At 41.2% G+C, this 125,953-nt stretch overlaps 2 long non-coding RNA genes across 3 annotated transcripts; one reads left to right on the forward strand and one right to left on the reverse strand.

Annotated features, from left to right (window-relative positions):
- Positions 1–2,001: 2,001 nt before the first annotated feature.
- LOC134293799 (uncharacterized) lies at positions 2,002–9,308 on the forward strand. Of its 2 annotated transcripts, XR_010000754.1 has the most exons (3): positions 2,002–2,090; positions 2,227–2,464; positions 7,127–9,308. It is a non-coding gene; the product is annotated as an uncharacterized LOC134293799 (long non-coding RNA). The 2 variants fall into 2 exon arrangements; XR_010000753.1 differs by lacking the exon at positions 7,127–9,308 and having other exon boundaries at positions 2,227–2,825.
- A 20,497-nt stretch (positions 9,309–29,805) lies between these two features.
- On the reverse strand, positions 29,806–115,721 carry LOC134293814 (uncharacterized). The gene is made up of 3 exons (XR_010000776.1): positions 115,629–115,721; positions 37,730–37,845; positions 29,806–30,184 (listed from the first exon to the last, which is right to left on the reverse strand). It is a non-coding gene; the product is annotated as an uncharacterized LOC134293814 (long non-coding RNA).
- Between the last annotated feature and the right edge of the window lie 10,232 nt (positions 115,722–125,953).

Below are 125,953 nucleotides of genomic sequence, written 5' to 3' on the forward strand. Positions count from 1 at the left end.
AACAATATTTATATTCTGCCCTTCTCACCCAGAAGGGAACTCAGAGCGGATCACATTGTACACATATAAGGAAAACATTCAGTGCCATATAACATAGAACAGAGACAGACGCAGAGGCAATTTAAACCTTCTCCAGCTTCCAGCTTCCTGAGGGTGTGCTTGATTCTGGCCACAGGGGGAGCAGCTGCTTCATCATCCACTGTGACAGCACTTCCTCATTCCAACGGCGGCTGGGTGATTTTTATGGTGTCGTAAATTAGCCTCCCCACATATAAGTGGTACCTAAATTTCCTACTTGATAGATGCAACTATCTTTCGGGTGGCTTAGGTCAGCAACGAGCAGGGGCTATATTTTATTTTTAATTGTCGGGTGCTCACCCCGACACGGGCTGGCCTCGAACTCATGACCCCTTGGTCAGAGTGATTTATTGCAGCTGGCTGCTAACCAGCCTGCGCCACAGGGCATTTTTCCGAGTATTTGTTATTTTTGGCACAATTACAGTGCTTCTGGAAGTACAATGGGTATACTTACTTCCTTAGGTGATCCCTCGTTTTCTGAGTATGATGACTTCCAAGTGTAGTGTCTTGGCAGTGGACACGTAGGTGGCTGTGGAGTCTTATTTTTGATCTGCATATTCTTTCACAGTGAGGGTATCAGTTTCCAGGTGGAAAGCAGTCCCAGTCAGGGTTGGCTTGACACGGCTTCCTCTTAGCACGTTTCTCCCTTTTGCCCTTTTGCACTTTGGGATATTTTTTTTATTTTGTAATTCCAGATAGGAAATGCTCAACATTTATTTAACAAAACTATTACACAAGATTCATAGTATGAATGTGAAAGGGATAAGAAGGAAAGTTTCAGGAAACATGAATCCTTATAGGAGGTAGATTGTGTTGTGCTGCAGGTAGAACCCTATGCCAAACGGAGATCTGAGTCAGCTCTTTTCCAGCCAGGAAAGAATCGATCCAACAAGACAATGACACAGCAGAAAATGGATAAATATAGACTTCTAAACTTAGTGTCTTCCAAATAACATTTAGTTGCCCATTTTAGCCTTATGTGGAGGAGTGGTAGCGCATGTCGAAAGTAATTATTTATCGTTCCAAAGCCTCCCAAGTAATTCATCACCACTATGGTTATGTTTTTTAGAATGCTAACTCCTAAACAGTAACTTTTAATAAATACGTAAAGGTTATGTTCTTAAAAGATATCTGAATGGGGCAAGTTGCTGGCCTACAGTAGAAAGAACACTAAAATAGTGAGGCCACATCTATCCCGTAACCATAAAAGTGACTTAAACAAGGAGTACCTTTACATCGTGAAAGATACCCTTTTTCCCGGTTCAACCATAAAAGCTGAAAATCTCTTGGCGACACATGTGGACACAACCTAATCTGGGGTGTTTAAAAGATGGGGTTGATTCAAAGCAGCTTTAAATGAAACATTACATTCAAGAGGTATCCCAATTGTGCTGAAAAGACAGAGTTTATGAATATTTATAGCATGTGTTAGCCTTTAAGCTGCCATAAAAGACTCTTGAAATTGCTTTTGCTTTATGCGAGGTTTGTAGTGAGGAATACACAACGCCCAGTAAACCTATTTCCTTTTGAAAGCAAGACACAGCCTTGTCCTTTGTGCAAGAGGCCATCACACAAAACACACCTGCACAAACACACACACACACAGAGGCAAATCCTTGTCTTCCTGTAGCAATTCACCTGCATTGCAAAGTGTTTGCTACTGCCCTTATTTGAGATCTTTTGCTTACCATGGACCCCCATTGTACAGAATAAAGCTTTCCTTCCTTTGGATTGCAAGCCCCAGGATGGCCACACAGTTAAAAAACAAGCTTCAGATGGCATCACCCAAAATCGTTCTACGCAAGGAAGATGGCTTCATTTTTTTCTCTTCTAAAAACAACTCCAAAGATTGCCCCCTCCTTCCTTTTCCACGCTCCTAATATCTGCAGTGAGGAGGGAGGGCCCAATATGTCAGGCTGGAAAGTGATGCTCTATGGGAGGATACCTCAGCCAACTGACACAAGAGCGAGCCATCAAAGAAAGCCCAGAGGAGCAGCGGCAGAGGCAGACAGGTAAAGGCTTGACAGCTGGGGAATTGGGCCGAGGCGCCAAGATGCTGGGAACAGCCTCGAAACAGCGGGACTCAAGGGGAAACGCACCCACACTTGTCACCAGCAACTATCCTTATTTATTTCAAATTTTTTGCAGCTTTTATCCTGATCCACCATGACTTTACTAAGGTCTCCGTCCTTCCTGCCACAGTGCCTGAAGCCAGGAGCTCGCTGAAAGCAGCCACCCTTTGTCACATCCAGGAGACATGCACAAGGATGGTTAGCCATCACCTCACAAGCAGCAATCCTAATGGGTCACACTGCATTAAAAATTGCCTTTTAACAAAGCCATCAGCTGGCAGAACCATGTGGAAGTAGAAGAAGTTCATTCTCTGGTGAGAGGCAGAGGGGCAGCTGTTATGAAGGTTTTTTTGTTTATTTTTTTTTGTGTGTCAGGAGCAACTTGAGTTGCTTCTGGAGTGAGAGAATTGGCCATCTGCAAGGACGTTGCCCAGGGGATGCCCAGATGTTTTGATGTTTTGACCATCCTTGTGGGAGGCTTCTCTCATGTCCCCGCATGGAGCTGGAGCTGATAGAGGGAGCTCATCCGCACTCTTCCTGGGTGGGATTCGAACCTGGCAGCTTTCAGGTCAGCAACTCAACCTTCAAATCACGAGGCTTTAGTCCACTATGCCATCGGGGGCTTCTTGTTATGAAGTAGGGATGAGGAATCAGTAAAAATGCCCTAACATTGAATGCCTTGTATAGTTTTCAACTCTTGTGAACACTCTTTCAAAATGCAGAAAAAAATGGTATCAGTGGCAGAATTCAACATCAATGTTTTTATGTTTTAAAAAAAAAACATTTCTAATACTTCTGGAACATGGCAACACAGCCCGAAAGACATACAACCCCCCTGTGATCCCGGCCCTGAAAGCCTTTGACAATACAACGTTTCTAAATCTTTAAGACTGACTGTATACAGGCAATGTTTGGTGAAATCTTGGGATGAGAAGTGGCATGAAGAATACAACTTCAGTGCACTTCATCCCTTATTTAACTAGGACCTTTCTCCATTAAACACGTACAGTTACACACGTACAGCACTTTGATTCCACTTAAACTGCTTGTGCCTGCATCCGAAATATAGTTGTGGGATTTCTATTTTGGCGAGGCACTTTTTGGCACAGAACTCTGAATACCCAAATTGAATCAGACCACTATAATATGTTGCGTGAAAGGAACTTTGGATTCTCAGAATTGTGTTGACTGTGGATAAGCATGTGAAGTGAAAGGAATAGTGTTTGCCCAATCCATATTTATTAACCAGTAGTTTCCAACCTGTGGTCCATGGACCACCAGTGGTTCCCAAGAACTAAAATATGATCTGCGGCCTCACTGTTACTACAGTATTGCAACGAGAGTGACTGGTCCCGCAAAACCCTCTTATAGTGCCGAGACAACAGGGGTGTCTGGAGGGAAGAGGCTGACTACCCATGGAAGGCATGATAACAAGCCTCCTGACTGCTGCTTCTCCTCCTCCCTCCCTCCCACTGAGCAGAGCCGTTCCATTTGGTGCTTGGAAGCGGGGGTGCCTTGGTGTCTGTTTTTAGGCCTGCTCATGGGGTTATTTGGGGTGCTGATATAGAAAATTACATTGGGTAGACCACATCAGCTCTAGATTATTAAATATAGTTTTCTGTGAGCAGATGGTGACTGCTGGATGGTATATGTTACCAATATGTATCATAAACTAGAGCTGATTTGGTCTATCCAATGCTATTTTCTGAATCAGCACCCCAAATAACTGAACTGAATCTAAAGTTGACCAAAAACTGATTTGCAACCCTTTTGGTAATAATGTTAGAGAGTGGTCAAAGTGGTCCCTGGTCAAGTGATCCCTGGTGAAAAAAAGGTTGGGAACCACTGTTATAAGCAGACAGAGATCCATCCTTTATCAGCAATTGTGGACACTGAGCCAGTGATCAGGGATGATATCACATGGAGATCCTTGATGCGAGGAATCCATAGGGCAGCAGAGCAAATTCTGGGACAGCGGGACGAATCTGTCGCCCAGTGCTCCGCATTGCCCACATCACCCACTTGCCCATCATGTATAAAGTATATAGTCGTCGTCTCACTCGTTCAGTCGTTTTCGACTCTTCGTGACCTCATGGACCAGTTCACACCAGAGCTCCCTGTCAGCCGTTGCCGCCCCCAGTTCCTTCAAGATCGAGCCAGTCACTTCAAGGATACCGTCCATCCATCTCGTCCTTGATCGGCCTCTCTTCCTTTTTCCTTCCATTTTCCCCAGCATCATGATGTTCTCCAAGCTTTCCTGCCTTCTCATGATGTGGCCAAAATACTTCAACTTTGCCTCTAATATACTTCTCTCCAGTGAGTAGTCGGGCAATATATATATATATATATATATATATATATATATATAATGAAATTGAGTTCTGACTTGGATCCTATCTCCAAGATATCGTACATTGTCAGTTACTGGAATTCAAGCAACCAGAACTCTCAAGCAATCAGCAAGTTTATTTACCGCCATTTTAACTAAAACTGCATACTGGGTTCACAAAACTGCCTTTCTAATACAGTAAAATTATGTTGCACTGAGCTAAGTTTGACTTTATTTTTAATTACTGGATTTCAACATTAATATCAAGTCAATACAGTTTATTATACAGTGTGGCATGAGGTATAGTATTAAACCCATTTTTAATAATAACTCTCAAGTAACGAGAAATGATGTTTATCAAGCATCTATCAATCCCCATGAGCGCCAGTTAACTGGGGCCCCTTCTATACTGTCATATAATCCAGTTCAAAGCAGATAATCTTCTATATAGAGTCATCTATATATCCTTTAAAAAGGTAAAGGTTTCCCCTGATGTTAAGTCCAGTCGTGACCGACTCTGGGGGTTGGTGCTCATCTCCATTTCTAAGCCGAAGAGCCGGTGTTAGACACCTCCAGGTCATGTGGCCGGCATGACTGCTTGGAGCGCTGTTACCTTCCCGCTGGAGCGGTACCTATTGATCTACTCACATTTGCATGTTTTCGAACTGCTAGGTTGGCAGGAGCTGGAGCTAACAGCGGGCACTCATTCCACTCCCGGGATTTGAACCTGGGACCTTTCGGTCTGCAAGGTCAGCAGCTCATCACTTTAACACACTTGGCCACCGGGGCTCCCCAATATATCCTTATGTATATGCAAATACAGGTTTTGCAAAATCCATGAGGGAAATATCTAAAATATGGAACATTTCTGGTCCCAAGCATTTTGGATAAGGGATGCTCAACTTGTGTAACATATTAATTTCCTAGTTTCTACAATATTCTTTAGAAGATGGGGGTTTAAGCACCTTTTGTCTTTCTTCCCTGGAAAGACAAATCCTACTTATACTAAAACGTATTATTAAGTTAAACAATGATATTACGCTTTGTTTTTGGGTGAAGGAAAAAGCCATTGTTAAAGGCGGGGAGCAAGGCAAGCTACACAAAGACCGGGGGTTTATCATCTTAAAGGGACAAGCCAGATCTATTCATTATCGAGTAACTAAAAGACATGCTTCAGGGCATCAAAAGCTTGCAATTTATCAAGTTAATCAATTAGTGCTGTACCAGAAAGGTAATGGCTTGGAAGTATTTTCAATTGTCAGATGCACCGGTTTGGCATGCTAAACCCTTCTGAATCGTACAGGAAATGTGTAAAGTCTAAGCAGCAGCACTGGAGGAGCAGCAGCTGTTGGAAGATTGCAGTGCGTAAGAAAATTGAAATCTTACTTTAATCATAAACAGAGAGTGACCTTCACAGCAGTATATGGTTGGAATCTTAAACCTAGTGGCTACTAGGCTTGTGCATTTTGGCTGAACCTCGATCTGTTTCTGCTGCCCGGATTCCAGGAGACCCGCGGATCCATTTTCGCACACCTCTAGAAAACAGGCGGGTTGCCAAATAGCCGTTTCTGGCCTTCAGCCAGAAGATCCAGAAAGATCGGGCCCATTGGCTGGAATGAGGAACTTACGAGGTTCTCCTTTCAATTCCTGGGATCCTTTCGTTTCTTCCTTTCAAGCGATCCTGGGTTTGAGTAATGGGGTTAAGGAAGCATTCTTCCTGGGACTCCTTCCTTTCTTCCTTTCAAGGGAATCTGGGTTTGAAGAATGGGGTTAAGGAAGCACCCCTTCTGGGACCCTTTCCTAACTTCCTTTCAAGGGAATCTGAGTTTTAAGAACAGGGTTAAGGAAGCATTCTTCCTGGGACTCTTTTCTTCCTTTGGAAGTCTGGGTTTGAGTAACAGGGTTAAGGAAGCAGTGCTTAAGACATGTCATGGTGTTCTTCTATTCCTATTGGCCCAACAGACAGGGTTCGCAGGGAAACCGCATGCGAGCAGCACACGGCAGCCTCTTTGTGCATCACATGATGCCGAATAGGAGAGGTAGAGCCGTGATCGGCTGCCAAGTGGTCCTGTTATGGAGAAAAAACCTGACAGCTGGACCCTTACTGTTACAGCTATCCAGCCAAGCTGAACAATCCAGATTGGCCGAAAAGAACTGACCACTCTGAATCTGTGCACAAGCCTAGTGACTACCAAACTCTCTTCCCTTTCTCATTTTCTCTATTTTACAGGCAAACATCGGCCCTCCAGGTGTTTTGGACTTCAACTCCTACAATTCCTAACAGCCGGTAAGCCAGCTAGGATTTCTGGGAATTGAAGTCCAAAACACCTGGAGTGCCAAAATTTGCCCTTGCCTTCTATATCATCATCATAATAATCAGAACTAACCTCAACCAACTTCCCATTGCTTTAATCAATCCCATCTAATTTGTTGTGATTAGAACCTCATCACATTAGAAAAAAAATGCAGGTCGAACCAGACCTTACCATCGTGTTCAGTGGTAGCCTGTGTTTTAATAAAATGGAAAACTTTGTCTCCCTTATCACATGTGTCTGTCTCATCCACAATCCCCTGCTTCATTTGCCATCACATGGAGAAGAGAAGTCTACACCCATCTAACTCCCCCCCCCCTTTTTTTTTTTTAAAGACACACTGCATATAACCGGAAGTATGAAACCTTGTGGCTTTCAAGATACGGGATTTCTCGAAAATACGATTTGCAGCAGAAGACAGAAAAATGATAAGAAAAATTGCATCTGCCACTGCCAATCTAGACGTTTCCCAATGAAACCTTCCCCGGAAATGGTCATTTCTCTATTGAACTGTGCACATAAGTTACCTACCTCGCTAATTACTTCAAAATTACCTTGCAAATTACTTCAAAAATATTTCAAAAGGAAATATAATATAAAGGAAGTTAGCCCCCAAACAATCCTGGTATTCATTAGCAGTCTCCTTTCCAAGTACTAACCAGGGTTGACACTGTTTAGCCTCCACGATCAGACAAAATCTGCTACCTTTAAAATATTTAGGCCAGAGGTCCTAGCTCTGTCTATTATTCATACTTGGATTTGGTAGAATCTGAGGCCCCTTCCACACAGCTGTATAAAATTCACATTAAACTGGATTATATGGAAGTATGGACTCAGATAACCTAGTTCAAAGCAGATATTGTGGATTATCTGCCTTGATATTCTGGGTTATATGGCTGTGTAAAAAGACTCTGAGGTTCTCCATGCCACTGCAAATCCCAAACCAGTTAATTTAACCCTCATACCAAAGACCTATTGTGTTAACTTTCTTGAGTTTCAGTTTGGAATTTCATCTGCCTTACATATGAGACCCAGCCCCTCCCACTGCAAACGCGTGCTTCAACAAACACACATGATGCAATGTAAGCTGGAAGTGAATCAGTATCCCAAAGGAAAATGTTCATGACTCATGCTTTTGAGGGCTTATCTCACCACCAATCTCTAAAGAGTTGAGAAAAGAATGACGACATTGTACACAGGGATTAACTCCTGAGCAGCAGTCGCATTGTTCCCTCCCACCCAACACTTAGGTATCCCTCCTGAATATACTTCTTAGGTTTCAGTTGCCAATTGCTTCTCATTCTGAAATTGAGACTAGAATGTGAGAAAAATCACACGGTCAGTCAGCCCTAGCTATCAGCTGATTCTGCATCCACAGATTCAACCATCCTTGACTTCAAATTACTCAAAAAAGGATTCCACAAAGAAGACAATGAGCTATTAGATGTAGAAAGCCTAAATCTCCCATATGGGTGGCATGCATATTTTGACATACAAACGGCCAAACCAACAGGCATATTTAATGACCATTACATATGGAGACCAATTCTAACACTCGGAACAGATATAAAAAAAGAATTTATACAAAGACACCACAGTGGATGTCCCCACATGAAGCATACTACAAAAGGGAGAACATCCTACGAGGGAAATAGTTAACTTACAAGGAGCTGATCCAGACCGACTTAGAAAACTCAGAAATGAAACCCCTAGGAGAAATGAACCCAATGGGCCTTAAATGCAGTTGGCTTCTATGGGGAGAATCCATTACAGATTTGCTGATAATGGATAAAATAACTGTACTCTCAAGAGGAGAACCTTTAGAGAACTTTGTCAATGAATGACCACCAATGATTCAACATCTCAATGTAAAATTAATCTAAAATGTACATAGGGGAACCTATAAGACTATATAGACAAGGAGAAAATGGATATTAATTTGGAGCCTATGCTATCTTTATATGTTATATTTAAATAGAATACTGTGACCTCTTAAAGAAAATATATTACCAGAGAAATGATTATGGAAGACTAATAGCTGGAAAGCATTGCACTGTATGCAACAAACACTCACAAATATATGGCTATTTGAATAAAAATAAATAAATAAATAATTTCAGTTATCCTTTAAAAAAAGGATTCCACAAAGCAATCCTTGATGCTTCCATTTTATACAAGGGGTACCGTTTTCCAATGCATTATATACAATTAAATTTAAGCATCCGTGGATTTTAGTATTCATGAAGGCTACTGAAACCAAACTTCAGCAGCTACCAAGGAGCCATGGTATTGTCCAAACAGGAACCTAACTAATCTCTTGATATATTAGTGAAGGATCAAGTTACATAATCAGCTGTAGTAGTAATGAGCAAATTTTAAATGCAATGATTTACCAGTTTGCCTCTACTCTCAGGCACACTTTTCAAGCTCTAAGAACACACATGTACATTATAGTTGTTTTCAATCACTATATACAGTAGTTGTCAGTCATGATTGTGCATGAGCCCTTCTTGTGGATATTAGACCTTTTCTCTGACATGCTAATGCCATCAACCGTGGTCATTCTGTTTGGCAGGATGTAGAGTAATGTACCTTTCCAGACACCCACAATGGCCCCTGACTAAGAGGGCTTCAATGACTTTGATGATGACAATGCGTCAGACAGGGCAGTATGATGTGTTGATTGGGCCTGCTTTTTCATACAGCCCAAATAAACATAGTCTGGGGCGTCAGGAAATTAATTTAGCAACATCAAACAGCCCTTCTTTACATATGTAACACAAGGTTGGTATTTCTCAGTGTAGCCAGTTACTCAAGATTTTTTTTTTTCATGTCAGGAGCGATTTGAGAAACTGCAAGTCACTTCTGGTGTGAGAGAATTGGCCGTCTGCAAGGACGTTGCCCAGGGGACGCCCAGATGTTTTGATGTTTTTATCATTCTTGTGGGAGATTTCTCTCATGTCCCCGCATGGAGCTGGAGCTGATAGAGGGAGCTCATCTGCTCTCTCCCCGGGTGGGATTTGAACCTGGCAGCTTTCAGATCAGCAACCCAACCTTCAAGTCACAGGCTTTAATCCACTATGCCATCGGAGGCTCCAGGTACTCAAGACCTTCCCTTGGCAGCCAACTCAGAAAGCCACTGTCAGGTTCTCAATTGTTCCTCCAGCACCAAAACCCTGGGCCATTTCTACAAACTTCCAAAACATTGTATTGCTGTGAATTTTCTGGGCTGTATGGCCATGTTCCAGAAGCATTCTCTCCTGGCACAGCAACTCACAGCAACCCAGTGATTCCAGCCATGAAAACCTTTGAAAAAATTTACAGGGAGCTGATCCAGACCGACTTGGAAAACTCAGAAATGAAACCCCTAAGAGAAATGAACCAAATGGGCCTTAAATGCAATTGGCTTCTATGAGAAGAATCCAAAAAAATAAATAAATTCTAGAATCCATTCTGTCACCGTGGCAGAAAAAATATATGTTTGTTGTTGGGCTGAGCTCAGTGCCTCGCCTGCTTCTACCAAAGGATCCTGTTGCCTTCAGGTAAAGTTGTGGATGCTGTCTCTTTATCAGGATCTAATAACAGGCTAGCTCTTGGTCAGCTCAAGGCTGTTGCAAGAGCAACAGTAGCAGGATTGTGCATCCACTCACCAACCACTCCCTGGACTGAGGCATACAATATGTGAATCCGCCACGTGCTTTTAGTTTTCTACTTTTGTTCAGGTCAGTGGTAGACTGTCAGACTCAATATGAGTCTATGAGTCTTCAACAATGAAACAATGTTATGCCATACAAAAAGAATCAAAGAATCAAAGGGACTTTGGTTCGGAGCCTTTTCAGGCTTAATGACTTCTCTGGCCTCAATCTGTCGGGGAAGAGGAGCAGATTGCTCTATCTGATTGCGTCCATGGTTGACCGTCTGAGAGCCCTCAGAGAATCCTGCCTGCTGCCATTGCCGCTTACCAGAAGTCTCCTCCTGGATCATATTATTATAGAGTTGGAAGAGACCTCAAGGGCCACCCAGTTCAAGCCCATTCTGCCATGCAGGACTGCCCAATCAAAGCACTCCTGATAGATGCCATCCAGCCTCTGCTTAAAAACCTCCACAGAAGGAGACTCAACCACACTCCAAGGCTGCATATCCCACTGTTGAACAGCTCTTGCCATCAGGAAGTTCTTCCTACAGTTTAAGTGGAATCTCTTTTCCTGTAGATTGCTCTGTGTCCTAGTTTCTGGAGCAGCAGGTGACTTTTGTAGTGTCTTCCAGTTCTGTGAACCTATGAAAGAGACGGGATGGTCATAGTTAAAAAGTTACCAACATCCATAGAGAGCCAGTGTGGGGTAGTGGTTTGAGTGCTGGACTAGCATTGTGGGAGATCATGGTTTGAATCCCTTCTGAGCTGTGGAAACCTCCTGGCTGACCTTGAGCAAGCCACATTTCTCAGTCTCAAAGGATAGGGCTGCCGTCATACAGTTGCCCTATGTTGACTTGAAGGCATATGACAACAACAAACAGGCATTTTGTTGGGAAGTTGTCCTTTTCCTCTAGGTTGCCTACCATATAGAACTCTTGATTATGTAACACCTTCTCAAGTCCATTCTTTGTCCTTTATCACAGAACCCACCCCCACCCCGCATAGTTGAAAAGCATCCCATTGATCTAGCCCAGCTGTGTGTTACTGTCTTTCAAAGGGCAACTGCAAAAGCGATTAAAGTGTAACCAGAGAGCTCTTGTAGCTGAAAGGGAGGAAGTTCGTATTTCCTTGTTTGCTTGTTAGAAGCGGAGCTTTGGTCATCTGCAATCTGTTAAGAGCATTTAGAAAACAACCATCAGCATTGTGGCTTCAGTGCCCTCCCTTGATTCCCCCCCCCCCCCCCGCTCCCCATCTGCAATCGCTGCCACTTCCTGGAATTTTCTGACTAATGAAAAGAGAAAATTCCCCACTTGAATATTAGTAGCAGGTTTGCATAGGAAATGGCTAGACATGGACCACTTATGCTAAGGAAAGACCAAAACAGATGGAGCTAAGTGCCCAGATTTCCAGAGGAGACCACCCCCTATTGCAGATGTGTGGAAATCAATAACCTCCGATCCAGATGTAGCCCATGGGAGTTCTGGTCTGTCCCACATGCTTCTCTGGCTCTTACCCTTTTCGATGGTTGGAGGTAAAAAGACAAAGCCTTGTTCAAAGCCAGGGAGGAGTTGAATTTAAGTGAGCTGTTGCTCGCAGCCTGGGAAGCAAATGAAGTGTGGCTCACTTCTCAGAGCCTACTTCCCAGGCTGCAAACAACAGCAAAGGACCCTTCTACACTGCCATATAATCCATATTATCAAATCAGATAATCCACATTATCTTCTTTGAACTGGATTATATGAGTCTACACTGCCGTAGTTCAAAGCAGATAATCTGGATTTTATATGGCAGTGTAGAAGGGACCTCAGGGCCTTTCCACACAGCCATCTAACCCAGAATATCAAGGCAGAAAATCCCACATTATCTGCTTTGAACTGTGTTATCCGAGTCCAGACTGCCATATAGTCCAATTCAAAGCAGAAAACGTGGGATTTTATTCAGCTGTGTGGAAAGGGCCCCAGTTCAATGCAGAGACTGAAGCTGTGTTTTGTATGTGTGAAGGCATGAGCTTGAGCTTTGCATGCACTGGTACTTACTACTGAGTAGACACACAAAAGTAGATAGTCACAGAACTGATATGTGACTTTTATAACAGAGAGGGCCAAATGCTTTGGTGCAGATTACATCTGGCCCCCAGCCAGGTTGCTTTGGCACAGCAGAATTATCGTATATACTCGAATATAAACCGAGGCACCTAATTTTACCACAAAAAAACTGGGAAAACATTGACTCCAGTATAAGCCGAGGGTGGTAAATTTCAGAAATAAAAATAGATACCAATACAATTACATTAATTGAGGCATCAGTAGATTAAATGTTTTTGAATATTTACATAAAGCTCAAAATTAAGATAAGACTGTCCAACTTTAATTAAATCATTATTCTCATCTTCTTCAATGTAAATGTGCTTATATATCCTTTTAATAATAATAGAGTAAAATAATTCATGTAATAATAATAATAATAAATAGAGTAAAATAATTCATGTAATAATAAATAGAGTAATATAATAAATGCAATAATAATAATAATAAGATCAGAGTGAAATAATAAATGTATTAATAATAATAATAAAAATAGAGTAAAATAAATGTAATACTGTAGTAGCAACAATAATAGAGAATAATAATAAATGTACCACATATTCTCGAGTATAAGCTGACCCAAATATAAGTAAACCAGGACCCTCACCCAAGTATAAGCCGAGGGGGGCTTTTTTAGTCTTAAAAAAGGGGCTGAAAAACTAGGCTTATAGTTGAGTATATACAGTACTTTCTCCAATGCTAAAATGTACCCCATGAGAGCTCCTTTTGAAGGGCTTTCCATCCCAAGTCCTGTTTGAGAAGAAAAGAGGTATCTTCCAGAGGGATTGCCTTTTCAATCAACAACATCTGAACAACAGATAGAGCAGATACATGGGTTATCTTATCACAGTTTTCTCTACAGTGAAGAAATGTCTTGCATGGTACTTACTGTTCCATTATTCAGGAGCTTCCTAGTGCTTCCATTATACTTAGGAGCACTAGACCAGAGTTTCTCAACCAAGGGGTCGGAACGCAGCTTAGTCTCTTTTACAACTCTGTTATGAACATAGGAAGAACCCAGTATGTATAAATGAGAAAGAACAGGGTTTGAAGGCAGATTTTTTTAAAAAAATGTCCAGGTTACATGCGTGAATGGATGTCTCCAGCCAGTGAATGAACCAGAAGCGGTCCCACCATGTGCAGTGCTCGAATGTATTCCCACATGTAGAAATAACAGCCTGGAGGAGAAATATGGAGAAAACAAGAACTGGAATAAATTAATGTCTTCCTTTATCCCAAACATTAATTATGAAACTAAGTGCTGCGGTCGGAATATATGATGGATTCCAAAACAATCCAGTGTACAGTTAGCAGCAAGAGGCCAGAGTGGGCACGATTTCCCCATCAATCAGCAGATCAATCCGATCACTTCTGCTCAGTCCACATTATTGTGCTATTAAGTTGCTATTAGGGAAAACTATGAAGCTGAGCATGGCCAGTGCTATGGGTTAATATTAGCAGCCTTTAACAAGCAGCAATCCTTCACTGGCCTTTTAAAGAGCCTCATGCGCCCCTTAGCAACCTGCCCTGGCTGTATAGCCAATACAGTTTGGAAACCTTGACCTATTGCTTGTGGTGCTTTTGGTCCAAAATTAATCACAGCAGGGTCTCAATCAATCCGCTGGATCAATAGAAACCATTTAGGCTGCTCCTTCCTGGAGGCCCTCTCGAAGGGATAAGGAAGGACCTTTGACCTATGCTCCAAGGCCTGCTGTGATGGAGAGCAAGAGAGATCCAATGTGAATGTTTGGTCTAGAAACGGATTGTTTATTCTGGGCGCATCTTCATATTGCTGCTGATACACATCCTCTGGAAAACACACCCTGTACAAATGGAGGGATTATCAGACCCCTCCCATTTGGAATCCATTAAAACCCATGCGATTGGTAGAAGATATTTAGAAATACCAGCCTCGTGTAGGGTAGGTTTGGGGGCCAAAGTTATGGATTTGGATATGACCTGTGGATATGTCAAGCGTTATTCTGCAGTGATGCAATGAATCATAGAATCATAGAATCATAGAATAGTAGAGTTGGAAGAGACCTCATGGGCCATCCAGTCCAACCCCCTGCCAAGAAGCAGGAAATCGCATTCAAAACACCCCCAACAGATGGCCATCCAGCCTCTGCTTAAAAGCCTTCAAATAAGGAGCCTCCACCACAATCCAGGGGAGAGAGTTCCACTGCTGAACAGCTCTCTCACACAGTGAGAAAGTTCTTCCTCATGTTCAGGTGGAATCTCCTTTCCTGTAGTTTGAAGCCATTGTTCCGTGTCCTAGTCTGCAGGACAGCAGAAAACAAGCTTGCTCCCTCCTCCCTATGACTTCCCTTCACGTATTTGTACATGGCTATCATGTCTCCTCTCAGCCTTCTCTTCTGCAGGCTAAACATACCTAGTTCTTTAAGCCGCTCCTCATAGGGCTTGTTCTCCAGACTCTTGATCATTTCCAGCGTGTCAACATCTTCTTTCAATTGCGGTGCCCAGAATTGGACACAGTGTGATTCCAGGTGTGGTCTGACCAAGGCAGAATAGAGGGGGAGCATGACTTCCCTGGATCTAGACGCTATTCCCCTATTGATGCAGGCCAGAATCCCGTTGGCTTTTTTAGCAGCTGCATCACATTGTAGGCTCATATTTAACTTGTTGTCCACGAGGACTCCAAGATCTTTTTCACATGTACTGCTATCGATGTTCTCACATCAGAACCAGCTTGCAGTGTGTTTTCAAGTTGCTTCTGACACGATTCTGAAAACAGGATTTCCTTAGCAAGGTTAGTCCAGAAGGGGTTTGCCTTTGCCTTCCTCTGGGAGAGTGTCAACCTCATCATATGGGCTAATTTGCCCATTGTATGCTGCTTGCTCTCCCCTTTTGCCGCAGAGCCTATAACACAACGTACATCTACTTTTGGCAGGGCTCTGTGGCAAAAGGGGAGAGCAAGCAGTGTAAGCTTCCTGTGTTGCCTTTGCAACAATGGAAGGAACTTGGACAGTGGACACTTCCCCGCATGGGATGGGGCCAGCAATAAGTCGGGTGATACAGGGCATGAGGCAACTGGTTCTCCATGCCCCATGCTGGGACCCCACAGATTCACCACAATGCAAATGTGTGGCAAATCTCAACCTTAATGTGATAAGTTCTTGTGACTTGTTGAAGATCACCCAGTGGGTTTCCCTGGCTGAATGGATATTTGAACCCTGATCTGCACAGGTTTAGCAAAATATTCAAATCACTACATTGTGTTAGCTATTTAAACAGTTTGGATAGCTGCACTAAAATACAGAGCAGATTCGCATCAGAGCCATCAGTCTCTTCTAGTTTCATATGCATGTGCACCAGATGGAATAAAGAAAATAATTACATGGTTAGTGTGATGGGCAGTACGTGGGCTTTGGTATGCAGTACTGCAACACATATTATGCAGCTGAACACACTTTTACTTACAGTAGAGTCTCGCTTATCCAACCTTCACTTATCCAATGTTCTGGATTATCCAACACCCGGATCCACAGCTGTTTCTCTAGGCAGCAATGCGCAGCGGGCCAACACGCTTAACAACAACACAAGTGTGCAGCCACACTCCATAACAAGTGGCAGACTTGTTGTAAAACGTGATGTTTTGGTGCTTAACTTGTAAAATTATAACTTAATTTGACATTTAATGTGCTTTTCCTTAATCCCTCATTATCCAACATTTTCGCTTATCCAACGTTCTGCCAGCCCGTTTATGTTGGATAAGTGAGACTGTACTATATTTAGGTGATCCCTCGTAGCCCAAGGATGATGGCCCTCCAATTGTAGTGTCTCGGCAGTGGATGCGTAGGTGGCTGTGGAAACCAATTTTTGACCAGCATGTTATTCCGCAGTGAAGACATCGGTTTCCAGATGGAAGGCGGTCCTGGTCAGGATTGGCTTGATGTGCCTTCCTCTTGGCACATTTCTCCCTTTCACCCTCCATTTGTGCCTCTCCAAATTCCACAGCACTACTAGTCACAGCTGTCTATGCCACTCGGTGTCTATGCCACAGTTTATAAGGTTGGCTTTGAGCCCATCTTTAAATCTCTTTTCCTGTCTACCAACATTACGTTTTTCATTCTTGAGTTGGGAGTATAGTAACTGAACACACACAACTTTTAACTCAAACATAAGTATACATCTCTGCATGATGAATCTGGAACTGCATACATCGATGGCAAAATATATTCTTATTTCAGCATTTACACACATAACAACTCTTGAGGATAGAGAATGAGATTTTTCTTCTTTCTTCAGTCTCTGCATGTTGGAAAAGAGAAGGCATGTTCTATTATTAAATTAAAAACTGAATGATCAGGAGACATTCAGGCATGTTAGCTTCACTCTGGCTTGAATGCGGGCTATCAGCAGTCCTATCCTGTGTGCTGTTCCCCTGGCATCTGTCTCAGGTCCAATTGCAGCAATAAAATAAAATAAAGCCAGGCTGCATAGCGGGGGATTGTGATCTATTGTGATCTACCTCGGTCCCCTTAGCATGTTTAGCATACCAATTTAGGAAGGGTCCTCCTTTCAAGATAGCAATTTATGTAACAATGGACATAAATATTGGCTTCTACTACTCAGGCTTGCTGTTCCATCTTCCTACAGTATCTATTAAATATTGTCTATTCAGTGGAATATGAAATAGCCTTTTCCAAAGGAAACGTGGAAAAGGAGAAACTGGTCACAAGGACGGATGATTTATCAGGCATAAAGACACTGTGATTCTGAATCACAAAGAGGTTACCATGGAAGTTACTGGAGCTGGGGGGACAGAATTAGATATAATTAATCCAGGGATGCGGTGAGATAAAACGATGACCCAATTCATATATGTGACTTGTGAATGTCTTCAAAGTATTGGATTTCAGCAAGCAGCCCATTTTTCAATATATTTTGTTACATTAGTTTTTGTTTAAAGAACAGGAAAAACGCCTCATGTCTATGAATGAACAACAGAAAAACTAAAGCAAAAGTTATATTTTTAACACTCTCTCACCCTTTCTTCATTTTCTTCTAGAAATACTACTTACGTATAAACAAAGAGCATCTTGAAGCACAATTTAGAAAGTCTTATAATTGAACAAGAGTGTTGTATACTTATACCGATGCTAATTTACTGCAGATCAGTCAATTGCCTTTATTTCCTTTCCAGGTGCTTTTAAAACACAATTCTGCTTGTTAGATGCTGGTTCATTCCCAAAGGAGGAGTGAGGGTTTTTTTAACTGTACATATATGGTAAATAATTGATACCTGCCATATGTTACTAATCTTCTCCCCCTCCCTGTGGCTCCCTTTGGATATCCTTTTTCTTTCTTTTCCACTTCACACCCCTCCCTCCACAATCTCTCTCCTCCCTCCCTTCTCTTTTTTAATCAGGTCCTTTGCTTATTGGTTTATTGTGCTGTCACTTCTTGTCTTTTTGTCCTTGCGGACTGGCTCCCCTGATTGTATTAACACCAGAACTGAATGGAGCTGACGCAGATTTTCTCAGAGTAGAAATGAGACCAGAATCTCGCACTGCAGGTGAGCTTCCTGCTGCTTTGAACTGCAGGGAGTTTGACACTTATTTTAATGAAGCAAGAATTTTACCTCTAGCCTTGTCTTGGGTTCTCTATGATAATTTTCCTTGATAAATGTCATTTTCAGGTAGGAATTGTTCACCACCACCAGAGCTTTATCTGTCCCTGCATAAGGCAGTAATGGACAACATCAGGCAATGTTCACACACTTTGTGCCTGAGCATGTGCCTCTCACCCTTCCCACTTCTTTATTCAGAATCATACAGATTTATGTAGGAAAAATATAAAATGTTCACCCAAGGAATAAAGAGGACGACACGGACATTTCCAGACTTTAATTGTGCTTTATAATCTCGTATGTTTGGGATTACATGCATTTGTCGGTTTTCTTATATTATACTAGCTGAACCCGGCCACACGTTTCTGTGGCTATGTGTGGTTTAATGGTAATGAATGAAAAGTGTAAGAGCTGGGTTCTGATAAATGTAATTTTTCCTTCCTTCCTTTTCTACCTCTTTCTTCCCTTTCCTTCCTTCTCTACCTCTTTCTTCCCTTTCTTCCTTTTCTCTTTCCTTCCTTCCTTTCTTCCCTCTTTCCTTCTCTCCTTCTTTCCTTCCCTCTTTCCCTCCTTCATTTCTTCCCTCTTTCCCTCCCTCCCTCCTTCTCCCCTTAGCATAAGCAGCAGCAGGAGCAAAGGTTCCTCTTCACCCACATCCAGGAACATGAAGTGTCTCTGTTTGTGATTGTCATAGAATTCTTTAAATTGTTACAGTGTTGTCATTCAGTCTTCTATTATTTAAATGAAAAGGTAGCCCTTCCCATTTCTCCCATCTGCATTATTAGTACAGTAGAGACTCACTTATCCAACGTTCTGGATTATCCAATGCATTTTTGTAGTCAGTGTTTTCAAAACATCGTGATATTTTGGTGCTAAATTCGTAAATACAGTAATTACTACATCAATCAATTTATTAATGCTCCGACCAATGGTCATATGCATATACAGAAACAACATCAAACAAACATCTGTACAAAACACTATAAAATCCAACACTTAAAAGTAGGATACAAGCAGGATAAAACAGAACATGCAAACTATACATTGTGAGGTACAGCAGCACAAGTGCAACATGTGCTGAGAGCTGCACAATTACCGGTAAAATGCCAATGTATAAGATCAGTCATTTAAAAAACATAAGTAAAAATATCAGCCAAGCATCTATAGAAAGTTAAAAGCAGGATACATGGAGTATAAAACAGAGCTTGCAAAATATAACCGGTAAAAAGGCAGTATAAAATATCACTACATAGCATTAGTGCGTATTGAACTACTTTTTCTGTCAAATTTGTTGTATAACATGATGTTTTAGTGCTTAATTTGTAAAATTATAACCTAATTTGATGTTTAATAGGCTTTTCCTTAATCCCTCCTTATTATCCAACATATTCACTTATCCAATGTTCTGGCGGCCCGTTTATGTTGGATAAGTGAGACTGTATTATTATTCTTGTCCTATGGTTCTGGCTTCAATGACGGAGGACTTGCCAAGGCTTCCTAAGTTTCCTAGCATTACATTTGGTCCTCTTTTTTCCCTGACCTCCCTCCCATCTCCCTCCCTCCTTTTCTCCTTCTTTCCTTCCCCTTTTCATTTCTTCCCTCCTTTCCTCCCTCCCTCCTTCTCTCCCTAGCATCAGCAGCAGCAGGAGCAAAGGTTCTGCTTCACACAGAGGGAGGGAGGGACGAAGGGAGGGAGGGGTGGAGGCAGAGAAAGGGCAACTCTGCCTTAGAAATGGCGGAGACTTTCCCTCCTTCACCTTCTGATTAGGCTCGGCTGTTCCGCAGCCTCATGCCCAGCAGTTCAGGCAGCAATGGACCTCACCATCTCAGGCACACCGGGCGGGGGGGGGGGGTGTCCTCACCACGTCACTTTGTAAAGGGGAGCGGGTAGTGTGAGGGAATAACGAACCTCCTTTCCACTTTGACCAGGGACCACTCTCCAACATTAGTACCAAAAGGATTTTGGACAATTTTAGATTCGGTTTGGTTATTTGGGGTGCTGATTCAGGAAATTGCATTGGATAGGCCACATCAGCTCTAGTTTCTGATACAGGACATATGCCATCCAGTAGTTGCTATCTGCTCACCCACATAAAACCATACTTAATAATCTAGAGCTGATGTGGTCTATCCAATGCCATTTTCTGAATCAGCACCCCAAATAACCCCAGGAACAGGTCTGAAAATTAAGACATCAAGAAAAATTTTTTTTGGTTGGTCTATATTATTATCCGTAGTAGTAACTATGGTGGTCTACGAACCACAGGTTGGGAACCACTGATATAGAGATACCCTAAATCTTCTTGTGGGCCCCTGGTGGTTAAAGCACTGAGCTGCTGAACTTGCAGACCGAAAGGTCCCAGGTTCAAATCCCGAGAGCGGAATGAGCGTGTTGTCGACCGCGTTTTAGGGGATCGGGCCCTTAAGGAGAGACCCGACCCGGTCCAGAGGGAACGGACCTTGGCGAAGCCAAAAGGGGAATATAAGCCGCAATACAACCTGAAGCCGAAATGAAGAAGGTCCGCCAAAGTTGAAGGAAAATCCGCCAAGGAGTCTTTATTGAGCGATTCAGCTGAAAAGGACGCTAATAGCAATCATTCAATCTACTAGCGTAACATATGTTTCAAATAAAGCCATATTTATACAATGTTTCGGTCTGACAGCCCTTTGAATTTCCCGCCCCGCTCCCCCGCCCATCTGATCGCGGATAGGCTGGGAGGTTGAACGAGGCGGGCGTTCGTTTCCCGCCTTGCTCTGCTGGCCCAATGGGGAGCCGTTTTTGTCCCCACTCGGGCCAATCAGAGAGGAGGAGGCGGGAGCTATTGAAACAATGAAGTGACAGGACAGGAAATATCAGATTAATCCTTGCCCGGCCGATTTCTAAAGGAATTAATGGCACCCATCAAGGATGTCCGGGGTCCTGTCACATTCACAGACTTTAGATATGCCTTGGGGTGTCAGACGGGAAGTGGTGATGGGTGTTGATGAGCCAAAATGGACAGGCTCCACAGGGCGCTCAACGTGGGGCGTCCTGGAATTTCCTGAGATATGACAATGTTTGCCCTGGGGGCTGAATCACCTTTAGGACTATACTCCGAATTTGGTGACTCAGCCTTATATTGTCCATGCAATCTGTATTAGATTGGGTTAAGCTGTAGCAGATTATCCTTTTGTTTTTGGGAAGGGAGGTCTGGGTCATAGGGGCTAGGGTTCATGTTGGGGTCAAAATATTTCCCATTTGATTTCAGGATTTGACAATTATATGAGATAAAATGAAAAATAAAATAAAGTTGGAGCGTAAACCCAGCTAGGAAAAACACATAATTTCCGGGGATCCCAAAGAGTACAAATACATATAGGCAGATAGACAGATTTCAAGGAAGTAAGGGGGAAATCCATAGGGGGGTTACATTGCATAAAGGGGAATCATGGATGATATGAACAATTGAAAACATTTGATAAGAACGAGGTTTACAACTTCTGGGGAACCCAATATGGAAAGTCATAGGAGTGGAGTTCTAGCAGCATGATTTCACAATTCATGAAGTTAGCCCAACGATTAGAAGTTCATATAACAGTGAGTCATGAGAGTGTCCAAGTACATAGAATATGGAAATTCACGGATACATGAGGAAAAAAGAGTTCATAAGGAATTCATAGAGATGGCATGGGGAAGGGGCACATGTGGGTTGTAGTCTTTGGAAGTATAAGATTTCATAAGTCCAGGGATAGGTCTGGGGAGGAGTGTTCTTCTCCTTCATAAAATTATGAAGGTATGAATGAAACGTGGAGGGCATCCGTCCGGGCACCCCCTGGCAGCGGCAGAGAGGGTGAGGGTACTTGGAGATTTATGTCTCCCCAGCGGGAGAGCGATCCCCCCATCCCCAGTTCACAGAAAGGGGCTAGGGATCTCTTAAAACCATTCCGCGAGCCGCGGGGAGAGGAAAGTCCGGGATAAGGCTGGAGGAGGGCAGCCCGGCGTGAAAAGAGCAGTCGGTCCCGTTTGACAGTCAGCTGTTGAGGTGCCGAAAACTGGACCGATTTCGGTTCCATTGGTGGTCTTCGAGTCAGGAGCCTTAGAAAGGGTTAGGACTAAAAGAGGAGCGTTCTAGGGGTAATTTTGATAAAGATATGAGCCAATTTGTATCGTCCGCCGTATTAATCTATGGCGGAGAAACCTCCGCCAGGGTTTTTAAAGATCAGACGGGTTAGCGAGAGAGAGAGAGAGATTGCATGCAAAGGAAAGAGTCAGAGAATGACACAAAATAACCAGATAGAGAGTGTTACTGTTAAAATAAATGCTACTTTTATTGGGGGGATTTGTTACATAGTTCAGGGAAGGGGAAAGTGAAGAAAGAAAAAAGTCTTTTAATAATAGTCTGCTGCGGTCCCGCTTCGTTCCTTTGGTGAGTGATCTGCGGAACTCTCCGCTGCGTTTTTAAATTAATTTAAAAGCCGGGGTTTCGGTTATCAAGCGCCTGCTGTTAGCCCCAGCTCCTGCCAACCTAGCAGTTCGAAAACATGCAAATGTGAGCAGATCAATAGGTACCGCTCAGGCGGGAAGGTAACAGCACTCCATGCAGTCATGCTGGCCACATGACCTTGGAGGTGTCTATGGACAACGCCGGCTCTTCAGCTTAGAAGTGGAGATGAGCACCAACCCCCAGAATTGGTCACGACTGGACTTAACGTCAGGGGAAAACCTTTACCTTTAACCAAATCTTCTTGTAGACAAAAAATATGTGAAGACACAAAACAGCCAATACTAAAATAGTCCAAAACTCTTTAAGGTTGTAAAAGTGACCATTAAACTGTTTTTAAACCTTGTTGATTTCAGTAGATCTAACCTAAGCACAGTTAAATCCAGTTGTAAGTCAGTGTGATTTTTTTTATCACTTTTGCTCCTTTTTCTGTTATTTTTTCCAGCTGTTTCACAACTTTTTAATAAATTATTGTGCTCAGAACTGCTTACACAACCCTAAACATGGCTATGCAATGGAGAGGCATCATGGCATTATGAATCTTGCTGTTTATTTTCACTACCTTTATTAATAACTTGCCTTTCAAGAGCTCTCTGGTTTGTGGAAGCTAAAGTCATTTTGAGCTCCCATTTTTCAAGGCTTCCCTTGAATGAACTCCAATTAGGCCCCCCAAATGATTACAAATGACCCTACATTTGCTACATGGAGAAATTAACACATATGAATCATAATTTCTTGACTAAATGTTTCCTCTTTATCGGCTTCCTGGAGATGCTCTGAGGGAACGTATCCCAGAGCACAGTGTTTCTATTGTACGGCCATATGTGTCAGTACCAAAACCGGCCTCTTTTATCATTCCTCCCCTTCATTAACAAAACAAGCCAAGGGAGATAAGGAAATGTGATTCTACGACATGGAGATAACAGAGGTTTCCATAGAAAAGAAACACTGTACTTTGCTGTCTTTTGAAAATCTCCACATGAGGCATCCAGAAAACAATAAGAGACTCTGATAGATTCCCCTTGAGTTGACCTTTGTGTGGACCGCCCTCTCCATAATACTGAACCATCGGTCATACTTGGTTAGTGAAGTGTCAATAATTGAATAACAGTGTGACAAGCGAGGGAAAGATCTCCAGATAAACACGCCGCTCTGTCTGTGCATTGCAGTGTATACGCCTGTCCCAGTGCTTCACCTCTGAAGAAATGGGTTCAGAGAAATGCATTCAGTCAGGAATGGAAGATGGCTTTTTTCTGGGTCTTGCGTCTATCCCTCGGGGCTATGGTTCACCTCAAAGGTCTTGTCTCTCAATGTGATGGATAGCTCCTGCTTAGCACAAACCTTGAACTGAGATCTTGAGAGAGGCAGAGCACATGCATGTGGGCCCACGGACACCCAAGGGACAGGCAGGTTTGAAATGTTTTGAAAAAGTGAGAGAACACTTGCGTTCCTTGCTGGTTTTCAAATGTGTAGCGCTTCCCAAAATATTTTAATTAAGTTTCCCTAATGGCACTGTGGATCTTAGAAGTAAACAGCTACTTTGGGTCAACTCAGATAGTAAGTGTACGTTGTGCATTGTGTCCTATATAGAGTAGGGAACCAGCAGTAAGGCTCTGCCTCCTCTCATCCTATCTCCATGTGTAGTGTTGTCGTTTATTCATTCAGTCGCTTCTAACTCTTTGTGACCTCATGGACCAGCCCACGCCAGAGCTCCCTGTCAGCTGTGGCCACCCCCAGTTCCTTCAAGGTCAAGCCAGTCACCTCAAGGATACCATCCATCCATCTTGCCCTTGATCGGCCCCTTTTCCTTTTCTCTTCCATTTTCCCCAGCATCATTCTCTTCTCTAAGCTTTCCTGTCTTCTGATGATGTGGCCAAATATCTCTAATATGTCTCCAAATGCCTCTAATATCTCCAAATGCCTCTAATATCCTTCCCTCCAGTGAGAAGCCGGGCATGATTTCCTGGAGGATGGACTGGTTAGATCTTCTTGCGGTCCATGGCACTCTCCGAATTTTCCTCCAACACCACAGTTCAAAAGCATCTATTGTCCTTCACTCAGTCTTCCTTATGGTCCAGCTCTCGCATTCATAGGTTACTATGAGGAATACAATTGCTTTAACTATCCGGACCTTGGTTGCCAGTGTGATGTCTCTACTCTTCAATATTTTATCGAGATTGGTCATTGCTCTCCTCCCAATGTGTACCCACTACCATGTGTAGTGTATAGCATATGTAATTGTTCTTATTTTTGTGTGCTTCCAAGTCATTTTGGACCTAAAGCAGCCCTTAGATGAAGCCATCACAAGGTTATCATGACAAAATTTGTTACATTGCCTTCACCTGATGTTAAGAGAGTGGGACTTACCCAAGGTCACCCATTGCATGTTATGGCCAAATGGAGATTCGAACCTTGTTCAGCAGAATCATAGTCCAATTCTCAAACCACTGCAGAACACTGGCTTTCATACTTCCATGAAAATTCAGTTTGTCACTGAAAATTTTACTTACAACATGACTTGTGTATGCCAGATCATAGACCAGCTTCCAATATACAATGGTAGATGCACATGACCTGGACTCAAATCAGTATATTATCATGATTAATAAGCTTCTCAGAATTAAGTCCTTGAAACTCTGTTTAGGACATGCCACATAATGCATATAGTGAATTTTTTTAATTTATGCTATCTAATTTTGTTCAGATAAGGTAAAGGTAAAGGTTTCCCTGACGTTAAGTCCAGTCATGTCTGACTCTGGGGGTTGGTGCTCATCTCCATTTCTAAGCCGAAGAGCCAGCATTGTCCATAGACACCTCCAAGGTCATGTGGCCAGCATGACTGCATGGAGTGCCGTTACCTTCCCGCCGGAGCGGTACCTATTGATCTACTCATATTGGCATGTTTTTGAACTGCTAGGTAGGCAGAAGCTGGAGCTAACAGCGGGCACTCACTCCGCTCCCAGGATTTGAACCTGCAACCTTTCGGTCTGCAAGTTCAGCAGCTCAGTGCTTTAACACACTTCACCACCGGGGCTCCTTTTGTTCAGATACTGCCACCTAATTTTGGATTCCAGGGTCAGGACTGTTTAGTATTTGGATGGGAAACCACCTTGGAATAACACAAATATCTAGTTAGGCTAGAAAAAAGCTATATGTGAAGTGTTAATAAGCCATTACTCATGATCAATTGATAATATTAGATCAGATAGATCAGAGATCTGATTCAATGTAAGGCACCTTTCTATGTTGCTACCCATGGTCCTTCTCAGATCAGATAGGGTGCCCAGTTCTGAGCAGCACAGATTAAGTTGGTTTGTGTCCAGAGGAAGGTGATTATGATGTTTTGGAAACAGATGACTATGAGGAGTGGTTGAAAGAGATGAATATGTTTAGCCTGGAAAAGACATGATTAAGAGGTGATGTGATAGCCATCTTTAAATATCAAATGAAAAATGGGGTGAGATTGTTTTCTGCTGCTTCAGAAACCAATGGATTTCAAATATACAAGAAGCAAGATTCCAACTAAACTAAACATTATTTAGAACTTCCCAGATGGTAAGAGTTATTCAGCAACTGAACAGAAGAAGGGTGATAGAATCTACTTCAATAATAATCTACATAAACTTGCAACAATTCAGCAATAATAATGTGATAATTCACATTGTGAAACTCTCTGTTAGAAGCACCCCATTGATAGATGGTTTTGATAGCAAAATAAAGGCAATATAGACAAATTTTGACAGAATGAAAACACAACGATGTTAAAAATCAGCTGCCGATGAAGACAGAAAGAACTTTATTGGCCAACCATCATTCCTATTATGATTTACAACACAGAGTATAAGTGAATGACATGGGTTGATAAAGAAAACATGGAAACAGATCTAAAGAGCAATATCTATGCAAAATTATGTGTTGTGGCCATTTACCAAAGGAAGACATATGACAGCACTCCATGATATATAGACCATTGGCTATATAACTGGCCCTTCTTTGCTAAGCACAAAGATGATCCAATCATATAGTCAGCTGGCATAAAAACAGAGGAACAGACTGGATTTCTAGAATCCCTTAGCAAAGTTTAAAAGGGCTAGCCAGTAAACTGGTGCACAATTTTGATCAGTAAGTGATGGAAGAAGCCCCTGGTGGCATAGCAGGTTAAACTGCTGAGCTGCTGAACTTGCTGACCAAAAAAATCGACTGTGAGCAGGGTGAGCTCCCGCTGTTGGCCCCAGTTTCTGCCAACCTAGCAGTTCATAAACATGCAAATGTGAGTAGATCAATAGGTACCGCTCCGGCGGGAAGGTAACGGCGCTCCATGCAGTCATGCCGGCCACATGACCTTGGAAGTGTCTACGGACAACGCCGGCTCTTTGGCTTAGAAATGGAGATGAGCACCAACCCCCAGAGTCAGACACGACTGGACTTAACGTCAAAGGAAACCTTTACCTTTACTATCCCAGATGTCAGAGGAAAAAATGTTTGTAGACACTGGCCTTTTTTTGGTTCTCTTTTATGTAGAAAATCACAATTTTAAAATCATTTTTAGATGAAGTACTGTCTCTCTAAAAGACACATATGAATATTTTTTAAGCTTGTCAAAGGTCTTTTTATTTCCACAAATGTTTGGCTCCTGATTTGCTTGTTTCTGTGCTTCTCTTGTAGAATTATTAGGGTCCCATTTTCATTGTAATTTTTATTGCTGTTCTGCATTTGTGTGATTAATATTTGTAAGCTGTCCTGTGCTGTGTTCTGGAAGAAGGGTGAGCTATAAAAAAAACTGTGGAAGAGTAAGTGAATGAAAGCAAGCCTGTTTTATTGCATTGTATTTTACAGATGGATAGACTCAATCAAGGAAACCATGGCTCTGAGTTTGCAAGACTTGAGCAGGGCTGTTGATGACAGGGTGACCTGGAAGTATCTCTTTCAAAGACCTGCTATAAGTCAAAGTTAACTTGAGGGCACTTAATAACAACATGCTCTATCATATCATATTGCATTGATTTTATTATCAAACTTTCTTAAACCTTCAGCTAAGGAATCCTACATATTTGAATTGCACGAAGTGCTCAAAATTCTCTGTAAGATACCCTGGTCCAGTTATGTGTGTCAATTTGGACTTGCAAGTCGCCTGTCAGATTCAGCAACCCAATGAATTGATCCATCTATACAACCAAACAAGCCCATATACAAGGGGGCAGTTTAAGAGATTCAAACCACCGCCAAAACTTTTCAGGTAAAAACCAACAACCAGGTTTGCTCATGAATTTTAACTGGTTAACCAAATCCCCATGCCAAATCTATGAGAAGCAAAAAAAATTAGAGTCCCTCCAGAACTACAAGCACTATCTCAACCAAATTTTGATTATTCACATGATTATTACCAACTGTATATACTCGAGTATAAGCCTAGTTTTTAGCCCTTTTTTTAAGACTGAAAAAGCCCCCTTCAGCTTATACTCGGGTGAGGGTCCTGGTTGGCTTATATTTGGGTCACCTTATACTCAAGAATATATGATACATTTATTATTTTTCTCTATTATTGATATTATTACATTTATTATTTTTCTCTATTATTGTTGCTACTATTACATTTATTTTACTCTATTTTTTATTATTATTAATACATTTATTATTTCACTCTGATATTATTATTATTGCATTTATTATTTTACTCTATTTATTATTACTTGTATTATTTTCCTGTATTATTTATTATTATTTTATTATGACACAGCAAACAAGATAGATATGCTGGATTTCGTATCACAAAATCACAAGTCGAACACTTCTCAAGTGTCTAGGACTGTGTGATGTATTTTCTGATGATGTGTGCAGATCCCAGTAGGGTGGCCTTTTGCAGTTGGCAGATCGTGATTTTGTCAATGTCTATTGTTTCCAAATGCCGGCTGAGATCTTTTGGCACAGCACCCAATGTGCCGATCACCACCGGGACCACCTGCACTGGTTTCTGCCAGAGTCTTTGAAGTTCAATCTTGAGGTCCTGATAGCAGCTGAGTTTTTCCTGTTGTTTTTCGTCAATGCAACTGTCACCTGGGATGGCAACATCAATGATCCAAACCTTTTTCTTTTCCACAACTGTGATGTCTGGTGTGTTGTGTTCCAGAACTTTGTCAGTCTGGATTCGGAAGTCCCACAGTATCTTTGCATGTTCATTTTCCAATACTTTTGCAGGTTTGTGATCCCACCAGTTCTTTGCTGCTGGCAGGTGGTACTTGAGGCATAAGTTCCAATGAATCATTTGGGCCACATACTTGTGTCTCTGTTTGTAGTCTGTCTGTGCGATTTTCTTACAGCAGCTGAGGATATGATCAATGGTTTCGTCGGTTTCCTTGCACAGTCTGCATTTTGGGTCATCAGCTGATTTTTACCACCCTTGGCTTATACTGGAGTCAATGTTTTCCCAGTTTTTTGTGATAAAATTCAGTGCTTCGGCTTATATTCGGCTCGGCTTATACTCTAGTATATACGGTACTTTTCTATCTATCTGATGACCAAGTGAAAGCTCAATTACCACAAAATCCACAAACTCCATTGCCAGAATGTGTATTTCCTGTGGACAAGAAGAAGAATCCAAGTTTTCCACCCAAATGATTCAACTGAGTTCCTTGAGTAACCTACTCATTTCATGTACAAGGTGAACTCTGTAAGTACTGGATGGTGTTTAAAGGAGGAGTAGGGGGTAAAGGTGGTTATCAGAAGCTTGGTACATTGGTTGCTAAACCATTTGTGTGATGGGAAAATGCAATAGAAGTATTCAATAGACACCAAAAAACTGAGTTCCATCAGAACAACTTGTGCCTGTCTGAAAACTTCTTGCTAATTCACAGTGGAAGACATTTTGATGATAAAGGAAATAAGAAGAAAGCAGAAGAAAACCGAAAGAAAGAAACGATTGTCCTTTGTGGCTGACAACAACTGGCTTTAAGAGGGAGCAATGAATCAGTACCTATTACCTGTGAAGAACCTTTGCATTATGATGTTAACGTCAGGGCCTTGTTGAGATCTCATGCCAGATCAGGAGACACTGGCCTGAAAAGTCATCTGGGGAGGGGGGGAGTTTCAACCCCTCGTGAATTTTTTTTTCTAGCTATGAGCCTATACACAACACATATTACATTTGGCTGGCCATTCACACATGTCTTCCAAAATGTGGGAAAGGGTTTTATATTTCAACTGAATGAAAAGCAGAAGGGCTGAATGCAAGTTAATCATTTTTATTAAAATATGGGATTTGAAAGAGAGCAATTGGAATTTGAAAAGAAACTGTGTACTAATAAAGAACACCTTACTGAAAAAATATATAAAGTATTGAAGATGGAAATGGAAACAGAACTGACAAAGGATTGTATAATTAAATGGGCACAAAATGTCGGGCACAACACAGACGTAGATAAATGGAAAAAATGTGGACTATTGGCTTAAAAAAATTGGTGTTACAATCTTAGAGATTTTTTTAATAAAATGATAAACAATTGGTACCTGACCCCATCAAAACTAGCTAAAATGTATAAGGGAAGAAACAACAAATGCGGACAACATAAAGAACAGGAAGGAACTTTCTTCCACATGTGATGGACCTGTAAAAAAGATAGAGAATTCTGGGGCAAGATACAAAAACACTGCAAGAATTTTTTCATTCAAAGATACAATTGGAGCCTGAATTATTTTTTATTAGTAATGTCAAATGACCAAACAAAATCACTAAACTATAAAGTATTACACTACATAATCATAGCAACAAGATCAGTATGCGCACAGTTCTGGAAAAAGGCAGACCTCCCAACAATAGAAGGGATAGTTAAATCTTTAAAATAGCAAAAATTGATAAATTAGCAATGACAAACAAAGAAAAAACAAAAAAAGCTATCAAAGACTGGGAACCATTTCTAACCTATGTAATAAAAGAAAGAAGGAAACGTTTTTATAGAAGTCCTTATAATTTAACCTATTAGAATCTGTGTAGGAAATATATAAATAAGAACTATCAATGTAATAGGAAGAACAAAATTATATATGAATGTCTCTAAACCAAAAGATGGGAAGTCACTAAATTGGGAGGGGTGGGAGGACGAGAGAGCATAACCAAACACGAATATTGTATAGCTGTTAAAAAGTATTGTATTGGTTCATGCATATATACATGTATATAGATTTGTTTCATGGTTTTTTATGAATATGTAAATTGAAAATAAAAGCATATTAATCATTATATAAATAAATAAAACCTGTAGTTTTCCTTTAGGAAATAAACATGAGACACTCAACCAATCAAGATTTATATATGCAAAATCAATTATCTTAAGCATATTTACTCAGAGCTGCATTGATTTGAGCTTAATGGTGATTCATCCTCAGTGGGTGACAGTCCTGGGGATTTTTTTTTTACCATATACTGTATATACTCGAGTATAAGCCTAGTTTTTCAGCCCTCTTTTAAAGATTGAAAAAGCCCCCCTTGGCTTATACTCGGGTCCTGGTTGGCTTATATTTGGGTCAGCTTATACTCAAGAATATATGGTACATTTATTATTTTTCTCTATTATTATTGGTATTATTACATTTATTATTTTTCTCTATTATTGTTGCTACTATTACATTTATTTTACTCTATTTTTATTATTATTATTATTATTATTATTATTATTATTATTATTATTATTATTACATTTATTATTTCACTCTGATCTTATTATTATTATTATTGCATTTATTATTTTACTCTATTTATTATTACATGTATTATTTTCCTGTATTATTTATTATTATTATTATTACATGCATTATTTTACTCTATTATTATTAAAAGGACACGTAAGCACATTTACATTGAAGAAGATGAGAATAATGATTTGACCAGAGTTTGACAATCTTATCTTAAATGTGAGCTTTATGTAAATATTCAAAAACATTTAACCTACTGATGCCTCAATTAATGTAATTTTACTGGTATCTATTTTTATTTCTGAAATTTACCACACCCGGCTTATACTGGAGTCAATGTTTTCCCAGTTTTTTTGTGGTAACATTAGATGCCTCGGCTTGTATTTGGGTCGGCTTATACTCGAGTATATACGGTAGTTGGAAGTATGCCCTCATTTAACTGAATTGGACTAATTTCTGTACATTGGAGTGAGATGTAGGTTTGTTTAGGATTTAAATCTGAGGATCAAGCAGCAATTCTATATGAATTCATTTCAAGAGCGCTTTCACACTACACACCAGCCTGTGGTCTCACACTTGTTTCTGCAAATCTAAATATACAGTTATGGAAGGCCTTTCACACTTTCACAGTACTAGTGCTTTGGTGTTGATTTGATGCTGCACATTCTTAAGATTTCCCTTCCTCACTGCCCTCTGTGCCCTGCTTCCCGCTTGTTGGCATTTCGTTGGCAAGACTATGAGTCCTGCCATCATTGTTTTCTATTTTTTAATGCAAGATGCTTTTATTGGCCGTGTATTATGTTCACTGGATTATTAGTCTAACCATGTGTTTGACCAAGCTTTTATTTGATTATTCCAAATGCCCTCCGACAATTGCCAATCCCTTGAGGCTATGGGATGTTGCCCTGACAATTAAAGCAGAATCATCCTGCTATAACTGTGGTATGAAAGGGTCCGGGCACAAGTCATTGTGGCTTAAAGCAAAGGGGAAATGTTCTGGCTTGGATTGTCCTCTGTATAAACTACCCTGGAATGTGACAACAACATTAGGCATAACTCAATGCTTCCTTTCAAGTAATAAAAATAATACAATTCCACTTTCACACATGAATACCTTTGACAGCTAACTGCATAAAACATGTGTAAATGAGGTACAGTCAAGCTTGTATTAAAAGATCACTCAAGGGTCTGGCAAAATTTCTTTTTAAAGCATTCACTATTTCTTCATATCGTTTAAGGGACTTCCATTAAAGATGAAGTCATCATGCAAAGTGTATTTTACAGTGTATGCAGACCTTTAAATAGAGTGGATAATAAAACGATGCATATTACAACTCAGTGACGCTGCACAAAGACTACTGACTGTAAGTCAAGCAAAATGCTAACACTGCAAACTTAAAAAAAATGTTCAGGTTAAAAAGGTGGAAGACTTTCTAGGTAGTGTGGTTCTAGAAATGATAAAGAACTGGTTGATGGCATTTTCACCCATACAGGAAACAGCAGACGTTCATTAGGTTTCAGACCATGGTCTTTAGCTGGACAGAACAAGGACTGAACCCGTGACATTCACATGTAATGCATGTGCTCAGCCACAGAGCTCCAGCTGCTAGAAAGCACACGAAAAGCAATCTCTAACAACCTCATGAAAAGGTTCTGGGGTCCTTTCATATAACACACTGACACTCTAAATACAGACAGAGCTTGGGAGAAATATAAAGTCAAGCCTTGAGGTCACCGCACCCTCCACAACCACCCACCTCGCTGTGTTCCCTACTTCCTGCCATGGAAGTGGGAGAATTACAAAAATCTTGACTCCTTGCCACCGACAAGGGAAAAGTTTTCTCAGTCCATCTCTCCTCCTAGTTGCATAGCTTCTGAGGACATTCAGAACAACAGCCAAGCTACTCATTGCTTCTTCTGGACATGGTGGTCCACGCCTTAGTTACCTCTAGACTGGATTATTGCAACGCACTCTACATGGGGCTGCCCTTAACAACAGCTTGAAAACTACAGTTGGTACAAAGATCAGCAGCCAGACTAATAACTGGAGCGAGCTACAGGGAGTGGTCAACCCTCCTGTTCAAGCAACTCCACTGGTTACCAATAAGTTTCCAGTCCTGATTCAAGGTGCATATCATCACCTATAAAACCCTAAACGGTTCAGGACCTGCTTATCTTTGTAATCGCCTCCTCCTCTACCAACCCACACGGGCCTTAAGATCTGCCAGGAAGGCCCTTTTCTCAATTGTTTGTAATAGATTTTATATGCTGTTTGATTTTAATGATGTGTTGGCATCGAATTGTTGCCAATTGTACACCGCCCTGAGTCCCTTCGGGTGAGAAGGGAGGGATAGAAATATTGGAAATAAATAAATAAATAAATATCTCGCTTCTGCCTTTGTCCCAAGCGCAATTGGTGGGGACAAGGAAGAGGGCCTTCTCAGTGGTGGCCCCTCAGCTCTGGAATTCTCTCTTCAGGGAGATCAGATTGGCACCTACCTTGTCCACCTTTCGAAAAGGCCTAAAGAAGTGGATGTTCTGGTGTGATTTTGAGTAAGCAGTCCCACCAGATACTCAGCCTGCTTACAACTCATCATCAGTAAATTCACTTTATCACTGTTCCTTACCCTTTATGGTTTTAGTGTTTACTGAGATTGCTCCTCCTCCCCTATTTTTGATCACCCTTATACCTCCTGAGATCCCTATTCAGAGTTCTAGACAATTTTACCCTCTGAATGTTTAGTTATTATTGTTGTCCTTGTCTTAATTCTGTTGATGTGTTTTATTGTTTTATGTAGTTATAATGTTTTAAATTGAACATTCTGTGCTTTAACTTGTGCTGTTGGGCTTGTCCCCATGTGAGCCGTCCTGAGTCCCTTCAGGGAGATGGAGGCGGGATATAAAAATAAAGTTGTCATCATCATCATCATCATCATTATCATTTCTCTTTTAGCAGTATGCGGAAGCCCTGTCACCATGTTTTTCATTCTCCCCTCTGCCGCCTCCTTCCATGGCAAGTAGGGTGCAGGTATATGCCTGTGAGGTAGGTTTCTAGTCAGAGGCGGTTCACCCGTCAGTCAAACTAGGCACTTGCCTGTGGCGCCATCTTGTAGGGGGCGCCATTAAGTACCGGCCCCATGGTGAACCTATCCCAGTGCCTGGAGGACGCGTCTTTCCAGGGCTTCCGCTCCTGGGACCTGCGACCTGATTGCAGGTGGGAGGGCGGCTTTCCAGTGGTGGGAGAAGCGGGCGCCACTTCTGTCCTCTGTAAAGCGCCCAGGAACGTCTTCCTGCTGAGAAGGAAGGCATTCCTGAGTGCTTTGCAAAGGAGAGAACCGGGCGCCTGCTTCTGTCCTTTGCAAAGCGCCCAGAAATGTATTCCCGCCGAAAAGGAAGGCATTCCTGGGTGCTTTGCAAAGAAGAGAACCGGGCGCCTGCTTCTGTCCTTTGCAAAGTGCCCAGAAATGTATTCCCGCCGAAAAGGAAGGCATTCCTGGGTGCTTTGCAAAGGAGAGAACCGGGCGCCTGCTTCTGTCCTCTGCAAAGCGCCCAGGAGCGTCTTCACTCTAAGAAGGAAGGGAGAGAAGAGAAGAGGGCTCCTGCTGCTCCCGTCGCAGGAAAGCCTGGAAAGCCACCCACCGGCCTGCGATCAGCTCCTCCAGCGCCAAGCGCTGCACCTCTCTGTAAGTCTGCGGGGGTTGCGGCAGCCCTACATCCTAGAACATCCAGAAAGAAAATCCAACAATATCTGCTTTGAACTGGGGTGTTTGAGTCCACACTGCCAGATATTCCAGTTCAAAGCAAATAATGTGGGATTTTCTACCTGGATATTTTGGGATACAGGGCTCTGGTAGGGTCATCTCTCTGGCCCCTTGCACACAAAGCTGAATAAAATCCCACATTTTCTGCTTTGAGCTGGAATATCTGGCAGTGTAGACTCAGATAATCCAGTTCAAAGCAGATATTCTGGGATACAGGGCTCTGGTAGGGTCATCTCTCTGGCCCCTTCCACACAAAGCTGAATAAAATCCCACATTTTCTGCTTTGAGCTGGAATATCTGGCAGTGTAGACTCAGATAATCCAGTTCAAAGCAGATATTCTGGGATACAGGGCTTTGGGAGGGTCTTCTCTCTGGTCTCTTTCCATACATAGCTGAATAAAATCCCACATTTTCTGCTTTGAGCTGGAATATCTGGCAGTGTAGACTCAATTAATCCAGTTCAAAGCAGATATTCTGGGATACAGGGCTTTGGAAGGGTCTTCTCTCTGGCCTCTTTCCATACATAGCTGAATAAAATCCAACATTTTCTGCTTTGAGCTGGAATATCTGGCAGTGTAGACTCAATTAATCCAGTTCAAAGCAGATATTCTGGGATACAGGGCTTTGGAAGGGTCTTCTCTCTGGCTTCTTCCACACAACTGAATAAAATCCCACATTTTCTGCTTTGAGCTGGAATATCTGGCAGTGTCGACTCAGATAATCCAGTTCAAAGCAGATATTTTGGGATACAGGGCTTTGGAAGGGTCTTCTCTCTGGCCTCTTTCCATACATAGCTGAATAAAATCCCACATTTTCTGCTTTGAGCTGGAATATCTGGCAGTGTCGACAGATAATCCAGTTCAAAGCAGATATTCTGGGATACAGGGCTTTGGGAGGGTCTTCTCTCTGGCCTCTTTCCATACATAGCTGAATAAAATCCCACATTTTTTGCTTTGAGCTGGAATATCTGGCAGTGTAGACTCAGATAATCCAGTTCAAAGCAGATATTCTGGGATACAGGGCTTTGGAAGGGTCTTCTCTCTGGCCTCTTTCCATACATAGCTGAATAAAATCCCACATTTCTGCTTTGAGCTGGAATATCTGGCAGTGTAGACTCAGATAATCCAATTCAAAGCAGATATTCTGGGATACAGGGCTCTGGTATGGTCTTCTCTCTGGCCTCTTCCACACAACTGAATAAAATCCCACATTTTCTTCTTTGAGCTGGAATATCTGGCAGTGTAGACTCAGATAATCCAGTTCAAAGCAGATATTCTGGGTTATATGGCTGTGTGCAAGGCCTTTGCCTCCTTGTCATGTTGCTCAATTGACCCACAATTTGCATTTCTGTCTGTTGTAGCAGGCGGAATAATAATAATATATAAATAAAACTATTTATATACCGCCCTATCTCCGAAATGGGACTCAGGGTGGTTTCCAATCATAAAAACAACACAAACATTACATAACAACATAATAACACATTATTAAGCAAAGTAAAAATACAATTATAGAAATAATTAACACTTACAAGACCCAATCAAGGGGACAGGAACCATAAACCCAATATATTAAAATGTATCATTTTAGGCTAGAGAAATCATGTGCAATATATTCAGGCAGGAATGTCCAGCTTGCCAAAGTTTATATGCCACTTTGGGCCCTATATCCCAGGATCCAATCACAAATTTTCTGTTTATCCCAGATTATCTGTCAGTGTGGACTCATATAATCCAGTTTAACACCAAAAGCCTGGGATGGGATCCTGGAATGTGAACTATTTTCACACCCTGCTCCTTTGGATCTTAATAATAATAATAATTTGTGTTGTCATGACCAGAATCACTGGGTTGCTGTGAGTTTTTCAGGCTGTCTGGCCATGTTCCAGAAGCATTCTCTCCTGATGTTCTCTCCACATCTATGGCTGGCATCCTCAGAGGTGTGAGGTCTGTTGGAAACTAGGCAAGAGGGGTTTATATATTTGTGGAAAGTCCAGGGTGGGAGAAAGAACTCTTGTCTGTTTGAGATGAGTATTAATGTAGCAATTGGCCACCTTGATTAGCATTTAATGGCCTTGCAGCTTCAAGGACTGGCTGCTTACTGCCTGGGGGCATCCTTGGTTGGGAGGTGTTAGCTGGCCCTGATTGTTTCCAGTCTGGATTTCCCCTGTTTTCAGAATGTTGTTCTTTATTTAGGCTTTTCCTTTATCCCTCCTTATTATCCAACATTTTTGCTTATCCAACGCTTTTATTTTTCAGTGACTGGGTGGGGGGGCGGCAAAATTCTGTTCGCCTACACTTGAAAATTACCTTGGGCCGGCTCTGTTTCTAGTACTGAAGAACAGACATAATGATTCCTTGTACCTTTCTCAGTGGGCCCCTGGTGGCACAGTGTGTTAAAGTGCTGAGCTGCTGAACTTGCAGACCGAAAGGTCCCAGGTTCAAATCCCGGGAGCAGAATGAGCGCCCGCTGTTAGCCCCAGCTCCTGCCAACCTAGCAGTTCGAAAACATGCAAATGTGAGTAGATCAATAGGTACCGCTCCGGCAGGAAGGTAAGGGCGCTCCATGCAGTCATGCCAGCCACATGACCTTGGAGGTGTCTATGGACAACGCCGGCTCTTCAGCTTAGAAATGGAGATGAGCACCAACCCCCAGAGTCGGTCACGACTTGACTTAACATCAGGGGAAACCTTTACCTACCTTTCTCAGCATGAACTTTGGTGGTGATCATTTCTGCTTCTTGCTCCTGGGACACCAGTCTCTATTTCTGCCAAGGGCTTTGATCAGGATAGCCCTGGATCTCCACATGGTTATTGCTACATGAGAGAAGAGTGAAATGAAGTCATTGCCCCTCAAAAGGAATCGCTTGATTCACTCATACAACTCTTCTTTTTACTGTATTGGTATCCCTCTTGTAATTTTACTTTCTTCTTTTTTTAATGCCTAAACTGTATTTCCAAATATGTCTACCTTACTGTACTGCTAGAAATATGGGGATTGAATGAAACTGAGTGTGAGGGGAGGAAAATTCTTATTTAGGGAGCAACGCCCTTTGCTATTCCTGCTCCCACATAGCTACTCTCTTGCTCCACAACAACCTGCCGGTAGTTCTTTAGTGCCTTCTTGAACTGCATGCTCTTAGAAACTCAAGACTCAAAGACCAACTTCTTGGAGACATGGCACTCATTTGATCAACACTGCAAGCAGCCTGAGTTATTTTTTCAAAACTGCTAAGGATGAACTTTAATAACTTTTCTATAATGGATTCGCTTTCCATTATTTCATCTGCAGTATCTTAAGGACTAATAAGTTTTATTTTGTATGAGCTTTTGTGGCCTAATTGTCACTTGCATTTTTCCCCTCACTTTTTTCTCTTTTGCTACTTTCTCTATTTCTCACTTGCTTCCTTTTCTCGTTCCCTTTTCACTGAAAAAAGACATAAAAAAGAAAAGTATTCAGTGTGACCAGACCTTGGAATACGACGGCCAGATTGGTTACAGCAACATACAGGAGTGAACATATTACACCTATCCTAAAGTCACTCCACCGGCTGCCAATTAGTTTCTGGGCAAAGTACAAGGTGCTGCTTTTGACCTTTAAAACCCTATGTGGTTTGGGTCCAAGTTACCTACAAGATCGCCTTCTCTCATACAATCCATCCCAAGAGATAGGTCCTCTGAGTGGGCGGCTACTCCAACCAGCCAGAACTCGAGTGATGACTGTCACCCAGAGGATCTTTTCATTGGCCACCCCAAGACTGTGGAATTACCTGCTGGAAGAACTCTGACAGCTAGATCAGCTGTTGCAATTTAAAAACCAGCTAAAGACCTATCTCTTCTGGCAAATCTTAGCTAGTTTTTAAGCATGAATTTCAAACCCGTGTCTTGTGCTTAACCTCTGTTCTGTGTATTTTAATGTATATATTAATGTGTATTTTTAAAAAGACATTTTAATATGTCTATGTATTTTTATAAAATGCATTTAATATGTGTTTATATGTTTATATATTTTTTACAATATTATTATTATTATTATTATTATTATTATTATTATTATTATTATTTCAAATAGGAGATACTCAACCCTTACCTATTTTAGCCTCTGATGTGCCTTCAAGGCATTTCTGCCTTATGGCAAATCTAAGACAAAGCTATTGGGGTTTTTTTGACAGAATTTATTCAGAGGAGGTTTGTACTTGCCTTCCTCTGAGGCTGAGTGTGACTTGACATCTCCTTTAAACGTCAGACTGAAAACCAGAACAGATGAATGTCACCTTGATCTTGGAGTCGCCCACTTCCCCTGCTTGGAAATGTTCAAATACTGTTTATTCTCAAGACCATCTGGTGGCCATGCTGGCTTTGAGATTCTGAGAGATGGACTGCCAAAGGACAATTTTCCCACTCTCTGACTATAATCCATCTAAGACCTTGGTAATCCATCAGTTGAACAACAAGGAAATATGGAATTGAAGGCTTAAAGCAATTCAAAAAATGTCTTTTTCCTCCTTGACTAACCAAACCAGGTTCTTCACTCCCCATCCCTGCTTTCCCCATATCTGTCCATCTCCATCAATCCTTCAGCTTGTTTTACCTTGCACCTTCCTTTCTTCTTACAAGGGCATACTCATTTGCTACTGGCTTTGGGTACAAGCAGAGAAATAGATCAGTGCGAAGTCCCCTGCTCCTTCACTCGACAGACAGGTGCCGGCTATAGCAAGACTCTAGTGCTGACCTCGGGTGTGTGTTTGTGCTTTTCCCGACCTCCTCTGCTCCACTCCTCACCCCAATGCAGCTGGTATTCCATTTGATCTCTGATATGTTCTCCTGACAAGATGCTTGATGAAGTGCTATATAAATCTCTGTGCCAGTCAAGTCGTTGTGTGATATTACTGAAAGGTAGAACCATATTTCAGCCTTTAACTTTGGAGACAAGATCATGACACCACATAAAACACTTTGCAGATCAGAGACTGCTCAGCTTCTGTGCCATGGACAGGGCATCCAGGCAGCCTTTTTTGGCTCCTTACTGTAAATCCAAGCAATTGTGCAACTTTACCATTTAGCAGGGAGCAGGACGAGAAAGACAGTGGAGGAATTCTCAAATCAGCCTGATGGTCTCTTATCTCTCCTGCTCCCTTTGTGCAGAACCCGTGAACTCAGCCACAGCTGGGATTCACGAAACACAAAATCCAACTTGCGCCTGAGTTCATGCATGTTTGTTCTTTGGTTGTGGTTGTTGTCATGTACCTTCAAGTCATTTATGACCTATGATGACACTATGTGAACTATCACATTTCTTGGCAGAATTTGTTCAGAGGTGGTTTATCTTTGACTTCCTCAGAGACTTTGAGACTATGACTTACCCAAAGTCACCTACTGAGATTCCATGTGAATCTAAGCCCTGATCTCCCCATATCCTAGTCCAGTAGTTCTCAACCTGTGGGTCCCCAAATGTTTTGGCCTTCAACTCCCAGAAATCCTAACAGCTGGTAAACTGGCTGGGATTTCTGGGAGTTGTAGGCCAAAACACCTGGGGACCCACAGGTTGAGAACCACTGTCCTAGTACATCACCCAGTCTACTATACTACACTGGTTCTATTTTCCTTATTATATGAGGTAAATTGTTGGAAAACATTTGGTTTTTGTACTTTGATGAACATTTGGCAGTGCTTCTGGGTATGAGACAAAGAATCCAAAGATGTGACTCATGGCCTTGTTGAACTTTTTAGAGCAGAGGGGAGCAATTTCAACATGTTTGGAAACAAATTTTCTTCCCCAGGGCCCAATATCAATTGAAAACATAGTTGGGTTGTTGTATGTATTCTGGGCTGTATGGCCATGTTCCAGAAGTATTCTGTCCTGGCGTTTCGCCCACATCTATGGCAGGCATCCTCAGAGGTTGTGAGGCATGGAGAAACTAGGCAAAGAAGGTTAATATATATATGTGGGAAGTCCAGGGTGTGAAAAGAGTTCTTTGTCAGTTGGAATGTTGCGTGAATGTTGCAGTTAATCACATGACCATACAGCCCGGAATACATACGACAACCCTGTGATCCCGGTCATGAAAGCCTTCGACAACACAGAAAACATAGTTGTTCACTAGACATGTGTGATCAATTTTAAAAATGTTTCAAAACTCATTACAAAACTGGGGGGGGTGCATTTCATGTCTAGAGTGTTGTTAGTAAAAATTTTGTTACTATACAAGAATAACAAAATTTTTGTACTTTTTCATTATAGTAATTGCGCAAGTGGGGAAACTTCAGGGGCTCCTTGCTCCCTCATTTGTATAGCTATTGGGGTAAAGTTTGCTATGATAGTAGAACACATTTTATTTATTTATTATTATTTATTTATTTACCCTGTTTATACCCCACTTTTCTCTACCCCGAAGGGGATTCAAGGCGGTTTACATATGACAATCATTCAAACACATACAAAACATAAGCTTGAAATAAATTGAACTACAATTAATACATATTAAACATTTAAAATTGCATTCAATATTAAAATCACGCCATCCAGAAATCGTAGTCTAAGGCCGTTTCGTATGGCTAACATTTACCACTGTTGGTCCATCAAGTTTCAGACCGTTTCACTTATCCACAAATTTTTGAGGAATTTTCTACGTTTTTATAAACAACATTAAAAAAAAATTCAAGAGCTAGCTCCTTGAATTTCCTATACAATAACACAAGATAACAGGTGATAATTTGGGGATAATTTTAAAGAAGTTTTGACAAAAAAAGTATTTTTTAAAATGAATGAATGTCATTGAATGTCTCTCATATTAACCAATAGAACTTCCATGTAGGGATTTCTTCTCAGCCCGGCACAGAGATTTGCTTACTAGAAGTAGCACCTCCGCTTTGCAGATTCAACAATTTATTGGAACTCTGGCTGGCTGCTGCTACAGAGGGACAAATCTCTCCCCGATTCTGATTGGAACTTTCTGATGCTGAGCAGAATTCTGGGAAATGTAGTTTAGGCAGGGCCTTTTGCATTCTCTGACATAGGGCTCATTGCCTTCCCAAACTACATTTCCTCGAATTCTGTGCTTTCTCAGTCTCTTTCCCAGCTAACTCTGCTTTCTCCCTGCTGCTTCCTCTCGTAATGGCAAGAGGCCATTGATTTAAACAGGAAAGGCAGCCTTTTTGGCTTGGCTTTGCTCCCTTATGCTGAAAAGGAAACTGACTTTGGGAGGTTTCCAAGATTTACAAAATTCAAACGAAAAAGTATTGGGTAACTTTTGATTCTTAAGTTTTTGGCATGGGCCATGCCTGCACATCGGATATCACTTTGTAAGTACGACTTTAACAAATTTGATAATGACTCATGACAACTAACAAAAAATATTGCACACCCCTATTGCTTACTAATGCCTCTGGGGCCTAATTGTTTCTACACAAATCTGCACATGTGTGTGATTTTGAATTTTTTAAAACTATTTTATCCTGCTCTAACCTGTCTTAACTTGTTTAATTGTTCGATGTGTTCTAACCTTCTAAAATCATGTTTTGTAATTGTTTCCATTATTTTAAATTGTTCACGTTAATTTTATTGTATGTGCTTCTGAAATCTAAGGGCAGTGGGCATGATAGAAGTATTGCAATGAATAAAATACAAAGGAGCTATCCAGGGTGCTGAGCCTATTCTCAGTCTGAATTCTGGAATCTAAAATACTCAGAAATTGTCCACATGGCTGCTTGAGACAGTGCTTTCTAATAGTTCAGTATATACAAACTTTGTTTCATGCACAACATTATTGAGAATATTCTGTTTAAAATTACCTTCAGACTATGTATTTAAGGTGTACATAACAACAATTATGTACGATTATGGTGTGTTAAAGCGCTGAGCTGCTGAACTTGTGGACCAAAAGGTCCCAGGTTCAAATCCCGGGAGCAGAATGAGCACCCGCTGTTAGCCCCAGCTCCTGCCAACTTAGCAGTTCGAAAACATGCAAATTTGAGTAGATCAATAGGCATTGCTTTGGTGGGAAGGTAACAGCTCTTCATGCAGTCATGCCGGCCACATGACTTTGGAGGTGTCTACAGACAATGCCGGCTCTTCGGCTTAGAAATGGAGATAAGCACCAACCCCCAGAGCTGGTCACAACTGGACTTAACATCAGGGGAAACCTTTACCTTTACTTAACAATAATGAATGTTTTGTTTACACCTCAATCCCCTATTCAAGATATTTCATGAGTTACATATATGGAAAATCTGAAAAAAAAATCCAAGATGCTTCTGGTCCCAGGTATTTTGAACAAGAGATTCTCAACCTGTATATTGAATATATTTCCATCTTGCTAAGAATCTACATTTCTTGGTGGGGAAAATACTGGTGGTGGACTAGTGAATCCTATACTTTGTTTTGTGGTCCTGAGAAAGTCAAAGGATTGTACAGCAACTGTATTAGGTCGTAAACCTATTTTACTATTATGTTTAAATTTATGAGGTGGAAATCCTACAGCACATTGAGGCATAATTGGCCTAATGAATGAGAGCCGCAAGCTCACCCTGGAATAAATCCAATTGGATTATCCATATAATCACCTCCAAATGACGGCATTATGACTTGAACAAAGTGGGATTATTTCCTGTTAATTGCTTAAGATTATGATTAATTACCCGTTTCCTTTTTAAAGCAATTTTGTAATAATTAAAAAAGCACAATAACCAAAGATGAAATGTTTCAAGGAGTAATAAATATCTGCTCTGAATTCCACTGCAGTGGCAAGGGAGCAGCGGCTCAGGGTGTTCAGCTGAATTCAAACGCTCTCAGCATGAGAACTGACAGGCCGTAATGAGCACTATCCACCTCAAACCTCTCCTGTCAACAATGTCGGCATAATTCCCATTCATTTAAGGTAGGTTTGTAACAATGATTGTCCTGGCAGGATTTTGGACCAGTGTGAAATCCTGGGCAAATTGTTAACACAGTTGGCTGTGCATTCTGGGAGTCTTCAGAAATAATTTTTCTTTTCACTTCATTAAAAAAGAAGGGAAGAGTGAGGACAAGAAGAAATGAATGGCCTCCTACCTACAAAATATTATACACACAAAAGGTATGCCATGCAAGGGACCCTGTACATCCAGTCTCAAATTTGCAATTTTCCCTTGTTCCATACATAGGAATTCGATGCAGATTTCAACATTGTGTTAGCATCAAATACTACAAAGTGAGCACTGTGCTGTTGTTTGAATGTTGCTGTTGTTGTTATGTTTATTTAAACCCCATTTTTTCTCTGCAAAAGGAGAGATATTGGATTCAGACACTGGAAGACTAGAGTTTGAATTCTCACTTGGTCATTACAGATCCACCTAATAGTAGTATTGAGCTATGACTAGTGGTTTTGTTTGTTTGTTTGTTTGTTATTGTTGTTTTTTGTTTTTGTTTTTTTTGCAAGAAGGTCATAGGGAGACATTTTCGAAGGCCTTGCTGAAATCAAGATATGTTACACTCACAGCATTCCCTGCATCTACCAAGCTTGTAACTCTATCAAAATGAGATAAGATTAGTATGGAATGATTTGTTTTGGAGAGATCCATGTTGACTTTTAGTGATCACAGCATTTCTTTCTAAGTGATTGTAGACTTTCTCCTTAATGATCTGCTCCAGAATCTCTCTTGGTTTAGAAGAAGGGAAAGACAATACTCTCTGAACAAATTCTGTCCAGTAAACCCCATGAAGGGTCACACCAGAGTTAACATAGAAATGACTTGAAGGTACACAACTATAACATATAAGCATCATTCCCTTTTCTACGTATATTGCCTCTTCATGGGGTAATATGTTAATGAAATGTTAGGATCACAGAGTTCTATTCTTTTTTTTTCCTTTCCATTTTAAAGAGTTTGACAATCTTGCTCAAAAGTCTAGTTAAGACCACAATGGCTATTACACAACAATTGTGTAACTAACCCAGTATAGCTAGTGATGAAAGGAGGAAATACCCTGTTTTCCCTAAAATAAGACGTCCCCAGAAAATAAGACCTAGTAGAGGTTTTGCTGAATTGCTAAATATAAGGCCTCTCCCGAAAGTAAGACCTAGCAAAGTTTTTGTTTGGAAGTATGCCCGCCTAACAGAACACCAGAGCATGCAGGATTGGTAAATGAACATACCATAGAGTGTTGTAAATAGAAATAATGGTAGTAACAAGAAATTATTGATAAGATTCACAGTTTGTCTGGTTATGCTGGTTTGTGATGACAACTACTGTACAGTATATAATAAATGTGAATTCTTCTTCATGTAAAAATAAGACACCCCTGAAAATAAGACCTAAAGCATCTTTGGGAGCAAAAATTAATATAAGACACTGTCTTATTTTCGGGAAAACACGGTAGCCAAGGATTAAGCAAACGTGAAATAAATGGGCTGTCGAATCAGATCCTCCAACTCTCTCTATTTAATGTGTTATCAAGGGCTTTCATGGTCGGAATCACTGGGTTGTTGTGAGTTTTCTGGGCTGCATGGCTATGTTCCAGAAGCATTCTCTCCTGAAGTTCCCCCCACATCTATGGTAGGCACACTCAGAGGTTGTGAAGTATATTGGAAACTAGGCAAATGAGGTTTATATATTTCTGAAAGGTCCAGGGTGGGGGAAAAAAACTCCCGTCTTGAAAATGAAAATGAACAAAATTTGGCTACCAGAACAGTAGAGTCTCACTTATCCAACACTCGCTTATCCAACGTTCTGGATTATCTAACGCATTTTTGTAGTCAATGTTTTCAATACATCGTGATATTTTGGTGTTAAATTCATAAATACAGTAATTACTACATAGCATTACTGCGTATTGAACTACTTTTTCTGTCAATTTTTTTGTTGAACATGATGTTTTGGTGCTTAATTTGTAAAATCATAACCTAATTTGATGTGTAATAGGCTTTTCCTTAATCCCTCCTTATTATCCAACATATTCGCTTATCCAACATTCTGCTGGCCCATTTATGTTGGATAAGTGAGACTCTACTGTATTTTTAAAAAACTCTAAAATCAGGACAGTAAATAAAGAACAACACTCAGAAAACAGAGGAATTCCAGAGATGACTCAATGAGGGCCAGCTAAGCCCTCCTAACACAAAGGATTCCCCCAGGCAAATACCATCCGGGCCTTGAAACTGTGGACCATTAAAATGCTAATCAAGGTGGCAACTGCAACATTCACACATACCTCAAGCAGACAGGAGTTCTTTCTCCCACCCTGGACATTCCACCGATATATAAACCTCACTTACTTAGTTTCCAGCAGACCCCTCAACCTCTGAGGGTGCCTACCATAGATGTGGGGGAAACTTCAGGAGAGAATGCTTCTGGAACATGGTTGTTGTATGTCTTTCGGGCTGTGTGGCCATGTTCCAGAAGCATTCTCTCCTGACGTTTCGCCCACATCTATGGCAGGCATCCTCAGAGGTTGTGAGGTTTATCCATACCTCACAACCTCTGAGGATGCCTGCCATAGATGTGGGCGAAACGTCAGGAGAGAATGCTTCTGGAACATGGCCACACAGCCCGAAAGACATACAACAACCCTGTGATCCCGGCCATGAAAGCCTTCGACAACACTTCTGGAACATGGTCATACAGCCCGGAAAACTCACAACAACCCAGTGTCTCTATTTAGTTGGGATAGTTCCTATTGATCCACTGTCAAACCACTTTTTCAGCTGCTTCCAAAATGTCCCATTTGTTTTTTCCAACCACTTTCCCTCTTTGTTCTCAGATGTTCTCAATTGCTGCAAACTGAATTCAAACCAAAAAAAGTAGTGTGCGTTAATAAGGGGAAGAATGGGCAGAATTTTACTCTTCCCAGTTGGCTCAGGCAAGAGGTTTCCTTATTCAATGTCTTCTTCCTCATTAAAAACACAAACCTGTCATTTAAAAACAAACCTTTTTCAAGATTGCAACTGTTTTCAATGTCTCTTTGGGTCCTGGATACAAAATATAATAGAAATAGAGTGGTGTTCTCTCTAGAAATCTCAAGGTCACCCAGCATGACTGGAGGAAGTTAACAACAGAGTTGCTCAGGAGAACATAGAGATTGCAAGGTAAATTTTAAATCAGCAAAATTCAAAACTGCAAATGTGTGGCGGCAACTGTAATGGTTTCTTTTCAAAAAAATTCATTTCAAATTTCAGAGCCTTGAACTCTGAATGATATAACTGCTTGGGACTTATGTGCTACCTCACCGAAGGAATTCATTATACTCAACTGAAACATACTCGCTGGCATTTTATGTTGTTAACACTGTTCCAGATCTTTGCCTTATTGACACTGGAAGGTGTAAACACAATAGAAAGTTAATGAACCATCTCATGACTGCTCTCAATTGTCCTCAGGCTTAACAAATTAATGTTAATATTTACATATGCTATACAGTCAACATGGGATTTCTTTCATGCTTGCAAATACTTTGGCTGGATTTGCAGAGCTTTTCACGGGCTTGATCCAGCATGAGGACTTGCCATTTTCAGATCTTACTGAACTCAAGGGGAAACATTTACACAAGTAGAGAATGATCTCAGTGAGGCTTTCATGTCTCATGTCTATTCCATTAATCGTTGTTTGTTGTTGTGTTGTTTTTGTTGTTTGTTGCTTTCCCAGTAGTACAGTTGCCGTTGTTGTGTGCCTTCAAGTCCTTTCCAACCCATGGCAACCTTAAGGCAAACTCATGGGATTTTCTGAATCTCTTCCAGGGTCACCAGCAGATTTTCATGGCTGAGCAGGGATTTGAGCCCTTGTCTCCAGAGTCTTTTTAATGCACCAAAATGTACTGTCTCCATTCAGATATCTAATTTTACATTTCAATTTTTATATTTAGAGTTCATCTACACTGCAGAATTAATGTAGGTTTCCACCACTTTAACAAAGTTGATGTTTTATAAGGTCTTTTCTTTGCTATTTAGAGTTCATCTACACGGCAGAATTAATGTAAGTTTCCACCACTTTAACGAAATTGATGTTTTATAAGGTCTTTTCTTTGCCAAGGGGTGTTGGTGCCACACTAAACTATAAATCCCAGGATTCTGGAACAGTTAAAATGAAGTCAAACTGCATTACCCATATTTACTTGAGTCAAATGCACCATTGGATCTAATGCGCACCTCAATTTTCAAAACCCTGAAACCCAAAAAGTATTTGCTGGTGAATGTAATGCACAGTGGTAAAAAGTGCACTCTTTGTAATTTGGATGAAAAAAGTGCACATTACAGTGCCTGCTTCTTAGAATTCCTTCTTTAAAAACAAAAGTGTTAGCACACTAAAGTTTTCAGCAATGGAAACCTTGGGGTGCATCTATGCTGTAGGATGAATCCACTTTAACTGACCTGGCTCAATGCTATCGGAGACCATAGTTTGGGATCATGGGGGCTGCCAAAGAATGCTGATGACTCACCAAACTACAAATCCCAGCATTGCATAGCATTGAGCTATGGCAATTGAATGAGAGATGACGTCCCTCAAATAAGAACTCCAGGTTCTCCTGAAGTTGTTTCCCCTTTTGCTTTGATTCAGCACTAGGATGCCCATATTATGCAAATCTAATGCACACCCTAATTTTGGGAAAGCAAGTTAGCCAAAAAGGTGAGCATTAGATTCAAGTAAATACAATAATTCTATTGCACCTGTAGATGCCTAACTTTACCCCTAAATGGATTTGGAAGTGTTCCTAGTGTGTCTTCCATTCTGGATGTTGTTAAGGGCAGCGAGTCAACTTCTCCTTCTCCTGCCCCTTCTGTTGGCTTATTTAGAGGAGATGCCAGTGTAGAGCCATCTCCTCTAAATAAGCCACAGGCTGTCCATATTGGCAGCAGTCGAGATCTGTGTCAATAGAACAGTGAATCCATTCTACCAGCTCGTCTAAAATTTAAAAGGGTATGCTAGAACATGAATATCTACCTTAAAGTGCAAACAAAACCACAGAATGGATCTGCCACCCACTGGCATTGAGGCCAACATCTGCCACTGGTTGTCAAGCAGAAACAGAGCAGGAAGAAGTATATCATTGAGTTCTTTCTCTCTCCTGTATGATAAGCTGTGCCTGTTGACATATCCATTTCCTTCACAATTATGTGAAGCCTGGGAATCCTATCTAAGAGTTTTGTAGGGGCATGCAGGCAAACACCAACCACTCTTATGCACTGAGGCACCATATCAGAGACACAGTCCTTTAATTTTGGGCAACGACATGTAAGTCAATTTTATTTCTGTAAACTCTTTTATATTTGTGTATATACCAGATTAAGAACGGGACAACATATGGGGTGTTTACACATATCTATTTTGGTATAACAATCACAGTTACTATTAGTATGTGCCTATGTTTATGTTTAGAATATTGACAACGTGGAAAGGCCTTGAATTGAAGCAGGACTAAGCAAGCAATTAAGATTAAGAGAGACAGCAACATATCCACAGCCTACCATAGACAACTATGAGAAGATTCTGAGAATCACAATAAGAAGAGAATTACCATACATCAAAAGACTGTTTAAGATCTAGCATAAATATCCACAACCTGAAGAAGGACTTCCTGAAATGATGCATTATACCCGGAATTACTTGTTGTATAGTTTTGTTTGTATACACACAATAGTTGTGGACTGTTTTCCGTTTGAGATTGATGTATGCTTTATATGTTACATAATAAGGCTGTATAATTGTGCTTGTATATACACCATATTTGTGGACTGTTTTCGGTTGGAAATTGATGTGTGTTTTGCTTTATATGTTACATAATAAAATAGTATCCAGTTGGGACTGTAAAAAAATACTCAACAATACTAACCTACTATAATAAAAGGTAAAGGTTTCCCCTGACGTTAAGTCCAGTCATGTCTGACTCTGGGGGTTGGTGCTCATCTCCATTTCTAAGCCGAAGAGCCATCGTTGTCTGTAGACACCTCCAAGGTCATGTGGCCGGCATGACTGCATGGAGCGCCGTTACCTTTCCGCCAGAGCAGTACCTATTGATCTACTCACATTGGCATGTTTTTGAACTGCTAGGTTGGCAGAAGCTGGAGCTAACAGCGGCCGCTCATGCCGCTCCGGGGTTTGAACCTGGGACCTTTCGGTCTGCAAGTTCAGTAGCTCAGCGCTTTAACACACTTCGCTGCCATCACACGCATAAACCTGGATGAGAATATATATTTAAGTTTTTTTCTATATAGACCATTCTTATAGCATTTTGATATAGATATCTGCGCCTTATCAATATTGATCTTGGAAACTAAGCAGGGTTATTCTTGGTTAGCATGTAGAAAGGAGATCACCAGGAAATGCCAGATGTTATAGACTATATTTTAGAGGAAGCAACTAGCAAAATCACCTCACCTTGCCTAAGAAAATCTTTTGAAATCCATAGGATTACCATGAATCAAGAGATTATTTGAAGGCATGCACACAGATACAAACACAATTAAACATCTCGGGCCATTGTGCAACAGATAGGGTCATTTCATGGTTGCATAAACACAGTTCCACAAGTGCAACCGTTTACATAGACCTAATACTATTGTGCCTTCAATCCGTTTTTGAGTTCTGGTGAATCTGAAGTGATTTTATCCATAGAGCATATTGGAACAGACCAGTGGTTCTCAACCTGTGGGTCCCCAGATGTTTTTGCCTTCAACTCCCAGAAATCCTAACAGCTGGTAAACTGGCTGGGATTTCTGGGAGTTGTAGGCCAAAACTCCCGGGGACCCACAGGTTAAGAACCACTGGAATCTGCTACCCAGATTACTACTAATTTGAATCTGGCCCTCTTATTTGGTTTTCCAAGTTTCATTGCCTTTTATAAAGTAACTTCTATAGTCACAGGATGTGTGTAGTCTCACTACTAGGTATATATTGTACCTTAGACCTATGGCCTACTATTCTGATGGGTTTGAGTAACTGAAAGTATCTATTTTGGTAGCAGACCTCCTTTAAACAAAATCTTTTATCCTTGGTCAGCCCTATTTTTCCTGCTCCTCCTTTGTCCATCTGAAAGTTGTTTTTTAGCAACACTAGGAGGAAGGTGCAAGAAGGCAAAAGAAACACAGGCACGGTACTACGTTCAGCAGTGTGTGTGCAGTATACAATGCAATAAAGCTTCGGTTGAAAAGGAATCAACTTCTTCTCTAACCAATCTTCCCGTAGCTGTGTGTGCCTGTCTAAAACAGGTAAGGGAAACAGCAGCTGCCTCCAGAATAATCCCTTAGGTCAGTGGTTCTCAACCTGTGGGCTCCCAGGTGTTTTGACCTACAACTCCCAGAAATCCCAATCAGTTTACCAGCTTTTAAGATTTCTGGGAGTTGAAGGCCAAAACATCTAGGGACCCACACATTGAGAACCACTGCTTTAGAGGATATGCATGAACAATAGAACAGAGAGAAAAAGAAAGAACAGCAAAGCCTGCCTCACAAAATATACCCAGCATATTAAAAAAAGTATAGCTCTGAAAATCTGACCATCAAAATGGGAATTGCAGGAAAAGTGGAGATTAGTAAAATAATATCATGTATGCATTTCATAGTCTCAGGAAGATTCAAATTTTGTTTGCTTGTTTACTTATGCAACACTTACTTGACTGGCATGTTCACTTGCATGTTCACTTTGGATATCAGGTGTCTAAAATATGTCGAATTCTTCCTTTTTGTAGCATTGGAACCTATCCCTAATCTTCCCATGTTATTTCTGCCTCAGGCACCAAATTTTCTGTTGAAAAAAGGCCTGTCCAGAAAGATACCATTGCCTAGAGCCAGCTGTCTACATTTCAAGGTTTAACTTTCACAGATTTGATTATTCATGGGCTGGATTAATATGATTTCTAAGAATGATCTGCATAGAACACAATGGACAATGGACAACCCACCCTGATGGGTCACTCATCTACACAAAAGGTATTTCACAACACACATGGGACCTGAGGGCTCCTCTTTGCTCTGTCCCTTGCTGGGACAATGGTAATCCATTCAGAGTACTTTGCATTCCTTTGTCTGCACCCCGTCAGCCATTGGAGAGCAGAAATCTGCATCAGAAGCGGGGAATGCTCTCTGATTGACTGACGGGTGCCACAGTCCCACCTTGATGACCGTCACCCCAGCTTTCAAATTGATTTGAAAACGCAGCGGAGAGTTCCGTAGATCGCTCACCAAAGGAACGGAACGGGACCGCAGCAGACTATTATTAAGAGATCTTTTTATTTCACTTTCCCCTTCCCTGAACTATGTAACAAAATCCCCCAATAAAAGTAGCATTTATTTTAACAATAACACTCTCTATCTGGTTATTTTGTATCTTTCTCTGACTCCTTCCTTTGCATGCAATTTCTCTCTCTCTCCCGTCCCTTTAACTCCGGCTGAGGTTTCTCCGCCATAGATTAATATGGCGGACGATACAAATCGGCTCATATCTCTATCAAAATTACCCCTAGAACGCTCCTCTTTTAGTCCTAACCCTTTCTAAGGCTCCTGACTCGAAGACAACCAGCGGAACCGGAATCGGTCCAGTTTTCGGCACCTCAACAGCTGACTGTCAAACGGGACCGACGGCTCCTTTCAAGCTAAACTGCTGCCTTATCCCGGACTTTCCTCTCCCCGCGGCCCGCGGAATGGTTTTAAGAGATCCCTAGCCCCTTTCTGTGAACTGGGGATGGGGGGATCGCTCTCTCGCTGGGGAAACATAGTTCTCCAAGAACCCTTACCCTCTCTACAGCTGCCAGGGGGTGCCCGGACGGGTGCCCTCCACGTTTCATTCATACTTTCATAATTTTATGAAGGAGAAGAACACTCTTCCCCAGACCTACCCCTGGACTTATGAAATCCTATACTTCCAAAGACTGCAACCCACATGTGCCTCTTCCCCATGCCATCTCTACGAATTCCTCCCATCACAGATGAACTCTTTTTCCTCATGTATCCATGAATTTGCATATTCTATGTACCTGGGCACCCTCATGACCCACTGTTGTATGAATTTCTAATCGTTGGGCTAACTTCATGAATTGTGAAATCATGCTGCTTGAACTCCACTCCTATGACTTTCCATATTGGGTTCCCCAGATGTTGTAAACCTCATTCTTATCAAATGTTTTCAATTGTTTATATCATCCATGGTTCCCCTTTGTGCAATGTAACCCCCCCTTCTATGGATTCTCCCTTTCCTCCTTGAAATCTACCTATCTGCCTATATGTATTTATACTCTTTGGGATCCCCGGAAAATATGTGTTTTTCCCAGCTGGGTTTATGTTCCAACTTTATTTTAATTTTCATTTTATCCCATATAATTGTCAAATCATGAAATCAAATGGGAAATATTATGACCCCAACGTGAACCCTAGACCTCCCTTCCCAAAAACAAAAGGATAATCTGCCACAGTTTAATCCAATCTCATTCCGATCGCATGGACAATATAGGGCTTGAGTCACCAAATTCCTAAAGGTGATTCGCCCCCAAGGCAAACATTGTCATATCCCAGGCCAGGACGCCTCAGGAAGGCACCCCTGTGGAGCCCGTCAATGACGGCTCATCACCACCCTTCTTTACTTCCCGTCTGACACCCCAAAGACATATCTAAAATCTGTGAACGTGACAGGACCCCGGACATCCTTGATGGGTGCCATTAATTCCTTTAGAAATCGGCCGGGCCAGGATTAATCTGATATTTCCTGTCCGGTCACTTCATTGTTTTAATAGCTCCCGCCTCCTCCTCTCTGATTGGCCCGAGTGGGGACAAAAAAGCGGCTCCCCATTGGGCCAGCAAGGCAAGGCGGGAAACGAAAGCCCGCCTCGTTCAACCTCCCAGCCTATCCGCGATCGGATGGGCGGGGAAGCGGGGCGGGAAATTCAAAGGGCTGTCAGACCGAAACATTGTATAAATATGGCTTTATTTGAAACATATGTTATGCTAGTAGATTGAATGATCGCTATTAGCGTCCTTTTCAGCTGAATTGCTCAATAAAGACTCCTTGGCGGATTTTCCTTCAACTTTGGCGAACCTTCTTCATTTCAGGCTTCAGGTTGTATTGCGGCTTATATTCTCCTTTTGGCTTCGCCAAGGTCCGTTCCCTCTGGACCGGGTCGGGTCTCTCCTTAAGGGCCCGATCCCCTAAAACGCGGTCGACAACAACCTCTTCAGGGAGTCCCCCCCCCCCCAGCTGACGTCAACCCAGTTCAGCCAATCATGGTGAAGCAAGCTCCAGCTGGGGCAGGAGCAGGAAATTCAAAGGATTTCTATCTATAAAAATGTATGCTTTGCAATGTATGATGTTTTAGCTTCCTTCTGTGGCTTACCACAAGCATCCATTTCAGCTGACTTGAGTAAATTACCTCAATGGCTTCTTCTTCAACTTGGTGAGATTTCTTGATTTGGGAACATTGGGTTAGCTTCTTCATCTCGCCAGGTGCACTGATCCACAGGCGGCTTGCTGCGGGTGCCAGTATCCGCTTATCGAAAATCGGTATCCACGCTCCGGGTTTCATTATCCGTGGCCCAGAACTCACTGTCTGTGGTTGCTTTAAATTGCTCAATTTCAATTATATGTTGTTTGAAGAACCCAGAGATTTCTATAAACATATTCTCTCAGGTTAAAAAAATGTTTCTTTATTTGCCGTTTTCCACTATGATGGGAGTCCTGCACCCCTAACCCTTGTGAAAGTAGACTGCCCACTATGCTTTTTTAAAATTGACATATGCTTGCATTTTTAAATAGTGGAAAAGCCAAGCAATATTGTTTTACAGTTGCAACTGAAATGGTAACTAATTATTTGGTTCTTGGAGCTGTCTCTAGCTTGTTAGAATAAAACATTCCCAGCTACCTTTGTTTTAAAGCTTTTGCTGCCTTTCACGAGCACAGATTAGAGCACACTGATTAAAATCCAATTAGCAACCGTCTAATGGTATAGAACTACAAATTAATCTACCATTTCTGACCTAATTTAAATTAGTGTTTAATTGGGTTATGCAAACAGAGATATCGAGGCCAATCCCACAAGCTTTGCCGAAATACCCAAGACTCCCAAAGAAATACATTTGCAACATGATCTCTCTACAAAAGTGTGTGTGTAGCCTTCAGCATGAACAAATTCAAGAATTTTAGCATGAGTAATGGATTTAAATGCTTTTATTCCCATGAGGAATAAGGAAGCATTACTAGTTTTCTAGACAGTGGGAAATGAAGGCTTTGTAGGAGCAGTAGGTATGGATATTTTTGTATGGTTCACCATGTTCTGGGTGGAGGTTTTTTCCAGCCTTGGTCCTACTCATTAGACTAAGGACACACCTACACTTATTCAGGAGCCTGCCTAGAGCAGAAATGTCCAGACTGGCCTCAGGGTTGGCCACATACTGTCTCCAACTCACTGCACTGGTGGTGAGCATATTGAGTGATTTCAGCTACCGCAAGAACCGTGAGTTCAGAAGCCTAGCATTATACCTAATCCAGAAGGACAAATCAGACACAGAAAGGGTAGAAGGCAAAACCAAAAGTTTATTATTGGTGGCCAAAGAGGATGTCAGCCAGAGAAAGCACTCCAAAGTACTCACATACCACAACTGGGAACACAGAGGATTTTGATTTCATTTGACAGCTATCCAATAAACCCATGCCAGCTCCTGATTGGCTGAAAAACAGCTAGGATCTGCATCCTGAGTGGCTCAGGACTCCAGTGGGCATCATCACTGATTGACTCTTCTTTTGGAGGGAAATCCAAATAACTGTCATTGGAGTATCTGAAATGTCAATCCATTTGTCTACCTCCAATAAGGGTGTGATCAGAAAGAATGTGGTGTGATATCAAGTAGAGTCCATTGATGAGCCTAATAGTCTGGCTGCAGTAAACACAATAGGGTTAATCCAATGTACATAATGGATACTTGGGGATTATGAACATCTCAATAGGTGAAGCTGTCTTGAGGCATGGGTGCTAAATCTTTCCCACAGATAGCCCCGATCTTATCAATGGGAGCAGGAAATGGATGTGGGGAGCTCTGATGTACATCCATTGAGTAATTCCCATCCTCCTCCCTGGTCTCCCAGTCAATCAAGGGGATTGTGGAAATTAAAGGAAGGGATTTTGCGAACAACCAGGCAACATTCCAATGACAATGTATACAAAGGTGAGGCACAAGCATGCACCCGCTGGGTCTGGTGGAGCAACACCTTCTATTTCATATTTTGATACATTTCCTTGTACATCTCATAATTTGGGAATTCGACAGGCTGATACCATTTTGGCCCCACTGGGCCATCACCTTACCATCCTTGTTGCTATTGCCAGCTGTCTGAAGAGCTCCATGAAAGGTCCTGGCTGTGGTAGGTGACCCATGCACAAACAGCAAGGTGTCCACATAATTCAGAGAGAAGGACGGAGCCAGTCTCCACTCCTTATTTATTTATTTACAGTATTTATATTCCACCCTTCTAACCCTGAAGGGGACTCACAGAACACATATATGGCAAACATTCAATGTCAGTTATAACAATTACAAGACAGGCAACAGAGGTTTATATAGGCTTTCCCCTGTTTCGGCATCTTTGGAGGTTGTGCGCAGTTCCGGTCACCAGGGGGTGCTGTTGCTCCATCTGCCTGCCAAAGAGCTTTCTTTGTTCGTAAACTTCCTCCTTTTTTCTGAGCCTAAATACCTCCCCACTTTAATGTGGTTCCTATTCATCTATTCACATTTGTTTTCGAAATGCTAGGTAGGCTTCTCCCTGGATGTGCAGGTTCAAAATAGTCAGGAGTTTACCTAGAGCTTTGCAGTCATCCATAAATGGCAATGGCAGCAACACAGACCTGATCCCTCCCATTTTCCCTGGTGAGCATAAAGCAATGGCTATGGCAGTGCCAGTCTATGTGGACTATATGGATCTGTCCACATTGGATCCTTGGGGTACTTTGGATTTTTGACCAGACCATTTTTGACCAGAGCATCTCCCAACTTCTCTTAGGTTCTATCTAATACACTGCCATATAATGCAATTTGAAACTGCATTATATGGTCAGTGTAGACTCATATAATACCATTTTACTGCATTGAAATGCATTATATGAGTCTATATACTGACCATATAATACAGTTTCAAATTGTATTACATGGCTGTGCAGATGTGGCCTCAATGTGAAGCTGGACCAAATTAACTCAAGTTTTCCCCGCAAGTGAAATAATGTTTTGAGGACAATCAGGAGTGTCTCAGGCTCCATCTATACTACCATATAATGCAGTTTCATAATGCGGTTTAACTGCATTGAACTACATTATATGGTTGTGTAGACTCATGTAGTGCAGTTTATGCAGTTAAACTGCATTATGAAACTGCATTATATGGCAGTGTTGATGGGGACTCAAACATTGCAAATCATAGTACAGTATCTCTACTCACAAATAATAGGGGCTATTACACTCTGCAGACACTTCCATAACATCTGGCCAGCAGTCAACAGTTTGGGAAGATGTCTTCTAACAACAGGGTTCCTAGTAGTGCATCTACACTGAAGAATCAATGCAGTTTAACAGCACTTTTACTGCCATAGCTCAATGCTATGAAATTTCCGGAGCACTTTTTAGCAGATAACGCTAAAGACCTTTTAAAACAACAACTTTTGTGATTTCATAGCACTGTGCCATGGCAGTTAAAGTGATGTCAAACTGCTTTAATTCTACCATGTAGATGCATTCCTGTCCCATCAGTGGGATATTCTGGTGGAAACTGTCACACAACATGAAATTCCTCTAGCTTTCCCATACCAGGCTAGATATTTTTCATTTACAAATACTGTGTGTGTGTGTGTGTGTGTGTGTGTGTGTGTGTGTGTGTGTATATATATATATATATACATATACATACAGTAGAGTCTCACTTATCCAAGCTAAACGGGCCGGCAGAAGCTTGGATAAGTGAATATCTTGGATAATAAGGAGGGATTAAGGAAAGGCCTATTAAACATCAAATTAGGTTATGATTTTACAAATTAAGCACCAAAACATCATGTTATACACCAAATTTGACAGAAAAAGCAGTTCAATACACAGTAATGTTATGTTGTAATTACTGTATTTATGAATTTAGCACCAAAATATCACGATATATTGAAAACATTGACTTCAAAAATGGCTTGGATAATCCAGAAACTTGGATAAGCGAGGCTTGGATAAGTGAGACTCTACTGTATATGTGTGTGTGTGTGTGTGTGTGTGTGTATGTGTGTGTGTATGTGTGTGTATATAGATAGATAGATAGATAGATAGATAGATAGATAGATAGATAGATAGATAGATAGATAGATATACCTTTGTTCTGGGAAGTGAACAATTTCATGACATAACACTTTGGTTTTCAGCTCTTATGGGAAGAAGATATTACTTTAATTAAGAAAACTGCAGAATTGGAGAGCACTGTCTAGACTGCTGGTTTAAGCCAAAAGGGTTGTTTTGCTGAAATCCCGAGGAAGTGCGCTGAGCCAAACTTGGTAGCATGCTGACAGACAATTACTCAAACATTTGTCATTTCCTTGGAAAGACAAGAGGTTTGTTTTGTTTATGATTACAGAAAGCCCATTTAGTGTGTAATTACATATACCCTATTGGTAGCTGATGAAATTCAGAGACGGTTATGCTGCTGAAACCCAATAATTCTTCAAGTTGTTGGGTTTTTATCAATGTTGTTGCTGTGAGATGCCTTCACAATATCACTTTAACTTGTCTGTCTATATAGAAATATTATCTAGCTTCAAATAATCTGTCTGGTGGCCCAATGAATGAGTCAGACCAGTTCTTTCCTCTGAAACATTGTCTTTAGCATTGTTGGTCTCCCATACAAGTACTACCCATTGCTGACCATACTTAGCTTCCAAAATCAGATGGGATTGGGGACCTTCAGGATATCTATGCATGGCCATAACTCTGACTTAAGGTGACCTTTTCCTGGGATTCACTTGGCAAAATTTATTCAGAGGAAACTTGTCATTGCCTTCCTCTTAGACTGAGGAAGTGTGACTTGAGGTCAACTAATATATTTCATGGCTGAATGGGGATATGAACCGTGGTTGCCCAATGTCCAAGTCCAACACTCAAGCCATTATAACATATGGAATATCAATTTTTAAACTTACTCCTCCTCTATTTTTCATCACTTTTTTAAACATAGTTATTCTGTCACAATGGTTCCCAACCTTTTTTTTGACCAAAGACCACTTAGACCAGGGACCACGCTCCAACAGTAGTACCAAAAGGGTTACAAATCAATTTTTTGTCAACTTTAGATTCAGTTTGGTTATTTGGGGTACTGATTCAGAAAATTGCATTGGATAAACCACATCTGCTCTAGTTTCTGATACAGAACAAATAACATCCAGTAGTCGCCATTTGCCCAGCCATAGAAAACCATATTTAATAATCTAGAGCTGATGTGGTCTATCCAATTTCCTATGACATTTTCCTATGAGTTGACAGGTGACAGACACACAAGAATGTGGAACCAAATCCATTTTAGCAATTAAAGCTTCCTCTCTAGCTACTGGGTCATTTTTTGATAATTGACAATTAATTTTGTATTTCTTTTTAAATTCCCCCATGGCAACAAATTTAGTATTTTAAAAACAGCTAGTTTGAGTCTAGACTGTTCTTTATGCATTTACTAAAGAATAAAAATGTTTAGCTGTATGCAGTACATGGAATTCAGAAAACTGGTTTTCGCTAGCCCAAGCTTCTCTCTCTCTCTCTCTCTCTCTCTCTCTCTCTCTCTCTCTCTCTCTCTCTCTCTCACACACACACACACACACACACACACACACACACACACACACAAACCTATCTCAATACGCTTCTTTGGCTGAGCCAGCTTTGATCATGGTTTCTGATTCAGTCCCTTAGAGAGGCTGTCCTTTCTCCTTCAACCTCTTGTTCATTTCTCATCTCGGCAACACATGCAGGCCTTCTGCAGTCAATATTTGACTCTTGGCATCTGTTCATTATTCTACTTTCTGGGAGTGAATAAGCCAGCAAATCGCAATCAGCATTCCCGTTAAAAGTTTAAGAAGATAATTACAGTGATGGGAAGTGTACTACAGTCATGCTGTGTTTGTTGCAATGCCACTAATCATATTGAATTTTCTGGTATTCATGTAAATTACACATGCTCTGGATGGTCATTCTGTATCCATTTAACCTTGTGGGGAAGTCATTTACGATGACAGCTTTCTTCTCCCTGCTCTCAAAAAAGATTGCCATAAGAAATGTTTTGTCTCATCTCTCCACAAACTTCTTTTGTGTAACAGCCCTAATTTTTTCGAATTCTGTTCTTCAGAGATTTGGGATCCTACGAAAACAAGAAGACAAGTGGCCTATCATTAATACCTACATTACAGAGTGGGCTGTTAAGAAAGCATATTCTCCATCCACACAATAATAATAATAATAATAATAATAATAATAATAATAATAATAATAATAATAATTTTATTCTTATATCCCGCCCCATCTCCCCAGAGGGACTCGGGGCGGCTTACATGGGGCCATGCCCAGACACGACAGCACAAATCAGATAAAACATTAAACTGAGCAGTAAAACTTCAACATGATTAAAAACAGTCATAAAAGTCAATATACACAATAATATTAAGATCCGGATTTGGGTCAAAAGATCCAGGCCAAGGTGCAAAGTAATATCAAATTATCAGGGAGGGATAATTATACAGCAGGTGTAATACTTAAAGTGCTGAATGAATCCTAAAAACAATCCAGAGGGTCTACTGCTTAATAGGTAAATAACATGATCCCACAAGGATCAGTCAACGAAGGCCTTCTGGAATAGCCAAGTTTTCAGGCTCTTCCTGAAAGAAAGTAGGGTAGGGGCCTGCCTAATCTCCCTGGGGAGCGAGTTCCACAGCCGGGGGGCCACAGCGGAGAAGGCCCTCTCCCTCGTCCCCACCAACCGCAACTGCGAAGTTGGTGGAAGCGAGAGGAGGGCCTCCCCCGACGAGCGAAGAGGTCGTGCGTGTTCATAGGGGGAAATGCGGTCTCGAAGGTAGGTGGGTCCCAAACCGTTTAGGGCTTTGTAGGTGATAACCTGCACCTTGAATTGGGCTCGGAAAATAAATGGCAGCCAGTGGAGCTCTTTAAACAGCGGCGTTGAGCGTGCCCTGTAATCTGCCCCAGTTAGAAACCTGGCTGCCGATCGTTGTACTAGTTGTAGTTTCCGAGCCGTCTTCAAAGGCAGCCCCACGTAGAGCGCATTGCAGTAATCCAGTCTAGAGGTAACTAAGGCATGGACCACCATGGTCAGATCTGACTTCTCGAGGTATGGTCGCAGCTGGCGCACAAGTTTTAGTTGTGCAAAGGCCCTCCCAGCCACGGCCGACACCTGGGCCTCAAGTGTCAGCGCAGAGTCCAGGAGGACCCCCAAGCTGCGGACCTGCGCCTTCAGGGGGAGTGCGAACCCGTCAAGCACAGGTTGCCACCCAATACCCCGATCAGACTCACGACTGACCTGGAGGACCTCTGTCTTGTCAGGGATTAAGCCTAACTAGGTATTATTTTGCTGCCTGATACCGTAAGTAATTGGCACCCTAGACCTTCCCGCTAATAGAGGTTGGCGAATTTGTTATCAGTGAAGGTGTTGTATTTGCTCCAGTGTTTAGTCTGAACTTTAAAGAGCAATCCAAGGTGCTGAACAAGATTTGAGAACAAGGTTCAGATTCTTTTATAGCTCTACAAAGTTCAAAATAAAAGTCAGAATGAATTTCCTTCCCAACTGACATTGGAACCATCAGCTTCCACTTGGCTGTTGTTGTTGTTGTTGTTGTTGTTGTTGTTGTTGTTGTTGTTGTTGTTATTCTTGTGTACCTTCAAGTCATCTCCAACTCATGCCAACTCTAAAGCAGACCTATCATGCTGTGTGTTTCCTGCATGAAAATAGAAACCTCTCCTGAATTTGGGAAGTTTTGGAAATTGGACACCAAAAACAGCACTGGTTTTTGCGTAATTGCATACCCCTATTAGTTAGATACTCTGGGCTCCCCGTGATTTTAGCAGTGCTGAAATCACAAAACAAAGCAACCTGAGATCTGGGGGACCCAAAAAGCAGCAGCTAGTCAGCAATGAGCTGCTATCAGTCCCTTGCTGTGTTGATTTTGTTTAAACTAAAGTTTCTCTTAATTCTAGCCAGCCTTACTATAATCCTATTGCAATAATATGCTCTTTATTCGTTCATGTTCTCTCCTGTTTGTATGTCTGAGAGATGGTGGGGATGAAGAATAGTACAAAAGAGCACCTTTCTTTCATTGTTTTTACTAATTTAAACTGGAGGTCTCCTAAGCATTTAGAGCAAAAAAAGAAGGCTAGTGGGGTCATTTTTTTGCTGGGGGAAAAAGCAACAACAAACCTTGCCTTGGAAACTCTGTGATAGAGGATCTTAAAGGTCCATACTGGAAACAACTTGAAGACAGTCAATACACACATTTAAGATGAACATTCCTTCTTCTGAAACATCAGATATGCCTTCTTCCCCCCCCCCCCCACTCCCCCGTTAGAAATTCTTCAGGGTAAGCTGCTAGCAACCTTATGATTGTCAATATTGCAGTTCCTTTGGCACAACCAAGTATTTGCCAGACTAATTTAGAAATTAAATATCAGAGCTTTCTTTTAAAATATTAAAAGAATATCCTGAAGGTACCTGCTCTTATCTGACCTTGGAAGCTAAGTAGGGTCAAGCCTGGTTAGTACTTGGGTGGGAGACCGGATGGGTTGTTTTAAAAATAAATACCAAGTGCTATAGGCTGCATCTCAAAGGGAGAAAATGTTAAAATCATCTCTGAATATTCCTTGCTTAAGAAAACCTTATGCAATGCATGGGGACGTCAATAATAGAGCATTAACTTGAAGGCACAAACAGACACAGAATCTAAGAAGCCCATAAGGAAGAAGCAAATATGAAAAGAAAATGATGTTTTTGGTGGCATAAATGAATTAGGATGCTAGTATACATTAGTGGCTACTTCATGCCTAACCCAGAAATGGAGACGCAAATAGATATAATCTATTCTTAGACCAAAATTGACTGCTTCACAACATGGTTATACCGCAGTTGCACTACATTCATTCCGTCCTTGCCTTGAACTTACAACATGGTGTCCTAGTTCTCCGGGTGCTCTACCATGATATCCCATTGTTGGGACGTTCAGAAATTTATTATTTGCCCAACCAGAATAATCCATTAAAGACACCCTGTCCTGCTATGATTTTACAACTACTTTGGGTGCAAATGTCTTATTCTGCTTCATTGCAATGGCATCCACTTTGTTTCAATCACAGTGTTTTTAATCCATTTTACATGTTGGGAATTTGAACTTGCTGGGTCTATAGACTGTAATAAAGAATTGGTTGTTTGTTGATTTCTCAGCAATCATGGAAGCATAGTGGTGAAGTCTCGGTGTGCTTTCATTGCTCTTCCTTTGGGAATTTCACAGGGATCTCCAGCAGGGAAATTCCCATTCCAGTGTCTGGGCCAGAAAGACCTTGGTATGTACAAGACTTTCCAAGAGAATTGATGTACATTTGTTCTCTGCTGCACATTTTTATATTGTTTTAAAAAATTAATAAGGGGAATTATGTAACAGCACATTTTCAGTGCAATCCTATTAAGGATTAATGCCCTGAGAAACCCACAGGGTTCAGAAAAAGTTTAAAAGAGTTTTAAAAAAATTAAATACAGAAGCTTACAGAGGAATGTTCAAAAGCAGAATCATGTAAAAAGGAAAACAAGGGGAGGGGACTATGGAAGCAGCATAGGGTTTACTATTACACTGGCCAACACACATTTTGGTGCCTCAAATATTAGTCTCATCTCTGGCTATATTGTACTTACTGATTCCAAAATTGACAACAGTTTTCCCCTATCAGCTCTAGTTATGGTATTCTGATCATGATAACCATATCTTCAATACCATAGACCACAGTATCCTTCTGAGACGTCTTGTGGGAATTGGGCTTGGGGGCACTGTTTTGCAGTGGCTCCAGTCCTTCCTGGGGGTTCGCTCTCAAAAGGTGTTGGTGGGGGACACCTGCTCAGCCCCACTGCCTTTGTCTTGTGGGGTCCCGCAAGGTTCAGTACTGTCTCCCATGTTATTTGACATTTACCTAAAGCCATTGAAAGAGATCATCTGGAGTTTTGGAGTTCAATGTCAGCTGTACGCAATGACGTTCAGCTCTATTACTCCTTTCCACCTGCTGCTAAAGAGGCTGTTCAGGTCCTGAATGGGTGCTTGGCAGCTGTGACAAGTCCGAACAAGGCCAAACAAGAGGCTGGTCAGGTCCTGAACGGGTGCTTGGCAGCTGTGACAGTCTGGATGAGGTCAAACAAATTGAAATTGAATCCAGACGAGACAGAGTTACTCCTGGTCAATTGGAAGGCTGAACAAGGTATAGGGTTACAGCCTGTGCTGGATGGGGTTACACTCCCCCCCGAAGGCACAGGTTTGCAGCTTGGGCGTGATCCTGGATTCATAGTTGAATCTGGAATCCCAGGTCTTGGTGGTTGCTAGGGGGGCTTTTGCACAATTAAAACTTGTGCACCAGTTGCACCCATACCTTCAGAAGCCTGACTTGGCCACGATGGTCCACATTCTTGTTACATCCCAAATAGATTACTGCAACACGCTCTATGTGGGGTTACCTTGAAAGACTGTTTGGAAGCTTCAACTAGTCCAGTGGGCGGTAGCCAGATTGCTCACCGGAGCGGCGTACAGGAAGTATAACACCCACCTGTTATGTCAGCTCCACTGGCTGCCAGTCTGCTACTGAGCACAATTCAAAGGGCTGGCTTTAGCCTATAAAGTCCTAAACAGTTCCAGCCCAGCTTACCTGTTCGAATGTAACTCCCTCTATGAAACATCTCAGAGGTTAAGATTGTCCAGGGAGGTGCTGCTCCCGATCCCACCTCCTTCACAGGCACGATTGGTGAGGATAAGAGACAGGGCCTCAGTGGTGGTTATTTGTTTATTTATTTATTTATTTGCAGTATTTATATTCCGCCCTTCTCACCCCGAAGGGGACTCAGGGCGGATCATATTATGTACATGTAAGGCAAACATTCAATGCCCATAAACACATCGAACAGAGACAGACAGACAGACAGACGCAGAGGCAATTTAACCTTCTCCTGAGGGGATGTTCAATTCTGGTCACAGGGGGGAGCAGCTGCTTCATCATCCACTCTGATGGCACCTCCTCACTTCCTCATTCCAACGTTGTAAATTAGTTAAACTTGCCTCCCCACTTTTATAAGTGGTACCTTATTTCCTACATGATAGATGCAACTATCTTTCGGGTTGCTAGGTCAGCAATGAGCAGGGGCTATATTTTATTTTTAATTGACGGGTGCTCACCCCGAACTCATGACCTCATGGTCAGAGTGATTTATTGCAGCAGCTGCTTACCAGCCTGCACCACAGCCCGGCCAGTTAAATTAGATCAGCCTCCTCCCTCCTGACCCTCAGAAAGAAAATGAAGCCATGGATGTGGGACCAAGTCTTTGAATAGTAATACTTGGTGCAATAAGTAATTATGGAATAGTGTAATTGATGACCGGAAATGGCTGCTAGAATATGCCTTTGGATTGTGTGGTTTCAATTAACTTGTTTTAAGATTGATATTGGGGCCCCTGGTGGCACAGTGCGTTAAAGCGCTGAGCTGCTGATCTTGTGGACCAAAAGGTGCCAGGTTCAAATCCCAGGAGTGGAATGAGCGCCCGCTGTTAGCCCCACCTAGCAGTTCGAAAACATGCAAATGTGACTAGATCAATAGGTACCGCTCTGGTGGGAAGGTAATGGCGCTCCATGCAGTCATGCCAGCCACATGACCTTGGAGGTATCTACGGATAACGCTGGCTTTTCGGCTTAGAAATGGAGATGAGCACCAACCCACAGAGTCGGTCATGACTGGACTATTGTCAGGGGAAAACCTTTACCTTTACCTTTACCTTTAAGATTGATATGTTTTTAATTATTTGGTTTTACAGTAACTTATAAGGTTGGTTTTATTTTAAGTATGTATATGTGGCATCGAATTGTGCCTTCTGTTGTGAGCCGCCCTGAGTCCTATTCGGGATAAGAAGGACGGAATATAAATGCAGTAAATAAATAAATAAATAATCTGAGAAACTAGAGCCGATGCAATCTATCCAATGCAATTTTCTGAATCAGCACCCCAAATAACTCCAGGAACAGCCCTAAACACCAATGCAACAATAATGTTTCTGTTGGGATGTTTTATCCATCGTTTTGCATATCCACACAAAATACAAGACCATATATTCCCCATGGGTACAGAGATGGACTCTATTGCAGTTTGAATCCATTTCAAGTGCCACAGCTCCATCTTATTTCATCCTGGGATTTGCAGTTTGCAGAGAGTCTTGGAATTATGCAGGAGGTGGAATAGAACTAGCAGAAAAAAATCCCTTCCCAAACCACACATCTGATTCATTAGGGTGAAGTCATGACAGCTAAAGGGGCCTCAAAATGCCATGGCACTCCAGATTAGGACAATGGGGGAAAGTGACAGATGGATCTACATGTGACATTTCTATCCTGTCTGTAGCTCTCTCTGCCCATCTTGATCTACTTACTGTGCCATCCATTTTTCATTGGTCACACTTCAAGTGGAGCAGCATTGCATGTATTCCCCCACCTCCTCCCCATCTTCTCCCTCCATGAACGTTTCCACAAACAATCCACTTCTGACTACCTTTTTATTACTTTACAACACAGTTTTTCCTCTAGTTTTATGGCATTTCATTAAAGCCGCCAGAAGGTGATACTGCCCCCTTTCCAAAAGTGAAATAAATCCTGCTTTTATTGCTTCTGGAAATGCTAGAGCCATTGTCAGGCCCTTTGATGGATTTTCTCAATTACAGGACTTGTGGAGCGTTTTATACTTACATCTGCACTGAGGTCTCATATAGTACTGGAGACACGCACGTCTCCTCCCCTTTGGCCCCTTATCTCCCTCTTTATAAGGACTGATGTGAGTCCCCACCACTGCCACACATTTTTCTAGGCTATTTTATGGGCAGAGAAAAATTAAGCAATTATTTGAGATTACTATTAAGAAATAGAACAAAATCCACAAGTGGGAGATACATTTATTAGCCAAGCAAAATATAGGAAATACATACATCATGCAAGCTTTTGAAGCTTCACTGGCTTCTTCATCAGACAAATAAGTTCAAAATCATAAAGGAGGGAAAATGTAAAGATGTTCGAGTTACATTCTGTCTCAAATGCTACTCTTCTTGTCAGTTAAGATGGTACTGAAGGATTTCAATGTAGTCAGAGGCCACTTTTTGGCATGATAGTACCAGAGACAATGGGGAATATACTTTCAAATTCATCAGCAACAGCAACATAACTGTTATACCCCAGCTACCTTTGGCTTCTGAACCTGATCCAGAAATGAACTTTGACCAGGATGAAGCTTATTCTGACTTTTTACCTAGTCCACAGAGCTCCTTTCAGTTACAGCTGCCGGCTGTTGGTAGCTCAGATGATTGCTTAATTGGGAGAGAAAGTGAAAATATTACTTCCATGGCTGAACCAGATGTTCTTTGTTCCCCAGAGAATGTGTCCTTCAACAGAAGGGAGTTTCTGCATCGCCAGAGATCTGAAAAACAAGGAGTAACCGCTTGGCATCTCGAGGGGATAATGGATAGAAGGTTTTACCTTGAGAACCTTTAGGGAGTTTGGCTTCTCTGGTTTGTGATCAATTTTGGTTCCATAAAAGTGTTTTACACCGTGGACACTTTGCGGTGTCAACATTGCTATTTTCGGAGAAAGGTTCACTGACTCTGGCTCCTGCTTCTTCCAAGCCAAGTTTCCAGATCTTGGCGGCCAAGCTGAGCCGCGACTTCCGAGTAGACCCGGAATAAGTCTACTTCCTTGCATTGTTCCTGAACCAAGTTTTGCCTCAGCTTCATCATGTTCCTGCTTTGATATCAAGAACTTTCTAGTGACTTTGGACTTTGTTATTCAGTCTTGCTCCCTTGTTGTTCCCCGCTCAAGAACTTTCCAACAGTTTTGAGTGTGTTTCGGTTTCTGGACTTTGGACAATAATATTGGACATTTCCCCTCAATTTTTTGGACTAATTCATACCTTTTCATAAAGGACTATTATCTGCTCAACCTTTCCACCTGTTCATTCCTGAATTTATAATTGTTTTAATAAAGATATTATATGATTATTGGTCTCTGTCTGGTTTCCAGTGCTCACGCTGCCTTGGAGTACAATAACTTTCCTTGAAATCCAGCTGTCCCTGTTCCTTTATATTAAGAAATGTTACTTTAGCAAGGTTGAGAGAGAGAGCCTTTGCTTATTCTTGATAAGACAGGTCATATTTTCAGAGGTATAACTTGCATTTGAGTATTCTCCATTTGAATTGAGCTATTTCTTATAGTACAGTGGCACTTATTTCACATGCCAGTAAGGTAATGCTCAAGATCCTGCAAAGCAGACTCCAGAATACATGGAGTGAGAGCTGCCAGATGTACAAGCTGGGTTTAGAAAAGGCAGAGGAACGAGAGACCAAACTGCTAATATCTGCTGGATAATGGAGGGAGGCAGGGAGTTTCAGAAAAAACATCTATTTCTGCTTTATTGACTATTCTAAAGCCTTTGACTGTGTGGATCATAATAAATTGTGGCAAGTTCTTGGTGGTATTGGAATACCAAGTCACCAAGTATAACGACCAAGTAGCAACCGCAAGAACAGACCATGGAACAACAGACTGGTTCAAGATTGGGAAAGGAGTACAGCAGGGCTGTATTCTCTCACCCTACCTATTCAACTTGTATGCAGAACACATCATCCGACATGCAGGGAAGTTAAACATCAAGAAAACCAAGATTATGGCAGCTGTAGTTTTGGTGGGACTCCAGTGTCTGAAATCAACTTGATAGTACTTAACAAGAATAGTTATCAGACAGTCTTCAGATTCAGTTTCCATGTGCTTAGGAAACGGAGCTCCACAGAAGACATCACATGATGTGAGGGCACTTCCAGTGAAAATTTGTGGGACTCCAAGTGCATGGAAATAGCGCCTGAAGTCCATACATGAACCCAAACAGGTTCTAGGTGGGAGAAAGTGGGGGATAGATGGATAAGCACATGGGATGGCTTTCTGAATTCAAGACGGAGAAAGACAGGGAAAGATAGGGAAAGATGGGAGGGAACGGGTTAAGACAGTTACCTCCACTTTCCCATAACTCCATCTGATGAAGTCCTGAATCAACACTACCACTCATCTATCCATGTGCATTCTGAGACTGCAGTGCAATAAGAAATGCAACATGTTCCTTTGCTATGTGTTGCAATCTATTACTGTATATACTCAAGTATAATCTGACCCGAATATAAGCCGAGGCACTTTATTTTACCACAAAAAAACCTGGGAAAACATTGACTCCAGTATAAGCCAAGAGTGGTAAATTTCAGAAATAAAAATAGATACCAATAAAATTACATTAATTGAGGCATCAGTAGGGTAAATGTTTCTGAATACTTACATAAAGCTCAAATTTAAGATAAGACTGTCCAACTCTAATCAAATCATTATTCTCATCTTCTTCAATGTAAATGTGATTACGTGTCCTTTTAATAATAATAGAGTAAAATAATACATGTAATAATAATAATAATAATTACAGGAAAATAATACATGTAATAATAAATAGAGTAAAATAATAAATGCAATAATAATAATAAGATCAGAGTGAAATAATAAATGTATTAATAATAATAAAAATAGAGTAAAATAAATGTAATAGTAGGAACAAGAATAAAGAAAAATAATAAATGTAGTAATACCAATAATAATAAAGAAAAATAATAAATATACCATATATTCTCGAGTATAATCTGACCCAAATATATGTCAACCAGGATCCGAGTATAAGCCGAGGAGGGCTTTTTCAGTCTTAAAAAAAGGGCGGAAAACTAGGTTTATATTCGAGTATACACAGTATATTCTTTACCCAGCTATGAAATTGGTTAGCATTTAGTGATCTATGTAAAGCCTTCTAGTGAATCCATGACAAAGGAGCTGGAATCTAGAATGTCTACATCCACATCTGATTTATTACCTACTGGATCAGTGTCAAAATGTCCTTTTTATAGGGAAACAGAAAGGAAACCACAATGCCAAACTCTAATTTGATAAATGCATTAGTGAATACATGTGAAAATAAGCATTGGCTATTTTATTTCTAAGAACTCAGAGATATGACAATCATTTTATTCATCCACTTCTATTAAGATAAAGATAAAGGTTTTCCCCTGACATTAAGTCTAGTTGCGTCCGATTCTGGGGGATGGTGCTCATCTCCATTTCTAAGCCGAAGAGCCGGCATTGTCCATAGACACCTCCAAGGTCATGTGGCCAGCATGACTGCATGGAGCGCCATTACCTTCCCACCAGAGCGGTACCTATTGATCTAGTCATATTTGCATGTTTTTGAACTGCTAGGATGGCAGAAGCTGGGGCTAACAGCGGGAGCTCACCCCACTCCCTGGACTCAAAACCACCAACCTTTCGGTCAGCAAGTTCAGCAGCTCAGCAGTTTAACCTGCTGCGCCACCACGGGCTCCAAAATCTGGGCTCGCACTGTGATTATCACATCACTTCTATTACTTATCAAGAAATGACATGTTGAAAATGAAGTGGGCTTGTAATACTCAGGTGTGATGAACAAGAAACACATGTACCTCACAATTGCTTACACTTGCCACATCTGTCAGGATTTCTGCACCTCCTTTACTTAGGTGATATAGAAATTGTCCCTTGTGTGATGAATATCGGCATATGGAAATAGGAAAGATGAGACTTTTTGGACTGTAGACACAGAAAAGTTGCATTGGGAACTGAAATGCATTTCTTTCTTGCTCAAAATATACTGTCTTAACTGACGACAAACCCTTGATAACTTCATCTAATCATATGGGGGCAATGTGTGGTGTGGGCCCTCCACTGTTTTTGGACTGCAGTTCTGTGATCAATCATAATATTAGCAAGAACTAATGGGAGTTGTTGTCCAACAACCTTTGGAGCACTATATAATTTATTAAAATTATAGAAGTTTCTTCTGACTAGGACCCCAAAGCAGCTTACAGTGAAGTGAAAAAACAGATTTTAACAGTTAAAATCTTGATGATAAAAAAGTTCATCTAGTTACAGAGGTCATTTGGCTGGGTACAGCAGGCAAACTGCGCAAGAGACTACATCTCAAGTCCAGAAACACTGGAAATGCTGCCACATTATACCTGCTCTTTATTTTCACCCAATTTTGTCTAGTGTGGTTTTAGAAAGTGCAGATAGATGATTTATTATTATTATTATTATTATTATTATTATTATTATTATTATTATTATTTATTATTATTATTAACTTTATTTCTATTATTATTAACTTTATTTCTAGACCCCTCTCTCTCCCCAGAGGGACTCAGGATGGTTAACATACATATAAACAGCAAACATTCAATAATAACAACAACAACAACAACAACAACAACAACAACAACAACTTTCTTTTTGTATCCCGCCTCCATCTCCCCGAAGGAACTCGGGGCAGCTAACATGGGGACGAGCCCAGTCACCATAGTTAAAATATAAAATATGAACATACTAAGGGTTGTTGTGTGTTTTCCGGGCTGTATGTATGCCCATGTTCCAGAAGTATTCTCTCCTGACAACCTCACAACCTCTGAGGATGCCTGCCATAGATGTGGGCGAAACGTCAGGAGAGAATACTTCTGGAACATGGCCATACAGCCCGGAAAACACACAACAACCCTGTGATTCCAGCCATGAAAGCCTTCGATAACACAGTGAACATACTAAGTACACACATGGTACATGGAAGTGCATAAAAATAACAAAAAAACAGAAAAATAAGAACAATTATAGCAAAAATAAATCAACCATCAAACCAACCCATGAAGTTGAAAACTGTCAATTCCTAGGTATAGGTGGGCAAGCTAGAGGAAATCAATTTTGAAGGTAAGACTAATGGGTAAAATGTATAATCAAACAGCAGGGATTAGGGGTGGAAAGCAATGTAACGTGGAGCATGCCACAACTACTTCACTCAATATCAAAATTATAAAGTGACGATAACATACTCATTATAATGTGTCAAACTGCTGCATGTAGGAGTGATTCTGGTGCATTTGCAGCTGTGTCTGGACAAAAATCATTTTTTTTATAAAAAAAAATAGATTTTGGAAGGTTTGGAAAGAGTTTTCTATTGGGGCTTTGGGAACCATTAAATTGGAAATCTAGAGATGCATGCAGTTCATGGATCATCATTTTCCCACCACTAGAGAATCTGACCCAACAAAGCTTGGAAATCACCTGCACCACCATCGGCATCAACATCATTAGGTCAGTTCAACCACCAGTTCACATGCTTTGCTCCTCTAGAATACGTATTCAATGGGATGGTTGGAATGGAGTGGTTTGAATCCTGGACTAGGACTCTGAGGCACTTCTACAGTGCCATATAATCCAGATTATCAAAGCAGATAATCCACATGATCTGCATAGAACTTGATTATATGAGTCTATACTGCCACATAATCCAGTTCAAAGCAGATAATCTGGATTTTATAGGACGGTGTAGATGGGACCTGAGAGACTGGAGGGGAAATCGCCACTAAACCATAAAACCCACTCTGAGTCCCCTCGGGGAGAAGGGTGGGGTATAAATGCATGTAATAAATAAAACCCTACAATGTGACCTTGGGCAAATTGCAATTTCTCATTCTAAGCGGGAGGCAATGGCAAACCTTTGCCATAAGTTGAAGAAGACCTGAAGGCACATAACAATAATAGTGCTTGCCACAAAACAATGTTTTTGCTTCACCCTTATATTTGTGGCTCAAAAGTGTCAACTTGTCATGTTGCCTTGTTTTCTGGGTTTCCTCTTCTGCTTACTCGAATGCCAACCTGGAATGTCATCTGACCCCCAAATCCTTTCTGGCCTGCCTTTGGGGAAACAAAGCAATGCCTCTGCCATGGTCTGAAGAACATCTACACCTTCAACGTGATTCCCGTGTGGTTTCCTTTAGTTTGAAATAAATCATGAGGCTGGTTGCTATTTCCTGCCTTCTTCTAATTTGCCTAGTTATTGATTTCATCAGTCTTTGGTGTGGATGGGACAGGAGCATTTCAAAGACAGGAATCCATCTCCATACACATTGTCATTTCATCACCACACTATAGCAACACCGACAGTCTCGCACCATTTAAACTTTTTTAAAAGATCTCGGTGATATATGAACGTTCATCTCTGAAAGCTCCTGAGGGAGCCGTTCCAATCGAAGTTCCAAGAGGGGCTATTTTTAAAGCAGCCAGTGCAAAATCCTCATTCAGGCTCTTCCTCATACTGTCATGTATCTGACAGACTGTATCAACTCACAGGTGGTAATGAAAATGTTCCTCCGTTTATAGCAACATTTCTCTGTGGACAGCCATTCAGCAGAGAGCTCCCCAGATGCCTAAGAATAGAGAACGGCATTCTTTTTCAAGCATATTTTAACATGGCCTACAATATCAATATTGGAATGCTGACTGTATTGCTAATTTTGCTTCCTTTGCCATATTTGCATTGCCACTTCCATATGACTCATTAGGCTTCAGGGCTTTTGAGTTTTTTGGAACAGAGATTCTGCTCTAGATATTGCCAGGGCAGTAAACACTTTCTGGCACGTGCCCTTTCAGGGCCCTTCCAGACAAGCCCTATATCTGACCAGGATCTGACCCCAGGTTTTTTGCTTTAAACCGGATGATATGAGTCCACACTGCCAGATAATCTGGGATAAGCAGAAAACCTGGGATCAGGCCCCGTCTTGAAGAGCCCTAAGACTGCTTACAGAGAAAAAGAGAAAAAGTAGGGGAAAAGATAAAAAGCATGTGTCTTTTCCTCCTTCGATTACTCCTCCTCTACTACAACTATTCAAGAAATAAAAGGTAAAGTTTTCCCCTTACGTTCAGTCATGTTTGACTCTGGGGGTTGGTGCTCATCTCCATTTCTAAGCCGAAGAGCCGGCGTTGTCCGTAGACACCTCCAAGGTCATGTGGCCGGCATGACTTCATGGAGCGCCGTTACCTTCCCGCCGGAGCGGTACCTATTGATCTACTCACATTTGCATGTTTTCGAACTGCTAGGTTGGAGCTAACAGCGGGCTCTCTAGCTGCTTCCGGGATTTGAACCTGGGACCTTTCGGTCTGCAAGTCCACCAGCTCAGTGCTTTAATGTACTTTGCCACCGGGGCAAAATATAGCACAGCAAAGGAAAACAAGCGAGCGAGCATTGAATTTACCTTCCTGGATACGATCTTCAGAAAAATGTGAATGTTTGAAGCAAGGGGACAGGGATCAGAAAACATTAGCAAGCAGAAAGAAATTGATTTATTTATTTACCTCATTTGTACCCCACCTTTCTCACCCCGAAGGGGACTTAGGGCAGCCTTACAACAGGCATCAATTTGATGCCATACACATATACATCCTTAAAATAAACAAATTTAATTAAAATCCAGCAGATAAACATTGATTATTAAAACATCAATTAAAATCACACAATCCAAATCATAATCCAGGGCTGTTCCATTTGTCAGTCACATTAATTTGTGGTCACTAATTTATTTATTTATTTATTTTATTTACAGTATTTATATTCCGCCCTTCTCACCCCGAAGGGGACTCAGGGCGGATCACATTATAACACACATAGGGCAAACATTCAATGCCCATAAACACATCAAACAGAGACAGAGACAGACAGACGCAGAGGTAATTTGACCTTCTCCTGAGGGGATGTTCGATTCTGGTCACAGGGGGGAGCAGCTGCTTCATCATCCACACTGACGGCACTTCCTCATACCAGGTCGTAAATTAGTTAATCTTGCCTCCCCACTTTTTATAAGTGGTACCTTATCTCCTACTTGATAGATGCAACTATCTTTCGGGTTGCTAGGTCAGCAACGAGCAGGGGCTATTTTTTTTTATTTTTAATTGACGGGTGCTCACCCCGCCACGGGCTGGCCTCGAACTCATGACCTCATGGTCAGAGTGATTTAAGGCAGCTGCTCAACAGCTGCGCCACAGCCCGGCGCACTTCTCCTGCCAACCTAGCAGTTCAAAAACATGCAAATGTGAGTAGATCAATAGCAGGAAGGTAACGGTGCTCCATGCAGTCATGCCAGCCACATGACCTTGGAGGTGTCTACAGACAACACCGGCTCTTTGGCTTAGAAATGGAGATGAGCACCAACCTCCAGAGTCAGACATGACTGGACTTAACGTCAGGGGAAACCTTTACCTTTTTTACTAATTGCATTACTCCCATTACTGGTCAAAGGCTTGGTCTCAAAGCCATGTCTTATGTTTTTTCTCAAAGGTCAGGAGAGAGGGGGCTTCACTAGGGAGGGAGTTCCACAGACGAGGGGCCACCACGGAGAAGGCGCTGTCTCTCGTCCTCACCAGTCATGCCTGCGAAGAAGGTAGGACCGAAAGCACGGCCTCCCTGGATGACCTTAACCTCCGAGGTGGATCATAAAAGGAGATATATTCGGACAGGTAAGCTGAGCCGGAACCGTTTAGGCCTTTATAGGCTAAAGCCAGCACTTTGAATTGTGCTTGGTAGCAGACTGGCAGCCAGTGGAGCTGACATAACAGGGGGGTGTTATACTCCCTGTATGCCGCTCCTGTGAGCAATCTGGCTGCCACCCGTTGGACTAGTTGAAGCTTCTGAACAATCTTCAAAGGCAACCCCACTGTGTATTACTATGGTATACTGTCATCACAGTGGTATAATGGCATGCTGTAAATTAGCCCATAGGTCAGAGAGAAAACTATCTGCCGTATTGGTGGGTGTTTTGTAATGTTTGGGGCTATTGAATGAGATTTTCCTGCTTCTTGCAGGGGGTTGGACTGGATGGCCTGTGAGGTCTCTTCCAACTCTACGATTCTATGATTCTATGATTCTATTCTTGGTTCCTTTTTCACTCTAGGAAATTATATTTGAGGAATAAGTCCAGGGCTTGGAAGATGCAGGTATCTGGGTGGAGTGAAAAAAGAAGGGTCAAAGTACAGCCAATCCATGAGCCCTGGGACAGTAATTCCCAATTTTGCTCCGTCAAATGTTTTGGGCTTCATCTCCCAGAATGCCTGACTGCTTGCAATGCTGGCTGAGGCTTCTGGGAGTTCTAGGAGTTTATCACATGAACTCCCCAATTACGTACATTACAGTTGTGCTATCATTCATAGCAGATACATATCAGGTTGAGTATCTTCAATATTTCTTCAGTAGCATAAGTGTCCCGACTTGCCAATTTGTTGTCCCATGATCATACTTCCACATAACCTTGTAACCTCACCTTCCTGTACTACTGATGTTCCATTTTTAAATTATTTTAGAGCAATTTTTCCATTCCAGTTTTGAAAAACAACAAAAAAAGCACCAACATAAGATGCCAATTACCGATGAATAACAGTTTAGCTCCCGACCATGGCTGCCCAATGCCCAGCCCTATTTTTGTTTTGGTTCTTCCTGCACTTTATTCCCATCCCCAGCCCTATTGTCCTGTGTTTTGCGCAAGCCTCGCCCACCCTCTCAAATCTGAGCATGCCTCCTTTTCCAGTTCTTGGTTATGATGTTGATGGATGTATTTTTATGATGTTTTTACTTTTCCGGTTTTAATAGTTTTAATTATATTGTGTAATTGTTATTTTGAATTTCTTGTTTATCCTGCCTTGGTCCCCATGTAGGAGCCCCCAGTGTGCAGCGGGTTATGCCACTGAGCTGCTGAATTTGCTGACTGAAAGGTTGGCAGTTTGAATCCAGGGAGTGGGGTGAGCTCCTGCTGTTAGCTCCAATTTCTGTCAACCTAGCAGTTCAAAAACATGCAAATGTGAGTAGATCAATAGGTACCACTCCAGCGGGAAGGTAACAGCACTGCATGCAGTCATGCCAGCCACATGACCTTGGAGGTGTCTACGGACAACACCAGCTCTTCGACTTAGAAATGGAGATGAGCACCAACCCACAGAGTTGGACAAGACTGGACTTAATGTCAGGGGAAACCTTTACCTTTACCTAACTTTGAATTTCTTGTTTATGCTGGGCTTAGTCCCCATGTAAGCCACCCCAAGTCCCTTTGGGGAGATGGAGGTGGGTCATAAGAATAAAGTTGTTATTATTATTATTATTATCAACACAACGACGTTGTATGGCACAGCAAACAAGATAGATATGCTGGATTTCGTTTCGCAAAACCACAAGTCGAACACTTCCCAAGTGTCTAGGACTGTGTGATGTATTTTCTGATGATGTGTGCAGATCCCAGTAGGGTGGCCTTATTATTATTATTATTATTATCATCCAGGATTTATCATATTTTCATGGTCTTGTATTACTAAATTTTGCTTGCTGCTGTTTGGCAATCATCAGGGGTCTACTGTGTTAGGGCAAGATTGCCGAATGAAAAACTGGAGGAGCTCAGAGTCCTGAGCTGTGGTATACTCTTTCAGCTCTTCAGGAAAGCATCAAGAAGGAAGAAGAGGCATGAAATAATTCAGTAAAGCAATTCATTGCTCAAATTGTGTGAAGTAAAGGCCATTAGGATTACAGAAGAAACATCTTTGCAAATGCAAAAAGAGATTTCGCTGATGACAGTTTCGCCCAAAGAACAATCCTTCCTTATCCAAACGTCTTCCTTTCTCTGTAGTTAGAAAGGGGGCTGTTCTACATTGTGCTATAGTGAAGCAAACAGCCATCTATTATTCATTTGGTTTCAATGGATGTTGCTTGTCTTTGAACTCAAAGCACCCACTAAAGTTCAGCCATCAGGTCTGTAGGTGGTGCGGAGCCTTTCATTTGAAGGCAAATGTTATAAGGAATGGTACCTTAAGCACTCCAAGGAATAAATGAAACACTCTTGATATTTGATGTGTAAATGAGTCCTTCAACATCCAGAGATCCATTTATCCCTCTCCCTCCCCGCAAGGTGTGCTTTCAGATTTTTGCCATTCTTAGCAAATGGATATTCTTTAATAAACTTCCAGTGCTGAGTTTTCCCAAGTGGTCCGACTCTGAACCTGGAAACATGACTATTTTGAATGGTAGCCCCCCAAATCCTACAAATAGCATGGATTCTGGTTAGGCTGACTAGAGAACTCTGGAAGACGTTGTCTATGTAGTTTTGTATACACAAATACACATGCAGAGAAAAATATTTCTGGCTCTGGCAAATTGTTCAGCAAGGAAGCCTTGTCCCACGAGTCTGTACATTTAAATTTATTTAGAATATGAGAAGAGAATTAATTTAAAGAGAAACTTCAATTTTTTGTTATAAAACATTTTCATGAACAATCTGAAGATAACATTTATTCTGCCAAATAAGTAAAGAAATAAGGAGCAACAAAGATCCAGTGTGACCTGAACTGTCACCGCATAAGAGAAGCAGATCTGCCGACTATGAAGTGCTGCAGATGAAAGGACAGACGAGTTGGATGGAAGGATCTATGATTCATGAAACTGGTCCCAGGATAATGATTCAAATATCACACCAAAGCTCCGTTAATGAAAAAAAACCACTATATGCAGGTGTAAGGAAATCCTATAAAGGGATTTATCGGGAGACCTGAGACCATTATAAAGATTGAACCGAGCAGCAAAAAAAAAAAGTGTAATTGACAAAAGTATTGCTTCATCCTACAATGCCATGTTACTTTACTACCTTGAAATGGTCAAGGAAGGGTTAGAAAAAGAGGCGGTTGGGAAATATGGGGTTTGACTAGACCATAAGGAAGGCTAAACGAAGGAAGATAGACCCTTTTGAAGTCTGGTGCTGGAGGAAAATCCTGAGATTTTGTTCCGCAAGAAGATCCAACCAGTCCATCCTCCAGGAAATAATGCCCAGCTGCTCACTGGAGGGAAGGATATTAGAGGCAAAGATGAAGTACTTTGGCCACATCATGAGAAGACAGGAAAGCTTGGAAAAGATCATGATGCTGGGGAAAATGGAAGGAAAAAGGAAGAGAGGCCGACCAAGGGCAAGATGGATGGACGGTATCCTTGAAGTGACTGGGTTGACCTTGAAGTTGCTGAGGGTGGCCCCAGCTGACAAGAAGTTTTGGCATGGGCTGGTCCATGAGGTCACGAAATGAAATGCAAAGATACAGAATGGGGGACGCCTGGCTCGACAGCAGTACATGTGAAAAAGATCTTGGAGTCCTCATGGACAACAAATTAAACATGAGCCTACAATGTGATGTGGCAGCAAAAAAAGCCAATGGGATTTTAGCCTGCATAAATAGGAGTCTAGTGTCTAGATCCAGGGAAGTCATGTTACCCCTCTATTCTGCCTTGGTCAGACCACACCTGGAATCACACTGTGTCCAATTCTGGGACCGCAATTGAAGGGAGATGTTGACAAGCTGGAATGTGTCCAGAGGAGGGTGACTAAAATGATCAAGGGTCTGGAGAACAATCCCTATGAGGAAAGGCTTAAAGAGCTGGACATGTTTAGCCTGCAGAAGAGAAGGCTGAGAGGAGACATGATGTGAGGGGAAGCCATAGGGAGGAGGGAGCAAGCTTATTTGCTGCTGCCCTGGAGACTAGGATGTGGAACAACGGCTTCAAACTATAGGAAAGGAGATTTTACTTGAGCATTAGGAAGAACTTCCTCATTGTGAAAGCTGTTCAGCAGTGGAACTCTCTGCCCTGGAGTGTGGCGGAGGCTCCTTCTTTGGAGGCTTTTAAGCAGATGGATGGCCATCTGTCGGGAATGCTTTGAATGAGATTTTCCTGCTTCTTGGCAGAAAGGGGTTGGATTGAATGGCCCACGAGGTCTTTTCCAACTCCATCATTCTATGATTGTATGATTCTATGAGTTGGAAGTGACTGAACAAATAAAAAACAAAAACAGTGGTAAATGTGTTCTACCATTGTAGCAAGTTCCACCACAATAACTTTAAAAATGAGGGAGTTAGGAGCCCCTGAAGTCTCCCCAATTATAGTAATTTAATTATGCACAATTACTATAATGAAATAGTAACAAACTTTTGTTATAGAAACACTTTAGAAATGAAGTGCCAGCGCCCCACCAAGTTTTGTAATGACTTTTGAACCATTTTTTCTGGATCGCACATCCCTACCAGGTACATCAAGATCAGGTGCACTGTCCCACTGACACACAAGTCACCAAAGGTTTCTCCTCTGTCCTAGCCCAACCATTTCTTGGTCCTCTTAACATCTATAACACATGATTTCAAAAAGAGAAAAAGAGAGAAAGGACAGGAAAGGAAAAGATAGGAAAAAATCAATTATTTATTTATTAGCCTTATTTCTAGCCCGCCTTTCTTCACCTCGAAGGGGACTCTAGGCGGCTTACATATAGCAACCATTAGATGACTTGAAAACATACAAACAATGACTTAAAATCAATTAAAATTTTAAATTAATACATATTAAACAATTAAAGCATTTAAAAAACAATTACATTCACTATTAGAATCACATCATCCAAAAATCATAGTCCGAGGCCGTTGCATCGTCGAATTGTAAGTAATTATGCTGTCTCTTATTCTTACAGTCATCATCTTATATTAACAACAAGAAAGGGGCAAGAAAACCTATAAAATGCATAATTTGATTCAGATGCACAGCTGACAATTTGGTATTCCAGTATTCACTTCTGTGGATTTGTTGCAATTATTGTATTTTGACTAAACCCACAGGAACTTCGGCTCAGTTAAGAACAGCAATCCTTCCAAACTAAAGAGCGTTTGACACTGATTACATCAAAAGGGAGAGGAGTTGATGGGAGCAAATCTGCAAGCTTGACGTTCAAATCTTGTAAAAAAAGAAAAGCTTCAGCAAGCCAAATAGAATTATTTACATCTTTTCCCCGTAGAAAATTTAACTGGACAAACAAACGGAGGGAGCAAAGGGCAGCAAATGTCCTTTCCTTAGTCTCATAAATCACAGCAATTGAATTAGATCATCTCAGATTCGGGAACAAAAAGTCAGTTATAGATCAGTTTGGCAACACAGCTTGATATGGTTTCCATTTGTGTGAGTCATGGAGTGACATTTTTTACTCCATGTCATCAAATCCTGGCAATGCATGCACTTAATGTGAAGACATGTAAAACTATAGTAAATGAAATGACCACCCTGTTATCAACCCATATCCTGAAAACTATGTGAAAAATATCTGGTCATTTCGATTCCTCTTCTCTGGAATGGGAACTTGAGTGATGCAGCAAGTCATGAGGGACGCCTCCCAAATGGAAGACTCTCTTTTTATCCCTTGATGTATCTATAGAGGAAAGTTCCATTACAGGGAGTGTGAGTGGAGAAGCAAATAGATTGGCCCCATTTATGGGCAAAATGTTTGATGCAGCCAATGTAATTCTAGAGAAGGTCATGCATCTCCGTTGTCAAACTTGTCAAAATCACAAATGCGGCTTTGCAGTTTATTGGAGATGGCACTCCACCATGGATTTGTATAGATGGCACCTAACACTGGATTTTTCAAACAAAGTTTGCAAGGTTTTACAAAGGCAACATTCTAATATTTAGGAAGAGAATGAAATGTTCCAGCTTCTAGGCTGGGAAACAGTCTAGTGCCCCTTTGCAAGAATATAGACCATGTATTGCTGAAAGTTTTCACAGCCTGAATCACTGGAATGTTGTGTGATTTCCTGGCTGTATGGCCATGTTCTAACAGCATTTTCTCCTGACATTTCACCTGCATCTGTGGCTGGCATCTTCAGAGGACCCAAATATGGAGCACCCTTGCAGGGCTTAACCATAGATGATGTATGATCTGTGTGCAGCCAGTCTGAGATCTCTGTCAGATGGTTTGAGGGCATCACAGAAAGGCAGCAAATTTTTAGTTTATTTTCACTGTGCATTATAAAACTCTGCTATCAAAACAGTTTCACTTACTAGCTTGTTTGCAGGCTTAGCACAACAGGCTAAACTGCTAGCTGCAGAAATTCCTGCCAATCAAACGGTTGGCAGTTCGACTCCAGATTGGGATGAGCACCCACCATCAGCCCCAGCTCCCTGCCCACCTAGCAGATTGAAAGCAAAAAATGTAAGTAGATAAATAGGTATTGCTTTTAGTGGGGAGGTAATAAAAGGCACACTTAAGGACATTGATCAGGAGGACATCTAAGGATGACAAAGCATGGAAGATGGAACGATGGCTCTCTTTTACACTGACCTATAATTTTTGAAATACAGAACTTATGCCATCTGCCAATCACCATCTGCAAGCCTATGGGAAACCATGATAACCATATCTAATAAACTGGAGCTGATATGGCCTATCCTATGCAATTTTCTGAATCAATGTCCCAAATAACCACAGAAACAGGTCTAAAAACCAATACACCAAGAAACAATTGTTTTGTTTGGGCTGTGTTATCATCCAGAAATCTACTGAATTATCAAGCACAGAAAAAATCCAGCTACAGTGGACAAATTCTTCCAGGAATAACAAAAGCTGCATTGTTCCCTATCCTAAATAGTACATTACTTACACATTTGTAAATTAATGCAGTTTGATACCATTTTAACTGACATGGCTCAGTGCTGGGGAATATTGGTCTTTAGCAATTTCTGCCAAATAGTGCTGGTGCTTCACCATACTATATCTCCCATAGCATTCAGCCTCTGCAATTAAAGTGGAGTCAAACTTCATTAATTTTATGGTCCAGATGCACTCAGGGAGACCACCAAGGAATATGAGGTGCTGTAGCTTATATTGCCAGGGAAAGAACTGACAAAAACATCTCTGAGAAAACCTTGTGAAATTCATGAGATCACCATAAGTCAACAAGTGACTTGAAAAGCACACAGACATGTTACACTGAACACATGACGGGGATGTCTAGGTCCATAATGTGCTTGTAAGAGTGTTATTGTTATGAATGATTGTATGATAACACTATGTAACACGATTTTTATTCCTGGGTTATGAATGTCATTTTCTAATTGGTTCTATCCCAAAAACATGGGAAAGGTTTATGAAACTGCTAAAACTTTGTTTTTGCGGAATATCCTGCAGCACATTTTGCTATAGTTTTTCGATGAATATCTCATAGAGTCTCAACTAATTCAACACAGTTTGCAGCAGCCACAGAAACAAAGCCTTTGGAGTATAACAACTACTTTCAAAGTAAGTACCACACAATTAAACAGGCAATAACACTTTCAAACCAGGAACAGATTTTTTTTCAAATTTTGTTACATAGTATAATGGAGAAATAATTTCCTATTCAGGCATTCTCACAGCTTTTGTGACGGCCTGATTGGAGACCTTCCTGCTTTTGGTGGCTCTAGAAAACATCTATGGTTTCTGCTAACTTTATTGAGCCAAGATCAGATTTGCATTGCAAAACAAAAACTAGCAATAGTAGGGAGGTAGAGATGCCTAAGAACTGGTTTGACAGAATAGTAGTAAATAGTAGTAAATAAATAAAACACACTTTAGGGTTGCCCAAATGAAAATGAGAGTTGCCATCTGTCTCTATATCAGTGGTTCTCAACCTGGGATCCCCAATTTCGTATTTCTGGGATGTTTAGTTTTGTTGTTATAGTCACTGCGCAAACAACTTTATCATTTTATATATATAGATGTGAATTGTAGTTTGATGAGGTGCCAGCATTCTTTGGCAAAGAAGACTAAAGACTTTATAAAACTACATCTCCTTTGATCCCATAGCATTGAGCAAGAGCAGTTAAAGTGGTGTCAAACCGCAATAATTCTACAATGTAAATGCACCCTAAGACAGAGGAGCAAGCAGCAGTTATTCTTTTACATCATATGCTACGGGGGGGGGGGGGGGGGGGATCAGACAAAAGTCCACTACTGCATTGTGACTCAGAGTTATACAACAGCCCAAGAAATACAGATGCATAAATAAGAGAACTTAGACATGTGAGTGACATCACTAGGATTGCAATATATTGCATTACATGTTCCCTAGTGGTAAGCTGCTCAGTGATAGCTGCTATTGAGTGGCTAAAAAAATAGTACATAAATAAATCATTCTGCTAATCCTTGAGCAGTGAGGTAAGAACTTGATTTCCCATGGAAGAACTAGTCCTGTTTGGGTAAAGGTAAATGTTTTCCTCTGACATTGTCTAATCGTGCCCGTCTCTGGAGGTTGGTGCTCATCTCCATTTCTAAGCCAAAGAGCCAGCGTTGTCCGTACCTCCAAGGTCATGTGGCCGGCATGACTGCATAGAGAGCCATTACCTTCCCGCCAAAGCAGTACCTATTGATCTACTCACATTTGCATGCTTTCAAACGGCTAGGTCGGCAAAAGCTGGGGCTAACAGTGAGAGCTCACCCCCGCTCCCCAGATTTGAACCACTGACCTTTTGGTCAGCAAGTCCAACAGCTCAGCAATTTAACTTACTGTGCCATCGGGGGTTCCGGCTATTTATGGCTGCCTAAATACCTCTGAGTATTACTATGCTTCATTGTGAGGCAGCAGTGACTGACAGATGTTCCATATGCATTTCACCTATGAAATGATTTCCCCAGATAGTTTCCCGATCACATAAGACATACTTTCAGGACAAAGCAAAGCCATTGAGAGCCATTCTTATTTACATAGGCCTTCTGGCATCCACTGAATATATTTTTACTCTGAGGACTTTCAATTTACATCACTTTGCTTATACAGCAACCCCTTGGTATTTACTAGAGTTTGGTTCCAGGATACACACACACACACACAACGTGGATACTAAATCCATGGATGTTCGAGTCCCATTATACTATGTAACAAGATTTTTGTTCCTGTGTTATAAATGTCATTTCCTAATTGGTTCTCTCATAAAAACATGGAAAATGTCCTGCAGCACATTTTGCTATAACTTTTCAATGAATATCTCGTAGAGCAGGGGTCCTCAAACTTTTAAAGCAGAGGGCCGGTACACAATCCTTCAGACTGTGGAGGGGCCGAATTATCATTTGGAGAAAAAAAAACGGACAAATTCCTATGCACACTGTACATGTCTTATTTGTAGTGCAAAACAACAACAATGAAAGAACAATACAATATTTAAAAATGAAAACAATTGTAACCAGCATAAACCTATCAGGATTTCAATGTGAAGTGTGGGCCTGCTTCTGGCCAATGAGATAGTCAAGTTAATTAGGATTGTTGTTGTTGTTGTTGTGTGCCTTCAAGTCATTTCAGACTTTGGCCGAGCCTAATTCTAAAATTAATTATTTATTTACTGCATTTATTTACTACATTTATATCCCACCCTTCTCACCCCGAAGGGGACTCAGAGCAGCTATATGTACATACAAAATATTATATTATTAGCTTAACACAATATTAGCATTATATATTACTATATTGAACTATACCACTATACTATTATATAATATGTAATATATAACATATAATTAATATTATTATATGGTATTACTATTAGTATTCTATTGTATAACATAATATTATATGTATATGCAATATATTATATTATTAAAACTGATATAAAAATATTATATTATAAAACTGAGGGTGGGGGCCAGGTAAATGACCTTGGAGGGCCGCATCCGGCCCCCGGGCCTTAGTTTGGGGACCCCTGTCGTAGAGTCTCAGCCAATTCAACACAGTTTTGTGGCAGCCACAAAAATGAAGTTTCTGGAGTAAAATAACTACTTTCAAAGTAAGTACTACACAATTAAACAGGAAACATGATTTTCAAACCAGGACCTGTCAACTGCAAGAGGCCACCCTACTGGGATCTGCACGCATCATCCGAAAATACATCATACAGTCCTAAACACTCGGGAAGTGTTCGACTTGTGATTTTGTGATACGAAATCCAGCATATATATTTTGTTTGTTGTGTCATACTATGTCTTTGTGTCAACAACAACAACAACAACAACTTTATTTATATCCCGCCACCATCTCCCAGAGGAACTCGGGGCGGTTCACAAAACACTCAAGGTGTGACACAAAATGCAAAATACAAGTGCAAAACAAAACATAGTCAATAAACAGTCAACACAACATCATAAATTTACATTACCCCCGGTAAAAACAATAAAATACAGCAATTGCTGTAGATAAACCAGCAGTATTTGATCTCGGCACTGTAAAGTGCTAAAGAGTCTAATGGTCCTCATATGTATTATAAGAGAGTCTAAACATGAGCGAAAGCTTATTATTTGTTCTCACATGCTTAGAGAGAGAGAATGACAGAAACAATCCAAAGCCACCCAATTTATGGTTAATCTGTATCTTCAGAAAGTGTCCGGGCATTAACGCCATATATATATATATATTAGGCTTGAGCAAATTTTTCGTTATTTCGTTAAATTCGTTAAAAATTCGTTTCGTAAGCAGTTTTGAATTGATATTGAACCATCTGCTCACTGCCCTTACAAATATTACGAATTTGAATAATAAAAGTACCTTTTTTCGTTTGTTTCTGATGTCTTCGGATGAAGCTGTAGCCCCTCTGAGAGGAGAAGCCATGTTGGCATGCCTAAGGGAGAGGCATGGCCATCGATCTGCTAGCATTTTAAAAAAAATGTTGCTTCAAAAATCCCCAAAAATCAGTGGATGGGTCAAACATTATGAAACTTGATAGGCAAAGAGTACTTAATTTTTGCTTCCATTCTGGCAAATTTCATCATAATAGCTTTCATAATGCAGGAGAACGAAGCCTCTGAATATTGACCATTAATGAAGCAATTCGCCATAACGAGAGAAAAAACTCCATTTCCCAGAAGCCTTAGCAAGCCAATCAAAGTGGAAGGAAGAAGGACAGGGAGGCATGGCTATCGATCTGCTAACATTTTAAAAAAATGTTGCTTCAGAAATCCCCAAAAATCAGTGGATGGGTCAAACATTATGAAACTTGATAGGCTAAGAGTACTTAATTTTTGCTTCCATTCTGGCAAATTTCATCATAATAGCTTTCAAAATGCAGGAGAACGAAGCCTCTGAATATTGACCATTAATGAAGCAATTCGCCATAACGAGAGAAAAAACTCCATTTCCCAGAAGCCTTAGCAAGCCAATCAAAGTGGAAGGAAGAAGGTTCTTCCTAATGTTCTTCCTAAAGTTCTTCCTAATGTTCAGGTGAAATCTCCTTTCCTGTAGTTTAAAGCCATTGTTCAGTGTCCTAGTCTGCAGGGCAGCAGAAAACAAGCTTGCTCCCTCCTCTCTATGACTTCCCCTCACATATTATACATCATGTCTCCTCTCAGCCTTCTTTTCTGCAGGCTAAACATGCCCAGTTCTTCAAGCCACTCCTCATAGGGCTTGTTCTCCAGACCCTAGATCATTTTAGTTGCCCTCCTCTGACCATCTTGACCAAACTTTCATACAGTATGTGAATTCTTGGAAGGTATGAGAAGTTTAGAGAGAAGGAGGGAGAAAGAGGTTTGAATTTTGGACTCCAATTGTGGCTTGATTCCCCACTCTGCCACCCACTTGGGCAAGTCACACACTCTCAGCCCAGAAAAGCCAATAAAACAGGAAATAGCACTTTCAAACCAGGAACTAACTTCCTTATTCAGAGGCTGATGGCCATCTGTCAGGAAGGATTTGATGGTGTACTATGATTTCTGTTCCTGGGTGATAAATGTCATTTCCTAATTGGTTCTGTCATAGAAACATGGCAAAATATATGACACTGCCTGAACTTTGTGCAAGCGACATGGATGGAACATATTATGGATTGATCCACCAATTTAACAAAGTTTCAGCCACAAAAACAAAGTTTCTGAAGTAGAACAATGACTTTCACAGTAAAGACAACCCAATGAAACAGGAACTCAGACTTTCAAACCAGGAACAGATTTCTGCAATTATTAAAAAATGGTTTATTATAAAAGCTATGAAAATTCGCCAAAAATCAGAGGATAAGGGAAACGTTCCAAATTTTGGTGAGCTATCAATGTTAAATGTGTTCTACCACTGTACCAAGTTTGAAGAAGATCACTCAAAAAATGAGGGCGGGAGAGTCCTGTAAAAATCTCCCCTTGTGCTGTTTTTTTTTTGGCCGCTGCGCATGCACGTCCGCCATTAACGAATTAATTTAGAAAATAACGAATTTTCGTTAATTTTGAATTTTTTGGGGGGCAAAATTCGGAAATGACATCAGAAACGAAACGCTGGCGCCCCCTACTTTTGAAACGAGTTTAGAATCAATTTTTTCATGGATCGCTCAAGCCATATATATATATATATATATATATATATATATATAGAGAGAGAGAGAGAGAGAGAGAGAGAGCCCCCGGTGGCGCAGTGTGTTAAAGCACTGAGCTGCTGAGCTTGCAGACCGAAAGGTCGCAGGTTCAAATCCGGGAGCAGAGTGAGCTCTCGCTTTTAGCTCCAGCTTCTGCCAATCTAGCAGTTCGAAAACATGCAAATGTGAGTAGATCAATAGGTTCCGCTCTGGCGAGAAGGTAACAGCGCTCCATGCAGTCATGCTGGCCACATGACAATGCCGGCTCTTTGTCTTAGAAATGGAGATGAGCACCAACCCCCAGAGTTGGACACGACTGGACTTAACGTCAGGGCAAACCTTTACATATATATATACACATACACACATACATACACACACACACATATATATGCATACATATACACACACACATATATACATGGGGAGAGACATGAGCAAAGGGAAAGAACACACTAAGTGACACAATAAAGCTCTGGTATGCTAAACCCAAGTCAATATCCCTGAGCTGCAGAAAACCGCTGTAAATTGATATACAACTCCTGCCACATGCTGAGGAGAGGGAGAATTTCAGAAACCCCATCATCATAAATATCTATCTGCCTGCCATCTCGCTATCTGAGGACACTGTGTTTATCTGTGGGCTCGGGCTAAGCACTGAGAGATCTTTCTGTCTGGCACAATGTGATTTGTATCAGGTTAGTTCAGGATGTCATGGAAGAACCCCACCACCCACACACACACACATGTGCTGGTGCAAAACTGCCCATCTGTAGGTTAACCTGTGCCACTTCTACACTATACTCTGATCTTGCATGTTGCATGTTCTAAGGCACCATAGAAAATTCAAAATGACTGGTGGAAGAACAAACTGTCTGCACTGTGGCCCTTGCTGGAGGTCTTAGACCCAGCAGTTGCCTGGAGGTGTTCAATGCTCCTGCTGGCCAAGAGCAAAGACGGATTTTTTTTTCATGTCAGGAGCAACCGGAGTTGCTTCTGGAGTGAGAGAATTGGCCGTCTGCAAGGACGTTGCCCAGGGGACGCCCTGATGTTTTTTTGATGTTTTACTATCCTTGTGGGGGGCTTCTCTCATATCCCCGCATGGAGCTGGAGCTGACAGAGGGAGCTCATCCACGCTCTCCCCAGGTGGGATTCGAACCTGGCAGCTTTCAGGTCAGCAACCCAAGCTTCAAGTCACGAGGCTTTTATCCCCTAGGCCACTGGAGGCTCCTATCCAGCAAAGACGGATGACTTCTAAGTAGACATGCCGCATTGTATTGTGTATCAAATGCATAATTGGTTCCCATTCAAATATTAACATTCAGGAATTGGACTGATTTATATATTTTAGTATTTTAAAACTGCTGCTGTATATTTGTAATTCTGACATCCAAAGATAGTGGCACATTAGCTTCCCAATGATGTAATGTTGACATTCTGTGTTTCATGCACAATTTTTAAAAAATATTACAGTAGAGTCTCACTTATACAAGCTAAACGGGCCAGCAGAAGCTCGGATAAGCGAATATCTTGGATAATAAGGAGGGATTAAGGAAAAGCCTATTAAACATCAAATTAGGTTATGATTTTACAAATTAAGCCCCAAAACATCATGTTATACAACAAATTTTGACGGAAAAAGTAGTTCAACGCGCAGTAATGTTATGTTGTAATTACTGTATTTACGAATTTAGCACCAAAATATCACGATATATCGAAAACATTGACTACAAAAATGGCTTGGTTAATCCAGAAGCTTGGAGAAGTGAAGCTTGGAGAAGTGAGACTCTGCTGTATATATAAAATTACCCTGAGACTATGTGTCTAAGGTGTATATGAAACAATGAATGTCATGTTTAGACTTGGGTCCCAACTGCAAAGTATCTCATCTCATTCTGTATATGCAAGTACTCCAGAATGCACACACATTCCCAAGCATTTCAGATTAGGGATACTCAACCTGTGTGTATCTTTGTTACACCTGAAAGAAACATAACCACCTCTCTATCACTTCTTCTAAGAAAATGTTGGCTTCCCGGTGGTGATGATGACATAAATCAGATGTATGTCACTGAAACTTCTAAAAGTTACCATGGCAATCTGAACCCTCTACTGAATATGCATTGACCAAAATCTCATAAAAATACCTTTTCTCGGTTGCAGCTGCCTGAAATAGCCATCTCTGGTCAGTGGCACTGTAATCTCTATAACAGTGGTTCTCATCCTGTGGGTTCCCAGATGTTTTGGCCTTCAACTCCCAGAAATCCTAACAGCTGGTAAACTGGCTGGGATTTCTGGAAGTTGTAGGCCAAACCATCTGGGGACCCACAGGTTGAGAACCACTGCTCTATTAGGAATAGTACAAACTAGCATCTATGTTTTTTTTCCTATTGCAGAGTAATGATATCAGGCACAAGAACTGCTGCAGGAGCTCCAAAGGTGTGCATATGCTTATCATTGTGCATTCAGCTACAGGAAAAGAGTTGGGTGCTTGTCTGCTGCTCCCACACTCTCCACTGTCCCAAAAATAGCTGCATTTGGGGGATGATACTAAAAAAAGTGAATTTGGGATGATGGACAGGACACTATCATGCTACATGTTATAGCTATTTCTGGATCTGGCCAGTATCTTTATTTGGGCCACAAAGCATATCTCCAGGTCATTCCCCCCCCCCCCCCCCGATTGTGGAATTCTCTGCCCACTGAGATTAGGCAAGCCCCCACACTAGCAGCCTTCAAGAAAGACTTGAAAACATGGCTCTTTCGCTGTGCTTTTGGAGAGTAACCATTTTATATTTCTTTTCCGTTGCTCCCTCTAATATCTATCCTCCAGAATACCCCACTCCCTTATGACCCTGTTCGCTGTGGTTTTTATTTTTATGTCTTTCTCACCCCGAGTTTTAACTTACTGTTCATGTGGTCCGCCCTTGTTTTCATTGTCTCCTTGTTTTATTTTGTAATGGATATTATTTATTGTATTGCTTATTGTATTGTGATGTGCTGTTCTTTTATATGCTGTTTGCATTGTATTGTTTTGGGCATGGCCCCATGTAAGCCACCCCGAGTCCCCGTTGGGGAGATGGTGGCGGGGTATAAATAAAGTATTATTATTATTATTATTATTATTATTATTACTTTCAGAGCTTACAAAAAGGAACATTCTTGGACTATAGCTCCCAGAAACCACCAGCCAGATTGGCCAGAAAAGTAACTTTTCCAGCCTCTGAATTCCCAACCAGTGTCCACCTTAGCTTTAGCTGTCAGAGAAGAGGATGAACCTGGAAACCTTCCCCACTTTCCACCAGCTATGGGCTTCCTCCAGGCCCTTTTCCTGTGGCTCCTGCCCACATGCTGTGTGGGCCCAGGTGGCCGCATGGCTCTTTCGCCTTTGATCTTTTTGCCCGAGGACAAAGCTGAGTGCCATCCTGCAAACCATCTGTCCTTGTTTTGGCGAGGAGGAGGCTTAACTGGTTTCTCCTTGACTCCGAAAGGCTCCCCGTGACAAAGGTTGTAGCCCCACTCCCCAAAATGGATAAACCTACTTTATGCTGACTTACAGTGAAGAGACACAAACTGCAGGAAAATCCCCGAGGCAATTCAAGCCATTGGATAGGAGCCTAATCTATAAATCCGTATGGCCTTCCCCGTGGGAACTGAAAGCAATGCTAATTACCATGCTAATTACCGTAACTAATTATCATTTCATTAGCATGGCACAATTTTTTTAAAAATGAGACACAATAGAATTTTAAAGTGAAATTCACTAAGATTGCATCTTGAAATAACAAGATTTTACACACTGTGATTGTAGGCTCAGACTCACAGGGAGCAGCGGGAAGGAGCAGGAACAGAGAAGGAGGAGAAAGAACGACTTAGCCACATGGTCTCATATTCTGTACTAATAATCGAGCCTTCTGAGAGTAAAACATTTACCAGAATGAGTTAAGGCAAAGTGAAATCAATGTGTAAATAAACCAGCAAATTACATAATTTTGCACAGCACATAATCTATCTACATCCATAATGTGCAAATGTAAGGATGGATGAACGATTATCCATTTTTCTTTGTGAAATGTGGAAAGACTTCTTGAGTGTCTTCTCTTTTCTAATAACAGGTGGCAAGAGAACATGTAAATCTGTCATTGATCCAACTACATCAGTACTGTCTACTAACACAGCTTTTCAGGCATAGATGTTTTCCAGTTTTACTTGGAGATACTGGGAACTGAACCTGGGAACTGAACCTGGGACCATTTACTTGCAAAACCTATGTTCAGTGGGTTTTCCAATTCGGTTTAGGAAAATTAGCTTAAGGTACAGGGTGGGCCCTTGGTATCCACTGGGGTTTTGTTCCAGGACCCCTTGTAGACATCAAAATCCATGGATTATATACAATGACATAATAAAATAGTGTCCCTTATATAAAATTGATATTTTTTGCAGGGGGCAATATTTTCAAGCGTGGTTAACTGAATCCATAGATATGGAGGACCAACTGCATGTAGCAACAGTAATGTAGGAGCTAGATCTCAGGGATGAAGCCTACACAGAATTAGAAGCAACCATATCTTTGAAGAGCCAACATCATATAAAAATTTGAGTTATCTAAGTAATTAGGTGTTATTGGTAAACCCAGGCATCTCATTTCTCACATCTAACCTCAGGGCATTTTTGAAAAAGTAAAAAAAACAAATCCCTTTATAGATCTTTGTGGGCTTCCCCTATTTATATTGTCCTCTTGAGAGATCTCTTATTTATTCCTCCTTATTCCTTTCAATCCTTTAACCAATTTGCCAATCTGTAAAGGGACTTTTTATTTTAACTCATAATTGCCACATTTTGTTCAGACTTGTGGGTGAGATAGTCTGCCAAATGTCAAGTAAATCATATTTCCAAAATAGGGGAGACAATATATAGAATGCATTTTGGAGTAAAAAAATTTTGGGGGGGGGATCTACAATGTACAGTAGAGTCTCACTTATCCAACACTCGCTTATCCAACATTCTGGATTATCCAACGCATTTTTGTAGTCAATGTTTTCAATACATCATGATATTTTGGTGCTAAATTCATAAATACAATAATTACTACATAGCATTACTGCATATTGAACTACTTTTTCTGTCAGATTTGTTGTATAACATGATGTTTTGGGGCTTAATTTGTAAAATCATAACCTAATTTGATGCTTAATAGGCTTTTCCTTAATCCCTCCTTATTATCCAACATATTCGCTTATCCAACGTTCTGCCGGCCCGTTTCTGTTGGATAAGTGAGACTCTACTGTATTTTGGGAAACTCAACATCTCTAGCTGCTCCTCTTAAGCTAGCTTTTGAGTCATGTTAGGGTGCATGGAAGGAGGAGGAGAAGTGGTGGTAGTAGTAGTAGTAGTAGTAGTAGTAAATGTCCATGACTGTAAGTGAGAGACATGTCCGATCTGGGATTTACTTCTATCTCCTGGCATCCTCCTTGATCAATGACACAATAAAGATCTCTGTTTCTGCCTTCATCATTTGCAGTAATAGTGGTGAGAATTATGACTATATATTGCTGATAAGATTGTTGTTCTTATCTGAGGAAAAAAGGGGTTTGTATTTGTCTTGATTTTTTTTGTTCTGATAGAACCCGCTATTGAAAATTTAAATCCATAATAATTCCCAATTATCCAAATCTATATTTTTTTTCTAAGTCTCTGGACCAGGAAACTATTACCATTTTGATTTGATTGTCTTTCAAGATATACTCTAGAATATATTTGTATAAACTGGAATACAATCTTTTGTTTTCGTTCCCCAAAATATTTTCCAACCCCGATTTCTTTTTGGCAAAATCAATTTTATTGTCTTTCCTAAATATAGCCTGTAATTCAGTGGTTCCCAACCTATGATCCATGGACCACCAATGGTCCCCAAGAACTAAAATATGCTCCGTGGCCTCACTGTTACTACACCATTGCAATGAGAGCAACTGCTCTCGCAAAACTCTCTTATAGTGCAGAGGCAATGGGGATGTCGGGAGGGGAGAGGCTGACTGCACATAAAAGGTGTGACAACAAGCCTCCTGACTGCTGCTTCTCCTCCCCCTCCCTCCCCTAGGCACCTGGAAGGGGGGAGGGCCTTGGTGTCTTTGTTCTTAGGCCTGTTCCTGGGGTTATTTGGGGGTGCTGATTCAGAAGATTGCATTGGATAGACCACATCAGCTCTAGATTATTAAATATGGTTTTCTGTGGATGAGCAGATGGCGACTACTGTATGGCATATGTTTTGTATCAGAAACTAGAGCTGATGTGGTCTATCCAATGCAATTTTCTGAATCAGCACCCCAAATAACCAAATGGAATCGAAAGTTGACCAAAAATTTATTCATAACCCTTTTGGTATTAATGTTGGAGAGTGGTCCCTGGTCAAAGTAGTATCTGGTCAAGTGGTTCCTGGTTTAAAAAAAAAAAAAAGGTTGGGAACCGCTGCTGTAATTGATAATAACAAAATCAGTCATTTATCCCTAACTCTTCTCTCCCTTTCAGTTTCCATTGTTCTTTTTCTTCGATTAAATATTCCCTATAAGTTATCAGTTTGTACCTGTTTGTACTTAAATGTAGTCTGCTTTAATCTCTGGCAGCAAATTCACTACTTCGAATGGGACCATTTCTCCTTCAAATGGTGGGATGCAACCAGCTCTGAGGTGGAACACAGCATAGCTAATGTATTTGTACGTGAACAGTTATTTCAATTAAACCAACCAGGTTTTACAGCAGTCACTCTTCAATCTAAATACAACCCCAGTAGATCGAGTTAGGCAAGATGTCTTGAGTGCAAAAGAGGGAGTGAAAAATAAGGAGCTGAAGTTTGTCTTTGCTCGTGATGACCTCAGGAATAATTTAATTAAACCCGCATTCCAATCTCAATTTATATTCTGAAAAAGCACCCTCACGGCAGCTGCTCCTATGTGCTGTGTATTCCAAGAAGCTGAAATGCATTAAGTCACATTAAAATGCTCTTCTACATTCTGTTCCTGCCATGAGATCATCCTTGACAACATGTTTGCCTCTGAATCATTACTGGTAAAACATCTCATTAAAAAGGTATATATTAAAGAGCATTTCAGTTCTAGGCATCATCTTTTGTTCTCTTGGCGATTGGTGCTACAATATTGCTGGAGTTAAAACAAGAGCAATTGTCTAGGGTCATGATCCAAAAACTAATTAAACCTCTTCCATGCTTCAGCTATAGAACTAAGGATGTTATAAACATTTTCTTTCCATTGGCGTCCATTAGTAACCAAATAAAGTTGTCATAAAAAGGGAGAAAGTATAGTACTGGTATAAGAACATCTCAGATTTCAGTAGTCTTGGTTGGCTCAGAATTTATGGGAACAGAATTGGGTTTATGCAGACAGTGACGTTGGCTTTTAGCTCTTCTAATGTCACAGTGACTGACTGCCAAAGGGGATGTCAAGACCTTGGCGTTTGTATCCCAAGAACCATAAGTAACATGTGAGATCTTAAGACTGCAATCCCACACATTCTTATCTGGAAGTAAGTTTTAATGAACATATATACTTTTGAGTAAACATACCTTAGATGGCTCACTAATTTGTGTAAATACAGTAAAGTCTCGCTTATACAACCTTCACTCATCCAACGTTCTGTATTATCCAACACAGTCTGCCTTTTAGGAGTCATTGTTTTTGTAGTCAATATTTTTAATACTTTGCGATGTTTTGGTGCTAAATTCATAAATACAGTAATTACTACGTTACTATGTGTGCCGTCGCGCCTGGGGCTGTAAACTCTTAGTGAAAGAGGCATGGACGTGACATCTTTCCCCAGGGGATTGCTTCTTGCCCTCCTTTAGGGAAACTGGAACTCCCAAGGACCAAAACACTGTAGTTAACTCAAAAACTGGGTTTATTCTTCACAAAGGGGGTAAAAGAAAATATACATTACAGTCTTTGGTTGTTTAAGTCCATGAAGCTTGTCCAGATCCCTCTTTCTCTGGCTGTGACTGCCGGAGCAAACTCAGCCTCAGTCCAATGACCTATATCTGAAGACAAGAGTCTTCCTCTGTTGCCAAAGGACTGATGTGAAGGCGCTTGAGACTCCTCAACATTGTTCAGGTTGGCCCTGAACATGAAGTGTGAGTCCCAAGGGTAAGAACCTCAGAATTGGTGCTGAGAGGTAACTTTTGAAGGGCTTTTTGAGCCAAGCCTCTCTTTCACGTCCATCCGATAGAGAACTTGCTGATGGAATGAAAAGGAGGAAACACAGTCCTACTCCAGGAAGAGGTGGAGCCAAACAGTTTTGCTGAGTGAGCAATATAACAGGTACAAACAACATTGATTGACAGATATAAATAACCAATCCAACTACATTTACAGGGTAAGGGCAAAATCAGGCATGATACAACAATTCAAATCTTGAAACTTATAGTTCCAATATATAGATGGCGCCACTCGCGCCGTCACACTCCCGGCCTAGATTTCCGGACTTTCGGAAATCTAAACAAAATGGAGTTAAATACCTTTAACTCTAATAACTTTAAGACTGTACGTCTTGTGAAAATAACTCAACCATGTCGCTAATAGGCCTGTCAAATCAAAAAAAAACCTTTTCGTTAGAGATGACCTTAACCTGGGCCTTGCGCACTCTATTGTCAGAGCTAGGATATAATTTTGACACAATACCCTTAGCCCATTGGTATCTAGGAGCATCTTTGATTAAGTAACACCAAATCCCCAACCTTGACGTTGGCACCTAACAATCCAAAACCCATAGTTTCTTAGGGCAGACTCTGTAATTGACCTTCCTTGGTGTTTGACTTCTGTGTGGAAATGCTGTGTCAACAGCAGAGCTATGTGGCTATGGTGTGGCAAAATAACAGGATTTTTAAAACAGGATCTAATCTTTGCTCTTTTTAGTCTATCTCCAACCCTAAGGAGACCCTCATTGTCCAGGAAGGGGTTCAAGTCCTTTAAACAACTATTTTTGGGCAAGGATGCTTTTCTTTCTAGACAAGCTATTTCTTCTGAAAAACACTGTCTTTGAGTGGATCTCAGGATGACTGTTGAGGCTTTCGAAAGATCTTGGGGCTGAATTGCACCACTGTTTTTTGTAGTGATGTAATGTATGAGCCTGGCAATGGCTGCCTGAAGTCTAGTCCATTTTGAAAATCTTTCAAACTTGGCTGGATTTAAACCTTGCCTTGATAAGTCTTGGCCATTGATGGTAGATTTGCAGGACTGAATTTCTGGCAACTCAGTGTCTTTGAGCACGGAGATGCTTTCTGGAAAGGAAGGATTTTGGAGACATTTGGGTCCAGTGATCCAGGATGACTTGGACAACTTTGCGGCCGATGTTCCTTGGGATGCCACATCTGCTGGATTTTCTGAAGTGGATATGTAATGCCACTGCTCTTCTCCCTCCGCACACATGCTGGCTGGTTCAGCGTAGTTGCTTCTGAAGAGGTCTTCCACAAACTGGGTGATCTGGGTCTTCACCTTCGGATCCTTTAGCATCCTTCTTCTTAAGGACAGGAGACGATGAAGGGCAACATCTCTGTTGTTGGGTAGAGATGGTTTTTCCGGCTTGAAAGGTAAAGGTGCTGTCCAATTATCTTCAGAGACTTGAGTGACTTGGTTGTTCATCATCTCAAGGAACTTCTGTTCATTTTTAGAGAAGGCTGTTTGCTCATCTCTCTCTGTGACTTCGATGATGGGAGAGTAATCGGGCATTACTCCCTGGCAGCAAACTGAGATGTGGCTGGCACATCCTTGCATTAGTGAAGGCCTTTTAGTGACAGGCTGGAACATCTTGTTCAGGCAGACTGGGCCTAACACCGTCCATCCTAAAGGCAACTGCTGGGCCATGGGTGATCCCTTAGGACCTTCAATCTGGTTGCTAACACGGAACAGTGTGGGACAATTTGCACCGATAAGCATTACGATGTCTGTTTCTAAGTCCAAAGCTGGAATTAGGTATTGAATACCTTTGAGATGAGGATGGGCTTGTACCACCTCCTTCGTGGCTATCTGTTCTTTGTTCCTGGGAATCAGGCTGCATTCTATAAGGTCAGGAAGATCGTATCTGACCTTTTGTCCGACAGGCGAGATTTTGAACTTTGTTGCAACTCTGCCATTCATCTTATTCTTTCCAGAACAAGTGGATATGGTGTATTCTATTGTCTCTGTATGAAGGTCAAACATGTTGAAGAACTCTGGGGTTGCAAGAGATGCGTCACTTTGGGCATCCAAGGCGACGTAGACCCTTTTCTTATTCCATGGCTGCTTGTCTGGATACACCTCTGCCAGGCAGATTGGGTGGCAAATCCTGGGCTTGTGGCTATTTTGACAAAGCTTGGTGCAGGCAACCGCAGGAGCCTTGAGGGCTACCTGAGGTTCTGTAGGCTTTTGGTCTTCTTTGGTTTCTTCTTTGGTAGGAGAATTTGACTTTGCTTTGAATTGAGGGGAATCGAAGTTGTGCATTGCAGAGCAATGCTTGATGCTGTTGCAGTGTTGGCATTTAACCTTTTCTTTGCAGTCTTTGGAGAAGTGAATAGTGGCGCCGCAGCATCTAAAGCACACCTTGGCCTTTTGAACTATTTGGAGTCGTTCTTTGTAAGGCTTCTTTGCGAACTCTCTGCATTCAGCTAGGCTGTGTGGCCTTTGATGAATGGGACAGGATATGGTGTTGTTGCTGACTGGTTGAGCAGAAGCTGCAGGAGTTGCGTCTGTCATCTTGACACTCAGGTTCCTTCTAAGATCTTTGCCCTGGGCTTTGTCTTCTTTGGAGGTCTTTTCAGGCTTTAGGTCTTGGTACAAAGCGAGAAGACCTGTTTGAGGGTCATTCCTCTCATGGGCTGCTCTAGTGACGAAATCCACCAAAAAGGTGAAGGGCGGGTATACATTTGCATTCTCCTCTTTGTACTTGAACACCTGTTTCCCCCAAGCTTCTCGAAGAGGAAAAGGAAATTTGCAGAGGATGGCACTCTGTGACGTGTGCTGGTCCAGACATGCTAAACCTGGCAGCTCTGGATTTCCTTTGGCTGAAGCTAGCTCTAGTAAAAGATCACTAAAGTCCCAAAGCTGTTTGCAATCTTTCATCTTCAGTGATGGGAACCTGTTGAGTCGATCCATGAGGGACGCTTCTATCTCAGTGCTCGCACCGAAGCGCTGGTCCAAGCGAGACCACGCTGTGGACAAAGCTCTTTGGGGGTCTGCTACATGAGCAGCATAAAGTCTTTTTACTTGCTCGGCTGAGCTGGGTCCAAGCCACACCATAAGAAGGGACAGTTCTTCATCCGCTTCTAGCTTGAAATCTCGAATGGCCCTCAGGAAGGTGATTTTCCACAGAAGGTAGTCATCCGGTCGGTCAGTGAATTTCTGGACGCCTTTGTCTCTGATGTCTCTTCTTGGATTTCTCAAGAGGGAACCCAATTGAGACTCCAGTGTGTAAGGGTACATCTGAGGAGTGTGATGTGGCCCGACGAAGTCAATGTTCTTCGGTTGAACACATCTTTTCGCGATGGTAGGCGATGCTGGGTTCAGCAGATTGCTGGCAGGCAGCACCTCTGAAGCCTTCATCTTCAGCGATGGGAGAATTGACTTGGTATGCAGGGATGAATGTGGTGGTTCACTCCCGGCCATGCCTTGCCAATCTGAATGGACATCTGGATGTTGTTGAAAGACGTCATCCTTTCGTTCCCAAGTAGACAGGTGGTATCTCTGAGGCCTAAGTAGAGGGATGGACTCTGACAGAGATGATGGCACTCTCCCGGCCGTGCTTTGCTGTACTTCTGAGGAATGGGCAGGCCTTGAAGTTGCGAACACTGGAACAGGTGAGCAATCTTCAAGGTGGCGAAAGGAGATATGACTCTGCACTACAGGTGATTCCAGTTGCAGATGTGCTGAAACCTTTGCTGTAGGCTCTTGTGTTGGCAGGAAACTAAGGTTTTCTTGGGTTAGTTCCTGTGATAGGGCTTTGGCTAGAACGTTAGCTCTGACTATCTTTTGTGCTGTGTCTCTTTTTACTTGAAGCAGATCTAGATCCCGTTGCAGCTCATCTTGCTTGGCTTCAGCCATTGCAAGCTCTATTTCTCTCTGGGCCCTGGCCTGTGCTAGAAGCAGTTTCTGCTTGGTTTTAGCCTGTTGAAGGAGGAGTTCCTCTTCATTGAAGGAAAGGTCTTGCTTAGCCATTTCTGCAGACGCCTGTGCTTCTAAAACCTCTTTTCTAATTTTCAAACAGACAGCCTCTCTGTTGTAGTGGGCTGCTTTGGAAGAAGTACTGATGAATGAATGTATGGATTGGGAGGAACTGCTATGCCTAGATGAATGCTTGGATTTATGGCTAGCATCATTAGATGGAATCTTGAGCAGACTAGATCTAAGGCTTACACATGGGGAGCCTTGAACCCTTTCTTCTGCACCTTTGAATAAGGAACTGGGCTCTGGTTCAGATAGAACCGCGCTGTAACACCTCCTCTCTTCTTGTAGGCTAAAAGAAATTTCCTTAGCCCTATCTAAAGACTCTGGAGTGTTAATTTTGTTCAGTACATAGATTATTTCTTCTGCAATAGCACTCCCATTATTGAAGGCCTTTACAAATTCTTGCCTAAGAATTTCCTTTTCCTTTGGGCAAAAGGATGCCTTTATTGCATCAGCTATGGTTGGCAGGTTTTGCCAAGCTCTGTTAAACCTCTGCCTAAGCTGGCCTTCCTGCTGCAAAAGGCAGAGCATTGTTTTCTCTGTGGGGTGCCTTTCTCTGACTGGGCGGGGAGATTTGACCCTTGTTTGCAAAATCTCATTGCTATGACTTGACATTCTGTAATTCAAAAGGAAACTTATCCCAAGTTTCAAACAGTACAAAATGCAATACTATATAACTATACAATTAAAGGCACACAAAAGGGCAATGCAATACTTTAAACAAGACAATTAAAACAGCTGCTTAACTGAGAAGTTAAGCTTGGGCTTTCATAAACTTGCAGCAGGCTCTGAAGAAATGGCAGGAACTGCAGAAGGTTGGAATTTATTGCTTTGCAAACTGGGTTCTGGAAGAGGCTTGGTTGGTCTGCAAAGGCTGACTTCTGGAGAAATGTATCTACTTTGCAGAAACCTGGATTTTGCTGCAGTTGCAAGAGCTGAATGTAGCGATTTGCTGGCTTGAGAAACAGAAAAGGCGGGAAACTTAGCAAATGTTTCAATTTTGCAAAGGCTAGGCTTCTAGCAAATGTATCCACTTTGCAGAAGGCTTGAACTTGCTGCAGCTGCAAGAGCTGGATGTATCAATTTGCTGGTGGCTTGAGATGCAAAAGAGCGGGAAAGCTTGTAAATGTCTCAATTTTGCAAAGGCTAGGCTTCTAGCAAATGTATCCACTTTGCAGAAGGCTTGAACTTGCTGCAGCTGCAAGAGCTGGATGTAGGGATTTGCTGGTGGCTTGAGATGCAAAAAAGCGGGAAAGCTTGTAAATGTCTCAATTTTTTGAAGGCTGGGCTTCCTTTGACTTCTTTATCTTTAGGAGACTATGGGCTTGGCAAATTTAAGGCCCTTCCACTCCTTCTTTCCCCTTCTTAGCACTTCTGGCAGGCTTCTTTCAGCAGTTCTGGAAAAGAAGGCACCTCTCTCAGTACTTCTGGAAAAGAAGGCTTCTCTCAGCACTGTGCCGTCGTGCCTGGGGCTGTAAACTCTTAGTGAAAGAGGCATGGACGTGACATCTTTCCCCAGGGGATTGCTTCTTGCCCTCCTTTAGGGAAACTGGAACTCCCAAGGACCAAAACACTGTAGTTAACTCAAAAACTGGGTTTATTCTTCACAAAGGGGGTAAAAGAAAATATACATTACAGTCTTTGGTTGTTTAAGTCCATGAAGCTTGTCCAGATCCCTCTTTCTCTGGCTGTGACTGCCGGAGCAAACTCAGCCTCAGTCCAATGACCTATATCTGAAGACAAGAGTCTTCCTCTGTTGCCAAAGGACTGATGTGAAGGCGCTTGAGACTCCTCAACATTGTTCAGGTTGGCCCTGAACATGAAGTGTGAGTCCCAAGGGTAAGAACCTCAGAATTGGTGCTGAGAGGTAACTTTTGAAGGGCTTTTTGAGCCAAGCCTCTCTTTCACGTCCATCCGATAGAGAACTTGCTGATGGAATGAAAAGGAGGAAACACAGTCCTACTCCAGGAAGAGGTGGAGCCAAACAGTTTTGCTGAGTGAGCAATATAACAGGTACAAACAACATTGATTGACAGATATAAATAACCAATCCAACTACATTTACAGGGTAAGGGCAAAATCAGGCATGATACAACAATTCAAATCTTGAAACTTATAGTTCCAATATATAGATGGCGCCACTCGCGCCGTCACACTATGTATTGAACTGTTTTTTCTGTATTTGTTGTAAAACATGATGTTTGGGTTCTTAATTTGTAAAATCATAATGTAATTTGACGTTTAATGGGCTTTTCCTTAATCCCTCCTTATTATCCAACATTTTCACTTATCCAGCATTCTGCCGGCCCGTTTATGTTGTTGGATAAGTGAGACTCTACTGTAATGCCTGGAGGCCAAGGACTTTTGAATGACAAATGTATGCATAAAACAATCACTCCAAGCTTGAAAATAGATATGTATGGGACAGATTGACTATATTTTCTGCTTAATATGGCCGCCTTGAATCCCATTTTGGGAAAACGCCAACATTCAATTCAATTGATTGATTAATCATTATAATGCAAATTTTGTTGCATATCTCTGAGTGATGTTATTTGGTGACCATTTTCTTTCCTAAATTGACTTGCTGTGGCAAAATGTAATAAAAACCTTTAGAAAATATACACATACATTTTTATCTAACCTTCCTTACAAGGAGCTTGGGATAGTCCTTTACCATTTTAAACCTTCACAACAATGTTATGGAGTAACTTAATTTGGCCCAAGGTTACCCAATACTCTTAAGGCCTTTCCAAATAGCCCTTTATCCCTGGATCTGATCCCAGGTTGTCTGTTTATTCCAGGTTATCTGGCAGTGGGGACTCATATATTCCAGTTTAAAGCAGATAATCTGGGATCAGATCCTGGGCAGTTTGGAAAGTGTGGAAGGGCCCTTAGTTGCTGAGTGGGTTTTCAATAAACGGGGCTCTCTGTGGTTCTGGATGGCACAACATTGGCCCTACCAAAGCATTAGTCTCCATGACTATACTCTGCTGGTAGTTTAGTGATTTACATGGAGCCCCCGATGGCATAGTGGGTTAAAGCCTTGTGACTTGAAGGTTGGGTTGCTGACCTGAAGGCTGCCAGGTTCGAATGCAACCCGGGGAGAGCGCAAATAAGCTCCCTCTGTCAGCTCCAACTCTATGCGGGGACATGAGAGAAGCCTCCCACAAGGATGGTAAAAACATCAAAACATCTGGGAGTCCCCTGGGCAATGTCCTTGCAGACAGCCAATTCTCTCACTTCAGAAGCAACTTGCAGTTTCTCAAGTTGCTCCTGACATGAAAAAAAGTGATTTACATGTCTGAACTAGGGAAGTACAGTAGAGTCTCACTTATCCAAGCCTCACTTATCCAAGCCTCTGGATAATCCAAGACAATTTTGTAGTCAATGTTTTCAATATATCATGATATTTTGGTGCCAAATTCGTAAATACAGTAATTACAACATAACATCACTGCGTATTGAACTACTTTTTCTGTCTAATTTGTTGTTTAACATGATGTTTTGGTGCTTAATTTGTAAAATCATAATCTAAGTTGATGTTTAATAGGCTTTTCCTTAATCCCTCCTTATTATCCAAGATATTCGCTTATCCAAGCTTCTTCTGGCCCGTTTAGCTTGGATAAGTGAGACTCTACTGTACTTGGTTCAAATTACTGTAACTTTAATCATGAAGATGCCCTTAAGGTCAGAGCAGATGATATATTTAGCTTGCTTTTTGCTATAACCAAAGAAGTAGACTATGTATATTTATCATAACAGTTCTTTTTCTTCGTCTATATCCTTTGTATTCAGTATGTTATGTTTTTTGGTTGGTCATTGGAAGACAAACATGGGCCTAATTTGGCTGCTGAGGCAGACGTTTTTGAGTAAATCCTATTATGGAAGAACTAACATATCAATTTTAGGGAATATGTGTCCACTTTCGTACCTAATGTGGTTCTAATTTAAGCCAGCATTAGAAATAGAAAGACAATTTAATACCTACTAAAGAAGTGTGATTATTAAGCAGAAATTGATAAGCTGTCTATTTTGATTAAAGAGCATCACTAACAATGTTTTTAAAGGACTGGAAAAAATCCCCAAATTACTTTTTTAGAAGGAAATTAAGAGAGACAATTGTTGTAATTAATATGAGTTAAGTATATAGATGAAGTGTAACCTATAGATATCCTGTTTTCCCAAAAATAAGACCTACCCCAAAAGTAAGACTTTTCAGCAAGGTTTTTGAGCATTTCTGAGGATGCTCGAAATATAGGCCCTATTTCAAAAATATGCCCTAGATATAGTTCATTTTAAAAGTCAATTTGGAAAAAATAAGACTGTCCCTGAAAACAAGCTCTAAAGCATCTTTTGGAGCAAAAATTAATATAAGACCCCGTCTTATTTTGGGGGAAACAGGATACGATAAAAAGAAGTAGCCTTTAAGAATTAAATCCAACTGCAGAAATGATACTTAGATATAATCTTTTTTTTCTATTTCCATTGTGATAGTTGTAGTCTTCTCTTTATTTTAGTCTAGATTTCAGTGTAGGGATGTGGTAAGATGTGTATATAGTTCTTATAGTTTGTAGTTCATAGCTTATACAGGCAGTCCTCAAGTTATAAACAGGATATGTTCTGTAGGTTTTTTCTTAAGTTGAATTTGTTTGTAAGTTGGAACAGGTACATTGCAGCGGGTAAAACCACTAAGCTGCTGAACTCACTGACCGAAAGGTTGGCGATTTGAATCCAAGTAGTGCGGTGAGCTTCCACTGTTAGCCCCAGTTTCTGCCAATCTAGCAGTTCGAAAACATGCATATTTGAGTAGATCAATAGGTACCACTCCGGCAGGAAGGTAATGGCACTCCATGCCATCATGCTGGCCACATGACCTTGGAGGTGTCTACAGACAACGCTGGCTCTTCAGCATAGAAATAAAGATGAGCACCAACCCCCGAGTCGGACACGATTAGACTTAATGTCAGGGGATAACCTTTACCTTTACTATATAAATGCTTTGGATAGCATAGTGAATGTAGTTTTTGTTTTGCTTTCTGTCTCCCTGTTCAGGAGATTTCACCCTTTTTGTCCCTGTGATAATTGGATTTTGAAGAAAATTGGTTTGTTGAGGAAACAAGGATTGGTGAGAAAGCCTCAGTAGAGACACTTTTTCCTCGCGATAACTCTTCCAGGAGTGAATTTCCTTTTCCTAGGGGTAGATTTCTCTCACTTTCTGTTGTCTCACCCCTGTTCTTAACTATGAGTTGTTTGTTAGTTGGATGTTTGTAACTCGGGGATTGCCTGTAGTTTATAGTTTGTTTTTTGTTATACAGTGGGCACTTGGTATCCACTGGCTCCATGATCCCCTATAAATACCAAAATTCATGGATGCCCATGCAAAGAGCCAGTGAATCAGCTCCATGGTAACTAAATGATACATGGAGCTGATCCGGTTAATGTAGACTAAAGCTGCTTAATATGACCTTGAATTGCAATAACCAAAGTCACTGGTTGCTTGAAATTCTTCCCCAGAATCTGGAGCAACCCACAACTTTGGGCCCATCTAAACAGTTGGAGCCCCCAGTGGCGCAGCAGATTAAACCTCTGAGCTGCAGAACTTGCTGACCAAAAGGTCAGAGGTTTGAATCCAGGGAGTGGGGTGAGCTCCCACTGTTAGCCCCAGCTTCTGCCAACCTGGCAGTTTGAAAACATGCAAATGTGAGTAGATCAATAGGTACCGCTCCGGTGGGAAGGTAGTGGCGCGCCATGCAGTCATGCCGGCCACATGACCTTGGAGGTGTCTAGGAACAATGCCAGTTCATCAGCTTAGAAATGGAGATGAGCACCAACCCCCAGAGTCAGACACGACTAGATTTACCTAAACAGTTGGGCTGATTCCAAGATGGAACTGGTTGCTACTGTTTATATGTTTCCTGGATTCAGGTGGCCCGGGAACATGGTTTGGCGTTGACCATATCCTCTTCATTGCAGTGGCCAGTGAGTGCAACAGTGCTCGGACATGGAGTGACACCGACTGGAGCAACAAAACAATAAGAGAAAATGGGCAGTGATCCCACCTTTTTCCTCTCCCCAATCCTTCATTGCTTTGGCAGCCTGGTTAATATCACTCCAGGCAATGAATAACTGGCATGACCCATGTCATGCCCATTCGCTGCAACAACAATGGGAGAGGGACGGTAAGAGGAACTGTCTGACAACACTGTACCAGGTTTGGCACCAGGGGATGGTCAGGGCTCCCTCCTAGCTCTTCACCATCCTGGATCTGAGCCATCATTTGTCATATCAAATCAGCCCCAGGATAAGTGGTCAATGTAGAATCACACCTACTCTCATTAAATACAAATGATGTCTCTTCCATGAAATGGTAAAATCAAGGTTTGCTTTTAGGATTGGGGAGAGGAATACTTTCAAGCTGTGGATGGTTGAACCATAGACACAGAACCTATGGATACAGAGGGCCAGCTGTAGGGTATTCAATTTTTATTATATAATAGTTATATTAGATTAGATGTTTTTAATAAAAAATAAATGCAAAGAAAAGAAATGTAGATAGGCTTGATTCTTCAAACTGTAGATTAGCTCTCATGCATTATCCAACAGAGCTTTATTGCTTTGTCCTGGACCTATAGTCTAAATTCTGCTTTACTGAATAAGTATTTATTTATTTAATAACTTTGCACCTACAAAATACAGGAAACAACTAAATAGAGCATAGCATCCTGCAACAAGAATGATAACACATTTTTTGTAAATTACTAACAAAACCTGAAATTATATAAAAAAAGAAGGGAAAGCAGACTATACAAAATAATTCATAATGCTTAACCTGCAAAATATCTGACATCCACTGCTCTTTCTATTGTTTGAATAGACTGCCCTTTAGTGGTCATTGCATAGAACTGCGTAGAATAATAACATTTGAAACTTATGTACTGTAGTTTCAAATGGTTTCCAAACAAGGAGTCCTGATTTGAGTGTTGGACTGCAAATCTGGAGAACAGGGTTTGAACCTCAGTTCTGCCAATAAAATTTACTGGGCGAGCCTGTGATAGATTCACTTAAGGATCGCCCTGAATCAGAAACTATTTATAGGCACACAACAACAAATCCACGTGGAAATCAGTACATTGAAAAGGAAGGACTATACATTTGGGAGGTTGTAACAGCTGGAGAAAGGAAAAGATCTCATATTCTTATGCAACAAAACTCCTAAAGGCATTGAAGAGTAATAGACACACAAGACTACAGGTGCATCTACATTGTAGCATGCATGCAATTTGACATCACTTTAACTGCCATGGTTTAATGCTATGGAATAAAGAGAGTTGTAGTCTTATAATGTATTTAGTCCTCTTGATCAAAGAGTGCCAGTGTCTGAGCAAATTACAAATTACAGAATTGAGCCATGGCAGTTAAAGTAGTGTAAAATTGCATTCATTCTACAATATGGTAGGTAAAGGTAGAGGTTTTTCCCTGCCATTAAGTCTAGTTGTATCCGATTCTATGGGGTGGTACTCATCTCCATTTCTAAGCCAAAGAGTCAACATCGTCCATAGACACCTCCAAGGTCATGTGGCTGGCATGACTGCATGGAGCGCCCTTACCTTCCCGCTGGAGCGGTACCTATTGATCTACTCACATTTGCATGTTTTCGAACTGCTAGGTTGGTAGAAGCTGGGGCTAACAGCAAGAGCTCACCCGCACTACCCGGATTCGAACTGCCCGTCTTTTGGTCAGCAAGTTCAGCAGCTCAGTGGTTTAACCCACTGCACCACTGGGAGCTTGCATCACCGGGCTTGCACCAACTACAATATGGATCCAATCTTAAACAGTCTCATTTGCCATTTCCAGGAAGTTTTTGTCCTATCAGCAAAAACAAATAGAGGAATACCATATAGAAAATCTGCTAGACATTAGAAAAGTGTTGACCTTTCTTTGGATTCCTTCGCCAAATCCTTCTTTGCATGCCACCTTTTGAGCAAAAGAGAAGAAAGAGACATGCTAAGGAAGCCATCATTCATATGTACCAAATTTATCCCTCGTAACCATATTATAGAGAGCCAGTGTAGTGTCATGGTTTGCATGTTGGACTACAACCCTGAAGACCAGGAATTGATTCTCCAATCGGCCATGGAAACTCACTGGATGACCTTGATTCTTTCAGCCTCAGAGGAGGGCCATGACAAACCATGCATTCTCTGCCTTCGAAAGCTTGTGCTCGATTCAACTCCGGATCACTTTAAGTCAGAAATGACTTGAAGACACATACCAATTTCAAACTATTTGGTACATGTAAAGTGAACATGGAATTTCTGTCAGCTCTGTGGCTTGCTGGAAGGGGAACTCTCCCTCTGCCCAAAGCGATCTTATTTGGTTTCTAAAAAAAATTGTGTACTGCACTTACATCAGTTCACTAACATGTCTCTAACAAGAGTAGCAGATAGAGGAATATGGAGACCTGATCTCAGTTGCCAATTCTGCTATTGAGCTTATTGACAGAACATACCAGTTTCTCTTTATCTAATCTACATTATAGGATTGCTGCCATAGTCAGTATAAAGGCCAAGGCCGACTCAAGACACTGAGACAAAGGCTAAAATGGCACCTATCTGCCATTCCACATCCAGAAGCATCACTGTTAAGTGAATCTTATTTCAGAACTGCCAATGAGACAGTGACATCTTCCAATACATATACAATAGCAAGGTAATGTAGAGCATATAGGCAGACTTTATATCCTCCAGCATCTCATAACTGCCTCCTGAATCTCCCAGCTGAAGTCAGCAATCATAAACGTTTACCCAATGATCAGGATGGCTCAACACAGGGACAGTTCACTTAGTTATTATTTTTTGAAAACCATTGAAAGGTTCATGCCATTGTTGTGTGTCCTCAAGTCATTTCCAGTTTATGATAAACCTAAGGCTATAATGGGGTTTTCTTGGCAAGATCCATACAGAGGGTTGCCATAATCTTCATCTGAGGTTGAAAGAGTGTGGCTTGCCCAGCGTCATCTGGTTAGTTTCCATCAATGAGTAGGGATCCTACTACACCATACTGGCTCTCAGGCTACGTATATGGGAGATAGGAAACATAGAGTTGCTACAACTGGTGATATTACTAGAATAGAGAGGCAAGGATGTTTGCGAGAGGAAGTGGACTGCAGCTTCAGATTACAGGCTCAACCAAAATGCTTCAATTTATAAATGTGGAGTCATATCAAGACATAAGAAGGAATGCACCCGGAAACTGTAACTACTTTCTCCAGCTCTGTTGCCACCCAATGGTACCTAGTGAGATTGCAAGTTTGGTGGCACAATTCTTTGCTTCCAAGTAACCAAGAGAGCCTCCCAGGGAAACAAAATCAACATCTGAATGTTTATGTTGATTGTAGAAAATGATGATTGCCACTTGGAACCAGTAGCAAATGAGGTTGGTGTAAGGTATATCGAAACTATCTAAATAAGACTATCTGTCTAAGGATTTATTTGAGATAAATACAAATGTTTGGACAGTTTTTGTAATTCACACTCAGTTCTCCTTCATTCATGAAGCTCAGAAGAATTGTGGTCTCTGAGTCTAACCTGATTCATAATGCTATTGTTAAAGTGAAATGGGGAGGATGGATAGAAGAGCTCTATGTATGTGATAAGGTTTCAGTATAATGAATGTTCCATATTTGTTCTCAGTGTTTATTTATTTGCATGATTCAACCACTGATGAGCTTACTGTTGGAGAGCTTCCACCAGTGGAGAGTAGGGTAGAGTTTTGAATCTGGAACCAATCCTGCTCTTCTAACTTAAGGCCATAAGGCAGTGGTTCTCAGTCTGGGGTCCTCAGATGTTTTTGGCCTTCAGTTCCCAGAAATCCTAACAGCTGGTAAACTGGCTGGGATTTCTGGGAGTTGTAGGCCAAAAACATCTGGGGACCCCAGGTTGAGAACCACTGCCATAGGGTATTGCTCAATGTGTCTAACTTGACCTCAAGCGAGAAGTTTATGGATGATCCTGGGCTAATCACATATAGTAATTTCATTTTTTATTATTCAGTTTGATGTGATGACAAAATGGGATAACTTCACCATGAGCGCATGTGCTATAATTGTTTATCAACTTATGGTGACCTAACGAATTTCATAGAGATTTCTTAGGCAAGGAAGACTCAGAAGTGGTTTTGCCAATTCCTTCATCTGAAATGTAGCTTGTAGTACCTAGCATTTGTTAGCAGTCTCCTGTCCAAGTACTAACCAGAGCTGACTGGACTTGCCATCCAAGATCAGACAAGACCTAGTGTCATTAGAGCACTTAAGCCCTGCCTGCATTGCGATCTCTCAAAACCTTAAGTACAACAACAGAAATAACTGATACAAATGTAGGTCTGTGACTTCAATACTGTCTGTTTTCTTTTCTTCTCCTGTATCATTTTGTCAACATCTTTTGTTTGTGGAGGTTCAAAAGCATGCATGCTGTGCTTTGTACACTTTGATTGGCCAACGAAGATTTTGTGGATTTGTCTTTTTTATTATTGCTATATAGCCAACATGGCTATCCCTAAATAGTCACTTGTTGTGGCTGTGTCAAGTTGTTTCTTACCTTCAGATAAACCTATCACATAGTTTTCTAAGGCTAACCATGTGCAACTTGCCTATGGTCAATGGTGGGTTTTAATGGCTGAGCAGGAATTTGAACCCCTCTTTCTGGAGTCTTTGTCTAATGCTTAAGTCACTACACCACTATCTCTGAATTGACTCTTCTTATATTTATATTCCCCTTATAATGCAATTAGCTCAAGATGTTATACATGACTCTTCTCCCTGTTTACAATAACTTTCCCAGATTATTCAGGCTTAATGGCAGACCCAATATCACACAGTGAGTTCTGTAGCTTAGCAAGAAACATGGGACGTTGCCTTATGCTGAGTCAGACCATTTAGAAATAGGGTAAATAAATAAATACATTTATCCAGCCAGCCAAAAATTGTTTTATTGGTGGCAGCAGCTCTCCAGAACTTCAGAATAGCTCAAGAGTAGGAATAAAGAAAAAAATCATTTGGCAGCACTTCTACATAACTTTGTCAAAGTCACATATTCCAATATATGAAGCAGAACATGGCTATCCTCCAGACTGCTGTCTTCATTGATAGTTGGGGATGCATATGAAAGCTTATAGTTTCACAAACTTGGCTTGAAAAAGATGTATGGTACAAGAAATGCCAAATGAACAGTGTCATATGGGCTGTAATCCTGCAGCATCGGTCCAACCAAGTAGAAATATGGTATACAGTATTCACTCACTACTTCGCGGTTCACTTTTTGTGGATTCGCTGTTTTGCGGTTTTTCAATAAACTCTAAAAGACTATTATAAATCATAAAAAATTACAATTTACAGCCTAAGGGAGGGAGGAAGGAGAAGCCGAAGGGAGAGAAAAGGAGCTCAAGCGGCAACAGGAGGAGAAGGAGGCGATTTATCAACACACGATTGGTTGATAAAGACTTAAAATAGTGTATAACTATTAAAATAATGTATAAATATTAAAATAAATATAGCCTCCCTACTTTGTGGATTTTCACTTATTGTGGGTGGTCCTGGAACATAACCCCCGCGATAAGTGAGGGAACACTGTAACTTGTTGACTAATAAGTCAACACGTAGGTAAGTAGTTAGATTGATTCAAGGTCTCTACTCTAGTGGGAAACTGGCCTGTTTGTTTATGGATTTTTTTTCTTAAACTGAAAATATACTGATTTGTACACATCTATTATGGGCCTTGAAATTCTACACTGCCATAGAAAATCCAGATTATCTGCTTTGAGCTGGATTATATTGCAGTATAGACTCATATAATTCAGTTAAAAGCAAATCATGTAGATTATCTAATCAGATAATCTAGATTATATCGCAGTGTAGAAGGGGCCATAGTCTGCACTTGAACTATCACTAACCTGATATATAGCAAATAATTCTAGGAAAACTCTTATAGCAATCAGGCCTGAAAAAAATATTTTACAAGAATTTTCCATCAAGAATGCACTGAATTCTATTCTACCCTGTTGTATTGGACTTGAATATGAGTCTCAAATATTGGAGTAGTCAAAACATCTTGTCAGCAAACTATAATAATGAAACCATATTGAAAAGCATGGTTGGAAGTGAATAAGGCACCGCAATCAAGAAATTGGGAAATGAGGTGATTTCCAATACCAATCCAGTTGATAATTATGGCATCCACCACAAACTTTACACAAGCTTCTTTCTTCATCTGAGCTCATTCAAAAAACTCAGGTGCAGACTAAAATCAGGCACTATGGGAGAGGAATAAAGAATTCAAGGAAACAGCACCGAGTGAATGTATTAAATCCCCATTTAGTGGATTTAATACTTCAGTGATGTAGTCCTAGTCCAAATCTTTCTTTGCTCCAAAGCTGCTTTAAGCCAAGAAAATATTTTTAGTGTTCTATATTACATGTATTACACTATTGATGTATAAAGTGGGATGAATAGTTTAACACTCACAAAGATTATCATTCCATCTGTTGAGGGCTTGGATTATAGCAGAACCTTGAATAGTATCATTTCAGATATATTTACAGTAATGGGTGTTCCTATACAGCTGTACATTCAGTTCACTTTCTTAGTAAATAAATTGTGAATGGTTTCATTTTGTAATTATATAGGAAACTGTACATGGACAGCAACATGAACTCTTGCAAATATGGAGGGTGAATCCTTATCCCACAGCAGTAGTTTGGGGGGAAAGGAAGCCTACATTGGAGGTGCTTCAGAATGCTGTTTTTGTTAAACCCTATCCCTCTCTCTCTAGTGGCCTCTGCCCAGATAATGGAACAGTACCACAATTGGGTCACAAAATGGTATCTGATGCACTCTGTGATCTTGACGGGCTGTGTTTCCTTGGAAAGCTCTTGCTAATTTCAATGGGATATGTTTCCAAGTATGCTGGAGAAGGTAGTACAATCTTGCTGAAAATAAAGCTACAATTTCTGAAAGTACTTGCACAAACATGAAAAGATGCTACCCTGAGTCCTCACGGGGAGATGGGCAGGATATACATTAAATAAAATTTGTTCTTCTTCTTCTTCATCATCTTTCTGCCCAGGTCTTGACCTTGGCTTATGGTGTCTGAAGACACCTTCAAGTTGTATACTTCCTAATGTCCTTGCTATATGTGCTTAGTTACCTTGGAAATATTTCAAATGGCCATAGACTACTTTCATGAAGAATCACAGATTGGTCTCCTTTGTTTCCTGTTAAGGCTTTGGGTTGAGTCTTTCTTGGAGGATTGTTTTTTTTCCCCTACTATTATATGATGGGCTCTCCTTTTGTATTGTTCTTGAAATCAGTATTTGACTGTTTTTTTCCCATTTCAAACAGATTCAAGGTTTCATAGCTATATACAGGTCATACAAAGAAAGATGTTCACCAGTCTGCTTATTTACAGAATTTCCTATTAAAGTCTAGGAACTCAATCAACAGCATTCCTGCACCCAACTCTCATGCCTTATTCTGAATAGTCAAGTTTACATATGGTTTTCCCAAACAACACATGGATTTTGAGGAGGCACAATAGGCCAAAGGGAAAAACATGCCAAGAAGAAGACACATCAAGCAAAACCTAGTCGCAATTGCCATTCATCAAGAAATCTATGTCCTCTGTGTAAAAGATCATGGGTATCCAGAACAGGTCTTCACAATCATTTATGGATCCATCACCAAAACTTTACCTCTAGAAGACAATCATACCCAAGTGATTTCCAATGATGATAAAAAGTACAGTCAGCCTCCACATTTGCAGGAGTTTAGGGGCACATGACTCCTATGAAAATGAAGAAATGTGCTGTAGAATTAATGCTTTAACTACCATGGTTCAATGCTATGGAATCATGGAAAATGTAGTTTGGTGAGGCACCAGTACTGTTTGGCAGAGAGGGCTTGTAAACTATAGCTCCCATGATTGCATTGCATTGAACTATGGCAAGTGGTGTCAAACTCAAATAATTCTATAGTGTATATGTACTTCAAGAACATCTGGAGGATACTATGGTCCTTCCACATTTCATAGTCATAGCATTAACTTCCATCGCTACATCCTGCGAAATCCTACAATTGGTGGCTTGGCCAGTATAATCAGAAGAGCTGGAATTTCCAAAGGCCAGTCCCAGTTCATAGGAAGTTGCCATAGAAGTTGAAGTGGAATTACGGTACTATAATTATGCAGTATGTATGAAAGGGCCCCAGATTGAGGAAGGCTGCAAGTGTGTGGAGGGGAAACTACATAAAAATGAACTGATCAGAATGCAGGCATTCAGCAAAGCCTTTTCCATCTTTTTTGTCCACCCAGCCTCTCTTCTTTTCCTCGTTGTCCCTTATCCAGCCCTGTATTAAATTGCTTTTCTTTTTTATGGTACAGATAAGTATCCCTATTCGGCTCATATTATTTCTACCTCTGGTACCAAATTTTCTCTTAAAGAAATGAAGTTCAGGAACATATTTTTCTGAAGTTTATATTTGTATATCCAGAGATACTCACAGCTCCCCTTTGCCCTGCCAATCATAGCCAGTTTGAAGAATGGTAGAAATTGAAATACAGTAACAGAAGAAAAATACAACTCTCCCCATCCTGCCTCCATATTGTTTCTGTGTAAAGGTAAAGGTTTTCCCTGACGTTAAGTCCAGTCGTGACCAACTCTGGGGTTGGTGCTCATCTCCATTTCTAGGCCGAAGAGCTGGCATTATCCATAGACATCTCCAAGGTCATGTGGCTGGCATGACTGCATGGAGCGCCGTTACCTTCCCGCTGGAGCAGTACCTATTAATCTACGCACATTTGCATGTTTTCGAACTTTTCTGTGTACCTTCAAGTAATTTCTGACTTATGGTGTCTCTACTGTTATGTGATTTCAGCTCTGGGTTTGGGAGCCCAGAGTGCTAAGCAGACAGAAGGTTGAAACAGGTTTGAAGGCATGGCAGATATCTTTATTCTCAATGGCCAAAGAAGAAATCAGTAGAGCTCAATGTATTGACATAAAACACTGGAAAATACAGATCAATTTTATTTAATTTGACTACTATTTGTAATACCTGCTCCAGCCCGATTGTCTGAGAAATGGCCCAGGTAGACTCCGGGCTTCCATTGCCTGGGGATTCCCTCTGATGTCATTGTTGGTTGGTATTCTCCTGTGGCAGTAAAAATAAACAAATGTCATTTGTTGGTTCAGTTTCAGTTCATTCACTGTTCCGCCTCGAGAGGAGCACAAAGCATAGGAATGTGGTGTGAGTCCTTAGTTGACTTTTATGATCCAGTCTGGATAAACACAATGGGAACCACCTATTATTAATTAATTAATTAATTAATTAACTTTATAATAGGAGCCATGGTAATGCAATGGGTTAAACCCTTTGTGCCAGCTAGACTGCTGACCTGAAGGTTGCTGATTCGAATTCGCAAGACAGGGTGAGCTCCTGTCTGTCAGCTCTAGCTTGTGGGGACATGAGAGAAGCCTCCCAGCAGGATGGTAACACATCCAGGCATCCTCTGGGCAATGTCTCTGTAGACGGCCAATTCTCTCACACCAGAAGCGACTTGTAGTATGTTCTCAAGTCATTTCTGAAATGATTTTTTTAAAAAACTTTATTTATACCCTGCCTTTCTCCCCTTGGGAACTCAAGGCAGCTAACAATCCACACTAGACAAGTTTTAAAAGTGCAATACATCTTGTGTATGCAACGGGAATGTACATATGTTTAAACAGCTTAATGGGCAAATTTTGCCTAAAAGGTATTCATGAATGAACACAGGATTAAAGCAAGGGATATGAGAAGAGGTCACAAGAAGTGGGGCACGAAAAATGGGGTAGGAAATCCATGAATAGCCTACATAGAGAAACAGAAAGGTTTCCTCAATAAGGTTCCATTTACCAATGGAGCCACATCCTTGCAATTCATATATCTTATATATTCATATTGTTGAGGGGTCTGATTTCTTGATAACACCGTCACAAGGTTTTCTTGACAAGATTTGTTTAGAAGGGGGTTCTCTTTGTCTTCTTATGAGACTGAGGGAGTGTGACTTGCCCAAGATCACCCCAGAGGTTTCTATGCCCGAGGCGGGATTCAAACTCTGGTTTCCAGTCGTAGTCCAATACCACAACCCTACCTTAAGAGGGTGATAAGTGAATATGATTGCACCTCCACCCAGAAAGATGCAGAGTTCAGTTTTTCTGCCTCTTTCTTGAACAGCATTGCCATGTTGAAGAGAACTATCTTGGGATTCCCCTACATGGCTGCATTTTGACAACTTCTCCTTTGTGATTCTCGTTGCTTGCCTCGCTTAATTCAAACTGCAAAGGGTTACACAAAGCAACCAATTTTCCCTGGCTAATCGAGCATGCAATTTGCCTGCTTGTTTTTGGCCAAGAGGATTTATTACACTGAGCAACAATAAATGTTCCAAGTGCCATTATGGGGCAGACCCGAGCTGCAGTTCATTAACTTAAAAGGAGGAGGATGCTGAAGTCCCATTTCTATTTTGAGCTACTTTGTTTCAGGTTCATTGTGTATTTACAGCTCCCGAAGCAATAAAATGCTTGAGAAGTCCACCACAGAACCTAATTTTGCATGAGCATTGCTAACAGTGTAGGAGGCGGTTGCCTCCTGTTCTCTCACCTTGAATAGTCACTGGCGCTTGCTGCAGCACTCCGCACACGGCTTTTAGCACATATAAACCTGTGATGTTAAATCTCAGCTTTTTCACACTAAAAAAAGATGTTCAAATGTCTAAGATTTTATTCCAAATGGAAAATTGGGTTGCTGAAATTGATCTAGTGTTTTATGCAATTATGCTGTCATTTATTTATGTAAAATATTTGTTTTCTAACCATTCCACCTTTTTTTAGAAGTTCTGCAGCATAAATCGTGGGGTTAGAGACAAACCACAAATAAAGAAATTGTTATTATTTTATTTGAGAAAACACCACTTTAGGAATTCTGGTACGACTCTATGGTCAGCTTCGGCTGGACTCATGTTAAGAAGACCTAGAAATTCTTAGAGGTGTTCTCTTAAGAAATCTTCAAATCTTCCAGCACAACTGGAGGAAGTCGAACATAGAGTCACACAGGAGGACCTGGAGATTCCTACAGAGAACAGTTTTAATCAAATCTATTAGTAATCAGATACGTGCAAGTCTAAACTATAAACACAGAGGAACAACTGTATAGAAATACAGTCCGATTTGTCTGATCTGACATCATCATTAAAGACAAGTTAAAAATGAACAGTAACCACATAAAAGAACAGCATACAGTGATAACACTATGTAACATGATTTTGACAATTCAGCCAAAATGCATGCCATTTTGGGGGCTGACGACTCATTCTGTTTACCACGAAGTTACTTGAATGAGAAAGGATGTTGCCGTATTCATTCAGCAAAGATTCGGCCCATTGGCCACACTTGGAAACTTAAAAAGCCCAATCCCCAGCCATTTCATGGCCTATCTGCATGAAATCTACCTCAGTTTTAGACCTCATTTATAACTGCAGACCTGCCAAGTTTCAAAAGAATTCACTAATCTATTGATTTTTTATAATTATTTTTAGTTTTAACCATAACATTTTTCAAAATAAGACAAACCGCAAGAGAGGGTTCTAGGAATTTTAGTCGCCGGTTGTGTTCATGCTCAGCCAATCCGAGCAGGGACACAACCAGGCCTTTTCTTGGTTGAGAAACAGAAAGAGAAACTTCAACTCCCATCATGCTCCAAGAGGAACTTTTCAATGATTTGCTAGGCAAGTGCTGCTGTGAAAGTGAGTTCCCAGCAGGGCCCTCTCTGGAGGAGCTGCCTAGGAAACTTTCCAAAAAGAAATGGACAGATGCTGCTTCTGATGGGGAGGGAGAAAAGATTGGCAAATCCCTGCTTCAGGTATATTGCAGATCTAATTCCTTTCTCTTCAGGAACCAATAAAACCTGGCTCCCTTAATCCGTTTTGCCAGGCTTTGCAGCTCCCTCCTCCCCATTCTGTTTTTGGAGATTATATAAAACAGACTATTGAATATTACAAATCATTTTCATTCAAACTTATTCATACCCAAGCCTAATAAGTAGCTAGAAACAATCTGTTAGCTATGCTCCACCCTTCTATTAAAACGTCAAAGACAGGTTTGTTGTTGTTTATTCGTTCAGTCGCTTCCGACTTTTCGTGTCCTCATGGACCAGCTCACGCCAGAGCTTCCTGTCAGCCGTCGCTGCCCCCAGTTCCTTCAAGGTCAAGCCAGTCACTTCAAGGATACCGTCCATCCATCTCGCCCTTGGTCGGCCTCTCTTCCTTTTTCCTTCCATTTTCCCCAGCATCATTATCTTTTCCAAGCTTTCCTGTCTTCTCATTATGTGGCCAAAGTACTTCATCTTTGCCTCTAATATCCTTCCCTCCAGTGAACAGTCGGGCATTATTTCCTGGAGTATAGACTGGTTGGATCTTCTTGCTGTCCAAAGCACTTTCAGAATTTTCCTCCAACACCACAGTTCAAAGAAAGAAGGGATAGACAATACTCCAGAAGACAGGATCAGAATTCTAAATGACCTTAACAGATTAGATTGCTGGACCAAAACTAACAAAATGAATTTCAACAAGGAAAAATGTAAGATTCCACTTAGGCAAAAAAAATGAAATGCAGTGATACAGAATGGGTGATGCCTGGCTCAACAACAGTCCATGTGAAAACAATCTTGGAGTCTTCATGGACAAGAAGTTAAACATAAATCAACAGTGTAATGCAGCAGCTAAAAAGGCCAATGGGATTTTGGACTGCATCAAAACGGAATAGTGTCTAGATCAAGGGAAGTTATGGATTCTATGAATCTTGAAGTGTGGTGTGAGCACTGGACTAAGACTAGAGACCAGGGTTCAAATCCCCATTCAAACATAAAAATTCTGATTGCTGGCTGCAACTTCTGTATCCATGCCTGGACCTTGGGACCTTATAATATCTCCTGTACTTTTTAGAATTTGGACTGCTCCTGGCTCTTGACCTGTAGACGCAACCTCGTTGTTTGGCATTCTGGTATTTGGCTGACTCTGGACTGGGCATTTGGCTTTCCCTTCCATTTGTTCCCTTGGGTTTTGTTTCTACTGTAAACTAATTGGCGTGACCTTGGACTTTTGTTTTGTCAGTGTGTTGAGGGTCATGACAGACTGCCTTTGAGGGAAATACAGTGAAACCTTGACTTTCAAGCGAACCAACTTGCGAGTTTTTTTGAGATACAAACTGTCACTCAGTCGATTTTCTCCTTTGACATGCAAGCCGAGATTTGTGTTACTAGTGTTACGAGTACACCACCTACCATCTTAAGCAGGGCTTTAAGGGAACAGCCAGGAAAGCTCCTAGATCATGTGCCTGCTATTATTTCAGCAATCCTAGGGCTTTGAGAGATTGTAGGAAAGATGAGGGGCCAGAAGTCTATCATCAGTAAGCTTCTATCCTGATTAAAATAGGCAAGTTTCTCAGATACCTGTCATTCTAAATGATCATTGCAGAAGAATTTTACTGAAGTTTCCCACTGGCTGGAAAAGGAAATTTATTATTGGATTATAACCTTCCAATCCTGCTCCCTAAAAGGTTAAGGGAGAGGCAGTGGGTGGGGTCGTGCAAAGGGTTAAGGAAGAGGCAGTGGGCAAGGTCATGCAAATTCCACACCAGTGAAGAGAGAAAGGAACACTGGGATGTAGCTCTCACTGTAACCTGCAATGTCCTTGGAGGGAGTGCTTTAGGGGCTTCCCAGCACTGAGGGTTAAAGCTGTTTGTGGAGGCCAGAGGCTGTCTGTGTAAGGGGAACACCCCAGCCACATACACACATATACATTTTCACCTTTATTATGTGTATAGATTATTATTTTTATACATTATTTATTTATAAAGTACACTTTTCTTATTTAAAAACATGTAACGAAAACAGAACTGGTTTTGGGGGGCTGGAAAGGATTAATAGCATCTCAATGGGAAAATCTGATTTGACAGAAAAGCAACTTTAGTTAAGAGCTAAGTCACAGAAGGAATTCAACCTGTAAGTTGGAGCTCCGGGTGGAGTAGTGGGTTAAAGCCTTGTGACTTGAAGGTTGGGCTGTTGACCTGTAAGCTGCCAGGTTCGAATCTCACCCGAGGAGAGCGCGGATGAGCGCCCTCTATCAGCTCCAGCTCCATGCGGGGATATGAGAGAAGCCTCCCACAAGGATGGTAAAAACATCAAAACATCCGGGCGTCCCCTGGGCAACGTCCTTGCAGACGGCCAATTCTCTCACTCCAGAAGCGACTTCCAGTTTCTCAAGTCGCTCCTGACACGAAAAAAAAATTGTAAGTTGAGGTATCACAGTATAATGAAGAGATGCAATTTTCCTGTGGCCACAGGATGGCGGCAAAGAAGCGCTTAGGGCTGGGCATAAACTGATGACCTTTTGTAATAACAAAATGTATGGGGGCATAACATACAATAGATCATGAAGACCTTTCATTTATATTTTAAGAATATATTTGTAAGATGAAAACACATTTTGTGTTGCATTCGTGCAACAGACCTACACACTGCAGCCCACACAGTATTACAATACAGTTTTGAAAGCTCTGGTGCATTATATGAGTCTACACTAGTGGTTCTCAATCTGTGGGTCCCCAGATGTTTTGGCCTTTAACTCCCTAACAGCTGGTAAACTGGCTGGGATTTCTGGGAGTTGTAGGCCAAAACGCTTGGGAACCGACAGGTTGAGAACCACTGGTCTATACTGACCATATACAGCCCCTTCTACACTGCCATAAAATTCTGAAACTATCAGTGATTATGCATTTGCTGTGGAATACCAGCTTTGTATGATATAGGCCCCTTCTACACTGCCATATAAAATCCAGATTATCTGCTTTAAACTCGATTATATGGCAGCATATTCATATATTCCAGTTCATATCAGATGTAGATTGTCTGCTTTGATAAATCTGGATTATATGGCAGTGCAGAAGAGGCCTAAATCTTCTTTCAGGCCCCATTTACAGTACCACATACAATCTGTTTCAGAATACATCTTAACTGTTTTGAACTGGATTATATGAATCCACATTGCCATATAATCCAGTTTAATGAAGCTAATCTGCATTTAGAAACGGGATTACATAGCAGTGTCCTTCTACACTGCCATATAATGCAGATTATCAAAGCAGATGAGCCACGTTATCTGCCTTGAACTGGACTGTAGGAGTCTACACTGCCAGATAATCCAGTTCATGGCAAATAACCTGGATTGTATATGGCAGTGTAGAAGGGGCCTCCCTCAAAGCTATTTCCGTGATAAGCGAAAAACGAGTGCCGTTTTCTTCTCCTCCCTCAACTCTTTCTCTATTTCCTTTCACCCCATGTGGAGATGGCAGGGAGGGAAAGAGTGAGGCAGGAGGGAACCACATTCATAATTTGAAATGGGGGGTACGAGAAAAATAATCCTGGCGTCATGCAATGTATGACTCCAGCCTCCAACAGTGGCGGCGGACTCCTCCATCCCTCAGAGGCCGCTCTAAAAACCTTCGCGCGCCGGCCGCCATTTTGTCTCCTTCCTTTCTTGCGCTGTCAGCCCTCGCTCAGCCTTCGGGCATTTCCGCGGAGGCCGTTCGGGCTTTCCCGCTCATTCAAAGGAGGGAGGGATGGAGCACGCGCTGGGCGGGAGCGGAGGAAGAGGGTCGAGGACGAGTTGGGAGGTTGGTGGGGGGCGGAGGGGGTAAGAGTGCGCGAGGCAGAAGAGAAGGGAGGGGCTAGAGCGCGCGAGGCAGAAGGGAGGAGGGGAGAGTGCGCGAGGCAAGAGGGGAGGGAAAAGGCCTGTAGCCAGAAGAGAGCGGGTGTCTAAGGGTTCAGCCTCCCCCCCCCAACCCAGGTTTTTAAAAAGCAGGTATTTTTTCACCTGAAACATTTTTGGGGCTATATTGTATGTAATATTAATCACATTGTAATATAATATATTGTATATAGAGTCTCACTTATCCAACATAAACGTGCCAGCAGAACGTTGGATATGTGAATATGTTGGATAATAAGGAGGGACTAAGGAAAAGCCTATTAAACATCAAATTAGGTTATGATTTTACAAATTAAGCACCAAAACATCATGTTATACAACAAATTTGACAGAAAAAGTAGTTCAATGCGCAGTAATGCTATGTAGTAATTACTGTATTTACGAATTTAGCACCAAAATATCACGATGTATTGACAACACTGACTACAAAAATGCGTTGGATAATCCAGAATGTTGGATAAGCAAGTATTGGATAAGTGAGACTCTACTGAACTATAACCTATGATATGGTACAACATATATATATATATATACAGTAGAGTCTCACTTATCCAACATAAATGGGCCGGCAGAACGTTGGATAAGCGAATATGTTGGATAATAAGGAGAGATTAAGGAGAAGCCTATTAAGCATCAAATTAGGTTATGATTTTACAAATTAAGCACCAAAACATCATGTTATACAACAAATTTGACAGAAAAAGTAGTTCAATATGCAGTAATGCTACGTAGTAATTACTGTATTTACGAATTTAGCACCAAAATATCACAATATATTGAAAACATTGACTACAAAAATGCGTTGGATAATCCAGAACGTTGGATAAGCGAATGTTGGATAAGTGAGACTCTACTATATATATATATATATATATATATATATATATATAGTGTCAGGAGCAACCAGAGTTGCTTCTGGAATGAGAGAATTGGCCATCTGCAAGGACGTTGCCCAGGGGACACCCGGATGTTTTTATGTTTTTACCATCCTTGTGGGAGGCTTCTCTCATGTCCCTGCATGGAGCTGGAGCTCATAGAGGGATTCGAACCTGGCAGCCTTCAGGTCAGCAACCCAACCTTCAAGCCACAAGGCTTTTATCCCCTTGGCCACCGAAGGCTCCAACATATTATATAATACTAGCTGTGCCCATCCACGCGTTGCTGTGGCGAAGTATGGTGGTATGGGAAATAAAGTATTGAGGAATTGGTGGTAGTTAAGGTTGAGTGGGCTGAGTGGGTTGCTAGGAGACCAAGTGAGTGAAGCTTAGCCTTCTAACTGGCAGCAATTGGTCTAATTAGGACTTTATTTTTCTTTTCTTTTTGTTGTATCAACCTAGAGGCCTGGATGAGGGGTTGTGCTGTCAATTTTAGAGGTTGTGGGGTGTTTACTTTTGTTGTTTTGTCCGCTGCCATGATGCCATCACTCTTTTATATATATAGACTAATAGTATAATGTACTGGTAGTCTCTTACATATAGTGTGGTATAATAATACAGTTGTTTATTCGTTCAGTTGCTTCCGACTCTTCGTGACCTCATGGGTCGCCACCCCTAGTTCCATCAAGGTCAAGCCAGTCACTTCAAGGACACCATCCATCTTTCCCTTGGTTGGCCTCTCTTCCTTTTTCCTTCCATTTTCCCGAGCATCATGAACTTTTCTCATTTATTTATTTATTTAACAGACTGGTTCAAGATTGGGAAAGGAGTACGGCAAGTCTGTATCCTCTCACCCTACCTTTCCAACTTGTATGCAGAACACATCATGCAATGTGCGGGGCTTGATAAATCCAAGGCTGGAGTTAAAATTGCTGGAAGAAACATTAACAACCTTAGATATGCAGATGATACTACTTTGATGGCTGAAAGTGAGGAGGAGCTGAGGAGCCTTATCACCAAGGTGAAAGAAGAAAGTGCAAAAGCTGGGTTGCAGTGAAACATCAAGAAAACCAAGATGGTGGCAACCAGATTGATTGATAACTGGCAAATAGAAGGAGAAAACGTGGTGGCAGAGACAGACTTTGTATTTCTAGGCGCGAAGATTACTGCAGACGTAGACTACAGCCAGGAAATCAGAAGACGTTAACTTCTTTGGAGGAGAGCAATGACCAAACTCGATAAAATAGTGAAGAGTAGAGATATAGCACTGGCAACACAGGTCTGCATAGTTAAAGCAATCGTATTCCCCATACTAACCTATGGATGTGAGAGCTGGACCATAAGGAAGATATCTGTTGTCAACCATCCAGAGTCCCCTCTGGGACATAGGGCAGGATATAAATAAAGTAGAATTATATTTACTCTGGAACTCCCCCCCCCCCAAGAAATAAAAAATGGCCCCCATCCTCCCCTCCTTTAAAAAGCTTTTTTAAACTCATTTATGCACCTTAGTATATGGAGAGGAGGAAAACTAGTACACCTTTATATATATCCTCACCTAGATATTGGACACCTACTTCAGCCTGTGGAAATTGTGTGTGATGGGTTATATTATGTTTATTTAAGTTCACTTATGTATTGTCTTTTATTTAGTTTTATAAGTTTTGAGATTTTGAGATTAATAAATCTAAACAGTAGATGAAACATTGTCCGTTTTCGGCATTTAATGTTTGCCATTTTGTAACTTTTGTTGGAAACTGCCGAGTCCCCTCGGGGAGATAGGACAGGGTACAAATAAAGTATTATTATTATTTGATACACAACAAGTTGAGTATACAACAAACAAGATAACTATGCTGGCTTTTGTATTGGATCACACGTCGGACACTTCCCAAGTGTCTTGGAATATGTGATGGATTGGCAGATCCGAGTAGGGTGGCCTTTTAGAACTGACAAATGGTAATTTTGTTAGCGCTGATTGTTTTCAAGTGCAGGCCATGGTTTTTAGGCACTACATCCAGTGAGCTGATCACCACTGGGACCAACTTGACTGGCTTGTGCCAAAATCTTTGCAATTCGATCTTTAAATCCTTGTATCGGTCAGCTTTTCCATTTGTTTCTCGTCGATTCTGCTGTTGCCTAGGATTGCAACACCGAAGATCCATACTTTGTTTTTTAACACGATCGTGAGGTCAGGAGTATTGTGCTCCAAACTCAGTCAGTCTGAATTCGGAAGTCCTAGAAGTAGTTTGACGTGTTCATTTTCTGTAACTTTTTCAGGCTTGTGATCCCACCGGTTCTTTGTCACAGGCAGATGGTATTTGTGGCACAAGTTCATATGGATAATTTGAGCAACAGTATTATGCCTCCACTTGTCCATCTGTGTGATCTTCTTGCAGCAGCTGAGGATATGATCCATTGTTTCGTCTGTTTTCTTGCAGAGCCTACATTTGGGATCTGTCATCGACTTTTCAATTCTGGCTTTGATGGCATTTGTTCTAATGGCTTCTTTTGCCAGTTTTCTCTTTTGCTCTGCATCATATTTTTACAGTATTCACTTTTTGTCTTTTGCACTTTAAGCAGTTTTCTGTTATTGACTTCCTTCAATATTGGTTTTTAACTGTCTTACACATAATCTCCAGTGCAGGTTTCTCTTCCTCTACCGTCTGTTGTTGTTGTTGTTGTTGTTAATATTATTGAACAAT

Source organism: Anolis carolinensis, chromosome 1 (assembly GCF_035594765.1).
Source record: "Anolis carolinensis isolate JA03-04 chromosome 1, rAnoCar3.1.pri, whole genome shotgun sequence".
NCBI lineage: Eukaryota > Metazoa > Chordata > Lepidosauria > Squamata > Dactyloidae > Anolis > Anolis carolinensis.